Source organism: Charadrius vociferus, unplaced genomic scaffold (genome assembly GCF_000708025.1).
Source record: "Charadrius vociferus isolate BGI_N301 unplaced genomic scaffold, ASM70802v2 scaffold453, whole genome shotgun sequence".
Classification (NCBI taxonomy): Eukaryota; Metazoa; Chordata; class Aves; order Charadriiformes; family Charadriidae; genus Charadrius; species Charadrius vociferus.
The window spans coordinates 2,116-126,864 of record NW_009647575.1 but is presented as its reverse complement, the minus strand read 5'-3'; the positions used below and the strand labels follow the sequence as shown (position 1 = coordinate 126,864).

General features: G+C 40.7%; 1 protein-coding gene across 1 annotated transcript; it reads left to right on the top strand.

Annotated features, from left to right (window-relative positions):
• The first annotated feature begins 17,239 nt into the window (after nt 1-17,239).
• Nucleotides 17,240-117,451, top strand: AMPH (amphiphysin). Its single transcript, XM_009880924.1, has 22 exons — nt 17,240-17,392; nt 51,124-51,204; nt 63,159-63,213; nt 70,822-70,916; nt 73,518-73,613; nt 74,975-75,082; nt 75,487-75,572; nt 77,535-77,610; nt 78,502-78,584; nt 81,265-81,403; nt 82,924-83,052; nt 87,805-87,912; nt 91,248-91,271; nt 92,942-92,965; nt 95,616-95,648; nt 97,032-97,082; nt 99,153-99,269; nt 105,834-105,890; nt 109,920-110,069; nt 111,338-111,604; nt 113,412-113,513; nt 116,268-117,451. Exons 1-22 carry the CDS (start codon nt 17,240-17,242, stop codon nt 116,373-116,375), a joined length of 2,142 nt encoding a protein of 713 aa, XP_009879226.1. The 3' UTR covers nt 116,376-117,451.
• The last annotated feature ends 7,298 nt before the right edge of the window (nt 117,452-124,749 follow it).

Genomic DNA, 124,749 nt, shown 5'->3' with positions numbered 1-124,749 from the left:
TTTCTGCAGCTCTGTGGTGCCTTTGCTAGAATGGAAGAGGTATTTTTTCAAGCTTAACTGAAGAACACATCAGTCTGCTCCTGGCTACACATGCGCATTGGGTTAGTGCTTGTGAGCTTCAGCTCCAAAAACGATTCAGAAAAATAATACAACATCCTGTTTCCACTTGTAACCTTTGTGTTATGTGTCCTTGGAAGTGGTTTTGGAGCTGAAAACCCCCTGGAATTTCAGGCAAATAATGGTCTCGTTGTTATTTGAGTCATCGTGGGCATAGGGATGCAAGAGAATAGTTATGCTATGATATGCCTGGCGTTTTGCATGACTAGCTCTGACCTAGGCCTGAGGGGTCCATCCAGGAGAGCAGCAATCTGCAGTGCAGGTCCCAGGCCCATCCAGATGACAGGGGCAGAGATGGGCACACCTACAATATCCCTCTGGCAGGGACTGAAGGCCCCACGCTGAGCTGAGACACTTTCCCTTGTCCCTTGGCAGGAGATGGTGTGGGTGGGGGTCCCAGGGAGGGGGGTCCCAGCCATTGAGGCCTATGAGCACCCCCAGGGCCCTGACAGAAGTAGACTTGCACTGCTTATATGCTCTCCTGTAGACATTGATGGATGGTCACTTTGGAGACAGAGTATTGGGCCGGATGGACCTTCTCTTTGGTGGAGTATTGTTGTTCTCAGGCTCTTTTCCTTCAGCATGTTTTCCCAAGGGAAACAGATCAGGCATTTCTAAAAATGAGTACAAGGAGTAAAACAAAATCCATGGGGAAATGAACAGGTATTGCTCACGTCAAAGATTTGCAACTGTTTAGTTGAGGAGCATGTGTCCTGCTTCAGACTGACGGCTCGATCTTTGAGCATTGCAGGTGTTGGATGTGTGTCGTTTTGCCATCCTGCGGTAACCCACCTGAACTGGATGAACACAGAAGACTCAAAAAACACACTTCACACATCCTTTTTGCAAATTTGTGCAGATGGTCCCGTTATCTCAAAATGATCAACAGCTCTGACCTCCATCAGAAGGTACATGCCTCCTTTCCACATGGTGACAGAGCCAATGCCTAGGCTGGGACATGGTTATGGGTATTCACTGTCTTCTGCTAGTGCAGGGCTGGGAAGAAATGGCATCAGAGATTTCCTCGGTGTGTACTGGTAGGGAAAGGAGGAGGTAAGAAGAAGGGAAGGAATAGTTCAGCTGGAAGAGACGTGCAATGACAATCTAGTCCAACTGACTGCTTCAGGGCTGACCAAGACTTAAAGCATTGTATTAAGGGCATTGTCCAAATGCCTTTTAAACACTGACAGGCATGGGGCATTAGCCACTTCTCCAGGAGGCCTGTTCCAGGGTTTGACCATGCGCTCATAGCAAACACACATTGGTGGTGTCCTGACACTTCCAAAGCTCAACTTCAGGCTTGTTCCTGGGAGTTTCTTGAGTAGCTCTTGAAAATCTGACTAATGTGTTTTTTGATGTTCAGCTTCTAGTCAGTAGTATATTCAGTTTCATTCAAAGATTAAAACAGTAAATATTCCAGTTTATGAGAACGTTGGAGGCATAACTTGTGTTTGAAGTGTTGTAAAGGAGGAGGTGTCATAAAGGAAAAAAGATAACTTGCTCCCCAGGAAGTGAATTTGACAGTTCTGTACACATCATGTTCTGTGTAACTGATGACATGAGCTCTGAGGCAGGAGATGGGTATCTGTGTGCAAGAATATATTTGTAAAAGGCATGTTACATGTATTGTACCTGTGGTGACCTGTCTACAATGTGATGATACGGTTCTAGCAACTTTGGGTTCATAAAAGCAAATTATTGTCTAAGGATTTAAAACATTGGCCCCACATACGTTATAAAATCTAGTACGCTGTAATCATTACAGTATTATGACAGACTTCAACATTTGGGTCCTTGCTGGCACAAGCACACGCAATGAAGAGGCAACTTTATCTCTGAAGAGCTAATTGTTCATCTCTGACTTTACAAATGAAACCAATTAGAAGTTCATAATTTCTCATGTGAATGGTATGGTCTAAACTACACAGGTCAGATTCTTTGAGCTTCAGGTTCCACTGTAAAACAAACAAAACCTTGAATTTCTTTTTTTTTTTTTTTTTCACCCCCCATAGGAAGTGTAGAAAAGAAGGAGTACAAGTGATTATCTGGCTCATTCTTCTAAACCAAAGCAGAATCAGCTGTACTTAAATTATTCCTTAGGAGTGATTTTCTTACCAGCTTCTGCAAGGATCTAATGGGGGAGATTTTGCAGCTTCCCTAAAATGATCTATGCTATTGCTTAGGCACGTGCCATCAGAAAGTTCTCTTCTCACTTAATATAAATGCCCCTTTTTGCAGTTCAAGCCCTTTGGTGCCTGTTCTAGCTTTTCTTCATGTAGAGGAGTGTGTTCATTCTTCTTGCTTCAAAATTTACAAGTGGTTTTCCTCTCTTGTCATCATTCCCTATGATCTAACTGGAGTTATCACATGAGCCTCCCAACCAGGCCAAATAGTAGGTGGTATTAAAATATTGATTGCTTTCCGTTGTTTTGGTTTCTAATGTGCAGGTTAAAAGGTGGAGGTAGATTCTGGTTGTCTGGGTGCCAAGTGCGGAAGAAAGGGGAGAGAAAATCGCAGGGCTCCTTCCTGTTAGATTCTCATGTGATGTTTTCTCTGCTACGTGAGGGAAGGTAATCAGTTTCTTCTGTTCCAGTTTTCTCCCCATAATGCAATGTTAACCGTGATCCTGTGAATTACTATGTGATACACTTTTCCTCCTTACCACTTAGCTTCCATCAAGTCAAGAAAGTGCTATTTCTTCAGTTTTATGGAGATCCATATCTCCATATTTGCTGACCAAAGCTGTATTAATTATCAAGGTGACCTCCTCCTCTTTCTCGCTTGACAATTTAATCTTTTCACTTTTATTATTTCCCATTTCCATTTTAGTTCTCAAGCATACGTCTATTCGTCCACCGTTTTCTCTACACTTCACTTAGACCTTCTCTTTAAAATAAAATAAAATTAAAAAAAATCTCCTGTTAATTTGTTGGGCTTGGTTCTGGACTGTCTGCTTCACTACATCTTGCTCCTCCAGCAGATCCCTTCTCTCTTGCATTGTCATGTTCTTGAAGACCCAATGTTTCTGACCCAAGGTCTGCTAGCTGTCATGTTGTCAGCGGTCCATAGCTGCTCCCCAGCACAGTGCCACTTTCCTGTTGTGGGACAGTTAAAATTGTGACTTTACGGGTGCGTAGTGGAGAGATGTAGGGGTGGTGATAACCTGTGTATCTGGAAAAGACATGAGTTCCTGGTGTGGATTGATGACCAATGCCTGCCTCCTAGAATAAGATGTGCTACTGGCCCCTGGTCCAACCAGCTGTTGTAGACGGTGAGGGTGAGAGAGCAGTGAATGAGGGCAAGAAGGGGGAACGCACTTTGCCTTTCTTCTCAATAGCCCAAGTTTCCTGCGCTGGCTAGGAGGAACTGTGAAGGAGACTGCTCAGTGTCTGTTACAGTAAGATATTTCATTTTGGACAAATGGTAGAGAAAAGCAGGAGTAAGTATGAGGTGGGAGCGAGCATGGAGGGAAGAGCAGCATGCCTGTGCCCACCCTGCCTGCAGCAACTCAGCACAGCTAGCCAGGCTGTGGGGAGCCCCTCTTACTGGCTAAACAGGTAATAAAAGCAAGTGTGGGACAGCAGACTGCTGAGTTTGAGAGAAAATGAAAATAAAGGGTGAAAGATGCCTTTTAACGCTTTTTTGCAGTTGCCCACATGAAGAGGACCGTAGCTCCCTGAACTCACCTGGAGATGTCAGGGGGATTTTTTCACCTGCCTAAATTATGCACAGTGGGTTTCACGCCTACCAAAACCTCTGATCACGCAGCAGTCGCTGCCTGCTACGCCAGTCCTCCTGCTCACCTCGGGGACTGCGGAGTGGGGGGAGAAGGGGTAGCAGATGGCTCTACTGCTTCAGCATGGAGAACGTTTTCCCGAGGGAACTGTTGTTTAGTTTAGTTCATTGGGTTCTGCTGCAAACTCAGCTGCTTGGAGCCTCCAATCCAAAGTGCTTCAAGTGCCGGGTCGCTCTTCCCTAAACGTTCTGCTGCATCAGTGCTGTGCATCACCGAGCTTTTGCTGTTCTCGAATAATAACAAGATAATTTGTTCCTGCCCTAATGAGTATCTAGTTAGTCGATAGTTGCTGGAATCATAAACCAATGACCAACTTGGAAAAGCAATTGTGTCGTTTTGTCATGTTGAGTCCCTGCTAATTGTAGTTTATTAATCTGTTTAAGAGGGTAAGGTAAAACATAGGCCTGCGGTAAAGATGCATATAATGTGTTACTGAAGTGTCTGTTTGTGCTATGAGAAAGCTAATGCTGGAAATAACCTATTCATCTTCCTGGCTGCTCTGCCTTTCTTTTTGTTCTCTTAATAATTATTCTTCATTATCTGTAGGACAGGAGCACCTGTGAGACTCTGCAGAATTGGGGACTGGTGTGAACAAGCCCTTAATTGGTAAAATTATGTTTAGATATTTCCTAAGAAGGTTGGTGGGGCAATGGGAGAGGAGTTCAGTGGCCTTTCAATGGGTTGGGGCACAGAGAAGTCAGGGGCTGGACCACCCTTCAAATCTCTAATCTCTGACTCCCGGTGCCCTGCTACTACTCAGTTGTTTCTGTTGTTTATTCTTTTTCTTACCACCTCTTTTCTGACAAAAATTTCCTGCTTACTCCCAGATAAGATCCTCTGTTTTGTTCTGCATGTCTCTAAAGCAGATTATTTCCTTTGCTCCCTTTAAGTCTCAGCTTGGAGTCACTATCACCCCACTTCTTTGTACCCACAAGATTGTTAAATCTGTGCTTTGTAGTGATACAGAGCCCAGTGCTAGTCTATGAACTGCAATCAATCCTCTTTGTCCATGATACAAAAGAGGAGGAGAAGACCTGCCAAAGTCTTGGACTGTCACTGAAACAAGCCATTTGAAAAACAATTTCTAGTTTAGATTAGCAAACAAACCCCTATTATTTTTTCAAGAAACATTTCACAAAATGCCATCTTTATATCACACGCACACGTGCCTGCACATGCTTTCAAGAAACTGTCAATCCTACTTTTCCCAGGTTTCAATTTGAAAAACACTAAGTATACACAGATGTCTTATTTTTAACAAAACAGGGGTTTGAGAAAATAAAAATTGCCTGAAGAACATGGAGAATCTGTACTTCCTTTCTAGACTGTGATCAGCATTAAGCAATTGCTTGTGTCCTTATGGACATCCAAGGGGTTAGCGGGATGTAGCTGAGATAAGTGATGGTCTGCAGTGCCACGGGAACACAGTTACTAATGGTGATTCACACTTTGTCTCAGTAAAGCCCAGTTAAGTGACCCACATGCGTGAGGGCTAATACACATTAAGTACAAAGCAGAAGCAGATAAAGCACTGCATGCGGAGAAGTTTGCTTGAATAAAAGTGATCCATTTTCTATGGAGAATAGTCTTTGAGATCTGAGAAATGACATTGATTTTTCACATAAAATGCATATATTAGGTTTAGATTCAGGAAGTTCTTAAAAGACTTATTTGTATGCAGGGCACGTAGAGGAATAAATAGAAATGTGATACTGTTATTAAACCTGTATAGACCTCTGCGTGGATGCTATTGCTTATACTTAAACGAGGCTTCCAGATGCCCAATTTGCCATTATCACCTAAATCCTTGCTGGTTTATGTGGGTGTTATCTTTTCACGCTGGTGTAGCCACTCTATGCAGTTTCAATGACCTTTTTAAATATATAAGGCACACTGCTGAAATGGATCTGCTGTAAGCATGATTTTTTTTTTTTTCAAAATAAAATGGTCAGTAAATTTAAACTTTAGGCCTGTAAAAAACAGGAATGGTTAATGAGGCTAATCAGAGGAAAGGATTTAATTGATTGCCTCATGTTTTTCAGATCTGTACTAACCACACCCTTTATCATAGGGGAAACCAAGTGCTAGGATCAAAGGCAGCGCAAAGAAAAAGAAAAATTCAAGGGTGTACTCAGGCCTGAAGGAAGGCAGGAGCACAGCTGTGTCCAGAGGCAGGATGCAGGCTTAGGGCAGGTGTCCCCACAGCTGACCTCGGTAAGGGAAGAAACGTGGAGGGAGAAAAGTGTTTTGTAGGGAGAAAAGTGCAGGGTAGTAACTGAAGGGACCCCAGGCAGGTGGGCAGGAGATGGCAAGCTGCTGCACAGCACGGTCACTGCGGGACCACGTTCAGGAAGCGGTAGAGGAGCGGATTCATTATATGTGAAACGGCAAGTGGAAAACAACCACAACGGAATGAGGTTCACATCCAGGTGAGAAGACACCTGGCTGAGGTTCAAAAACAAGCTGGGCGTTTGGAGATGAAGTATGAATTTGAAATGCAGAACTTGGATTTCAAGAAATGTGGAAGTATAACAGTGCAGGGAAACGTCTTTGATTTTAAAAAATAGTACAGCCCTCCCTCTATATTCTCAAATAGCTTCTGGATTAATTAGTAAAGAAATTAATATATTCCTTATGATGTGCCAGCCTTGCAAACTGCCAAAGTGTGACCTTCTTGATAGCATATCTCTAAATGTTGTCCTACTTAATTCTCAGCAAAAATGTGCGAGCAGAGTTCGATCAGGACAGTCGTATCTTCCTTCATGTTTGCTCATCTCCCTCTTGCTTCTTTGTCCTTTGCTTCTTCTGTCATCCTTTCCTTGCTGCTTTCTCTTTCCCCTTCTCTCTTCCTGTACCTCTAACCAAACAAGCTGTTGCAAATTTAACCACCAAAGCCATTTAGAAAAGGATTTAACTTCTATTGTGCCATCTGGTTACTTGATAGGTGAGCACAGCTGCACACTCCAGAGATGATTGCGCGTTTAAAAATCAGCACTGAGCCTCCAAACGGTGAAGGCTTTCAGAGAGTACTGAATGTTCATTTTGTTTTATTTGCCTCCTGCCATGCATGAGCAGAGGGACAGATGGTACTGCTGGAACGGGGCTATTCCCTCAGGGTCTGCAGGGCTGACCAAGGTCCTCCCCCTGTGGTGGGAAGCTGGGAATAAAGACAGCACCTCACATAGGCAGTGCTGAGTAACTGGGGAAACGCTGGAAGACAGGGAAGGTGAAAGGAAGAGCAAAGTTGCCTAGTAATTAAGAGAGCAGTGCATAAAGTGTAAACGTGCAAGCTGCAGGGGTCCATAAGCTTTGTTTTCATCAGGAGCTCCAGCTGAGTCCACAGGAACTTCACCCAACTGGTTGCCTTAGGGTTTAGCCCGGCAGTGCTGTCACTCCACATTCAGAGAAGTCAAGGTGCTATGTGTACCTCAGGGCTTTTGAATTTACTTCTGCTCTGTGTTCTTGTACTAAAAAAACCTTCCTATGAAATCCATACTTCCAGGGTGTGAAGAGCGTGTTTCAGAGAAGACAAACCTCGCTGACGTCTTGCAGAGCTGAAGAAGGTTTTATTCTTAACCCTGCCCTGGCATTGTGTTTTCCTGTAGCACTAATCCAAGAACGTATTCATTGCAAGCATAGTGCCAGCATCTTTTGTGCAAAGTTTCATATTAGAGTAAAAATAAATGGTAATTCAGAAGTTGGCTGAGAATCTAGGTTGATTTGACAGCCAAGCTGAGAAGCAAATCGGGAAGAAATTTAGGCAACCATTCACTGACAGTCACGTTTGAATGGCATCTTAACTCCTTAAGAAGTCACATCTCCAAAGTCATGACACAGCAACATGGCAGGACGGGGAGGAACAAGCTCTTTCAAATATGGTTCAAATATGGACTGACATATATTTTGGATCAAGGACATGTGTTTGCAGACTGCAGGATGAATGCAGGTTTGAGTACGGTATGTTTTGCTCAGTGTTTCAACTTGGATTGTGCTGTTCAGTTCTGGTTTCTATAGTGAGGGCTGGTTTCTATGGGCAGTGTTTATCTGGAAAAGAATTTAAAAAATTGGACCCTATAAAAAAGCATATTTTAAAGGAGGCACTGTGCAGTATCGAGGTTCCTAAGTCACTTTTCTGAAGGATCTATTTTTGTGAGCAATAAATAATTTTTTCCCCCTCTAGTATCCAATTCCCAGTTTGACTGAAAGCACTTAGACCAATGTGTGTTTGCTAATGCCCATCAGTGGCCCATCCTACCAAAGGCTTACCGTGAAGTACACTGTTTAATAGTGGTGGTGGATTTCTCAGTAGTATCTGTTATCAGAAGTGTTTGCGGGATTGAAGTAGTGATACAAACCCGGCCCAGACTTTCCCCCCTCTGGCTCAAAGGACATTTTTTTTAACACTTCATTATACAGAAAGATTCCTTACTTGCATGAAAGTAGTTGCCAATCAAGCAAATTTTATTACACCTCAATGCATCTTAGAATATTTGCACATTTAATGGATTTGAAAAAAAACCAAAACAACAAAAGGCAGTGAAAAGTCAGTCTCAAATGCAAAGCACTTGTTATTCCTCCTCTTTCTCTCTGAAACTCGGAGTATTTTCAGTTCTACTTCAGGGAAGGTGTTATCATTAAGTGTTGACAAAACCCCCACCTCTGCTGAATTGTGTTGGATTTCTGTCTTTTTCATTAAGCCTATAAAAAAAGTGGAAGTAGCAGAATGGTGGGGGAAGGCTTTCTAAAAGGAGTCACAAACTCATTTCTGCTCTAAGATACATAAACCAACAGGTTATGTCTACATCTCAACCAGCTTTAGCTATACCAGTAGTGAGCAGGTGGTTTCCTGTCAGGCCAAAATTACCGGCTGTACGACAGAAAAGTTTTAAAAAGAGGTTATGTTTCATCCAAGGTTTTTAGCTCTGGGACTTTCAAAAGAGCTCAGTTTGCACTGACCTTCCCTATTTAATTTAGGGTTGTTGATAACTTGGTTCCTTATTCCTGAATGCACCTTTCTGTGCTGCGAGCACCTGCTGAAGTGTTGTATGGAGGGTTTCCACCTTGCACCTCTCTAGAAATGATGACTGGGGAGATGCAGAGAGTACAGTTTTAGGTTACTCTGTGAAAGCACAGTTGCATTATCTGTGTCCTCATCTCCGTCCAGTGTCTCCCCTAGCAAAACAGGAGTTCTACAAGCCTTCATTTGGTGTGGCGTGAGGCAAGGTCTCACCTGAAGGTGTGAAACCCTTTGCCTAGGCAGGAGGGTATCGCTGTGCAAAGCAGGAGAGAAGGATTGCGTTTGTGTTCATCCAGGAAAAATTTGGGTCTGCATCCTAAACACTGTTAGTCTGGTCCTTGCAATATTAGCAAAATAAGTTGTGAAAGCACATAATTTTATTTTCCCTAACCTAATGCTTTTGTGTACAAATAGAAGACTTTAGGGGCAAAGAGAAGACTTTAAGGCCAGACTCGTTCAACACACAACAACAGAGTTGCTGGACAGTTAACAAAACAGGGACATGTGAAAGGTGTACACTTCACGCTGATACGTGGGTAGACTGGGGATCCATTGAAGGGAATGAGAGTAATCATTAAGAAACTTAATTGAACATTGGGACTGCCATGGGATGTTGGTTGCAACGGGAAGCTGGTGGACAACCGATGTTTGGTCACGATAAAAAGCCACTAGCTAAGCTGCCCTGCTTTGCCACGTTTGCTGTAATGATCTGCCTGTCCTGAATGGGATACATGTAGATTTTCTTTGTAGATCTTATTCCAGAACAAACTGCAACTCCTCTCCAAAGTTTTAGGAAAACATCATACCTTCTCTACGATATCCTTTTCCACGTGACTCAGGAGCTAAGATAAAAAATTGCTTTTCACGTATGCAGTCTTAACAGAATTTTGTCATGACTTTATGTGGCTATGGAGAGCAAGCACACGTATGTCAATATAAATTGAACCCGAACAGATGGCTGGATAACTTTTATATAATGTACGATGCTATGAGAATTAAAGAACTCAGCCTTAAAGCATTTATAATTTTGTAAACAATGAAGAAGCTGGGTCTGATACCCACAAGATAGTGCTGATGTAGGACAATGATTAACAAGGGCCAGCACCTCCAGGTAACACTCTAAGTTTTAGTGGACCTACCTGTTTAAAATTAAAGGGAAAATTGGTAACTTCTTAATATCTTTCCACGTGCTAAAAAATAAGACGACAGAGGACTAGGAGTTCAAATATGGACAAAAATCACCACTGCTATATCTGGCATAAAATGTTTTTATAGCTGTATTAGAAAAAAATGACAAATTATTAAGATCTGCAATTAATATCTCATTTTTTCCAGAAGAGCGTATGTGTTATAGAATATCAAATCCTATTACTCTTTGTGTTATGTAAACCTGAGCAATAGTAAAGAGCATAACAATTTCAAAACAATGGGTCGTTTTCTAATCCTGGATGTGTGGGTGTATATTGTTGCTTGGTCCATAAAATCTGCAGTAGCTAATTTTACCAGAGAGATGAGAAAATAACTGTACTCCCGTCTGGGATCCGAATGATCCTTTGGTTTCTGGTGAGCATAGGAGTGATTGAACTCTTCTTTCCTCACCCCCCTCATTGGAAAAGGCAGTGCTTGATTTGTATGGGATAAATCAGGGGAATGGTCCTTCAACATGAGCATTTCTGTGATTAATACTTATACCAAGAGGTATTTTATTCTATGGGTAATCTTATGGAAATACAGTGGGCTATGGAGATTACGCCACTGTACATATAGCAGCAAGAAATGTGCAAAAATACAGTGTCAGCCAGCTTTCCACCTAGGCTCCATTTATTTCCTTTGTCTTTTTTTAATGTTTTGAGTTGTTTTAATACAAAACCTGATCTCGAATTGAATTGTGTGGGAGTTTATTCAGAATAAAACAATTCAGATCAGAGCCACACATTGAGAAACACAGATTACATCCATCATACTATTTAGGCTTTATGCTTGTTACAAAGTGTGATGAACTTGATATCAAATCCCTGTAGTAGCTATCCTTTAAAGATTTGATTCCGCTCATGCTGATTTTATTCGCAGCAGGATGAGGCTCTGCGGGTTAAATATAATCCAGTTCACTGTGCTAGCACAAGAATTAATGCTATGTGTACTGTTTGTACTGGCTCTGCATGGGACTGGATTTAAGTTGTAGCTGGTTGCACAGCTCTCTGCAAATCACAGCTGTGCTGATAGGTTTAGTAGTGTGTGTACATATATTCTCAGGTAAGAGGAATTTTTACTTTGAGGATCCCTTCGATATTGGAAGCCAAGTTGTGAAATCTTGAGCGGTCATAAGCTGGGGTTTCTCCTTGCTCTGAGGGACTTTGCTTGGCTACACCAGCAGCAAATCTGTCCTGGGATTTTAAAATTCCTGGCTGACCTTCCCTGGTTGACCCACCCATGGCCTGCATAAATCAATACTTCTAGTTCGCTGGTATGGTGAGAGTTGCGGCTAATTATAACTATTTCAGCAAATTTGAGTAAACCTGCCCAGCTACTAGATCCAACTGGGGGGAAATGCCTGGCACTGACTTTGTGCTAATGCTTTGGAAGGGTGCACGCAGGCTTCACTTGCTGAAGCCTTTTGCTTGCTCCCCTTGCAGCGAACGCCTACGCACAAATACAGAGGGCTTAATAGATCAGTCTAAGGCCGTCTGTCACTGTTGTTAATCTTGCTAATTTTTCCTTGCCTGTTTGTACCAATCAGTTGATGATACTTGGAACGTGGGTGCAGTTTGATTGCTCCCTTTTCTTTTTGAGCCCATCAGCACCTTGTTTTATCTTTTTCACTTCGCTTGAGGCCTGGCTGAAGGTGTGAAATGTGTAGGCTACACCCAATTAATTACTGGTCTAAAAGACAGTCCTTCTTCCCCTCCTTTGATTCCCCCCCCCGAATAAATGCAAACTGTTTATGTTGATTTGTTTAATTAAAAACAAACAACAACAAAAAAAACCCAAGCACAAAACCCCCAGCATTGTCACAAGATACAGGAAAGGACAGTGTACCAGGCTGGCTTCTTTATATTTTGGAAAAAAGATCGGGTTGGGGATTTCTATCTTATAAAAGAAAAAGACCTAACATTATTTAAATTTATTAAAAATGGGAGCAAATGTTTTCCCCTCCTTTCCCTTTGATGAGCGTGTCTCAGTGCATTTTTTAATCGCATTCACAGCCTGTACAGTCCCCGTTCCCATCCCTGCCTCTTCCTCTCTCTTTCAGTCAGGCCAGCCACTGATCCTTCATTCAAGTTTAAATTCAAAGTTGTAGAATAATGTAGATGGGAAGACACCTGTGGATGCCGACTCATCTACCTCCAGCTGAGAGCAGGGACAACTTCAACACCAGGTCAAATTGCTCAGGTCTGTGTCCAGTTGTGTCTTGGCTATCTCCAATGTTGGAAGTCGCCAAGCCTCTCTGGCAGCCTGTTGCAGCACTGTACTGGCTCACAGTGACTTTTTTTTTTTAATCCCACATATATGCTTAGAATTTCCCTTGTTGCAGCTTGTGACAGTTGCTCTATCCCTTCCTGAACACCTCTGAGTAAGGCTTGGTTTGGTCTTCTCTGTAATGGCTAGTTAGGTATTTGGAGACACACAATAGGTTTCCTTCCCGTAGGTCTGGCTGAACAAGCCCAGCTCCCTTCTTACGTCCAGTGCTCCAGCTGGCTGAGCATCTCAGTGGTTCTGCACTGGCCTCTGTCTAGTTTTCCCACATCTTTCTTTCACTGGGTAACCCAGAAGTGGATGAAGCAGCATTCCCGGTGCAGCGTTGTAAACTCCAAACAGTGAAGAATTGTTCCCCTTGACCCATGTCTACGCTGCAGTCCTGGCCGTTGTCCTTGTGAGGGAGCACATGGCTCTCAGGGCGCAGATCCTCAGTGGTGGAGATCAGCAGCAGTTTTCTTTGGTTGGAAGAACTGAAAGTTATGGAGTGAGGAACTGGGAGAAGGGAAAAAAACTCCTGGGTACCTCAGTAAGTCATGTCATTCATGGTTTTAGGGCTGACTCCCCGAGACAGGTCCCTGAAATGCTTTAGAGAAATTCAAGGGCTTCTCTGTCCCTTTGCCAGCCTTTGGCTCACATTACGTGAGTTCTCTGGAATCAATAGAAATGGATTCAGTTTAGCTGAGAGTGTTTGTGGGGTTTGGGTTTTTTTTTGGTTGGTTATGGTTTTTGGTTGTGTGGTTTTTTGTTTTGTTTTTTGTTTGTTTGTTTGTTTGTTTTTTATTTAAAATGTGTTGATTTAACTCCACAGCAGCTTTTGCTTAATTAGGGCCCGAGTTGCTCTTTCTTTATTATATGGCCTCATGAACAGTTCTATTGAGCAGCAAGGCCTTTGTGGAGAAGGTCAGGATTCAGACCCAGACCTTTTATTAGTCAGCCAGCAGACCAAATTGCTAGTGGAGGGACCATATGGAGTGGGTCAGTAAATACAAGAACCCTGCCTTGCACACTGGCTAGGAAAACAGGAATTACTTCAACATATTTAGCTTCAGCTAGCTATGTGATGCGCTCAACGTTGCCGTTCTGTCACTGTAAAATGGTTTTGTATACAGCAGCAGCCAAAATATCGTATTTATTGAATCACAGCACCTATCAAATTTCTGGTGTCTGTGCTCTGCTGTGAACTTGCTCTCATAATGTTTCTGGAGAGTCCAGTAACAAGAAATAACATCCTTCACCATATGATTGACCAGGTGGAAATGTTATTGTTTCCCACAGCAGGGCGGAAAGGCTCTCCCCAGACACCCTCCTTTCTCCACACAGATGTAGTGAGCTGGAGACGTTTTACATTTTATTTGACATCTCCTGGATGCATTTACTGTGTGGGAGTAGTTTCAAGTTAGACTTTTTTCCATGTGTGCTGTATGGTTGGTTGATAACTAAGCTGTATTAATGAGCTCAGTGTAGGAACATGAACCTTCCTGCCTCCCAGGAAGGGACTCAGGAGGATTAAGAGTTGTTTCTTCAGATCTTGCCCTTACCTGCTGTGATGCCAGGTTTAGGCTGTGGAAAATTTTCCTCTATATAATGTATATCAAAATTACTAATTTACAGGTAACATGGTGTAACCTGAAGTGGAAATACAGGGATATATTCTCAGGTGCTGTAAGCTCACGTCAGCCTGCTGGCTTCACTGGCTTTACATTGATTATCTTGCACCACGTGAAAACCTGGCCGATCACTGGTGGCACTACCTACATTAAATGTAATGTTCTTGCTGCGACAGCTTCTGTGCCCTGGGAGAGTCCCACGTACACGCGGAGCCTTGTGGAAAATGTATTTGAGCATCACACATGCAAATATAGCAAGTATCATTATACGTACGACAGATCTTACCTGTTTTCTGAAGATTACGTTGCCCTGAGAGGCAAAGATGTTTAGTTATTTGAGGCAGCAACTGCTAACCAAAAATTCATAGTTCTCTGGTTTCTTATATTGGTCCTGAGCACAGCCTAAGTAAGATGTGCTTTGCTTCATCTCCACTTAGGAATAATAAACCCCCAAAAACTAAAGAAAAACCTAAACCAAACCAAAACAAGGAAGGGTTTGCCTGTACCAAGACTTTATGGCTCACAAAATATGTGTGTCTTTCAGAGGATCGTGCTGCCTGAGCGACCATGTGCCAAGGTCCATAGAAGGCTTGTACTTCCCCTTCCACCATTCCCCTTTGCCAGAAAGTATAACTTCATGCTTACTAGCCCTCCATAGATTTTTGACTATGTGTATGTTTGTATTTTTAATACATTCATGCTTTTGCAGCATATTTTGCTCTCAGTTCTGTTATATTCCTTTATTTTATTTTTTTTTCCTGACAAAACAGATACACTGAAGCACAGGATAGACCTCATAATGTTATTTACCTAATAATTTTTTACTAGCTAATTTTGCAGGCAGTGTGTATTTTGCAGTATTTGGTCTGTGTTTAATATGCAGTTAACATACGAATGCCAAAATGCAGGCCAACTGTAAATCCACTGGTAAAGCTCTATTCTGCTTCAGGCTAGAGAACTAGGAGATCTGCACTCAGTAGTCTGTAGCATCCTTTCACCTTTAGGATGTTTACAAATAAAAATGTCTATACATCATCTCTGAAGCTGTTCCAAAGATTTGTGAACTATTTTTGTCCTTTCAGTCAAAGCACAAAACAGAATACAGAATTTCGTTTCTTCTTCCTGGATAGGTCATATTTATCTTCTATTTTTTTTCTCCACCTACAAAGTACTTGGGGATGGGAAAGAATGGGCACAAGACCCTTAAGGCTAGGGCAGCTCAGAACACAATGTTTCAAACCTCTTTTACCTCTTTTGTTGAGTAATGCTATCAATCCTCCTCTGAAGTTTTATATGAAAAGCTCAGGTTGAGTCCAGTGACAGTCAGAAAATACCTCTGTGTGTGCTTGCATGCATTTTTCATTAGGGGTCATTGTTTTTCACTATGGAGAGAACAGAACAGAAGAGGCAAGAGAAAACTTAACCTTACACAGCCCAGCTGATAAAACACTAGAGTTGGCATTCTGCCCTTACAGTGGAAGGATGTCAGGAAATCTGTAGATCTCACCAACTTTGAAAACACTTTCATCTTTATCACTTCTCCAATTTTTCTAGCCCCGAGCATTATTTTTGTAGTGTTCGGTAGGTCATCTTTGAGGCTGTAGGAAACTTTTCCATGTTATTTTTAATTGTATTTGTAAATCACAGCACATTGACAAAGTAATTTGAATATTCTACAAGTGATTCCTCTGGTATAAATTGTGAGGAACATGAATACAATTATTGCGGGTAGTAGATATGTTCCCATTGAAACTCTTTTCTAAGTTGAGAACAAAATGAAGTTTCAACTGAAAAATGCCCCATCGTGTATAAAATATTGAGTATATTTTGTTTGTCAATTACTTTCATCCTGTCCTGAAATTGGTTTTGTTATATTTTTAATTTGCAGCAAAATCAACATAATTAATTTTACTTCTTGCTGTTCTGTAAGCCCCTTATTTAAAAAGTCAGGGCATCTAATTTTTTTAACTTTTATGAAACATTTCTACTGGAAGTTCATTTTGCATTTAACTTGTATGAGTTGAACAAAATACTTTGGCAGCCTAATTGACATAAAACCAGAATAACATCTATTTTCAAAACTAGCAAAAATATTTTTTCCCCTATTAAGTCAGAATGTTTTGGGGGGAGAAGCTTCTGATTTTTTTCAAATAAGATTGATTTTTAGGTAAGTGGTAGAAGCTTAACAAATGACTACTTCAAAATCTAAGTAGCTCTCCCTTCTTTGCTATCTTATGAGATACTGTGAAACAGGGTCTGCCATTCTGCCCCTATTGGGTTTTTGGTTTTGTTTTGTTTTGGCTTTTTTTACATTTTTCAAAACAAAATTTCCATGTTTCTTTTGCGATTTTGTCAGCTCTTCAGTCTTTACTGAAGTGTGACACTTCCAGAGAAACTCTGTAGTGCTTGGCTCAAGAGGTGGTTTTCTGTAGCGCTCAGACAGGAGACTTGCTCATCACATCTGCCCTATAGAGGAGTCCGGCTACAGCCTGAAGGGAAGGTGATAAAAGGTGTAGATATGATGAGGGAGTTTCAAGCAGAAGAAAAGATTAACCAAATGCTGAGCTGTAACACTGTGAGTCAAACAACTGTCTTAACGTATGCTGGGCTGGATGGCATATAGCTTAGCTAAGGTACCTTGGGCAAATACACGTGCTTCTTCTAGAGCACTTTTGCCATGAATGCTCAGAAGATGACTTTACTTCAGTTTAAGAGTTATGGAGGACAGGTGGAGGGGAACAGAGCCTTAGTAGTCACTCCAGTGTCTCTGAAATCCACCTATGTATGGAAGTATTGAAAATACCTCGAACCAACTGACCAGGAAGTTGGGTTTGTGTAAATGCAACAGCTTGGTGAGAGAAACAAGCAACATTTCCATCCCGTACCTATGAAAAGGAGTGCTAAAAGGACAGGTGATAGTGTGGTGGTTACTGAACTGATAGAGAAGACATCAAGTATGTTACAGGAAGGAGGGCAAATCCAGGGATGTCGGAAGATCCTGGGTTTAGAGGGGACAGGGTGAGCAGAACCAAGGAGGACATCTGTATAAAGAGAGGATTGTTTGATGCAAACGCTTCTGATATGAAGCAGGTAGACAAGACAGACTCTGGCTGATGTCTCCAACATCACGCTAACTTGGCCCTGCTGCTGTCACTGCTTAATGAAATAGACAATGCGTTTGACTTCAGACTGGTGCAGGTTTCCCAAGGCAGAACAGAGGACGGGATGATAATCCACAGTAATCCAGCAAACAGAACCAACAAGCTAAAGATCAGTAAAAATGAATCTAAGCGAACAGTAAGAGGCCAGTCCAAGGAAGGAGAACTTCACTTTGGCATGATCAGAGCTAGTGGAGAAATGTTGATGAAAATGCAAAAGGTAAATTACTCAAGCCAGAGATGTTACAATCTCAGCTGGTGTCCGTTGTATAGCTTTGGGCAACAATTCCTTGAAAAATATATAAAAGATGTACACAGAGGTTTAGGGAGAAAAAAGACACATAATAGGGGATTTGAGGAAACTGAGTTTTTTAATCTAGAACAGAAAACATTAAGTGCAGATATGATACTCTTCTCTTGTGTGAAACTACTTGCTTTTGCTTACCTTTAAAGATGATAGTGATCAACTATCTTCTCTGTCAACTGTCTGTAGGACAACTTGCAAACAGCTTAATGTGAAGAAAGAAAGATTTAGGCTGCTTATTAGGAAAAATGTTGTCTTTAATGATAATAAAGCACTAAAATTGGCTATCAAGTAACGGAATCTATTGTGTTGTATTTTATTTACTTGTGTTTTATAGAACAGGTCTGACCAACATGTGTCAGAGTTGGTGTAGATAAGTGTACCCTGTTTCAGAGCAGGAGTGTGGAAAAATGATGTCTTGAGGTCTATTACTCTTTATAATTCTGAGGTATAAATTAATCTCTATCTAACTGATGGGAGAAGTCAAAAGGCAGTAAGGGTAATTTAAACATAAGTCTTTTCACAGCTTTATGCTATTTAATTTAGAGGACCAAACATTTCGTATGGCCTGTCAAGATGGATCAAGCTCCCGTATAGGAAGGTAGGCGAGAACCTCTTTCAAAGTGACTCTCACTAAAGGCTTGAACCTACTAAATGGTATTGAGGATAAAAAAAATACATTAGCTGTAAATCTGATACTTCATACTTGCCAAGGGTAATCAAATCAGTGTGGAGTACTTACAAGAGGGATGGCAGGTGTCCTTGGACACTCTGCCTCAACTCAGAAGATTTGGGAAGTGGGTCTCTTGGACACTCTGCCTCAACTCAGAAGAAGATTTGGGAAGTGGGTCAAAGGCTTTGAATTCTGTATGTGATTGTATCTTTTTACATAGGAGAATAATTTTTAGTTATTTAAGTATTTTTCTTGCTGTCTTATGTAGATCTTGTTCTTTACTTGAAATACCAGTATTCACTGTTGGGAAAGCAGTTGTGGGGCCAAGTCATACTTTAGGACAGATGTGCTCTGGCAGCTTGCTGCTTTATTTTCTTCAAAGCAGCATAGCTGCAAACGCGGAGCCACCTAGATGACATGAAACAAAAGTGAGGTACATATTGCTGGTTATGATGTACGAAAGTTTCATTAAAACACAGATAGTTTTCCCTGAGAAGGCAAAATTGTCTGAAAATCTGCATTTGGCAAAGCAGGGAGACAAGCAAAGTAATATCATTAGAGTAAAAATAACCATTTAGGGGATTTCAGGCACAGATGCGTTCCATCATAATCCCACGGATGATAGCCTTGTACCAGTGGCTCCTCAGCTCTGCACCTACGTCAAATGTTTATATTTAGAGACAGAAGAGAACTTTATGAAAGGAATGATGGTTTTTGTTTCTTGAGATAACTGTTATAAAATAAAATTACATACTAATTATTGCCTAATAGCAATACTATTAATACTACTAGTGTATGATGTGGCAATAATGAAGCCTGAAGAAGTGAGTGCCCCTCATGCTGGTGGGATCAAAGTTCATAGTGAGCTTCTAATGCATGTAGAAACTTAACATTGGTGAAGCTGTTGGACACGTAGGGTCTCATGATCACCAGAAATACTGAAGCCTGATTTCCAATGGGTTTGTGTCTCTTTTTCCAGTTGGTCTGTGTTGTGATTCAAAGATGGATTTTGTGAAAGTTCAGCCTACAGGAAAACCTGCAGTTGCACCACCCAGGACTCCACAGAGTCCTCACAGGGAAAATACCTTGACTGAGAAAGGAATTTGTCTATTGTTTGAAGCATGATTTGATATTAAGGCATTGAAAACAATGCTTTATTATGTGTTGATTTTCTGCTGTCCCTTTCTAAGAAGCACACTTGTACGTGCTCTTTACTCCAGTAGCAGCACTGTAAAGCTTGTGTCTTCTGTCATCTGAAATAATCATAATCTGATAATGAGTTTGGAAATACATTCCTTTTATAAGGATTTCTGGTGATTGTGCTTTCTCAGAAGTTTTCTGGTTTTCTGCTGGAAGCAATTTTTAAACCAGAACAAAAATTACAGACCTGTCCTCCCTGAAGTTTGGCATCTTGACTGTATGCTTTTTAGGGGCTTATTTGGTGTGTCTGAAGAGAGCTCTGTGTCTGTTCAACTCATGGGAACTCTTTTCTAGATTGTCATTTATTTAAGAGCTTACATGTAAAATTTCACCATCGCACAACTTTAAGATTTTGGTCTGTAAGTTGTGGCTGACTTGAAGGGTATCTATATAAGGACTGAATTCCCTAAGATGCTCTTAAATAGGAAGAAATTAAATCTCAATATAAAGCTGAAGTAAGATTGGAATTCATCCCAAAATATGAACAGTTGTGTGTATTTGATGTATTTAAAATGCAAACTAGAGCAACTCCCTTGCTAATAGTCGGGGGATTGCTGTATTTTTTTTGTCATGGTTTGCTAATGAAGGTCTGTGCTAGAACATGACAAGTTGCAAAAGCCAGTCTATAAATATTTATCCTGCATAGTCTTGAATCTGAATGCTGACATGAACTTGTTTATGAACGAGATTAAATTTTTGCTGCTTTTAGGTAAGATATGAGCCATTGGAATCATCAATGCCTGCAGGGAAACCTTATTAAACGTTTTTTAAGTTCTTTGACTTTTGCTGAGCTGACAGTCTTTCCTGCTTTAGCTGGAATGCTCCTTCCTGCTAGAGCAGATTTGTGAGCATCCGCAGGGAGAATGTAGCTTCCCCTGCTACAGTCCTTGGGAGGGGAGAGGGATGAAACAATAACATAAAGTACCTTAAATGACAGGGTATCTCTGCCATTTAGGGACAGACTGTAATAACATTTACTTCTCCCTAAATTTTGCTCTGTTAGCAATATTAATGTCTCTCACTACTTGTCACCGTGCAAAACTTGAGAACATGTCACGCAACTTGATCTGTTGTGACACGGTGTGATAATGATGTCAAGATTTGAGTTTTAGGATGTCTTTAGGGGAGGGGGGGGGGAGAGGGATGGGGATCCAAATGGAAATTTCCGACCTTAGGATGTCATATGCTAGAAGTGCTTTCTTCAGTTACACACCAGCCTGGGTAGTTTGCAGGTGGCACACACTTTGTTTTCCTTTTCACAGAGCAGTGCGGCACTGCTAATGGCGGGCTGTTTGAAGTATCTGGACTGTGAGTGAGATTCTAACTATGGATCCGTTACAAGGAGAAAAGGCCTTATTCAAACCTGGTATCATCTTGCCCTGCTCTGATAGTCCTTTGGAGACTGCGGGAGGCACCAGGTTTGGTGGCGTATCTGTGAGCTGCTCCCAGGATAAGGCTCTACTTCAAAGGCACAATGCAGCCCTTAATTATTTATTTTGAGCATGAATTATTTCTTGACTTGAACGCTATTGTCTTCTGCCAAGGCTGGAACGACTTAATGTGTTGATTGCTCACAGTTTTGCTCTCAAGCCTTGATTGTGATGTCTGAATCCAGGGAACATATTTTAATTTTGATGAGTGTGTAACTTCCAGAGAGCAGTGTGTGGGCATCAGGAACAGGATGCACCTAAATGCATAAGCTATAGACACAGCCAGCTGAGTGAGACATTTATTGAGCAAATACTCCCTTTGTTGTAAAGACCGTGAAACAAGCTGAGGAAAACTGTGTGATGGGTTACAAAATATATGCTTGTATTGAGTCTCACATTGCTCTGACGTACCTATGCCACTTCATTAAACTACAGTGGAGTGACGTGATTACAGGGGACCAGCCTAGCCAGGTGATGGCCCCATGTTGAAAATTGCTAAATGGCTGTGATCTCCACTAGAAAAAGTGGTCAAGGCATTAAACTAACGTGTTTTTCCCAGTACCAGCCTGCTGAAGGACCAGGCATGCTCGCTTGCTGACCCCAGTATGGTCTTCTTAACTCATGCCCCCTACAAATGAGGTGCGTTTCCCAGATCCCTGTTATTCATAAGGAACTGCTACCATTCCTGTAATCCTGTTGACCTCCTCCTGAATGGGAAAAGAGATTGAATAAAAATGCCATGATAGAAATCCGGTGGAAGTAGTAAACATAATTGGAAGAATTATGTGTTGAGCAATGGTTTGTGTAGAAACACTGTGACTCTTATGTTACTGTGAGGTGAAATATAATCAGAAGTGTTAATTTACACTGTAGATTACAGTACATGCTGCTTTCTCCCCCGGCTTCTTTTTAACATCAAAGGGAGTGAGTCAAACTGAAAGAGCTCATCTGACTGAAATTTTGAATCTTGTAATCTTGAGACAACTATCTATATGGATGATTTCTAATGAAGATTCATTTGCTAGTAGTTTGAAGAGTATTGTATGCCTCTCTTCAAATTTCCAGGTCTTTACTGATTTGATTAATCTGACTTTTCTTCCTATTTTTAACCAAAAATATTCAGATTTCAATAGAAAATAAGAAGGTGGGATGCATTGTAAGATACAGATACACACTCTTGTGTCAGCGCTGAGCCTCCAGTGAGTGCTGACTGGGGTCTCTGGCTCTACCTGGGGTACTTTGGCTCTATCCTGTGCCTGAAATCAGGGGTGTAACACACCAAGACTAGAGCTGGTGGAGACAGAAGAGGAGAGTGTCACCTTCTTTGCTATCCTTGTGTCATGCTCTTTCTCCACCTGGTATCATGAAATTCAAGTATCTGGCACCTCGCCATCAGTATTTTTCCAGGAGCTTAAAAACATCCAAGGTTCTGCATGTGTTGAAGCTTCCCTAGTAGGTCTATGGCTGGAAATACAATTTTTGAAACTGTATTCATGTGATTTCATGTCAGCCTCTGTTCAATACCCTCATGCTTACTGCTTTCCAGAAGACCTGGTGGTCCAAGGTGGCCCCTGGTGATATGTATGTGCCAAACACTGGAGTCCAAGTGTGTTGTTTCGGGAAAGCCTTCCTAATACCTGCTTGGGATTGCAATTCAATTTGTTTGTTTGTTTTCCTTAAGGCCTTTGACACATTGTTCGGTGGGTTTTAATTTAAAGCAGTGATTTTAGCTCAAGGCTTCTATTGAGGAAGCACCTGCACTGGGAGAGCAAGTGAACATTTGGGTGCAGGTGCTCTGTGCTGTGCAGCATCCCGCGGTGGTGTGCAGCATCCCGCGGTGGTATCCAGCTCCCTGAGCAAGTGTGTGGGCACCTGCAGCGCTGTGGGGATGAGACCAGCCCCCACAGGAGCCCCCATCTTTCAACCCTCCCTCGACATCTCTTGTCTTGCTTTTCCAAGGGCTCTGAAGCAGTGCAATGATCAGAATGGTCCTTGCACTCATTTTTAAGAGCTAGCTCCCACAAGTCGTCAGTAGTTTTCGGAGTTTCAGGTCTCTTGGTTTGCTGAAATACTTTTGCATGGCTCTGCATCACATTTGGTAGGTGCACACTTCTTACGTGGAGGGAACATGCTATTAGGTGAATAAGAAAACTCAAACTGAATGTCGTCTTTTTGAGCAATTCTTGAAATTCATAGCTGAAAGATCAGAGTGGAGTTACACAGCTGCTGGTATATTCTGGTTAGTGTAATCCTTGACTGCTGAAAAAAGGCTTAAATTTTTACAGTATAGGCTCACATCCTCTATAAATTCCCCGAGAGCAAAACTATTATCTGAAAGTATCTAAATTTGAGTCATGGATCTGATTGTCTTCCCTACCCTCTCTTCCACACTGCCTCAAAGCTTCAGACTCCAATCTTCACTGCTCTGAGAGACACTCCTCTCGCCTTCCTGTGTTCATAGAATCATAGAATGCTTTAGGTTGGAAAGGACCTTGAAGATCATCGAGTTCCAACCCCCCTGCCATGGGCAGGGACCCTGTTGAATAGCTTTTTTCTTAAAGTTTGCCTTACGCGAAGGAAGAAAACATGTCAAGGAACTGTATGTGCATTCCTCAGAAAAGATTGATCACTTATACCCTAAATGTAGTTATATGTAAAATGATTATTAAAGTATAGTCTATGAAAGGCTAATACATAGATGAACTATTCACATTACCAACAAACAGCAGTATTTTTATATTCTGTTTTAAATAAGTTTAGACGTTTTTCTGTGTTTACTTTAGGTTGCGGTTATATTTAAAGAAATAAATGCTTCTTGAGGACCAATTTAGCCTACTTAATGGCGAGATAGTAAAGTGTTGAGATAAACAAGGAGAACCAAGATAAGTTAATTGGAGCATTTTTTATTTATTATGAGTTACTTTTTTCCGAGCTGCTACTGACTGATTTGTACGCTGCTAATAAGCAGTTCATGTGATTTACTAGCAATTAGTGCTTCATAACTTGTTAATGAAGAGTAGGAGCTGCATGTTGCTACCGAGGATTTGAAAGCGGGATGAACAGCCAGCCTTGATCATTCTGAGATACGAGTTCACATAAAGAGCCTCAAGACCTGATTTTATTTATTCATCATTCCATCTTCAAATGATGGAGAAACAAAAAGGAATGGTGCAGGAAATGAAAAATAATGCAAATAAATTCTTTGATTAAAGTTTTCACCAGAGTTTGTAATGCAATTTCCAGATCAGGCAGTTGTTACCGTTATTTGCTGCTGTTAGGAATATTGTGTACTGATTGCTGTTGGGGGGATGGATGCTGAAGCCCTTTTCTTTTATAGTTGTCTTTGTGGTCCTACCTGAAAATCTGTTGGTTGTTCAACCATATGGCAAGAGATGCACAGCAAGAAAAGCACGAAACCAGGATCTTCCTCCTAAAAGTTAACAAGATCAAAGAGTAGCAGGCTGTTCCTGCAAAAATCCAAGCCTCCTGTGATTTATTCCCAGGAGCGGCCTTTCAAATATGAAGCTGTTTACCTCTGTTGCTTAAATATGGGTGTGATTTCCAGTCCTAAGAGACTGCCTAGCACTTGTGTGACTGCCCAGGGAGGTCTTTGGGTAGCTGGAGGTGATGATACCAAAGCGTGAGCAGACGTCTGATTAGAGCTGAAAAAATTACTCTTGCAGAAATAATACATATTTCTGAATTTATTCTGATTTTCTTTTTATTTTATTTTATTTTATGCTTTTGAACACATTGCGATTTCTTAAAGTTAGTTATTGCTCTAGTGCACTTTTGAAATAGCTCTTCAATTGTTTTTCCTTTGGGTTTGCTAACCTCCAGATTGAATTTCTCTTAATTGTTGTATTCTGTGGTTACTCACTACCTTATCTATACATAGGCTGTATTTTTTTAAGAACTGATTAAAAAAATAATAATAGTTGAACTAGCCATGCAGGTATTTTTTATCATTATAATGGAGTTTAACTAAATTATTAGTACAAAATGAAAATATACTTGACTTAAACTGGAAAGAGAAGCTCATTGACCTGCATGTGTAGCTAAGAGCTAAAAAATTATGTGTCTGGTCATGAGCAACGCTTCTGTTTAATTGAAGCACTGGATCTTAGAGGCTGTTCCAAGGTAGGTTGTGCAGTGAGGTTTTCAGTCGGAGGTCAAGAGCACCTATCCTATACGAAAAGGTGATTACAAAAATGGTGAGGAGAAAACGAGTTGAGGAGAAAACATCTTGAGAGAGAAAGGAATGAGTTGCACTAAGGACAGAGGCAAGAAACTGGAAATCTCAGAGATCCTGATACAGAATAAAAGGGAAAACCAAAAGGAAATGTTTGAAAGAAAACCGATGGTGATCGTGGAGCTTGTGGGTGAAGAGAAAGGGGCAGAGAGCAGAGCTGCGCATCACTTGCGCATCACTGATTACTGTCTGCACACGTTTAATTTGGAGGGGTAGCAGTTGTTTTCTCTCAGAAATGCTGATTTAGTTGTGTTGTTTCCTCACATGATATACCTCGGGGGCTTGATGCAGTGTTTCACTCTTGCACAGGAATGTTTATAAGAGAAAATCCTGATGTAACTTCATATGCTAATTGTTTGATGGGATTTTTAACACACGAAGCCATGATTCACAGAATCAATTTGATTGTGGGTTGTACTGTTAATGGTGCCTCGAAAGATCGTTTTCTGAGTTAGCGAAGGTTACTTAGCTAAAACCCCCAGTTATTATTTCCTTAAACCTGTTATAACACAGAAAGCCGCAATACATTTCCCAAGGGTTTTTTTTCTGTCTTGGTAAAGTTGCCTCTATGTTTATGGTTGCTAGTTCTTTCTTTAAGTGCTTTTATTGCTAACATTCAACCAAATTTGTAACTAAGTGTGCCTGTGAGGGAAATAAAATACAGTGCAGTGATACCAAAGCTATGTGTCCGAGAGAGCCATGTTAGGGTGCCCACCAGAGCTGAGGAAGGGTTTCATTAGCCAAGATGGAGCTGCTACTCTAGCAAAGCCAGGCACCCCCCCCAGCCTGGTGTCTCTGCACACCCCTACACTTATGCTTTTTGTAAGCCATCTGGTATTCATTTAGCTGTCGTATCTGCCTCCTTCCTTTGCTGTAACAGCTTCCAAATCCTTTAAGTCAAACAACTTTAGACATTTAACAGCAGGATAATTAAAATATCAAATTATAAGATATTAAAAAAAAAATTGACGTCTTTTCTGGATTGTAATTTTCTGCAGCAATCTGGTCTTTCCAATAGCAGAAATGAGTTTGTTCTTGGTTTTTTTTTTTTCTTTTAATATAAGAAAACCAAGGGCTCAGTTACTGGGTGAGTATAAATTGAATACTGCGTATTGCTAACAGTACAGCCAGTACATTTTTTCAGGCAGAAGATACTCCATGTTCTTGCCAAAAGTCAGTGTAAATATTCCACCCCCATGGGTCACTGGTATGCCCATGTGCATGGAGGCTCTGAATACGTGTCTGTCTTGGTCCTCCCCTGTGCTGTATTAAATAAAACTAAGGAGCAGGTAACCTTCAGCGAGGGCTTCCAGCTAAGCTCAGCTGCTCATAAATTTTCTCTCTGGCTGCATCCTCCTTCCCACAGCTTCCTCAAGCGGTGACAGTGAGTGTGTATTTCCATTCCCATGCTCAGCCTTTTCCTGAGCTGGCAGCGACGGGGCTCACCTTGCCCAGGGACGCGGTGAGTCAGCAGAACAGCTCGGCGCAGAGAAACTCAGCCACAGCAGCAGACCCTAGATGAGCGTGGTTGTGAAAAATGTTTGTTTACAAAAAGCCTCCCCCCCCCCCCCCAAAGAAGAAGGAAAAACAACTGAACAGATGCTTTCCACATAATTTCTTTTCCAAGAGTACATTTTTCTTACAGAAGAGACAGCATCTTCCTGCCAGAGACTGTATTATCATCTGGGAAGCATTTATCTGATCTCTAAGGAAAAGATTAAGAAAATGAAGATACACTGTTCTGATACCAGCTCAACCACTACAGAAATATCAGAGGGGATCCTTCTAATCTGATAACTGCAAACAAGGTCATGTAAATTATCCAATAAAACTTGAGAACACATAATAGAGGTTTTATTGTACACCCAGATGAGCTTTCAGTTTTTCAGTAACATTCTTCCGTATCTATTTTTTCCCCTCTACATGTGGAAAACGTGTAAATTTGGGAGAGTCTGGAGAAGAAATTCTAGAAGTGGCACAGTTGTTCACCATACTTCTCAAGGGTAAAGTGTCTCAATTTACAATTTAAAAGACAAAACAAAACAAAAACCACAAAAGCTTTCCTGGTCTGGTATCTTGGCATACACAACCCAAAATGTAGGAATCAAGTTCTTGCTGTCATACTCATTGGTGATAAAATAGACTTTTCAACCAGAATTTCTTTCTCAAAGTCTGTAGGTGATTTTAATGTCAACTACAATCCAGTTCTCTATTGGTACAGCAATTCTATCAAAATGAAGTATAATAATTGTATTTTAAAGGCCAACATTAGACACGCTTCTTGAAAGGCTTTGGAAATTGTTCTGCTAAGTAAGGAGGTATTTTTATATAATGGGTTTTAATCACGCAGGAGCTGCACCTCTTGAATAAAAGGTCAATGTAAGCAGAAGTGGACTTCAAAAGGGCAAACCTTGTAGATAGACAAAAAATAATAATTTCCATCTTTGAGTAGGGGAATTCTGATTCTCCTTCATTATGGATTCTTGCTCAGTTTCTTGTGTAGATTACTAAACTGTATGGAAGCCGTTGACTTGAGCAGATTAGTTGTTCTGAAAAGAATTTCATCCCTGAATTGCTCATCTCTCACCTCAAATTCCCATTAAAATTTGGAGATGTCAATGTAACGGCCTCTGTGCAGTGTACAAAGATTGGACTCCCTGAATCCCACAGAAGAAGATTAAAACCCACAGCCATGAAGCAGTGTGGGTTGGGACTGCAGGGCAGCACCATGTCCATCATGTCTCTTTCACTTAATGAAAATTGTTCAATCCTTGTGCTTCAGAGACAGGGAGAACTTTTCTTTGCCTGTGATTTGCTTGAGCTGTGACAGCATATTTATATTTGATCTATGGTACGCTATAGTACTTCACAAAAAGAGAAAGGAGGAATTCTGGCTGCAAAAGGAGATCTAGGACCTGACAGCTGGGCAGAAATCTCAGCACCATCAGCGTAAGAGGGGTAAGCAAGAGGTTCTGCTGCCCCGTCCCTTGCAGCACGTAGTATACAACACTTTCTCCCGACATGGACCCTATCTACTATCCTGAGGAATATGTATTTTCTTGAAGTTAGGCCAGGTACAAAGTGGCAACTCTGGAGTTGAATACTCATTACCTTTCAGATCACAGCTATCGCTAAGGCTCTTCAGCTATTTGAAAGCTGTATATAAGTGTCTAAATTTGTGATTTGGAATGATGCAGTGCGGAGGGAAGTTTCTCAAATAGTAGTTTTGTTGAAGGAAGTATTTAGAATGGCCCTGTTGGATTCAGATTAACCCTTGTTAAAAATCTGCGCTCACAAAGTATTATAAACTTTTTTCATGCCTGGTTATCTACAGCAAGTCTTACTGCAATATGTTCTGAATTGAAACTGGTAGAAAAATCCTTTTGAGGGTAAGCTATTTCATGACATAGGAAACTGGCAAAAGATGTTACAGCTTTTGGACACGCTAAAGGGTTCCAGCTTATCCAAAGATGATTTTTTTCTGTTCATAATGAGACATTGAGATACCTTGCCGTTTAATTTCTAAATATTTTTTAATAAAACTCAACTCAAGGGTAATTGAACCGTGGCCATATGAGTGTCTCATTATCTTTCAGTCCTCATGTCTTTCTGTTGGCATCTTTACTCTATTGGCATCTTTTTGGAATGTAAAATCTGCTCATAGGAGAAATAACTGCATTGAAATTAACTGGCAGTGATTGCATGGTGGTTTGGGTAGAAATTACATTTCTTAGGTTTATGGGTAAAATGCTGCAAAGGTAAAGCCATACATTTTATGACATGTTATGGAAAACAAATTGCATTCCTCTTTTACTTGTGTAGTAATCCCTCCAGTACTTCCTGGGCTTTCTATCCTGTACAAGGTAACAGGGTAAATTTCCCTGTGGCTACTTCAAATTCTTCTCGAAGTTATCCTGGCAGCAGAGTTAGATGGTGCATTCTTCATCTCTTTGATTACTTGATTGATTCCCTTCTGATATTCCTTTAATTTAATAGCAATGGCTTTCCAAGTTGTCCTAACTGGGAGGTGAAGAGTCCTCTGTATGCCTAAAAAATAGGTTTGCTGTTTGTTTTCTTTTCTTTTCAATTTAAACAATATCCCTTTGAGATTTTTCCTGCTTTTTTGTTCTTTAATAGAATGGACAAGACTCACTTCTATATCAAGAAGAGAACTCCTAAGCGTAAAATAGTGTTGAACATGCACAGCGTAATGGCAAGGGGAGATGTGGGAGTGATGGGAAAATCTGCTCTGAGCAGAGACTAGCAAATTTCCTAGGGTTTATTCACCATATCCATGAATATGCCCAGGACTTTCCAACTGCTCCTGACCAGCACAGGCTGGGAGGTAGGACAGCACAAGAGCTGTTTCTCTCCAGAAGGAGCCCTTCGGGGAACAGAGCTCAGGCTGAGCCTGAGACATGTAATTTAGTCCAGGTGCTCTGGGTGTTGTGTATTTCATAACCCAAATAAACTAAAAATACCAGGATCTATCTTTATTTATTAAAATTTTTTTATTGCTCACACGCATCGCATTCAAAGTGCAAATTCCTGTGGTATTGCAAAATCTCACTGTGACTCCTCATATATTTGAGGCTGCATAATGCTATCTAGAGTGAAAGGTCCTGCATCCTGCATTAAATTGTTCTCATCTCCATGCTTCTTTTCTCACAGTGTTTCTCGATGAATGTGATTTACTTGCAGTGATTTTTATGCAGTTGCACAGTCATGCGTTCTTCATTTGTCTAAGAATTCTGCATTGAAGGAGGAAGGAAAGGGGAAAAAAAAAGAAAAGAAGGGAAAAAAGAAAGGAATGTTAAAAAAAAGGAGGAAAAAAAGAAAAGGCAGCAGCTCTTGAGATCTCTTTTATATTTCTGGTCTGTTCTGATTCTTTCTATTGTTTCGGGCTATTAATAGTTGAGTGTGTGGGTGCTGTGATGAGGCAGTCCTGCTCAGCAGGGTGAGAGGGAGCGGGTAGGGATGGGAAGGTCGCTGGATGCTGTTATGCAAGGCTCTGAGCCCGCAGCGATCTGCGTGCGGCCAGGCTGACTCTGACTTACGCCATGTGAACGGGGAGCCCAGAGTGGTGCCCAGTGTTGCCTGCAGCAGCAACGTAATCTTTTAGTGAACCGTCGGAGTTTTCCCACTGTGTGGACAGCCTGGTGAATGTAGGGAGGTGGTCGTAAGAAAGCATAGCTTTTTGGGTGACTAAGCTTGACTCCTTTTAAGGTAACTGGTTTTGAGAAGGATACTGCTTTGAGCAGTATATGTCTGCTTGATTTCTGAACACCCAAGCTGCCTTCTCCCCAATCTTTCTCCAGGGGCGGAGAAATTCTTCTTCTGGCCTGTGAATTTTTAATAGATTTCATATGCTTTCCAATACTACTTTCATATGTTGATAATGAAAAACCTTCCTTGTCCATATTCATGGACAGTCTTGTATTGCTGTGGTAAAACTGTCTATTTTTTTCCTCACCCAAACATGACCCTGAAATCTCTGAAATGTTTATATTTAGACCAGTGTTGTAATCCATGCACAGTGATTTCCCCAGGAATCTGCCACTGTGACACTGAGAGAGATGTTCAGGCATTCACAGATGCATATTTATTCTGAAACAAAGTAGTACATAGCTGAAGGTTAGAACGAGAAATGCTGTACCAACATGGTACTCTGAATCTGAAAACCTTGCTTTAAATAGTGTCATCCTAATTTCAGAGCAGATTTAGAACCAATTAAGTTAATTATTGAAAGAGAAAGCAGAGGACTCGTATGTTGTAGCCTTGTTAATCACACTGACTTGCACTTAATCACAGAGTCTTACATTAATCACACAACTTTGCATTTATATTGTTTTATCGTCCGTGAGGACCGCAGTGTTTTATGCAGAAACCATTTCAGGCACTACTGAAATGCAGCTTCCTTGCGAAGGATGCAGCAAACGTCTCGCAGCCTGTAGCAGTGCCGAGGATGGCTGAGGGCAGGAAGAGAACACACCACCTGGGAAGCAAAGGAAAAAGTTAAGAAAGGTAGAACGTAACGACTTGAACAGTTTTATTCTTACTGCTGTGAAAAATATGCTGTGATCAATACCTGCGACTAACAAGGTTTAGCTTCGTTACTCTTATGAAAGTGTAGCATCTCTGATGGCCTCCTAGCAACCTGCTGAGGTGCTGGCATTAATTTACATTTGAGGAAGCAATGGCATCTACTGAATAACTGATATGATTTCTTGCAACATTCAAGATTTCCATTGTGGTTATCAATCTTGGTATATATCTAGAGCATAAAACTCAGCTCCCAAAGAAAAAAAAAAAGTATAAAAAGGCACACAGCTAAGAATAATAAATATGTCCTGTTATTATTTTGTGTATTACAAGCTTTTGATGTAGACCCCTTGTTCTTGATAAACAGAAGCATGTGAGCAACTTGGCAAGAGCTACCCTCAGAGGAGTAGCATAATTATTCAGGCAACCTTTCCTTTAGGTTGCATCTTTTGAACTTTCTTCGCCTTAATACTGCATCACAGTTTGGGAATACCTCACATAATCACCTGCCTTTATTTTCATCAGTTTACCTGCAGACCTACAGGAATCAAAGCAGTCAAGACCATCGCATGGACAAAATTAGCAAGAGTCACATTGAAATTATAGTGGAGGGAGCATAAACAGACCAGGAGTGCTGATATAAAAGTCGTGTCCTGAAGTTTTGTCACCCAGCGCGACATGAAGTCTAAAACAGGCATCAAATTTTAACGTGTGTTTGTAGTTTAGATGGCAACAGGATAGGTCGTAAGTCAATTCAAGGTTTCTATCTTCTAGCTCTGGGATCGTTATTAAGAATTAGGACATTGCATCTCAATAACAGCTGATTCCTTGAGTTTATAATGTGTATTAAATAAAGGTTTTCCTGCTTTATTTTACCACAGCATTCTAATTTATCAATGGAGTCAGAAGAGGTTTGTGTGTGGTACTTGATGATGTTACATTTCCTTAATGTCACGGTTTGGATTTCGGTACAAATGGAGTTCTTCACATTGTAAAAGGAAGTCTGGTAAACATGACAGATATAGACAGATTTAAAAAAAAAATGTTTTGCTTAATTTAGTATATTGACGAGCTCCTTATTAGTGGAATTTTTTTTAGAAATTATATATTTCAAGGATACTTGAAAGAGTAGTTTTAATAATTTAATTATTTATAATTAAATTATGCTATTTTAATATAATATTTTTCTTTAAACTATTTCATATCAGTTATAACATAAAGGATGAGTAAAAGTTAGTCTTCCATAGAATCTCTGAAAACAGGTGAACAGCATAATTATGGTTATATGATCCATGCTCATTTGTTATTTTTTTTTAATGCTTTTAAGAAAAGAAAAAAAAACAACAACAAAACTCCAAAATTAGACATTCCTGGAGTACATGAGATTTAAATGGGGCCATACCACCTATTTGTAGCAGAGGTGCTATGTAAGCTGGTGTTAATTTATGCCAGACCACCCAGATGTGCCCACCTGAAGGAGAGATTGGCCCCAAAACTCTCCCATCTGGGCTAAAATGTCACACAGTGCAATTGTTATTGTCTTTATCAGTTCCCTGGAGTCCAGGATACATGGGCTCGGTCTACATTTGCAAGGAAAGTGAACTGATAAGGATTTATCTCTAGATCGTAACAGTAGGTGTTGAGGACTTGGCATTCTACACGGTTCCAGGAGTTTAACTTGGATTAACTCTTGTACCACGGATTGAATGCCTGTTTGAGGCTGGAGTGTATTGGAGAGTATATATACAGGTAGGGGGGTGTGTGCGTATATAAAAATAAAGTAAAAAAAAAATAAATAAATATATGTGCACCACTGGACACACATATATATGTCTGTGTATATATATGCCATATATAGATATGTTTGTGTATATGTATGTATGTGTATATATCCCTGGGCAGACTTACCCATGGATGCCTCATTCCCTGCAGTCCTTGCAGGTTTATAGCCTTGTGATTACCGCGGGCATCCCACGTGCAAGGTCAGAGCAGTGGTGATACCAGTAACTTACTCTAAAGGACGGGCTTGCAGTAAGGTATAAAAGTTGACTGTTTAATATTATACTGCTCCCGTGACAGGAAATGAGTGTAATGGCCCCATTCTAAAGTTTGCAAACGTTTAGCTACCTAAAGTGCCTGTTGTTTTGCTGAGCAGAAAAGGTACACTCTTTGCGGAAAGGCAGCAGATGATGCTTATTTAGAAGGAAACCAGGTGCCAGAGTACTGCTGCAACTATTGCGTTTCGTGAACAAGGCAGGGGTTTGTTAATTTGGGAAAGTTCAATCTAACTACAACACTAACGACTTGGTACCTTTTCCCTCGTGGGGAAAAAGCTGGCCTGACATCTTTTAAAAATCTCTGGTCCATAGTGTAAGGGTGTAAACCGCCTGTAGAGTAAGCAACTGGATCACTGCAAATACCTGGAGGGCCCTTTTTCCCCATAAACAGAATTGGGCAAAGGATATGCCACGATCCTGCTGATTGATGGACTGGGGAGGCCTTTAAAGACTTCTGTTTCTAAAAATTCATAGATGTAGGTACCATTCTTCTTTTTTTCCCCTCCCATAGTCCCCATGGAGAACTGCAGTTATTTTAGCTCTATCAGCAATCTCATTATCTCTGCAGAGATAAGCATTGGGCAAAATTTAATAGACTGCATTTTATAGTGTGTAATCTAATACTCAGAGATAAATTATAAAAGAAGCAAAGTATTGACCAACTTCCACAACTTCTAGATGTCAGCTAGTATGGCACTTTTTGCTGTGGAATGCATTAAATCTTTCTAATAGAGTATTTTGTTACTGTTATAGTAGATAAGAGGATTCTGAAAGTAATCATCTATTTCCCTGGAAACCATAGCCTTTCTGGGAGCTTCTGCCTTCAAGTACCATCCTAATCGTCTTGTAAGAAAGGAGCGGGGAGGTAGAATTCAGTAACGGGGAGGTGCTGAGACTCAGACGGAAGTACTTCTTCATAGGTATGTTGGATCAAGAGTGTGTCGATAATACTTCTGTATTATAAATATTCAGAGTAATGTGCAGAAGAAGGGTTTGCATACCATGGAGACAGGATACATTTCCTTCCTTTTCAGCCTTTTTGTAGCCATCACTTCTTCTTCATACTGCAGCAGCCAGCCATCAATACCTTCTACCATTGAGCAGAAGGTTGGCTTTCTAGGGACAGATCTGATGGATCAACTATGGTATATACTTTGCTTCCCTAGGTTGGGTGTCATATCGCTATTTCAGATAAAAATGGGACTAAATTGGTAGCAGTCTTCACCTTGACATTGAAAAAACTTTTCATCAAACTTCTCACAAAATTTCTTGATACTAACCTTCACAGCATCTGGTTAACACAGTAAAATACTAGATAAAGACCGCAGTTATATTTGGTTATAAAGTGTGATGCTTCCATGCAAGCTGAAGGGGACATCTAGATATCAGGGAGTCCAAACATGTTTTGGGGTGCAAACTGGAGAGCGTTCTGGACCATACAGGCAGACAACACAGAGACAGTCACAAGTGTGGGTCACTTCCATGTTACTGTAGAGTTATGCCACACATCCCTGATCTGGTTTCAGTCTATGTTTTCCAGGTTTCCGAAGGAAAGTGCATTCCTTTCGTATAGAGTTGTTGTTTGGATCAATTTTCATTGCAGTACTCAAAGTCCTAGGTCTTGTTTTCGTATTCTCTTGCAACAGCATGAGGCATCTGGTAATCAGAATGCTCACCCTGAGTGTAAATGCTACAAAGTCTTTGGTATCAGGCTGGATTTTCCAGAAGCCCTCCAATGAGACTGGTGGGCTTTGATTCTGCTACACGTGAGCCCAGGCCTAAACACCACAGTATAGTTTCCCCCTACGCGATTAATCCGGTTGGTTCTGAATGGGTTTACATCATTAAAGCCATGATCTTGCTCAGTCAATGGAATCCTGAAGATATTTGAGATAAATATCCCTGGACAGACAATTTACCCCTGCAACTTTAGTTGTTCCATTAAACAAGATTATGTGCTATTACAATGCATGGAGTGATCTCTGTTAGAAACCATGTCTCTGTATGTGTAAATAAAAACAACCAGTATTTTTTTAAAGACAACTGAGAACATCATGTGTTTCTCCAAGTACTCCTGTCTAACATCCTTCAGTACCTGTGGGTGACGAATATTTCTGTATTCCTAGAAAAGCTCCTTTATATTCCTATAAATGAACAAAATGTTATGACTGTGGTGCATTTGTAATGTGTTAGTAGCTGCCAGAGGTTAAATTTATATTTATGAATGCCTACAGTTCTACTTGCCTTTTAAAGCCATTACGTTCATTATATGAAAAGCATCCTTTATGAAAGTATATAATCAAAGTCACTTAGAAATGTCTTTGTTAAGAAATTCCTTGATGCAGAAGCTATTTTACGCAGCTGAAAATTTCAGGGACTGCATTTGATACAAAGGAAAAAATCAAATCAGGCTTTACACTTACAGAAACATTCCCGGTAACCTTTGATTTGCTTATTTTTGCACCAGTATCTTTGACTCTCAACTTTTTTGCTACAAAAATACGACAGCTTGAGTAGGTATGATAGACAATATTAAGTAATTGTTGCCATATGTATCATCTTATTTTGGGGAGTGACAGAGATATTAGTCCTTCTCGTCTTTCTTACACATTCAGATCCATAAATCTACCTGAGTGAAATAATCGAGATTTGGACCTTTTTATATACTTGTACTCGCTTATACGTGCTTTTTCAGTTCTTTGTGTTGCTCAATAGTTGTTGAGGTAGGATTGCATAGGCACGGTGTTTTTTAAAGCTCTCCTTTTGGCATACTGTATGATTAATTACAGGCTGGCACAGCTGCTTAATCAATTCCTGTGCCTCAGTTTCCTCCCCCTAGAAATGGAGGTGTTGTTATAATCTAATCCCGGAGTGATTGTCAGAGGTGCTGGCGAGATTTCACTTGCTGTGGTGATCTTGGTGGATGGGAGTATTTAGACTGACTGTACATTTGGGCTCCAAATGTAGTGAGACACTGAGAAATGGATATCTTTTTTGATGAGATGTGCAAAGTGTTTTTTTTCCTTAGGATTTAGCCCTGTATATCAAACTGTGGTAGTTTAATCTCCTTTGCTGCTTTTTCATTTCAACGCCATTTTCAGATACATTTTCACATGTAAGCTGATTTTCCGTGCCTAACATGTTTCTTTCTACCACTGATTTTAAAATACATCAAGTGTTTTTCTAATTATTTTCTTACATATGACTGACTTTCACAGCCACTGAAAAGATGGGAAAATCAAAGGGAATTCAAGGACATGGAGTAATTTAAGGAAACTCTAGTTTAGATATTTTATAACTAGAGAAGGAAGTTACGTACAAGTTGGAGGGAGTCTAGAGAAAAGCCAAGAGAATAGCAGAACATGACAAGATTTACCACAAGGGAAGGTTGAAGTCATGCTATTTGCTCAACATAGAGAAGAATAGACTGAAGGCAGGAATGATAAGTTTTCCAATTTATTTAATTGAAGAAAAAAGTTATTTTAAGGAGAATGGTGATCAATTTTTCCACGCTTGCCACTGGATCTAAGACACCAGCACGGCTGATCTGCAAAAGAAGGACTGGATTTGTTTGCCACTGTCCTGTGCTGTTCCAGGGCACTTGAAGTGTGAAAGACTTTTAACTTGGTGTCTTCTTCCATCCCATTGTACCAGCTGAACTCAGTGATGTACCATATTCCCAGTGATCCTCAGTAGTAGCTGGCCTGGGCTGGTTTCCTGTGGAAGAAGTTCCTTCTATCTTACATTGGATGATGAAGATTTCTGTTGCGCTGTTGACTGAAGCATGGTTCAGCCTCACTGCAAATGGTTTGCTTCTGAAGTTTGAGATGCCTCACAGAATAGGACTTGCTTATGAAGGTCACTCCAGCTTGTCTTAGCGGCTGCTGTTTCTGCAGCGTGCCTTGGTGACTGTGCTAACAGGCATAAGGCCACAGCATTGCACTGTTATTTTATTTTGTCTCAATCCTGGAAGTGCTATTTTCTAAATTTCCTTACGCTTACAGAGTTTGTGATATTTTTTTCTTACCTGTCTTAGACCTCTCTCTATTGAAAATGTCCTTTGTCCAGATCCTATCCTTGTTGATTGTGCTTTCACTGTGGTACATTCACCTGATTTGGTGCTTGGCTAAGTAAGGACCATGGAAAGGCAGCAGAACGTGACTCCAGCTGAGCAGCGATCCCAGAAGAACATGGCATCTCTTCCAGTAAAGCAGTGTTTGTATGCCATTTTTTTTTTTTTTCCAGCGTCAGCAGATAGACTTCGTTTCTCGACACCTTTTTGCCCGGGAACTGTGACCATTGGAGAGCTTTTTAAGTGTGGGTTTTTTTACAGAAGTACATTGAGTAGAACGGGACTGCTGTTTGCTCAGCAAAGGAGGGAATTCCCTGAAAAGCAGACCCTACCTGTGCTCTGCTGATCTGTGGAACACCACGTCTGTTTCCACGTGCAGTAGCTCTGAGCTGTGTCCAGAAAGGGTTAATTCTATGGCAGAGGACGAAGCCCTATTTGCCTGCAGTTTCTCCTGCAAAATCTAGGTGTCAAAGCTGGAGCACTGACACTACCGCTGCTGGTAGTCCTTGCTGACCTCAGCTTCGCTTCAGAGTTTTTTTTTTCCTTTTGTCTGCCATCCTAAAGTCCTGTTTCATGTGTTGTTCCCCCTGCCTCGGGTGTCTGCATGAATGTGGTTGGTTTTTCCTTGCTTTTGAAATAACTTCTAAATAATTTCTCCAGTAACTAAAAGGCCATGACCTGGGGTGAGCGTGAAGAAACGATGCACATAAACACCTGAGAACAGGCGCCCTTATCCTTAGCAGCGATTAATGAGAAAAGTAGAAATATGCTATGTTAGCTGAGCAGCTTTAGAATACTTTAATGTTGTGAGGTACTGTTTGACCTTCAGTAATGCAAAAATGCTGAATAATTCTAAAAAGCAATGAGGAGGAAAACTGGTAACTTTCTTCAGAAATACCTGACTAGCACATAATGCTAGCCGTATTACGCTGGTTTAATAATTCCTTTGTAGAGCTGGTCTTGGAGAATTTATGACTGTAGCGAGATTATGCCTTCACAAATTCTTTCAATAAGTCAGAAATAAATCTCTTGTGGATCAGTAAATTTTTAAAAAAGAAAGACAGACCTGGGTGGCTTCAAAGATTTCCCGAGTTGTTAAATTGGTTGAACCAAATGTATATATTTGCTATGTAATTTTTCATTCTGTTGGGAGATAATTTCCTCAATATTTTGAAACAAACTTATTTATCATTCCATCTAGAGAGGAGTGAATTCACCTGGAAGTGTTATGTCAGTGGCACTGTCTTCCTCTGGATGAGGAGAGAGGAGAAAGGTCTTGAGCACCCCAAAGGTGAAGAATAGCTCATCAGCAAGTGTTGTCATGTCAGGCACATCGCTGATATTTAGTGTATAATATATTCATAATCTATGAAGAAACGGTAAATTCCTCCCCAGATGAACATCAATCTGGAAAATGTTTTGCAAAGTTATCTTCATGTTCTGCGTTGCTATGTGTGGCATGACACGAGACTGTCTTAACAGGTGGTGAAATATTCCGTTGGCAAGCCATCAAAACCACGCTGGAAACTTCTGATTTTGTTTCCCTGAGGGTCCACTATACCAGCCCTGGAAGGAAGATTGCCCTGAGCCTGCAGAGAAGGACATGAAGGAACCTCAGGGTGGGCAGCACCCGCACCTCACTGTGTGCTGGACCAAACGTAGGCATCTCTTTCCAGCCTCAGCCAATACCTTTCTCAAGAAGTAGGAGTATCTGTGGAAATGTCACAGCTCAGACTGGAGGAGGCAGTCAAGATTAGGCAGCTGTATTGCTGCTTTGAGCATATGGATTAATTTAGAAGCCAAGCTAATAAGACACAAAAACACTAGTAGCCCAGTAGATGTAGTGGTGAAGTGGAAGGAAAGTAAATTCACCTCTTAACTCTGAGCCTGTGCGATGAGAAATGTGTGAGCTCTGTTAATTAACCCATGACAGGAATGGCTGAACTCTTGTATCTGCTTATCATCATCTCTGCACGGTTACTGATAGAACTGTAATTTTGGGGTCTAAGGATGTGGGTTATAATCTCACAGGCAACCATTAGAAAAACATATCAAATCAAAATACCTCTTTTAAATCAGATATTTTTTTTTCTCCCAGCAATTCTGACTTTTTTTTTTTTTGGAAAGCTTTTATCTGGTTCTTCCTCCACGTTGAAGAAATTACTTTCATTTATAAATTACCTGCCTTTTCTGATAAGTAGCCTAGAGATACCTATAATGCTATCAAATCAGACTTACCAACTTCATATCATTCTGCTGAGGGGACATATATTTTACCACTAACACTCTTTAACTACTTAGGGCCAAAATCCATGTCTTCTATTATAAATTGGTTCAGTTTGAGTTTAACAAGACCAATAGGAAATATTGTCACTGGATCTTGGATCCAAGTACAGAAAATCTGGTGTCACAATGTGAGTAAGGGGAAATAGCCTGAAAAGCATCACTACTTAAAGTGAAAGCCTGGTTTCCTTAAGTTCTTTGATCCACTGAAAGCATATGATCAGAACTAAATAAAGTAAACGAGAGTCTGCTATATATATCCTGTGGACCTAGACAGTGGGAGAATGCATCTGCATTTTAAATTCAAGGTCTTTTCTATTGAATGTGATATTTATTTTGCCCTTGTGACTGAAAAGCTTTTTGCTTGATTATTTTTTATTTGACTCCCAGCAGACAGAAAGAACATCACATGCTTGCTGTGATAAACCCAGAGAGACAGTCTGTAAAGGACAAAGTTGTGTTTTTTTCCAGGTAGAATTTAAAAGTTTAATTCAGAAAGCAAAACCATGATAGCCACAGATAAATTATAATTTTGTATTTGATGTCTCTCTTCTTTACCCAGGAAAAACTTGATTAATTTAGAGATAACAGATTGTCTGTCATGTATCCCTGCTGAAGACTTTGTATATTAGGTTCCTTGTGCAAGGATAAGCTTTAGTGGCCCTTCTGTATAAGAGACAGATTTTTTTATTGCGTTGTGGCTGCATCCAGCTTAAAAGATTTTTGTGCTAAATGTCATTGTAGTTCATTTTAGTGTTCTATGTACAAGATCTCAGAAGTTAGTTCTGAAAAAAAGTTGTATATGGGCAATCTCCTGCATATTTTTTATAATTATCCAAATCTGATTTGAATAAAAAGTCTTGTGACTGGTAATTATGTTACAGTTAGTTCTATGCCATTTCTTATGCATTGAAAGTATGGTGAAAAAAGTTTCTCAAATGGCTGCTTTAGCCTTTTTTTCCTAGTTTGTAAAGACTAGGAGTATCAAGTAAATAGACAGCTAAAGAACTAGCTGGTCACCAGGTGAATGTAAACATCAGAAGATAAATTATTATTAATTCTGGCTTTTTGGTAGGATCTTCAGACAAATTAGGATGACCCCTTGTCTTCAGTGTTGTACATGGGTAAAGAACCAGATGTTCTCTACTTTGAAAAGCTTGTATCCCAAATGGGGCTGAAAGCGAACAGAAAATCGGGTAAATGAAGTTGTCACATGAACAGAGTGAACCGTTATCAGGGCAGTAAATACCATATTTCTTCCATTGTTATTTTTTGGAGAGAGCAGTATTAAGGAAAATTTCTGCTCAACAGCAAGTGTAGAGAAGCGTAGGAAAGTGGAGGAACTGGTAAGAAAGAAGGAAATAAAGTGATGAGGAGAGTGTAAGCGAGCTGGTTTCTTCAAGTCTGAGATGCTCTGGTCACTATTAGAAAGATATCCAGGTACTTTTCAGCTAGATGAGTAGGTTAAGTATTAGCAGAAGCAACAGCAACTGATGGGATTTTTGATTAGTTCAGCAGAGTAGGTATTTGATTTATTTGTGGTACAGTAAAGGACACGGAAATTCAGCCAAGGATATTATTTCTAATTGTGCAGGCAGTTAAATTTAGCTCTTGTTCAACCAAAAGAAGTGATCAATCTTTTCAAGAAGTGTGGGAGCAACAATAGCCAGAGAAGGGCAAATAGATTGTCTTTCCAGTTCTGTAAGATGCTTTCTTGTTCACTCTTCCTCTTCTGTATAGCTCTGATGCAGATAATCTGAACACAGCAGATTTCTGTAATATGGATCTCCTTTTCACAGGAGGATAGCCCAGAGGTTAAGGTGCCGGTCTGGAATAATCAGATTTAGTACCCTGCTTGTGATTAACTTCCTCTGAACTTGGTGTAGAAGTTACTTGCCTTTCTTGTACCTTGTTTCTCCAATGGTAAAGTGAGCAAGGAAGGAACTATTCCTGCATCAAGAGATTTTGTGAGGAAAAAAGAATACTCAAAAGTTTGAGGATTGTATGTGTTGCTATGATATTAATAGCTGAATTCAGTTGCCCACCCATAGGCTGCCTGAGTTATATCCTGCCTCGCCTCAAGCTGCTATTGCAGAAGACACTTCCATAGGTCCTGTGTCATGTTTGCCACCTGCACAAAGAAGTTTAAGACGTCCTGTGCCATCTGAGATGCCTACAGGAGGGCAAATGAGCCAAACCCACGGCTTCTCAAAGTTGATTCTTTGCTTTTAGCTTGGTCTTAATGTTTTTTTCTCCCTCTTTATTCTTTCTTTGATTTCTCATTCTTTTTTCTTCCTCTACATCTAAGCTTGGTCTATGTTGTTTCTTGTTTCTTTCTATTTTGTTTTCCTCTGTAAGCCACATCCCATGAAAATCACGTGCGACACACCATTCCAGCATCTCTACCTGGATGCTGTCCTCTATTATACAGGCTAGTCATACCGAGCAGACTGGGGAAAGCTGGTCTAACAGCTTGCCTCTTCATAGTTTATTTTTTGAATTACAAAGTACATGGCAGTCCTTTGTAGCTGTACGAAGCTTTCACATCCACTGGCGATAAGCACCTTTCAGAATACATGCAGAGAGCATCTGATGAACCACCTTACCATGTGGGAGAGGCCCATAGCATTAAACCCTGTGAAGGACCCCTGAGACAAGCAGGAGATGTCCCTAGCAGAAGATGTTCCATTATCATAGCTGTTAGTATCTCTTCCCTTCTCACCAGCAAAGCAAGGCCTTGCAAACTCCAAAGCTCATCCTTCAGTCTCCTTAAATTCCTACTGCCCTGCTAAGCTTTACTGCTGGACCTCTTAGGATCTCACTTACACAGAATGATAGCCAGCAACTATTATCTTAAATTTTGTGAGGCCATCTACTTCCAGTAGACCAAATCTGCTGGATGCTACAAGGAACGGGTGAGGAATGGTCTACGCATTGTGGTGCCCTGCGATGCATGAGTTGGTGCGCTCTGTAAAGTACTTTCTGGTTTTAACCAAATGACCGAGGGCTAATGTAGAAGTCTGTGGCTTCATTCTGACAGGAGCCATAATCTTGTCTATTTTGTGGATCTCTCTAGAGCATTTTTACATCATGTGGGCAATGATGTACAATTAGATTCTGTAATTTGCAGAAAGGTTATTGTAATCATCTTGCATAGCATAATGTTCATATTTGTCATTTAGGCTGTGTAGAAAGACCACATTTCCCTCTTTCAATTTTGATTAAGAGAGCATGTCTTATCATAGTATTTTATGCTTGTCTGGATATTATTCAGTACTATTCTCATTTGTTAGCAAACTGTTCCCATGCATCATGGTATTTTATGATACTCAAAGCACCAGCAAGCAAAAGCTGACAGAAAAATTCGCAAAAAGAAAAGCAGCCATGAGAAGAGTGAACCTCCATGCGTCTTGAAACAGCGAATGCTTCATCAGAGCTTCACAAGTAGCAGGACAATCCCTCAATAAGAAAAATCCATCGGGGCTATAGAATGTAAAGAGGCCGTGTCAGGAATTCATTGAAATGCGGTTTGTTAGGGGTTGGCAGAGGGTTTTGCAGGAGTGTCACTGCACACTTGTCATGCATCTTCCCTAGGCATCTTCTTTGGGAAGGAGATGGAGATTATATGGAAAATCAGTCTGACCCGTAGAGTCTTTTTTTTATGCTCTTCCATGCCAGAGGGTGCCTGATACCTAGCAGCTGACCTCTTCATTGCTCAGGCCATAATTCATGCATTAATGCAGTTCAGATATGACTTCTCTTTTGCTTTGTGACCCTCTACAGCAGAAATTGCATCTGTGATGCGTTAGGGGATACTGCAACTGGGGAGTTGCAGTCCTCCAGCAAACGGTACATTCCCGAATGGCAGTGTACCATGATGGCCTTTCTCCTAGTGTATTATCTGCTGTGTCAAACTTCAGCAATGAAATTCAACTGTAAATGGTGGGTAAATGAGGATTATTTTGCCCAGCTTAAGAGAAGACCTAAATGGGAGGCTGGGGAACAAATACCAGTACAATAATAGAGATATAAGATGCCTTACATGACAATGAAGATTGGCTGTAATTTACTGAATGCTCAGGAGTCCTCTATATTATTAATACTACAAGTGCACACAGGAAAAAAAAAAAAAAGAGATGGTAACTACAGAACACCTAATGATGAACTGGAAACCTGAGCTAAGTTTAGTCATTTCTTAAGATCAGTATCAGAAACAATCTGGACTGCAGATTCTGCTGAATATCAGGAAGAAAGAGTGGTCAGAGGAGGGTGAGAGCACAGGTGTTTCTTGCAAGTCTTCTGTTTCCTTCTGTGCCTGATTGAGCTCTTGTAAAATTATTGGCCATCTCCACAGCAATTCTTTTGTTAAAAAAAGTGTTTTGTGTTCTGGGTTGGAGAGTCATTATTTGTTCCTTAATGAATTAAAGTGTATTTTCTTAAATTATTATCTGTGTTTTTTACACCAGTGGATCTTCTTAAGACTTCAAAAACAGGCCAGAGCATCACCCCTCTTGACTCAGCTCCCGTATCTGCCTGGTGGCCGGCTGCAGTCCCCGCGATGCCTGGAGTGGTTTTGCGATAAACCAGCACCACACGAAGCAATTAGTTATCAGCAAAGAGCTTTATTATAGTGTCGTACTGCATTTCTTGTAGCCTTCTTAGTAAAATATTCAGTATTCTGTTTTAAACAGCTTTTCAGACTTTTTTGAGTCTGTCAATGACAAAGGGATTTATTTTTTTTTTTTTCCCCCACAACCCTCCAGCAGATATTAATGAGAACGGAGGTTCGGGCAAACATTTGTCACTGTCAGCTGTTGTTTCTGCAGGAATGTAATGGTGCAATAGCAGCAGCAGCAGCACAAAGGCAAGCCTGAGTTCTTGGAAAGTGTATGGCTGTTTAGCGGGGAAAGTATGAAATTGTCAACCTCTTAAAAAAAGAGAAGCGTTTGATTTTGAGCCTGTTGCATTGGAGCTGTGTTGGGATGAAAATATTCACAGCAGAATTGAAACTGAGCAATACACTGTGCTATTTCAGACATCTGTATCTTATCTCCATGATAAAAGGGTAATTTATACTTATTGGGTATGCTCTGGTTGCTGTCCTACTTACTTTACAAAATCCTAATAATGTTAAATATGGTAGTCTCTGGCTGGGCCAAAAACCAGCTTGTTTGGAAAGCCAAGGCTTTAACCCTAAAAAGAAAGTGTTAAATACTGGGTTTTTTTCTCCCTAAAGTGCTCAGCTGCCTAACTTATTAGCATGCAAGCCAAAGAATGCTGATCTTTTGCTCTGTTTAGTCAGAAACTTACTCCAGCACTCTCAAATGGAAATTCTTGGAACACAAAACCTTACACAAAACCCACCTTGTTTACCCCATGACTCACTTTCCCCACCTATAATAGTAACAATTGGTTTGCACACGTACCCTGAGACTTTAAGTCATATTTTATGTAAATTAATTTCTGCAGAAATTAATGCAATACCAAAAAGCTCTTGGACTTTATATTTTTAAAATGCTTATTGCTTATATACAATTATAACCTTGCTCAAAAAAACCCCCGAAAACCAAAGAGAAAACAAAAAAAAGCACTAGATAAAAATTTAACAATTTTTAATGACTATTTAATTTTTTTTTCTAATTTGGAAATTTCATCTAATTTTTATGAAATACATTGTGCCTATTTTAATCCTACCATGTAACAATATTGAAAAATACCTCTCTGCCCATCTTCTTTTTTTGACAATATTTTGAGATTTTAGTGCTGGAGTGAAATGGAGGCAGGATGAGACTGTAGACATCATGGTAAAACCAGTTTTGTTTTGTTTTTAAATGCCACCCAAGTAGATCTTGAGTAGTTAGGTATGAGTGTTACCTCTTTGGAGAGGAGACTTTTTATTAGTTGGACTAAACATGTAGTTTGATCAGCTTTACACTTAGTAATCCAGTTCACTGTCTCTTCCTGCCCCTCTGCATGGGGAACAACCAAGTAACATCCTTGTAATGATTCTCCCTCTTATTTCACTTCAGCTACCCACGTGCTAACGGTGAGGAGATGCGAATCTCATGTGGCTTCAGTGAGTCTTGAGTATTTGTTCTATTTCTCGTGTCTAGCACCCTGCTCTCACACTTGAGTGAGAGTCAGTAGGTATGTTTTGGAATTGGTTCCGTTCCAGGCTTCATAATTAGGTATGTTGTCTTCCAGGCTGGCTTTTATTTCTGGGACAAACAGGGTTTCTGAAACTTCGTTGCTACACTTCTCAAATACCAGCTGGTTGTTACGGATCATGCATAATTTTTCTAATTTGACTTTTTTTTTTTATGGTTTTGTGGTGTTGATCTACCATCCCATCACATGAAAAATTTTGTCTTTTTAAACTTGGCAGTGCCTGTGTGGGTTTCTTGGGGGGGAGAGGGCTGGTTTGGGGTGGGGTGGTGGTGGGGTGGAGTTTTTTGTCTGTCTGGAATTACTGTCAGGCTGTGGTAAGCTTGGCGTCATTTTACATTTGCAACATGAGTTGCCATATACTATTTTGTAGTTGGGTAAGTTGAAATACAGTCATGTTTACTTCGGACTTATCCCGTTGTGTTTCTTTTTTTCACCTCAGGTAAGCATTCTTGTTGTCCATCATAAGAAGGTTCTTTCAAAGCTTCTATTTTGTACTGACCAAATACTTCTTTGAGTTTTGTGAGCGTTTGCTGAAATCCATATGATATTTTGCACATAGGTAATTCTAAAATTATTTCTCCTGAACGGTCTGTTTTCATTTTAACCAGTGCCTGTCCAGAATTACCCTCCTGAAACTCCCTTGGAAAGCTGTACGTGTTACTCATGCAGCCTTAGTATTTGTTTTACAGGTTGCAGAAGAGCATGGTATTAGAAAAAAAGTGTTGTGGAACAGTGTTGTAGGTGCATGAGTTTGCATCTGTTAAGATCCAGAGCACCTCGCTATTCTGAAAAGATTTTGGGCACTTAGACCGTGACAATGGTTTTGGACTCTCACAAGCGTTTGTCTTCCTTTTCATATTGGGATTATTTGGTAATATACTTAAATAGTGCTACTTGTGGCGAATTAGATTAGTTTAGCTTTTTCATTGTTTTAACAGTCCTGGGAATTTCTGATAAAGTCATGTCCTGGGTAGTCCTGTCTGAGGAGTCACGTCTTCCTGCCCTGAGTAGTTTTGAACGTGTTGGTTGTTCTTTAAGAATACTGATGCATGGCTGGGGATGAGGCATATTGGGATGTCTGATGAGGTTACTGTCAACTCCTGTCCACCCTGCTGCTGCTGCTGTGCAGGGAGCCGAGCTGCTCTTAAAACACCTCCTGGGTGGCCACAGTTTGCATCAGAGAATCGGTTTCTTTTGTTTGCTTGTTCCTTTCTTTTTCTTTCCTTGAATTGTGGTACTCTTGGAAACTTTTTTAGGGGAGGATGGATAGGCCTGTCAGGTTGGTGGTCTCAGAAGCTATTATAACACTGTCATCCTTGCCGCAAGACATGAGTTTTCAATGTAATCAAGCTGACTCAAGCTCATCTGTAATTTTTTTCTATTATATTCATTTCCTTTCTTTGACATGTTGCAGACACTGAACAAAACTTACATCACAGTAATTGTAAAATTGTTCATTTTAATTCAAGATCAGCAAATTACTGACTTTTTCTTCCTAACACTTCAGATCCTCATAGAACTGAAATGTATTATTTGGTAAATGAAGGTACTTAGAAGACTTTAAAGGGGAACTGTTTAGTCTTATGTCTTCCAAAAGGTTTACTGAAGATGCAACATCCCAAATGGAAATATTCTTGTGTTTTGTATCTCAACATGTGCTCTTGATGACATTTATGAATTATATCAGAAAGCTTGATGTCCTTACTCAAATTTTATGTGTTTGTGTAGAATATCTCATTTATTTGTCTCAGTACCATATTGTCAGACAATTCCTCTCTATGTATATTCACTCAACAGCATCTAGGTTTACCATCAGATCAAATTTAGCTTTTACTTCATTCTCAATGCTAATTTGACTTAATTATTTAGTTCATGCATTCTTGGTAACATGCTGGGTCAACACTGATGGTCATTTTACATCCTTAACGTAATTCAGTGCATTAAGCATATTGTACAATATCACACTTGGAGACCACTGTTAAATTAAGAAAAAAATAAAGTACCTGTTTCAAATTCTGGCTCTTTTTTTTTTTCTTGTGTCTTTTTATGGCATTTTAAGAAAAAAACTTACTGGTAGCTGATTCAGTCTAATCATATGAAATGGAGTAGCTTTTTACCTACTTCTTTTTTGGATAGGGTGGTCATGTTCAGCAGCTATTTTGTACAGTCTTCAGAAGACTACAGAATACTTGACTGTAGAATGTTTATTGAGATTTAGTTCATGTCTATTTCTTTAATTTTTAAAAATTATTTTATTTTAAATGGTACAGGCCATTCATACACATTTATAGATGTTCTTAATGCTAACCCCAAACATTATTTCTATGTATGGGTGTGCTAAGAAAAAAAAAAAAAAAGCTAGCCACCTGCCTTCTCCAAGTCATTTGAGCCCTACAGGCCATTGAATGAATGTTCAGTAACAGCTTTGGTTCCTCTGCTCTTCCTTTTTCTAATGCATGAATCCAAATCCACATTATGGGTTACTTGCCACATGGACCTAAAATAAAATGCTAGCCACTTATCTGTCCGGATCTCCTTTCTTTGGCACATTGTAGAGCACTCCAAGGCTTTTGTAAAACACTGCCCATCTATCCTTGTCCTGTCCTCAGGGGCCACCAATAAACTGAGCTATTCCTGTTACTAAATCTAATCCCTGTCTAGAAGGGTGGTTGAACTGAAGCTTAAGGGGGAGGTTAGGCACTTGCTGCTCCTGAGCACAGCCTTCATTTTACCTTTAAATACCATCAGATGCTTTCCAGTAACCTCGGCGTTTTCAATTTATTTTCTTTGGACCAATATCTAAACCTAATACTCATAGGCTGTCTACTTGCCTTTTCCTAACCCTAGCCCTGATCCTGACTCTAATCTTGACCCAAGTACTCTATATAAGATGAACATTGTGTATAAAATTTATTTCAGCCTGTGTACAAGAGGGGGTGGAGTTAGAGGAACACGTGTGTACCATAGGCAAGCCTTCATCTGGCCTTAACCCTACCCCAAAGACACCCTGTAGGTGGTGACCAAACTGAGCAAAAATAAACTGCAAACTGTAGACTTCTGTTGACAAGAAACTTCCACTTTGAGACAGAAGTGCTCAAATAAGTGCTGAAAGGCAGATCAGTTTCTGAGACTTACCTTCAATCTTATCACTTCTCTGTTTAGCCTACCAGTGGTAAAGTTGTGGTTACAATTAGATTGGTTGTAAAATGCTGAGCTACACGTTCAGTGGTCCATGGGGCTATATGGATGTGATCTAAAGGGACCTGTGAGGAATAGTTTATTCCAGCCCCGGTCTGCTCCACTGTTTCTATATAGAATTGCGGGGATGTGATTAGGATTGAATTTAGGAAAAGAGTAAGTGTACAGCATGGGCTGCCGGACTTCCATGAGGGCAAGTGTCTTTAGCTGATGCCAAGCCTCTGGTTTGGAACTTCAGATTCCAACCACATGACATACCTGTAGTTCTGGTTTGGGTTAGGATTAGGAAAATTGGGAAGCTATGTTATTAATGGTTATTTAGTGTAACCCTGGATTAAGAGTAGGGTTGATCTTTGCAGAGGCCAAGTTCTAACACTGCATCTTGGTCTCAGTTCAGCTAAATACCTGTAGAGAAACTGAAAGTTGGAGATAGGATAAGAAAACCCCAAACCATAGGAGGTAGGTGATGGGAGAGGTAGGTTGTTCCCTTCTGGGCCTTGTGCTATTGGGTCTGAGGGCACATCTGGAGACATGGATGTGTGCCGTTGACATTTTGGGAAAGAGAAGAGGGTTTATCATTACAACCTTTCTTGCTGTGGTTTGTTACCTGTGTTATGAATTGCTCAGACTACAAGTTAACGTGCCTGCTACTTGTTCCTGTGACCATGATTTGAATGTACTGCTGTGGTCAGGAGGCTTTACGTGGCAGCCACCTCTTTGAAAAGGAAATGTTGGATTTTCAGAGAGCTGCCTGGTGTGGATGAAAGTCGTGCCACAGTCAGGGGCAGACTGTTTGGCTCGTTGGTGACAAGGAGCAACGTGAAGATCTGTGATGATTTGAGATGTTAAATTAAATGATTCCTCTGTAAAACCATCTGTGATACTTTTTAATATTTTATGAAGAGGTTGGTGATGAGAGTGTATGAAGTCTTTGGGACTAGTCAGCAGGCTTAAAAGCAACCCAAAATGCTCAAATGAGCCGGGAATGGAGAAGCTGAAACATAGCTAGTGGCAGCAAAAGGCTGGTCTCTGTCTTTTTTTCCTCTCTGATATCATTCTTTCTGTCTTTCTGCTGTAAATACATCAAAACTTCCTTGAAGTTCCACATGCCAGGTCCACAGGTAGCATCACATCACCTTTATGATCATCTTGACCCCCAGTTTCTGCGGTGGCAGTGCTCGCCCCACTTTTGTGCAGCCTGGTCTTATGGCGTGGGGCTGGCTGGGGTTGGGAGAGGCAGGCGGTCAGAGAGAGAACATGCCAGGACTGGAGCTGTACAGTCTCTGTTTTGAGAAGAATAGGTGGGGATGTCTATTCATAGTATCAGCTAATTGCTACTGTTCTTATTTTGTGGGTTTTTTTTCATTTGTTTGTTTTGGGTTTTTCCTGTGAAAATGGAAAGTCTGGTCAATTTGTCACGGGAGAGCAATCTGAACATCACTGTGTGAGATGGTTCATCCTGCATACAAGTACTCTATAGAGATTTGGTGGTTGCTTCACAAGAAGGGTGAAGCCTATTTGCAGCTATATTTAAGTCTTCAATATTAAAAAGAATAGATAGTGCCAGGATTTAATAATAGAATGTGTTTATTGTAGTTAATTACAGTGTAAAGTGTAGCTGTGTCAAATTATGTTTGAGATTGCTATCACATGAATAGCCCTTACTTCTGACATATGTCAGTATTTTTATTATCTAGTGGATGACAATCCATTTCTGAATTAATGAGGGGAGCAAATATGAACACCAATAAAAGTTTTAAATAAGCATCAGCTGTAACAATTCCTCATGCAGCCTCACGGTTCTTCTCTATGACTTTATGTTGAAAATCATGCAGATAAGGACAATGTTAATACCATTCAATGTAATGAGCCATAAACAGAAGAAAAAACTAATAAAATTTGATTATTTTTTTTTTCCTCTGTCTGAATGGGAGGACAACTTGCAGTGCCAGCAAATTTCTCTCATTCTTCCTTGCTTTGAAACCCTGGGATTCTTTGCTAAAAGAAAAGTTGCTTCATTAAAAAAAAAACCCACACATACCCCCCAAGGACTCCATACTTTGAAGTGTATTTCCATACATACACAGTACTCCTGCTTTTATCCTCTTTTATTTTGACAAAATGGTTTCCCATGTAAACTTTGGAAACAGTAGTGCACACAACACTAGCGCACACAGTGTTGTATGCACTACAGAAGTGTTGAAAATAGCAGTGTCTTTGTTTTGTGACATAAATATTAAGTTATTCCTTTTTTTTTTTCTTTTCAATACAGGTACTTCAAAAACTAGGAAAAGCAGACGAAACAAAAGATGAACAGTTTGAAGAATACGTTCAAAATTTCAAACGGCAAGAGGTCAGTTCCTTTTTTATTTTCTTTAATTGTGTCTTAAGAATGTGGTGTATTTGAACTTGCTGATTTTGAAGAAGGTGTTACAGGGTAACAGGTAAAAAGATTTTTTTTTTGGTGGGGGGTATAACATTTTGTTCTACTACGTTCAAATACAAAGAATAGTTGGGTTTGTGAATTCAGAGGGCTAAGAAATGTGCTCATCATAAAAGGACATGTTGTAATCATATGTAACACCATCACGCTAGAACCGCTTGGGGTCAGTGGAGAGATGGCACACTTTCAACAGTGTAATTGAGAACAGAACCCTGACTAAATACAGTTTTGTAATTGCCTTCTTAAGCAGAAGAGATGTATTTCCCTGGATTCATTTTGTGGATGGCTTTCAGCAGTGGTATATAATAATACTGGTTTTATACGAAGTGACTAGATGGGTTGTTTCAGACTGCTGTGTGTTGTTACAGTCCCTGTGGGCGCAGGGGGCTGCGGTGGCGGTGCTGATGAAGCACTACCGGGGAGCAGCGCTCAGTTGTTCTTCATGTTGTAAACAACACAACGCATGAAAACAGAGGTGCCTCGAAGAGTTTTTAATCTACTCCTGATGCAATTCTAAATTCTAACCTCAACTACTCCTTGCTTTGCTGGACAGAATTTTTGGCTCCGAGGTGATAAATTGCAATTAACTATATAGTAGTGTTCTAGCACAAATTAATGCTGGCCACACGCTGTTTTAACGCCACCAAGAAAATAGTCTTGTTACGTAAGTACGAACTGAGGTATTTGTCGTCTTTGTGAGCTGTCGTTTAGAGCTCATATAGAAAAAGGCACTGGACGGTGAGAGAACCACCCCTAGGCATTTTACGTGATGTAAGAATTGGCTTATGTCAGTGTTAGCAATTTCTGCCCTGAATCAGTCTTCTCTACCACATGCACTTCTGTCCTTTCCATGTAAACACAAACCCTGCATCCTGACTGTTGGGATGCTTATTAACTCTTTTGCATCTTATGATCACTTGGCCTTTATTTTCCTCTCGTGGTGTAGAAGGGAGGGAGGTTTCAGGAGCTGCTAGGCTCTGTGGATCTTCCCTCTTCCCTGAAGATTACAATGATGGGAAGTAAAAGAGTCTGTTTCTCTGAGGAGGGTGATTCCTCCCTCAAATTTCTTGAGATCAGGAAGATGGTGGGCTTTAACAGGCCTGAATAAGCACTCAGAAGCTTTGAAATCCTGCAGAGATGTTATACATCCCTTTTTCTTCCCCTTCCTCTTTTCCAAGTATGCTGGGATAACAGTGGAGCATTTCTTTCTTCTTGGTTGTCCTCATGTTGCTGCTGCTTATCCCTGCTGCCAATATCCCAGCTCTTTGTACAACTGTTAACTGTGTTACTAGAAATAAGGTGCATCTGTAAGGTTTTTATTGGGTGCAGAAGGAGCAGCTGAAGCATCCCCATGAGAAACAGAGCTTTGCGAGGTATTTTTTTTAGCTAAAAATTCTGAGTGAAATTAGAGAGATGAAACAGAAAAAAAAAAAATCTTTTTAAGCAAAATTGTCTCAAGCATTTGTTTTTTCTGTCCTTTACCAAAAATTTTCGGTAATGGTGATTTTCAGCTGAAAGTCTTGCTAAGGGTTAAGGAGGATCTTAGCATTTCTTTCTGTTTATTTCCTCCTCCTTTGATGTACAGAGAGGCAGTAATAAGCAGTCAAAGACTCTGCAGGAACTGCATGATCCTAAATCTGGATGCAAATGTGACTTGTGGCCAGGGGAGGAATTGAGTAGAGAGCAGTGGGTGCAGAGGGACCTACTACAACTGTCATGAGTTGCACATGCTGATTAGCCCAAGTCCACTGGCACACCAAATGAGAGAGATCATTTGTACTTTTATTAAACTAATCACACGTACATACTGTGCTCCTGCTGGGCTTGCTCTCAAGGAGTTATGTTGTGCTGCAAAGAAATGCTGCAAAACCACAGTTTCTGCCATGTTCACCAATAAGAAGCATATAAATTGCTAAACTTTCTTAGTTTTGTCCATGCTTTGATCTACAACTTACTAGCAATGCAAGGATACAAAGCATTACAATGTGCATCTGAATTATCACTCTTGCTGATTAATACCTTGCAGAACTGAACTGAGGCAGCCATCTCTTCTTGGTTTATGTTCAATCCTGCTTTCAAGATAATCTTTGCAACTCTAGAGCCTTTAGAAAAAGAAAAAATAAATTCTAGGTATTAAAAAGGCAGTCTGGGTCATTGATCCTTGTGCTGAGGTCCACTGAACTGCTGATGTGGGCCGTTCAGGTGGCTTGCAAGCAGAACCGCCCCTGTTAGAGGCTCTCCCATCTTTTGCAGTTCCTTCCAGGATTGTTTGTCTCCGTGGTGGTTGCTGACCTAATAAGGCCTTTCTATTAAAGGGGCAGTTTGAGGGAAGGTCCAAACTTTACTTTGTTTCTTGCAGTTTCACTTAGTGATTTGGCTGTTCTCTGGCCACCTTGTTTACTTACAATTGGTTTTGAAGAAAACTGTCCCTTCAGTTCTGTGTGGCGCCACGTGGGCTCTGGGGATCCTGGTAAGCTGAAAGCTGTGCAAATGATCTGTTTTTTTTGTTTCCCTACATGTTGAGCCTGCAACACTTGGGAGGTCAACTGGTCTTAGGGGTAGAATGAGCTTGTTATGAATACTCTCCAAAGATAATAAATGAGGACTCCCAGTTCAGCTCAGGGAAAGGATAGTGAAAGGAAAGAGAAAGAGCATAGTGCTCATTACCCAGGAAACAGATAATTGAAAACTGAAATCTTAACGTGCTATTCCTTGCCTGAATAGCAGATTGGATGGTGGGTATGTACCAAACTCAGCAGAAGGCTGGGTATAAGGATACATCCAGCAGACCTATCTGTAGGAAAAGCTCATTTAGACTCCCCAGTGATCCGTTCGCATCTCTTTCTGAATACAGCTGGATAAGACCCCCTTCTGGACTTGACAACGCAGAGTTGAATTACCCAGATGAATCACCATGGAGAAACTGAGTCATCCCATGTCTGGAGAGAATAGAGCACAGTGGCTTTGCAGAGCCTCAGGACTTTCCCTATCAGAAGCAGTAAGCTGCTGCAGCTGAAACCAACAGTAAAGATGATTAGATTTTTAACAGTGAATACAGCTGTTATTCACATTCCACTTAGGTTGTACACTGAAAATTGCCACTCTAAATCAAAATGTGTGGAACAAAAAAAACATACATAAACTCATACATGACACAGATTTTCAGTGTAATGCAAGAAATTTCTTGAGGCTTAAACGTTTCTCTCTGCACAGCTAATTGTGGATGTGCTCAGCCTCTTAATTGACCCTGAAGTTCAGAGAGAGGGGAAAAAAAAAGACAGTTCCTGCATATTTCTCTCAACTGTGAAAATATCATCAAGTCCATTGGGGATTTACCTGAAATTTCATCTCTATTCTCTTGTTCAAGCAACTGCATCTTACACTTTCTTTTCTTGACAGGTAGTAAAGTAGCAATTCCCTTGTCCCTAAGTATATTTTAATGACTCACAGTGCTTGCTTCATTTTTGTAAGAGATGAATATTCTATTTCATGTCTATTATTTCCCTCTCATTTTTTTCCATATGTGGTTATGAGACTTCTTTTATTTTACAGACTATAGTGAAAATATATTTTGGTGTTTAAAACTATTAACATTATGTATTGTATATGTACACATAGAGAGATAGCAGTTGCTACTACAAAAGCATCTGCCCATGACATACTGTCAGAATAAAGCAAAATGTCAAGTACTGCTCTTGCTAGTTTATAGAATTAGGTGAAAATGAAGAGCCTTTTTTTTTGTTGTTGAGTGAGCAGAAGCTGCTCCTCTGGATTGCTTTACTTAATGTATGCTTCACTATAAGAGCTGCTCCGTGGGTGTAATTTTAAGGGTCCTGAAAAGGTTTATCCTAACCAGATCTTCATTTCACGGAAACATGCTTAGCTGCCTTACAGCTGTGGCATGACACTGTCTTAAGGTTGTGCTGTGAGACAATTAACATTTATTGAAATGCTCTTTTTGCATCAGATGTGCCACTGGCTTCTTAAAATTTATTCATGAGTTAAGATACCCAAAATGAGATGCACCACCTACATGTAGGCACCAGATGTGTCTCATGGTGTCCTACGTGTCCCCCAGCTCTTGCTCCAGACAGAGGCACGTAGCTTTGGCCACAGTCCTGTATCATACCTGCTGGCTTTGTGGTCCTCTTGAGCACACCATGGCACATCCAGTGGCAACAGACACGTGTTTTGGCAGCTGAACCCTGCCCCTAGAGAGTGATCGTCTTCTAGATTGCAACACGTGAATGTGTGTGTCTCTGAGTTGGGTCTTCCCAGATGCTTGTGCTGAACTGGGCAGTGTGGTCTGGAGGGCCGAGATGGAAACCCATCAGTTCCCTGGGGGCATCTGTGGGCCTTAATGGCTCTGATCAGCCCCATCTGGCACCCCTAGCCCTGCGTATGGGCCTAGGAGTCCCATTTGAGCTCAACCCTGGGCGCACAGTCCCTCCCTAAGCTATGTCATAAGCCGGTCCCCATGCCTAGGGGACCCATGCTTCAGCTGCATCTCCTGCTGCTCCCATCTGGATCTCCCAGACAGACCCTGGACCTGGTTCAAACCCTCACTAGGTTGGAGATGCCAGGGAAACCTCTTACTAGCCCCTGGCTTTGGCCCAGACCCTGCAGGATGGCACCCATCAATGAGGGCATGGCCTGTGCTGGGGTCACTCATGGCTCCTGGCACAGCCCCACCAACTGAGTTGAGCAACTGCTTTGAGGGTTGCCAAGTCAGTTGTGTAAATGTTGGCATCTGTGCTACTTGCAAGGTCCCAGTGTGTCCTCCTTGGATTCCAAATGATGTTCAACAAAGCTGGTAGGTCCCTTAGGACCAGTTGTGTCTGCCATTTTGTGAATGTATCACAAACGGCACTAGACAGTTATGCTGAGTGAATGGTTTTGACTATAGGATTTTCTTAATTGCCCTCCTGACTCCATAGGTTGCACTGAAGAGGTCTCCGTTGGCTCTAAGACAAGGAGAGGCACCCAACTCATGTAGACAGTGATAGGTGTCTTAATCTGGAGCAGAACGAAGGACATGATGAATGAAGGGGAGCTTCAATATGAGTTATAATCGTGTGAAATTCAATCTGTGTTCTGCAACACCTTTTTTTCTCTGGGAGTTACTAGGTATTCTGTATATCTATTTGACCATCTCTAAACCTACCTTATGCCCTCCCCTTAGACCCCCTCATTTTGCTGGTCTTGTGCATAGGCTTGAGATGGAGATCTAGGCAATAAACAAAAAGCGCGAGCTTTAAAATTACTGTGAATGGAAGACAGTATTTCTCCTTAGCTGATACTTGGATTTCCTTGGTTGTCTGTGGAATCTCGTACTAAACTGCAGGGGATTCTTGGTCCTTGTTAAGCTGCAACAATATTGTTGGTTCAATACAGTTCTGTCCGTAGGAGACTCCTTTGCTAAACTAAGGTGATGTCAAATGCTGTCCATGATAGATACTCTGAAGTATAGCGGACACAGGGAAACACAATCTAGATTAGTGGGAGGGAGCTTTCTTTCTACAAGCCAAAAAGTGTTTGCATTCAGGGGCGCTGCATTTGACAGGCATCTTGTCAGGGGCAGTCCCAAAGTGTACTTCAGATACTGGATGACCACTAAGCTAAATACAAGCAATACAATGTGCAAAATATTTTGGGGGCTATGGGAGGGGTTCCTCTGCTGATTACTGTTTCATCCTAAAATATATGTTTAAAAATTATCTTATGTCTGAGGGGCCAATTTTCCCAAGACAAGAAGGAACATAGTGTATCATTAAATCTCATCTCAACCTCATTAATTCCCAATCAGGCAGGATACGCAGGAAGGTGAGGCCGTCTGTTTTATGCGACAAAATTGTCTCTGCAGGAACGGCCCAGATCCATTCCAGCTAATTCCTCACTTCAAAGGAGAGAGTGGCTCTGATGTTTTGCTTTTTTGATTCTGCCTATTGATCGCTCCAAAACTAAAGTCTAAACCATTGTCACACTGGGCTGCTTTTGATTGCCTCCTGGATATAAACTATTATGCCTCTGCAGCTTTAGTAACTGGGCTAATTGTTTTCTCCCAGGCAGTGCAGTTTAATGATCAAGTTATTTCTGACTATTTTTCAAGCAGACTAGTGTATGCTTCTTCAGGAGCCCTTTGGGATAACGGACCCTGGGGATAGTTGACATAGCCCAGCTCTGGGAGTTAACACATGGATTGAATGTGGTGTAGTTCACAACCAACAGTTCTGGACAGTTTTCCACTGGACCTCTTAATACATAGCTTATATATGTTATTTAAGAATATAGTGATGGTTATGCAACTATAGGCATAAACAGAGGCCAAGTACACATTCAGAAAGTCTAGCTTGACATTTAGTATGTGTAGATTACTTTTAGCCATGGACTTGCAGATTCTGCACTTGCTGTCTTTGCCCACACCAAATTTTCATTAAAACCATTAGTCTGGGCCCTACTTTGAGGACCTGAGTATGTTTGTAGGAAGATGCAATAGATATGATGGTAGGATCCTGGCTTGAGGAGGGAGAGGTTTAGCTGTGAGGCAAGAAGGTTGGAATTTCACGTAAGGAGGGTGCTATGTATTCTCTGTTCAGTCCTTATCAGAAAGAGAGACCGTTGGTTCAGTAAAAGGATTAGTTAAGCATCACTGCAGGCACAGAGCTTTCTCACTTGGCTACTGGGAGTCACTGCTAACATGGGGCAGAGCTTGCTGGTTCTTACCTTTAGAGTTCATACTTTTTGAATTAGTCCAAATTGTCTGAGGAGCCTGTTTGATTTGATGCAGTTTACTTCAACTCATCATGTTACTTAATAACTAGAACGATGAAATTCTTACTCTTAAGCTTTCTGAGTGGCTGGACCACAAGTTTGGTGCTGTCCTGTTAGGTACTGGGATGCCAAAACCCTCTGTGTTTGCAGAGAAAGTTGCAAACCTAGCCTTTTTCAAGTGATGCACTAGGCAAATAATTCAAAACCCAAGTCTCTTACAGTTTGTAGAAAGAGGAAAGACGAAATGTATGTCTTTAAGAAAAAGATTCCAAAATTTGGGAGACAGTTCTAGGAACTATAAGGAGGTTGAGAAACGGTAAAATAGGGTACTCTGGTACACAGATATATTTCATACTGAATTATGGATTTGTCCCAGTAGCCTCCTATTTTGTTAAGCTTCACTTAATGCAATAGTCCTTTGCATTTGTACTTTTGAGTTCCCTGAAAAACCTACTAGTAAATACTACCTAAAGTGTTTGCGAACAGAGGGACAGTGCTGCTTTACATTGTGGCTAATAACTGCACATTACAATAAAGGATATCTTCCAGGTGACACAGAAAGGGCTTTCTTCTGAGCTATATCCCTGATGTCTTAGCGACGGAATGACAAAATTCCAGTGTTAGACTTAGAGCTGCATTACTAATTATGTGGTTTGCATTTCTGTGGGTCAGATTATTAATTAACCTGGGCTCCAGGTTCAGCATTGGCAGTGCTCTTGACTCTCGCTAGAGTGGAGTGATTTATTTGTTTTTAGTATCAAGCACATGCCGTGCTGACCTTTCCTGTAAAGATGTATTGTGTTTACATCCTGTATGTGACATGATAGGAAAATCAAACTCTTCTGTTCTGCCTGGAAAGCTGTGAATAAATGATGCCTGGCAAATAGGTCATCCAATTCCAGCTTTCATGGAGGAGAGGTGGCCTTTAATTTCTGAGTCGAAGCAATGATTTTTCTAATGCATCCAGAAGCAAAAGCTGGTAAGACACAAACCATGTATTTTTATGGTTTTAGTCATTAGCTTTTTGTAGGTCTCATCAGTCTTACAGCCAACAGTGCTGTGGCTCTCTGTGTCTTAATTCCAGTGCTAAGATATGCTTAAATACTGGTCTTTGAAAAGAAACCCAAAACAAAACATACATAAGAATCAGTAGTACTGAAAAGGCTTAATGCCGCTGTATTGCAGGTGTGCAAGACCTGTGGCTGTAGATGACAAGATCCTGAAACACTGAGCCTCCTTATCTCACTGGGTCCACATGTCTTTACCAGCTACATAATACTGACCATGTAATAAGACCAGGGAGTAGAAAAGGGGATCTGACAGCAACGCTGACTGTGCGATACAGTGTTCAGAGTAACAAGTTGTTGTTTTGGACACCCCTGTGGAGAACTGTGTTGATTTTCCTAATGAGGGATCTTGTTTTGGTTCGTTAGCATGCCTCTCTTGCTCTTTTGTGCAGTTTAACAAGATTGCCTGACAGATTTTTGGTAATTTGTATGTTGAGTTTGACCAGGTGAGCTAAGAGCACTGATTTCTAGTGCCGGAGTCCGTTGAGAACATGCCTGCTGTTATCAAACAACCTAATTGTGAGAAGTTTGCTATTAAGTATGCTACTGAGATTTCTTGCTGGAGTTTTATTGCATATTTTGAAACTCTGACTCATTTTGCTGCCTCACGTAGAACAAATAAAAGAAATTACGAAACAATAAAGGAAGCATCAGTGCCCTCTTGGGAAATCTCATTTCAGAGGAGCACAACATCTGCAAAATGACACCTACTTTTCATTTTCCTTCAAGAAGCTGCATCTCAATTAACAAAATTGATGGTCTTAATGAAGATACTTGAAGCAGTGGTTTCAGAGCCACCACATGCTTTCATCTGATAGACCAGAAAGGAGAAAGAGTGTATCAGTAAACATCGAGAAGGTGCAATATTAAATGTGGCAATCTTTAAAACAGTGCTTTTCAAAACCTGTGTGTCACAGTTTGCAAGATGTGTGGAGTCAGCAATGCAGTATTTTCATCCTGTGAATATTAATTGGTCTGTTAGGTGGTAAAAGTAGACCTATCTTCACTAACAGTAAGTTTACTATAGCAAAATGTGTGGACCAGAAGCAAGTTTTGCAGAATTCACAGGGGTGAGGACTTTTGATGCAAATTTTTGTTTCTGATATTTTATACAAAGGTCTAAATCTATTGCCATTATAACTGAGAGATAATCTCTCAAATTCAGTAGGAGCTGGCCCTTGCCTATGGATGCCTTAATGTCACGTGTCATATAACACTTGCTAATGAGAGAAAATTCATATGGCTCTATGCTGGTTAGATATTTCGGTGGTTTGTGACCTGTTAATAACCTGAACTGAGGGAGATGCGTGTTAAAATTATTCTTTTGAATGAATTGTCAGAATTCATAACAGCACATATGGCAAAATATTGCATCGTTTTTTACTGCTTTGACTTTTTCTCATACGTTTTCCTGAGCAGCGGTTGCTGATGACGCACGACACTAATCAACCGTAATAGATCTCATAGTGGTTTAGGGTACCAGTCGTAAAACTAAACAGCAGTACAGTTATAAACACAGTGTTTGAGCAATGTGTGTCCCTGACATGCTGTTTGTGTTGTGCTAGTTAGTCCTTGTGACAACACGGCATGTGTATGATTAAATATAGACCTTTTACTGGACATGAGGACAGTTAACAGGGTTCTGAGCCTTCCAGCTATGGTTTGCTGCTCATGAAACACCAGAAATTCTTTAATAACTAAACATTGTTATTGTATGGGTACCTGTTCAGCTGGACCACGATGAAGAATCAAGTTGCTGTATCTACTTCCCATCTCCACCATAAGAGCTCAGGCCAAAGAAGGTATGAATTGGGAAGATGATTTTTATACCTTCACGTGACTTCTCAGAGCACCAGAGATCCTCCCAGGAGGAGACTGGCATGCATACAAGGGGAACTTCCCTCCTCTTTCTGCTGCATGTTCACAGATAATCCGCTTCAGATCCAAGAGCGAGACATTCTGTCCCTGGGTTCAGTCTCCTTTCGTCTGTGGCAGTGTTGTTCACTTAATGCCTTGCTCCACGGAAAGCAGACAATTTCTGTGATCTCTCTGCCTCCCATTCTAGCATGGAAAAAAGTAGAAAAGACAGCTTCTGAAGTGTGTTAGGATGCTATCGTGTTACGTAGGATGGTAAAATTTGTTGTTATGATGCGTTAGGGTAGTACTTCTTACGAAACAGTATTAAGATGTACACATACATATTTTCTTAAGGGAAATGATGTCAAGCCACAACTACTTCCAGAACTTTCTATTGTGCTATAAGTAATAAAGCCTGAGGTTTAATCCACTGATTACTCTACCTGTGCCTGTGTGCCCTCTGCTTGTATAAGCAGCTTTGATCCCAAAGCAAGGGAACAGTTTGCCTTTTCTAGGAGCATCGAATATGGTCCCAAACCAGACACAGACTGGTGGGCTGGGTGCACTTGCACTCTTGCTGTTACTCAGCAGCTTCTCAGGTATCACCCTGGTGGGTCTATTGCTGTGCTCAGAATTTAGTTGATTTGGGTTCAAAGGGGAGTTTTGCCTCAGATCAAATTAAGTGTAAAAGCAACCTTCTGTTTGTTGAATCCGTAAAGTGAATTCAGTCTGCTTTCTAAGCCCGCTTTGGCATTTTTACCTTCTAAATTCTTTAATATTTCCAGGATCTTAAAACAGTTGCTCTCTTCTTACAGTGCATTGCAATTTGGTTTTTTTTTATCTAGTTCTAAAGGCCTTCAGTTCCTTGCAGGGAGCTGGGAGAGGCAAGTGAGTTTGGTGTATGTAATCTGCATTGCAATGTGTGTACTGGTGAGGCAAGTGAGTATATTTTTGAGAACTACCATTTGGATTTGACATGGCTGCAGGTAGATGGATTCTAAGCCCCAGATGGTCCCTTTCAACCTGAATTTTTTATGATCCTCAGTGTCAGAATCTTCTGAGCATTGCTGTCGCTGATGGCAAATTCTTTACTGACAACAGAAGTCCTTTGACTTAAGTGGAGTTATAACAGCTTATACTAGTTGAGACTCTGCCTTCTAAAGTATTCACACATGTATCCTTTTGGGTTCTGACATTCACATGAAAAATATGAGAGAAACTCCAAAGCAGTCAGTCATATTTTGCAGCTGATTTTTCCATATGGTGTAGCTGTATGTGAGAAATTGTGACTGCAAGCTGATATTCCTATAGTTTCCAACTGCTTAAATAAATAATTTGAAGGATATTGGGAACTGATAAACGTGGAGCGTTTCCAAAATCTTCAGGCTATTGAAGGTCTCCTGGACGACAGCTTTTTAGCAATAAAATATGTGCAGGTTTTATTGCAATCCTAGGTGCTGTGAAGTCTAACTTGTGATACAGTCAGAGATAAAGTATAGCAACCCATTTTGTTTTGTCTATTCTGAGTTTTTCAAAGGCTGTTGATATGAGATAAAGAAAGATCATTTTGATGTATTTGCCAAAGAAATAGTTGAGATTTCACAGCAGACTGCCAAGCTAAACAAAATAGCTAATGCTATTGGTTTTTAGTAGTTATTTGCTTGCAAAATATGAAAATGTTAAAATACTTGGAAAACTGTTTGCAAAAGTTGTAAGCCATCTATGGAAGGGCATGGATTTTCTGCAAGTCTAGACTGGCCTCATTTGAGTGGTTTCCAGTGGAGGTGCACCGTTCTTGGTTATACATCTTTGTGCTTCAGGTTAGGATGTTGGCCAAGCTGACTTCAACCGCACCTTGGCTGTAAAACATACCTGTCTTTCTTTGGCTGGAATGTGCAGATGACTGATAAAATAAACCCAGAAATTTAAGCATAGAGAGTACACTATGCATAGCATCTTGGCCAGGCTACCTTTTCTGTATGAACCTTTGCATGCTTGCAACATATGACACTGTTCATCAGATAGGTCCTGAAATTGCTTTTTGTTGTTAAGTTTGACATACTGTATGAATATTTTAAGGCGTAAAATATGACTGAAAAGTGTTTTCAATAACATAACAGAAACGTGGTTTCACTTCCTTGCTTTTTTTTTTTTTTTTTTCTTTTCCAGGCAGAGGGTTCCAGGCTCCAGAGAGAACTGAGAGCATATTTAGCAGCCATCAAAGGTGATTTTTAAGTTTTACATTTTTTAAAATTTGAGACAAGTAGGCTTGTGTAAGGTATACAAAGACAAATATTGCTTTTGTCATTAGTAGTCCACATTTCTGCTTTGGATCCGGCACAGGCTCTTTAGCCTGTTGCTAGGAATTCTCCAACATCTTCGATGTCAACTCAGGTGTGTACAGTCTTGCATGCACAGTGCATCCTTGGCTGTCCTCTGTGTGCGGGACTGCTGCCCAGATTCTGACATTGCATGCATTTTGAGCACCCACAAAATCTACACATCTTGTCACTCATCTTTGCAAATGCTTGTATATGAAATACCCCATGCAAGGTAAGAAATTTCTGGATCTCCACAACTGTAACATTGCCAGGTATTAATAGTTGGATGATGATCTCCTTCTAAAACCACGCTCCCTGCGATTATGTGATTTCTCATGTATTTCTGACTGCTTAATCAATTTTTTTTTAAAGTTTAAAAATCAAATGTGATCTCTTTTGATGCTACATTGAAAATCAAAGTAGCAGAAGCTCACTGGTCAGCGCTTAAGTATCAGCGATTAAGTAAACAGCTATTTAAATCCTACTGAACATTTGTAAATCCAGCACACTCAGCATCATATGTAGAGTGTTCTCTTTCTTGTGACACCTTTCTTTGGAGGAGTTGGAGGCCTGGTGCTAAAGGGAAGGGAATAAGAGTTGGTGACTGACAGAGAGACAGTAATGGCGTCTTGAGATAAAAATATATATATATATATGTGACAAATATATATATGTATGTATGTATTTTTAACCTGGCTCCAGTCCAGTAGGAAAGACATTACAAATAAATATTAATATCGTTGGCAATCACTGTGTCATAATAAAGCTCCAGCTGCTTTTGACAGGCAAGAAAAAAAATTATTTTTGATGGGAATTGTAAAATGGGGAGCAAAGCAGTAGGTTAATGTCTTTGACTGTCTGCTATTTGCTGGATGGGCTGGGCAAGGAAAATCCTATACCAGACAAAAGATATTTTCATAGAAACACAGAATGGTTAGAGTTGGAAGGGACCTTAAAGATCATCTAGTTCTCCCCCCCCTGCCATGGGCAGGGACAACTTCCTCGTTGCTCAAAGCCCTGTCCAACCTGGCCTTGAACAATTCCAGGGATGGGGCATCCACAAAGTCTCTGGGCAACCTGTTCCAGCATCTCCCCACTCTCAGAGTAAAGAACTTCTTCATAATATCTAATCTGAATCTACCCTCTTTCAGTTTAAAACCAATCCCTGATAAAGAGTCCCTCCTCATCTTTCCTGTAGGCCCCTTTTAAGTACTGGAAGGCTGCTGTAAGGTCTTGGAGCCTTCTCTTCTCCAGGCTGAACAACCCCAACGCTCTCAGCTTGTCCTCATAGGAGAGGTTCTCCAGCCCTCTGATCATCTTTGTGGCCCTCCTCTGGACTCACTCCAACAGGTCCATGTCCTTCTTTTGTTGAGGGCTCCAAAGCTGGTTGTAGTACTCCAGGTGGGGTCTCAGGAGAGCAGATTAGAGGGGCAGAATCACCGCCCTTGACCTGCTGGCCACACTTCTTTTGATGCAGCCCAGGATATGGTTGGCTCTCTGGGCTGCCAGTGCACCTTGCCAGCTCATGTTGAGCATCTCATCAGCCAACACCCCTATGTCCTTCCCCTCAGGGCTGCTCTCAAACCATTCTCCGCCCAGCCTGTATTTGTGCTTAGGATTGCCCTGGCCCACACGCAGGACCTTGCGCTTGGCCTAGGTGAAATTCATGAGGTTGCACGGGCCCACCTCTCAAGCCTGTTCAGGCCCCTCTGGGATTTTGCCTTGTAGGGATTTGCATGGTCTTTTGTTCTTAGAGGAAATTTCAGCATTAGTAATTTCTGGGGACCCACTGGTTGCTGATTTTACTTTCTGATTTTTCAGTTATCCCTTCCCCACACCCATAGTTGGAGAGATACTCAGAAGCAGCATGATGAGGCTGTTTGTTGGCCAGATGGCTTTTCTCTCACGTAGGCTGACTGTTTACATGCTGATTTGATTTCCGTGTTGGTGACAACAATCCTCCTCTCCATGTTTCATTTTCTCTCTCTCTTTCTCTTCTTTTCCTCTCTGTGCATTCACAGTCCTTTAGCTGGTTTACTATCTAGTGGGTGACTATTTGCACCAACTTTTGTTTTTAACTTGGTGTGAATTTTTTCATTGTGCAAGTTTTGCCTTTTTAGCTGTGCTTTTCTGTTCAGAATCGTTCTGTTGTTGCCACCTCTAAGTCCATATATGAGAATAATTTGGACTGACTTTCTTACTGAGAATGAAAAGTGTTTGCTAACGCCTCAGTATTTTCGTGTCTTAAAAACGATGCAGTCATAAGCAGCTCACAGGAGCCTTAAAAATGTTATTCTCCAAAGCCAACAAGCCACCAGTGGGTATCGTTGGCACCTGTGGTGTTGGCACACCTTCATGCTGAGGAGTGGGAGGACAGCCCAAAACAGCCCAGTCCACAAACACAGCTCTGGCTGGGGCTTCCCCAAAGCTGACTAGCTCAGCAGTGACAAAGACCTTTCCAGATTTATGGTGGCAGAAGCAGATCCAGCAACTGCTACAGTCTCTTTGCTGTTCTTTGAAGGACTACCATTGTTAAAGGATTTTTGGGGTGGCTATATACAAAAGCACGGGAACCCCTGTATTTAGGCACTAAAGTGGAATTTCTGCACCTGTGACATCTGAGCCTTGGAGGAATGCTGTTGTCAGAGGCTTGTTCTGCAGGGGAAAAAGGTCAATCATATCATTGGAAAATAATGCACTCGATATCCTTCTACTCTTAAAGGTGTGGGAAAAGCCATTCATTTTAAAGGATTTCAGGAATTGGCAAGATAGCTAACTTTAACTAAAAGCATTTTATGAAGCTGGTACGTTGTGAACTCCAGTAATAAGTTTCATTTTGCTGCGTGACTTTTGAGTGACTGGATATTGGAAGTTGGAAATACAAGATTCCAGCACAGTTTAAGCAAGGAATGGTAAATTGAGCCTTCTTATGACCCTCTATCCCTTCATTTTAATATACTTGAAAGTTTGAGGTTTAACATCACACATTCTTAAAAGAATTTTTGCTGTATGCAGAGTCCTTCTCTCGCTCAGAGGTGCTTCTTGGTCTTAGCCGCATCTCTTTACAGCTGGTTACTCAAGGACTTGGAGAAACCATGTCATAAAGCTGTTGAACTTGTGAATGGCTTTTATGTGCTGTTTTATTTCACCTGCATGATAGTTTAACGTCTGCTATGCATCCGTAGTGTTTGTACTGCCGAGACTGTATAGTATTCCCTGTAGCTATACTCGTCTTGTGCCTCAGTCTGCTGTCTCTTCCAGTCTCCTTGGCAACATGTATCTGGGTTCTCTACTTCATGATTTATTTTTTTAAGCTTTTGAGAGCTGTAGGTGACTTGAATGGTTTTATGGGCCAATTGTTAAAGAAAACCCTAAATCAGCCTCCCATTCTCTACCCTGAGCCCTTTGCTAGTACCAGTGCAGATGGGGAGATATAAACCTGGATCTGCATGCAGGTGGCAAGGTGGCAGAGGTAAAAAGGAATCCCGCATCATGAAAAAGAAGCACCATACTTTTCAGGTGGCTTAATGCAGTGAGAAGTAATAACCAGTCTACAGGCAGGCAAGGGGAGATTTTGGAGGTCTGTAAGCTGCCTAGTTGTCAGTCTGTGGCTGATAGAACTGCACATATCCTCTAGGCACACAAATCTTAAAATCAATCATGTAATTTCTTAGAAGCAATAAAACTGTTCATCATCTTTCTGTAAAATTTAGTAATGAATTATGAAATGATTGAATTGTTCTGGTTGAAATTCTAATGGGTAACTAGCAGTAACAGATACAACCCTTCTGGCAGGATAGGTCATTTCTCTGGAGAACCACACATGAAGCTCTCTTCCCCACTGAAATAATTAAATATTAAAAGCCAGACCGAGGTGCCTCAATCCATCAGGAAAATTGAATTTTCTCCATGATTCAGCCTAGATTCTGCTGCTGTGGAGTGAGGAAACCCCACAGTATGTGGGTCCTACGGCCCACATGGAGTCCCAGGCCAGTTTCCACCTCCATGGGAGCTTGAGTACCTTGAAATTGCGATGGCAAAGAGTCTCCTACCTTCTGCCATCTCTAGGGTGCTTAATGGGAATGGCTCTGCACCGCCACGCCCAGGATCCCTACCATGTGGGGGCCTCGAGGAGTCCCTTGGCGTTCCAGGGGCAGGGGCTCTTTCCCATAGAAAGAGGGATGATTCTGTCTGAGAGCTTCAGACTTCAGTAGCTGGATTATTTAGCATCATTTTTCCTGAGCGATTCAATTATTTTGGTATTTGTAGTTATTTAATAAGTGACCCAATTACCAAGAAGTAGCGATACTAAATTAAACAATTGGTATTAAATATAAATTTCTAACTGTACATCAGCAGTAAAAATTCATTTTGCATTTCTGAGTACTTTAATGACTTACTTTAAACAATTTATCTTTCTCAGTGATAGCAGTTAAAAACAGCAGAGAGAGACAGCCTGCAGTGTATGGCTGAGACACTAATCCTCTTAACTTTAGTGCTGAATAATGCATAAAAGGTATCAGTGCATAAGAAATAATTCTATCAGAAAACCAGCCAAATAAAAAAAAAAAAAAAGACAAACAAACATTGGACATTGAAAGTTTATGCCCACAGGCATGAAAAAGAATGGGAAACCAAAAATTACAAAAAGATTGGTATTTACCTATGCACTCATTTGGAGTATTGCAGTAAACCTAATATAGATAGATGCAGTAGGAGGGATGATCTTGGCTTGTGGAAATTTCAGACTGGAGCCCCTGACTGAAGAAGCCAAGTACTGCAATGCTCGCTTCCCTCGTACTGCAGCTGGATTTGATTGATGTTTTTTACAGGAATGTGGCAGAATGGAGGATTACCAGATTCTCAGAGCAGAAGAAAGTGTAAAAGTTGGTGCAACTTTGATATGACTCAAGTGTGGGACATGAAGTGTCTTTTACTTACTCTCTTAAGCAGATCCATGCCTGAGTCCTGTAGTGCTGAAAAAAGAAAGTCTGCGTAGGAAGAGGTGCTCTACCCAAGCCTGGTCTGTGATCGAGCTGAGTGCAAGCTGCAGGAGGGATTAGGGAGCAGCTGTGCTAGCCTGCCTGCCACAGGAACGTACGTGGCAGGTTTAGCGCACAGCGTGCTTAAGGGCAGAAGTTCAGGTGTCAGAAAGGATCAAGCATGAGCAGGGATGCACAAACCTTCCTGGTATGTGCATTCTCCCCGAGTGGACAGAAGCAGTCGTCTTAAGCACAGCGATACTGCGCTGGTTTTGCCTTGCCTCCCGAGTTGGTTAATTTGCAGTGGCATTAAAGATTTTTAGATGAACCTGCTTTGGCAGGAGGGTTGGACCCGATGATATCCGAAGGTCCCTTCCAACCCCTACCATTCTGTGATTCTGTGATCTTAAATGCGTCCCGCCTGGAAAAATATGTGAAGATCATCTGTATTTTACTGTAATCTGGCATATTCTAGGGAAAAAATGCCCCTTTATTCAGGAACCTTTCCTTAGCTGGTGGTACATCATCCGAAGCATTAACCACGGAGGAGAAAAAGAAGAAATGCATCTTAAGTTAATTTCTGTGAAATGCATCTTAAGTTCTTGTGCTATACCAATTCTCTGACCTGAACTCTGTCATTAAAATGTACCCCCAAGACAATCCCTGAAGCGATCAAATATTCTGTTTTGACCCAGCACCTTTTGATTTAAGGGTGAAAGCTTGTAGCATCCAAACACCAAGGTTTCCTTTGTATTTGTTCTCCCCCTTTCCCACACCGTTCTCTCCCTTGAACCCAAGGTTTGAGAACAGCCATCTACTTTCAGCTGTATCAGTATCTTTTTTTCCTATCCTACCCATTGCAGCGACTACCATTTTTATATTAGAAAGTGTGCATTACTGCTTTTATTTTCCTGTCGTGTCCCAAGTGTGTCTTTTAGAGTGCATGGTGGAGTAACTACTGACTAGGTCAAGTCTGCTTTTCTAGACATTCCAGCTTCAAATGAATTCTCCTCTTCCACTCCTGAAACTTCCTCTTCTGTGCAGAAAACAGAAATACTGATGTTATTCCTAAATTCAGCCACTGAGCAGTTAAATCTGAAGATCATACTAGAGATACTTTCAAGACAGCACAGATGTGCTGCAGCAAACAGACTTTGGCTGGAGAAAAAAAATGTGTTTTTCTAGAAAAAAAAAAAAATTAACGATAGGTAAAATATTAGGAGTGTTCAGATTTTCCAAAGAAGTTGAAATACAGTTGTCATTTTAAAATTACTGATTCTGAACTGACTCTTGGCATGTTAGGTGAGGTCAGTTTGGTTTCACTGGATTCAGAACGACACTTAACATCTAATGTATGGGTGCTCCATCAAAATGGAAAGACAAACCCCAGTGCCTTCACTGAGGTCAGTAATTTTATTCACTGGGATCAAACTGATCTCACTGAAGATAGATTTTAGGCTCTTTCTCATGTTATCATTGAAGCTACTTTATGTTTAAGCTAGCTCCTCTGTGTGTTATGGAGTGATAATCATTGATAGTCCCCATTCTTGTTTCACTTGTGGTAGCAAGAGCTCCAAAGGTGGTTGATGCAGTTTGGCTCAGCCCCCTTCTCTATAGACAGCATTCCGCTGCAAGTGTAAATAAGTGCTGGGCTCCACATACTTCTAAACCTACTGGGTGAGCACACAAGATAATCATTCTTCATAAAACCAGGTCCATTATGGTACTCTTCCCAAGTTCAGGCATCTCTTTTCCCTAGACACTTTCTCAGCTCTTGCCAGTCGTTTTCTTCATTATGAACATACCTTTAGGTCACAGTCATTATTATTGCGGGCACAAGAGTAACAAGCTCAACCACTCTCGCTTTACATGTGAAAGCTCCAGACTTAAATATCTTTGAAAACAAGGAAACAGAGAAATCCTGAGATAAGTTCTGCCTGCGTGTGACCTCCCCCATTCTGGGGACCGCTTTTGTTAAGTGCAGACCTCTTCTAGATTTTCTCCCAAGTCCATTTTTATAGCCAGCAATTCCATAAATCTCTGCCGTTTTCACCTTGCCACCCTGGAAATGCCTCCTCTCCCACACAGGTTGTCATGGTACACATTACAGGCAAGAGAGGCAACTGTTCCGTAGGGTGGAAGAGCTGAGAATAACCAAAGGCAGGTTGCTATTTGATTGTTTTTTCAGGGACAGTCTTTCAATTGGGTATTACATGTCTTTAGTGGGCAGGACTACCTTCCGAGTTGTTATTTGTGTTCAGATAAGTTTAGTTCAGAATAGAAAATGGAATCCATAGTTTGATAGAAACTTTTTTTCTGCATATAAGTATGGCTTAATCCTTCTGTGAGGGACATTTCTTGTTAACCTGGGGACCTGGGTGAAAAGAAAGGTTTTATTTCAGTTCTTGAACATGATATTCTAAACATGCCAGAGGGAATAGTATAGTGGGTACGTGTGGGTCAAAGTAAAGGTATTTAGGAACTGTATCTTGTTTGCAGTTATATGTTCCTCCTTCTGTCTAATTACAGGGATGCAAGATGCCTCAAAGAAGCTTACAGAGTCTCTTCATGAAGTGTATGAGCCAGACTGGTACGGACGAGAAGATGTGAAAATGATTGGAGAGGTAAGATGTGTGGAAAGAGGAAGAAGTATTTTGGTTGCAAATGGATTAATCTGAGCTGTTGAGGAGAAACGTACATCTGAAATTTCCCTTAATTCTTTGTTGCATGTTAAGTCCCGTTTTCTGAGCATAGAAATTATTGGTCTTGTGAAATGCACCTCCTGCTGACCAGATGCTGCATTTGCAATGTCTGTGTTACAAACGAGCTGACGTAAGCTCCCACTGAGATCAACACCAATGTGAGTATCAGAACTGGTCCTGATAGCAACTGGTTGACAAGTTTGTACAAGGTATCTTACATACGGTTTTACAGTCGATTCAATTGAATGTTAAAAAATATCAAATCTGCTTATCCTTGTGTGCTGTGTAACAGCTGTTGAGTCAGTGGCACTAAATAGGATATTTGGTGGGACACTCACCTCTCTTTGACAAAGATCTGGAATTTGAGGGCAAATGAGGCTGCAGGGCACTATTCATTTCAGCCTTTTTAGCTTCTGCCAGTGATTAGAGAACAGGCTTGTCTAGAGGACACTGCAGGAATTTGACTTGAGGTGCTCTGAATTTCCTGCTTAAACAGCCTTAATTCTAGGGGAAGTCTGTCAGCAAATGTGCTGGTGGTGACAAGAAAGTGCAAACTGTTATCATTGCAGCTTTTAAGCACCTGGCATTCAGTTTGTAAGACCTCCTGGATAAGGTAATGAACAAGAAAGTAGAAGACACAGCAGTCTTTCCAAATCTGTGTAATGACGACTTTTCTTCTTTATGGCTGCCTTCCCCTACCATTCGCTGCTGCTGCAGGCATGACGTGTTTTCGATTTTAAAAGCACCCAACTTCCAAACTCTATAAGTTAAGATACCGTACCATTTATATTGTTTTAGGTTAAACAGCTGGAAGATCTCCTGCTGCGTCTTGCTGTAGCGCTTCATCTTCTATCTGCGGACTATTAGATTTTACACTCGGAAATTTGCAATTGTCTGCGGAAGGACCAAAATTTGGCTCTTAATCTCTATTAGATAAAGGGATAAGTGTTAGATGTGTGTTCTTAATAGAAGACTCGTGGGCAATATTACAAAAACTGTGCCGCTGATTTTTTTCCCTATATAATCACAAATGTAGATTTATGCATCCCTCAGCCTAGAGTGAAAAAGAATGATATATTTGTGCAGTCCAGGATATAAGTGATCATTCCAAAAGGGATCCACCTAAATGACCTCATTCTGTAATATAATAAATATAATGGCTTAAAGGACTCTTCAGCAATGTTTTTTGAGCCCATAAACTTTCAGAAAACCTCCATGATTTTAATTTGTCTAAAATATGTATCAGCAAGATACAAAGGCAAATGCAAAAGACTGGCAGTTGCTTGCTATGATCAAATGCTGTGCTGCTCCGTAGACCACTGTGATTAAATATTGTGTTAATGAATGAGGTATTTCTTTTAAGCATGATTAGTAGATTGTAATAATTCATTAGGGACTCTGTTAGGGTAGGAAATGAATGAACTGAATGCTGGCATCACACGGCGTTTATAATATGCCCTATAGTAGCTCATGACAAAACAAACACTAGGGAATATCTTTCCGGACTTGCTGGTGAGGATAACATCCCTGCAGAGCAGTTTTCGCCCCCTTTAGCCTCCCTCCCATCAAAGGAGGGAGTTCAGTGATTTTTGAAATGTGCGAAGAAAAAGGAGATCAGGATGTTTAACACGTGCTAATGACTTGTTCAATTCAGAACCCGGGATCTTGAGCGCTGTGTCTCTATGTAACTGGATTTGCTTCTGGCAAGGAGTCTCACCCTGTTCCCCACGGGGTCCTTGTCACATCAGCTGCATTAACATTTTCATAAAACTGGAAAATTCCAAGCGGTGTCTCTTGGTGAATACCTCAGAGCTGCAAAAGGGACTGGGGAAAAGCTTCTGAGGGGGGGAATTTGTTTATTTTACCTTCTGATGTGGGTATGTTTCACATCTGGCATCCCAGTTCTCTAGCAGTGTGAGGCAGAGTTCTTGTCTGTGCGTCGTCTGTTTCATCAAATTTACCTGAATGGTTCAGACAGTATGGAATGGAAAGACCTTTCTTAGGGTGGATCTTCACAGCTTTTATTTTAAAAATGACCAAGCAAATCTAAGCTTACAAATCCTTGTAATTGATGGGAAACCTACTTTATTTTTTCCTTTATTTTATTTACTCTTCTATTTTTAGTTGTACTTCTTTTGTCTGTCGGAAGGTTCATCATCAGTGAACATACTTAGGTGTAAGAACTAGGGCAGCTTCAGATTCTGCATTGCTGACCCTCAGGGACCTGAAACCCTGAGGAGGACATTGAGTCCGTGATATCCTTATTTTCACAGAGCAGTTACTATTTGAAAGAATGAAACTAGAAACTAGTTATTAAGCTAAATCTTCTTTTGTTGTGAATTAAAACTTGGAATATCAAGTTAATCCTTTTCATTTACCTTATAAGTGCACTCTGATTTATTGCTATAAAGAACATTTTAAAACTTCAGAAAGATTAATCTTTACCAATTACATTTGTATTTCTTTTAGGTTTGGAGTGGAATTAAACTACTAAGCACATTTTTCTCTTTTCTACCTTTACAGAAATGTGATGAACTTTGGGAAGACTTCCATCAAAAACTGGTGGATGGGTCATTATTGACCTTGGATACATATCTAGGACAATTTCCTGACATCAAAGTACAGTAATGATTTCCTATAAAGGACAATTTTTAAAATTACTGTTGAGTCATAAAATGAATAGAAAATGAGATTACAAGCAAAGAAAAATAAAAAAGGGATGGGGAGGTGGAAGTTACTCTCTTCTGCAATGTTAAAGATGTTGTTCTCTAAGTAAATCCCTGACGTTAGGCTGCACTGATTTTCTGAGCGTACAAAAATAGTTTGCATGCAGTAGTACTTGGAGGTAAATTAGCCTTTGTAGATAAAACTTCTATGTTTTTTCTTGCTCCTTTTTATTTGCTATGAGATAATTCTGACTGACTTCAACGGAGACGCATTAAGCTCTTCAGCTGTTAAAATGCCAGACAAATTTCAGCATGAAAAGCAGGCCTTTTGTGGTTGACCAGATGCACCTCTGGGTATCTAAATATCTTTCTCTTAACTAAGCCATGGTTCCTGTCTTTTAATTAGTTTTAAAAAGATTTTGTAATAAACATCAGGAGAGACTGTTATGCAGATTCTAGCCTCTCCCAGGTGCCTGTCCAGTGTACAGTCCAGGGAGATGGTTGCTAAATGAAATGTGTGGGGATAAAGAATCATTACAGGTGAGAGGGAGATACTTTTATATTTGAATGTCACTCGATGGATGTAGCTGGAAATTCTTTGTGATGGTTTATAATTGGGTAGGTATCATGCAGTCATCCCCTTTGTCATTTACATCAGGGACTAAAGAAAAAAATAAAAATCCCAACATTACTGATGTTCAGTCTCAAACTCCCTTGTAAATCAAACTGTGCTTATGCCCTCTCAGCATGTGGAATTTACCTATAACATACAGCTTTGCAAAGTCAGTGTATATCAAAGGACTTTTAATTAGTTTTAGAGAAATTGTAGTAGGTAAATTAGAATTCCTATTGTACATTGAACTCCAGTTATCTTAGTTATGTGTCAGGGCACCTATACTGAGAAGTATATTTTAAGCATTTTTCCAACTGTAGGAAAAAAATACATTAATTATGTATTAAATTTGCACACTCTATATAAGGGAAAAAGGTGGTGTTACCATGAGTTTAACAGGTCCAATTATTCTGGAGAATGAGGCAAGTCTTGCATAACATTGATAGCTCAATTCTAAGGCCTGTAAGCCCTACACCCACAAAACAACATTCCAAACCATCTGTAAGTGGATTCCTTATTTAAAATAAGGTGATTAGTGTGTCTCTTTTACCATGTTCGTGTTCCTGCATGATGCAGTAATTCACATATGAACAGCAGATAAGGGAGAATAAAAACATGTCAGAAAATTAAATGACAATGTCAGTAAAATAGCTTTTTAAAAAATACTGTTTGTGTTGACTTTCATTTCTACCCCTCCACAGACTCGCATTGCAAAACGAAGCAGAAAGCTAGTGGACTACGACAGTGCAAGGCATCATCTAGAAGCCCTGCAGAGCTCAAAAAGAAAAGACGAAGGCAGAATTACTAAGGTAGCATGATGGGAAGGATGCTTGCAGAAGATTTAGGGAGCTCGGGTGGCATTTGTTTCTGTTCAGGGACACAGCACAAAGTTTCTCTTTTTTTTCCTGTCTTATAAATGGAAATAATGATATCCTTAAGCATAAATGTGTGCTGAGTATTTTGATGCATGTGGAGGGCACACTCAGCCTCTTTCAGGAATGAGTCCCGTTTGAGCCCTAACCTTCTCTTTTGATGAGACTGAGGGGACAGCCAGTCCTGTGTTGCCTTGCATGGTGTGGGACTGAGTCTCACATCCTTTGTTAATAAAAATGTTAGAAACCCACCAAAAAAAAAAAAATGCACAAAAACAATTTTGGCAGGTTTTGCGCTGTCTTAGTGAGCGTAGAAGTCACTCTGTTTCATTTTGGTGTAGGCAGAAGAAGAATTTCAAAAAGCACAGAAAGTGTTTGAAGAGTTTAACACTGATTTACAAGAAGAGTTGCCATCTCTGTGGTCACGGTAAGCCTGGGCAGATGTTGTCTGGAGAGCCTAAAGGGGGGAATAAGGGAAGGAAACCAGGGGATTTCAATGAGCTGATAGAAAATGGTTTGGTGGCTCCTTGAAGATCCTATCCATTATCTTTATGAAATAACAAAAGGGAAAATGCCTGCAAATGATCCAAAATTATGCTTTCTATAAGTGTATTTATGCTTATTTCTTTCAGTTTATCTTGGCCCTTAAGATTCGTTACTATATCTTCATTCTGAGGTGCAAAAAGTCTCTGTTTTATGGGTAAAAAAATTGTGTCAGAGCACAGAACAGCAGATCGTGGACTACACCCCACTGCTTCCATAACCTTTCTCAGACACCTTAGTGGTGGATACCTGATTCTTTCAAGAAAAAAAAAAAAAAGAAGCCACTTGTTAATAAAAAGGATCAAATGTTTCCACTGTCAAAAGTTAACTGTACAGAGCAGCCGCATGCAGTTCTAGATTTGCGGTGGGTCTACTTAGAGGTCATTTTTCTGTAAAAGGTATCGAAACAATCAACCTTATAAAGGTATAAAGATTTTATGGCAGTTGTTGTTTCCAAGTTCCTATAAGGTACTACCAAAGCAGTAGAAGGGAGAAACAATATTATAACAACATCAGAATACACATTTCATAGTTCTGCACTGACAATGTCTGCGATGTAAAAGCATTTGACAGCATAGATCATTCATTTGAGATGTTTAATCATGAATTGTGTTTATACAGAAAATGCAGACAAAACGATCGGGAGAACAAAAGCCGTAGAGAAATAAGCATCTCATTAGCGTTCTATGTTTTTTAACAAATGACAGTCTGGAGTGGAAATGTGTTGTGAGTCACTGAAGTATCGTTTGTCTCCTCTGCCTTCTAAATTAATTCCTGTTAAATTTCAGATCAATAGAGGGTTTTCCTGCTGTGTTTTTGCCTATTTCAGTTGAAAGCTTCTTAGCACTTCAAGATATTTATTTTATGGGCTTACTCAAAGTTAAACTGCATATGAATGATTTGGAGTAGGGGCCCTTTTATTTCCATATGTGTGTTGCCCACTGGCTAGTCTCAGGGAAAGGTAGAATTTAATTTGAGCAATAGGCATAATTTAGAAAGCAATTGCTTTCAGAGTCCTTTTTTTTTTAAAAAAAAGTTATTACAATTCTTCAGGAAGAAAATAATCCATTGAGTTGACATTTTGCAGGCTTATTCTTATGCCAAAGATGATTTTTGTTAATAAAACTTTGGAGAAATTACATATGAAAGTTTTAAGTAGGAAAAAGAATAATTCAAAACCTACGAAAACACCCTCTACTTTCGAAGTGTACAAGAGGTATATAATCACTCACCCAACAGAGCAAGCAGATTTTTGACAGCATGCGCAAAGATGGCTAGTCTATATCAGAAATTATTTTCTATCACATACATATGCACGTATTTCAGGGCCGATTTCTTCAAGGAGGGCTGAGCATGGGACACCCACCCCCAGGCCCTACTGGGCTGTATACCTTAAAGCTGCCTCCAGATGAGGCTGCGTCACCCAGATGCTGCGATAACATCTAGGTGCTCGAGGAGTGGTACCTCTCTCCTTTCGGTCAATGGTTGCCTGCTGTCTGGTGGGACATGGGGTGCCCAGAGCACCTCGCCTTCCGTGTGCTGGTGCCGCACTCGTGCCAATCCTTTTCCAGTCTTCCCTTTCTCTAAAACAAGCTGAAGCCCCCCCCCCCCGGCTGTGGAGTAGTCTCAACTTGGTTCACTCTGTGTGGTGTGAAATATGGCGGTTCTTAACACAAACAGAAATAATCATGAATTAAATTTTGACATTTAATCTAATTAGTTGCTTTACTGGGAATAATAGTCAAGAATGTTGCTTGTAGTCTGGAAAAAAATAATTAACGTACCTTTGTGGCACTCCCACCCCTATCTTTTATTCTCTTTCCTTTCTTTGTGCCATCCTCCGTAGACGAGTTGGCTTCTATGTGAACACCTTCAAAAATGTATCCAGCCTCGAAGCCAAGTTTCACAAGGAAATAGCTTTAGTGAGTAAAAATGAATATCTCATGTATAATGAATTATGTGATATGCGTAACAGCAAGCAAATGCCTTGGAATGCAGTTGTGAAAGCCTAGCAGAGGCACATATGAGAATTTGCCCTAAATCCAGATTTGTAGTATTATGCTGGAATTCATTTCTAGTTGCCATTTTTGTACTCCCCTTAAGGAGAGGGCAGCCCGTACAATTTTGGATTACAGTGCGTTATCAGTTGTAGCGCTAAATTCACTTTCTATTTTGATAACATCTCCATTCTTTGTAGTATACTCTTGCCTTTGGTATTTTTTTCGTGTCCAATTGCTAAGCATCTCATTGCTTTAATCATACAAGAAAAACATGTCAAGCATTCCATTGTCAGCAATGCAACGTTATATCTGTGACTGTTAGGCAAATCAAGCAGTTTCAGTGAGAATCTTTTGAACGTACCTTGGTAAATGGTAGTGTATTATCTGTAGTAACCTACTAATAGGAACCAAAATTATTTGGAAAACTCACTTGACTGTAGTCCCACATAAATTCAGGTAAGGTTTTTGAGGGGGAAACAGGAATCTTGTTGGCTACCCATGTTGCTTTAAACGTTAGGCGACCTCCTTCTCCAGAGATCAGGCAGCAGTCAGTCACACTTATAAGCTTGTTCTTTGAAAACCAGCTTATGTTTTTGAAGAACTGCTGCTTGGTTCTATGGATTTTGGTAGATTTCCACTTAGGCTTTTGATATATGTAGCACAGAGTATTTTTGGAAGGATCTATATGCCATTTTAAAGTTATCAGATTATATATTATCACGTTATCAGATATCAGACCAGAATTATCACCTGTGTTTTTAATCACGACTATGGTGCTTCATATAAACTCAGGCGAGTGTTTTGTTTTCTCAGCTATGTCACAAACTATATGAAGTGATGACGAAGCTGGGAGATCAGCACGCCGACAAGGCCTTCACCATTCAAGGGGCACCAAGGTGAATTTACTGCCTTTTTTAATGAATTGCATTGCAGTAGGCTTTGTGGGTTGGCAGCATATGTAGTAATCACCTACACCATGTGTAGCGATTGCTGCACATCCCGGTCGCTGGGTCTGTTTATTTAGGATGGTAGATGAAGGTACCTTGGTTGAAATTCTTCTCAACGTGAGTAAAGGTGCAAAACTTCCTTCATCACCCACTTATTTTTCCTTACAAAAAAAAAGAGAATAAAGGCCAGATTCTCAGCTGTCGCAATTTAGCCTAGTTCATTGTAGACTGTTACACTGATTTGCACCAGCTAAGTATATAGCTTATTTATTCTTAGATGCTTAGTTGACAGCAATGTTGCTAACTCTCATAATTTTTTTGAAGCCTTGAAATGTTCAGATGTGTTTTTAGCTCCTAAAGGCACATAATTAGGTGAGAATCCCAACCTTTGTAAGTCCGCTTTTATCTCTTCTGCTTGTGGGGAAAAGTCAAGAAATATGATCTGAGAGCACATCATAAAAGCTGAAAAGCTGAAGTAAAAAGAATGTCACAAAATACCGTATTTTTAATGACTTTCAAGAGAAATCTTGTATTAAAATAAAAACAAAAGCAAAAACAGTTTAAAATCAAATGGCGCTTTCTTAAGGTCAGTGGATGCCAGTGCAGTAGTTCTGATTTCTTGCTTGCAACAAAGGTAGCCTTTCTGCCATGATTTGATCTCTCAGGACTGTAATAGTCATAGGCAGAACAGGCTGAAAATATAAACCAGTGAGACTTATCAAAACACAATGGTATTTAGAGTGAATACATAAAACCTGCATTTCCAGCCAATCCAAGCTCATCTGAAGCAAGCAGAACAACATTATAGCTACTGCTCATTTTCCCTCAAGCTGGACTCAGATTAGCAACAATTAAGACTGACCAAACGACGTAACATCTGCCTCAAACATATGCCTGATATTTCTACATTTGTTTTGATCTCACTTTGGAAGAACAAAGAATGGAATATTGAATCTTCTGACCTAATGCAAAATTCAGAACTACTTTATTAAGAACCTGTCCAAAATTTTTGGTTTGGTTTAGTTCAGTGTCAATCCATGCTGGTATATACTTACACACTGCCTCTGGAGTTGTTAGTTCATGCATCGCCACTTCCAGCCCCTTTAGGGTGGAATCAAAAGCAGGACTATGTTTCCATAAAGGATGTGCAAAATACTTTTATGGGATGAAAAATAATGTAGCGTTGGAAAACTTCGAGTAGTTTTTGTAATGAACAGATATTTTGTCCACAGGTGTCTCCTAGACCGTGTCCAGCATGCACATGCTCGTTCACACTGAATTACTCTTTCCATCAGAGAAAAAATTAATTATTGCTGCAAATGAGTAGACATAGGTTAATGTGGTGTGATCTTCATAACTTATTTTAAAAATGCTTTTTACTATTACATTATTTTTTTAGTTACCATGCTACTCTCTTTTGCTGTACTGTTCACAGAGCCTTGTGTGAATATATATAGATAGAGTTTAGCTTCCATTATGAGTTATGATGGTCTAAAAGACTACTCAGGAGTGGATCTTTGTAAGATAGAACAGCTTTCCTTTTTAGAAGCGTGAGAAGTAGATTCTAGGCAAGTACAGTATCTAATCTTTCCTTTAAAGAACTGTATATAAAGAAACATCTTAAAGACTTGTATACTACTGAATATCCTGAAGGCAAATATTGTACCTGGGAAAGAAATTTCTTAATAACTGCCTATTTTTTCTTTTTTAATATTTCCACAGAAAGAGGTGGTGAGTGTGAGCTAAGTCTGTCCTTTCCAAAGAACAATTTTTTCTTGTGTTGGCATTAGGAACCTGTTTATGGTGTAGTCTCCTCAATCAGTTAGCGCTTCTGTTCTTCCTGAACATGTGTAGGAGTCGCTCTTCTCTTACCGAGTACTGTGGTCGTTGAGTGCTGTAGTTCATAGTATCCCCGAGTTGTAAGCTTGCAGCATTTCTAGGTAGCTGAATATGTCTCAATGTTTGCACCAGGTCCTTTCATGGGAAGGGCAGAGCCTTTCTCAGGACTTCATCAGATCTTTTCTTAGTATCAGCAGAGCTCTGTTGAAGTCACTTGGCTACTGCTTGTTTATAGTTGTGGTGAGTTGTCCCTCTAAGTAGTGATTTCTTTCTAATAATCTTGGTTGTGCTTTATTTCATTGAAACCTTTCTGAAGTTGCTGAGCTTTTAAAATTATTTGCATTATTTGTGGTTATGCCTTCCCCTGGGGTTTTTATCTTTAAAACCTTTTATTCTGAGAACTGTGTGAAATGAAGACAATAATTCCATCTCACATTTTATGATAGTTACAAACTTATACATAAAACATTATTTCAAATACAGAATCTGAAAAAATTGCAGGTACTCTGTTTCCCTCAAGTTATAAAGCTTGGGTAAACAGATGTTCCAAAAATCAAGATCACTCAAACTTAAAACTTCCTTTGAGTCTGTAGATCGCTGAATTTTACCTGTATTTAATTGCAATTTTAGTTTTAGGCGTTAGATAATGGTTCTGTCCGTCTCCAGTGTGTACTGCCTTTTGCAGTCACTGGCATTACATCAGGGATGCAGTTGAACTACTGCATCAAATTGTCAAGGTAATAAGTCAGCATGATATGTATGTCCTTGCCATTGCTTTGCTTCTGTCTAGTGATTCAGGTCCACTTCGCATTGCAAAAACACCGTCACCACCAGAGGAGGTCTCTCCCCTGCCTAGCCCTACTGCTAGTCCCAATCATATGCTGGCACCAGCATCTCCAGCACCAGCGCGACCGAAGTCACCCACACAGGTAAGCAGAAACCTGGCAAGAGAAACTGGCTTGTTAAGCAGTAAGGTGTATATGGTGGATTTTTCATCTATGCTGTGACTGAAAAATTGCAGGGAGGCCACTGGCTCTGTTGCACTCTGTTGTGTTCATTGGTTGTTCATCCTTGTGTCACAAGTGTGGGTGGATAGTGTTTTTTATATAAGGGGGAATGAAGAAAATCTAAGGTGCCCAATGAACTGGGGGGACTTGTGGTGACAAAGCAAAACACTTCTCAAAAAGTTGTGTAGTCTCTTAAGGACCCCTATGCCAGCAGTGATAGTTAGAAACTGTCACTGCTAGTGATAGTTCTAAACTAGATTAGAAACAGAAAAATCTGTTTCTAAAACCTCCTCGTGAATTTCAGTACATTTTATATTTCTGCTTTTCAGTCATCTTCAAATTTATGCTTACCCTGGAAAAAAAACTAGCCAGTGAGTATCACTGGCCTGGCCAATCTCTAAAACAGTAAATAATAGAGCTAGCTTAAACACTGCAGTGATAATTACTGATGATTAAACACTTGTTGGTTGTTATTAACACTGGATTGAGGAGTTTGACACTGCTGGAGTCACTGGAGTAATTTGTATTCTCACCAGTATTGGTGAAATAAGAATCAGTTTCATGCATCAGCTTCATCTGTAGCATGAGAGTTGTACGTGATACTCGGTGAACATATCAAAGACTTGTGTTGATATTACTGACGCTTTCAAAATAGGGATAGTTTCTGTGCTGACTGCTATTTCTGTGGTAGGAGCACATCAGAAGAAATTTATTTTTGCATTAGTGATACGTGAGCATGCTTGCTTTATCTGGTCACCCAAAATGTGACACCTCACTGCCTGAAAATTCATCTGGTAGGACTCAGTCTTACTGATGCCAATGGTGTTATGTCACTGTACCACCTGAAGATTTTTTATGGATTTTTTTGCTTGGTATTTTGACAAATTTTAAAATTACCCAATAGTATTTGGTATTATTCCAAGCAATTAGTATGTCATAGTTACGTGAATCTCTGGAAAGCAAGGGCAGTAACCTAAGCATCTTTGAGGTGCTGTGGTTCCCAGAGGTGATATGGTCTTAGCATTAAGTAGGCTTTAAAGGTAGCAACAGGTGGGCAGGGACAAAATCCCAAAGCTAAACAGGAGTGAACTTAAGAAGCCAAAAAGCTGCAGAGGCGTAGTTCTGTGCAGTATCACCCTTCCAACTATGGGCTGCATAGAGGAGGAAGTGTCTCGCACTGTGTGCTTGTCACAGTAGAAAAAAAAATAAATAATCAGCCAATAAATGCTTTTGGGTGAAATCTTAAACCTTTGCTTTCCCCAGAATGTTTATTTCAAGGTGTTTGGTGGTGAACAACCAAACAGTTCTTTCAACCCATGGCTTATTCCCGCATTTAAAGTGAAGCAGCAGAGATAAAAACCTAACACAAATTGTTTAGGCCTAGGTTAAAGCTCTTTCTTTCATCCTTGAACTAGTCTGTGACATTTTTGCTGTCTGCCTAGCTGAGGAAAGGTCCGCCAGTCCCACCACTGCCTAAGCTCACACCCACGAAGGAGTTGCAGCAGGAGAACATTATTAACTTCTTTGACGACAACTTTGTCCCAGAAATCAATGTGACGACCCCATCACAGGTAAGCTTCAGGGCATGGTGTATGGGTCCAACCTTGCAATCACCCTGAGTTCTCCAAGATAGTGGCCTTGGGGCTGATCTCTGTGGGGAGGGTGGAGGAGAGTGCAGGTAGAAGGTAGAGGCACAATTACCATTTTCTGTTATCTCTTCTGAAAGGGGCACGCATACAGTGTTTTGTCTTTGAATAGACTACACATAATCACTCAAAAGGGCTAACTTTGCTAACACAGTGAAAAAAATGAGAGATTTCCTGAGAGGCCTGACTAAAAATAGTGCAAAGCAGCCATGTTTGAGATTTAACTGCACCCTGGTTGTGTTACAAGCTGAGAGTTCCTCTAAAATGCTTTTTTTCTAATCCTAAGCATTTCAGGTGGCACTTTACAGTGATTCTTCATTACTTTTGTTTCTTCCATCAAAATCATAAGATGTATTCCTTTTTTCTTTTGAGTGATTTAAAAAATAGAAGGAACTTGGCTGTTTTAGTCAACTTTTTGCAGGTATAAAAGGCTGCTCCAGCTAGATTATTCATTCACTTGGTTTTGACTTACAGAAATATTAGTTACATAGAAGAGAAGTGATCAAAATTATTTTTACTTCATCATTACAAAATTTTGAAATTTCTAAAAATTGCACATAACAAACAGGAAAGCCAGAGTTGTGTAAAATAAGTCTGTATAATTTGTATTCAGTTATTCAGCTTATATGCAGTTATGGTAACTACTGGTTGTTCAGTAATGGACCCTTTCTATTATGGTAATCACAACTCTGAAATCTGAGCCTGTGTCAGATCTGAAGCTTATGCAGAATGTTTATGAATTTTTGTTTTCATATGAATTATTGGTTTTGTACTAATTCATTTGACAACATGGGAGAATGTAGGCACAGCAGTGGAAAACAAAATTATTTTAGAGATTTTGAACATGTGGTGTTTTGTTTTCTTGTGGAGGAGAGAAGAAGGCATTGCCGTCCATAGGCATCTATTTGGAAGAGAAAAGAGTTATTTATAGTTAAGTCCCCATGCAATTAAAGAATTAGTGGCACCTCCCAGTATGCAGCCACTACTGGGCCCTCCTGCTGAGGGGAGATTTCAGGTCTGTTGCATCATTGTACCCTGACTTCGTGGGAGTTGCCATTGTGGCAGCATGAGCCTTCACGTCAGCAGTAAGAGTCGGCATAACCTGTGCTAGATGTGTCCCCTGGCATTAAATGCTGGATTCACCTAACTTTCACCTGTCAGGCCAGCTGGGGAAGCAGAAATGGAACCAGTTTGCTTTTCCATTAAGAGCTGACACTGGAATGGGGCTTTAAATGAGTGTAAGTTACATTTCCAGAATCTTTATGTCCTTTCTATGAGAGATTGGTATAAAACTGGAATGGCATAATGAAGGTGGGGCGTAGTGCTGAGAACTGAAATCTTTTCCTTTTCTCTCAAGGAAAAATTGATCTCCCTTCAGTGAGTGATTTACGTCCCTCCCTCCTCTGCAGTCATTGACCTGGGAATGACCTAAGCTATTCCCTGGCCACATTCTCATTTATCATCTGCGCTTCTGCCTCCGCAAAACCCGCCCCCATCACTAAAGCATCCTTACTGTATCCGAGATCTCTGAGCATACCCAAATAGTGTGATGTATGGGTTTTATATCCTTCTGTGAGAGAACCAGTTATTGAAAATATATTGCATGAAATCCAAAGGAAACAAGGACTTATTCCTCTTGGTGCTCATGGCACCTCCTGTACTCCCAGAGCCCTTGTTGGGCAGTTTGGAGGAAAGCTATCAAGGCTGCAGAGCCCTCTAATGGTGCGGGACTTCCCAAAGGACGACTGCTGGTACCCCTGGCACTGTCCTCATGCAGAGGCACAAAACCAACAGGCTGATGAATAGAGCTTTGATGGCTTTAATCCCATGCTTCAGAGAGGATTATGAACAGGCCAAACACTTTTTTTCTCTCGAACACAAAAACCCTGTAATTGTTGTTCATCTTTATCAAGCAGTGGTAATGCATTCGGTGCTGTGCAAGATGCTGAAAAACAGTTCTGCTTGATACTGTTGAATATTTTTGCCCTGATTCAACAAAGCAGCTCACACTTCCCGCTTATTTGTTGTCAAGAATGGATTTAATTCCTGCTAAGTAAAAGAAAGAGGTGAGAAGATGTGATATCTGGGTGACTGGATGAAAGGATCGTTTAGAAATGAGTGTTCCTTGCTTTATTTCTTGTTTTCTTCACATCACATTGCTCCCTAGTGTCCAGTTACTAGCTTGGACATTGTAAGCCTTTATAATATGCCTCCTCCAGGAACTTAATGTGTCTACTTAGTGTGTCTGAGTGTGTCCAACAGTTCTGAAGTGAACAGCCCGTGTCTGCTGGGGCTATTATAAGGCTTGTACAGACTGTGTGCAAAGAGAGGGTGGCAGTTCTGATGGCCCTTGCAGGTTTCTTGTGCCTTTTACATCCCTTGTGCATGTGTGTCCTCGGAGAGGTACATCCTTGCTTCTGCCTCTTCCAAATGTGGCTTTTATTCATGCTTTGTCATGTCATGGTGGAGTTAACACAGGATGATTGGCAGGCCTTGCTGTCACAGTTTTGCCCCTTACCAATCCCATTCCCCCTAAATCTCCATCTAATGTGATATCTCAGTCACTCCATATGTTTATTTGGGCTTTTGTTCCTAAAGTTGCGACGTGTTCTCTTCACTTTGGTCAGAGGGTAACAGGTAACGGTAATTTTTGCAGTCAGTGATCAGTATGCTGTCACTACAGATACCTTAGCTGTCATCACACAGACTACTATTAATTTCATTCAGTCCTCTTAAATAATAACTTCATTCTCGAACCTCAGTGAAAGATAATTACCTCTTCCATCTCCATCCATTTCTGATTATGTGCTAGCTAATGCTGTGTTCTTCCATCAAGCCGTATGACCACATGAGTACTAGTGCCTCAAGGGCATATGTGATGAAATCCACATTGGATAAAAGGCATGACAGAATGAATGTAATGCTCGTTACTGGTGGGAAGGGCTGTTGTGGTTTTGACTTTTTAAAGTGTGAGACCATAACACTGGCTTCAGTGCATCAGACCAATGCCAAGGGAAGAATATAAAAAAAGACAGGCAAAGTTGGTACTCCTTACACCTTCTTCTCCTATAGTCTCCCAGCCTCCAGCCATTTGCAGCGCAGGGGCTTCCTCAACATGATTTCAACTTATTTATAAATTCACAACAGACTACTTTGCCACATATTTCTTCAGTCTTACAGCACATGTAAATTTTTTGTATTCACACTACCTGATGGCAAGGAGGTCCCCAGCTAAACTCTGTGCCACGTGGAGCATCACCACCTCTTCTTTATTCCACGTCTGCCCCCATCAGCTTTGCTGCCACCTGCCTTCCTGCTTTGGAGGAGTCATGGAGAGAGCCAAACCTCTCCTGCTGGTGTAGACCTTGCTCACATCACCCCTCGCACTCCTCATCCAGACTGAAGAGTTCCGGGTCACTCTGTCATTTCTAGCATGGGCACTGAGGAGCTATTTTGACCACGTTTTCAGGTGACACAGGGAGCTCAGATGTCTTGTGGCAAATGGAAGCCATTAATTACCTCCATTTGAACATCTCTTTACCAATAGTAACACCAGTTTGGAAAGTTTACACTCTTAAATGTTTTAATAATAGAAAGGCTTTGCATGTTTATTTTACTGTTATCATCACAATCATCATCATTATTATCTCCTATTTTTGCTGTTCTAACGACTGCCCCGTTTGTTGTAGACTTCCCCTAGTGTACACTTTGGTCACAGTCAGGAACAGGACATTCGACTATGTGGTCAGACCCCGTGTTACCATTTTTACATAAGATTACATGTGAATGTATGCGTACAAATAATTTCCCATGGTACCGTTTCTAATCTGAACACTTTTCAAAACAGCTTTCTAATGAATACTTGACTACCTACATATTCTATACATCAAAAGACAAGCTTCTAGCTTGAACAACTAGCAGTAGGCAGTACTAGCCTTGCTACCAAAACCAAGATGCTTGCCTAAAATATTTATCATTAGTGATAATTACATCTCAGCTGCAGTTTCAGGCTAATAACACTGTTACATTGAAGCATGCTACTTATTTGTTCGTGTTATTTAACAGCAGGGAAGACCTGTAGCCCATTGAACCAGTATATATATTTATAGTGACCTCAGAGGCCTTGGCTAATTCATTAATTGCAAACAAAAAAAGGCTCTACCGTGTAATCCAGTTTTGTAAGAGCAGATCAGTGTAGCAAGATTTAGTTAGTATTATGTAAGATGTTTTCTAAAGTTTAGAGCTAAAGGCAGCATTAAATGTAAATTGGTATTCATGTTCAGAATTGAAATTTAATTTGAATGCATTTATGTCCTTCTGTGTTGGCCTTTTACTAATCTTTGTGTTTGTGGAGAGATTCACTTATTAGAACGTATGGACATTGGGTGCCATTTTTGTAGTTTTTAATTTTGGTGTCTGTCTCAAAGCACTTTCAAAGGGCCTTCCCTGAAAAGGCAAAGCTGCACTAAAGATAAAACAAAGGCATCGTAAGAGTGAAGCTCGTAAAAATAAAATTAAAAGTTACACTAAAGCTCAGGAAAGTCTTCGGAGGTTTCTCCTCTCCACAGCTAGAAAGTCTGTGATATATTTTTTTTTTCTTGGGCCTCTTAGTATTTTGCTGCCCAGGGCAGCTTTTGAAAGATGAATTTTTCAAGAGTTATTTTTCTCTTCTAACAGAATGAAGTTCCTGAAGCTAAGAAAGAGGAATCTTTGCTAGATTTGGACTTCGATCCTTTCAAGCCAGAAGTTGTATCAACAGGAGTTACTCATTCACCCATGTCTCAGGTATCTCTTTGCCGCGGGGTAGGCAAAGCATATGAATGCAACGTGCTGTGTTTGGTAGCAAAAATTTACCTTATGTACTAATGAGCAGTGTACCTGCAGTGTCTGAAAAACTTGATCTTCCTGAGCAACTCTGTCTAGTCAGCCATCTATCTTTCCCCTTCAGTAACCCTGTACTTGAAGAGGTACTGGAAGGAGAGGAAATTGTCAGGTGGTTAAATGAGATGTGTCTGCCAATGAGAACGGCTGCTGGTACCTTGGCCTTGACTTCAGCATGACATTATTTTCCATCTTTAGAATAACTCTTAGTGCCAACATTATAATTCTCCAGTGCCTGTTTTCCTGACAATATTTCTGACCTGGCTTTGACTCTTCATATCTGGAAAGATGCCTCAGGGGACCTAGGTCTCATGGAGTCAGCATGTGTTTGCTTTGCTGCAATGGAGTTTCTGTACCAAGCAGTGGATATGATCTGAGTGGGTTTGCTTTTATAAATCTATTTGAGACTTAACCTCAAGGAAAGTGAGAGGATGCAATAGGATGCTTCCTTGCAGGATATTGCATTAAAAAAATTCTGCATTCTATGGTAATATTTGTCATGGTAGTTTCTTGCAGCAATATGAAGAAAAAAAAAAAAGAAGAAAAGTAAAAGAAAAAAAAAAAAGGCTGATATATCAAGTTGTTGATTTTCATTGGCTTACCCCAGGGGACCTGCTATTTTAAGATCCAGAACTTGCCCTCACTACTCACAGGGCTGAAAGTACAGTAGGGAAGTTCTCCTGGCCAGCAGAGCTGTAGCTCTGTGTTGTACACAGGGAAGGAAACAATATTGACACACTTTTAGCAAAACCTATTATCCCTGTGGCTATCACTAACCTGGTTTGTGCTCTGAGACATGAGAGGACTCATCAGCTGTACAGGAATGCAACACTGGGAAAGGAGTGAGAAGACAAGAAGCTTTAAGGCTGAGATAGTCCTGGTTTTCTGCTCATCTCTTCCTCAGTTAATTAATTTCTTATTTATTGTGCAGTCCTAGTTATGTAATGAGATCTGTAGTGATCTCTGATGGGTTATGCACTGTCAGAAAAACATTTGTGTATTGTCAGCACTCTGAACGTTAACTGAAATTTCGCATCGTGGTTTGCTAGGAGTGTTTTAATTATAGCAGAGGCATCGGGTGTCTTGTTATTTTTCTTGCTCCCTCTGAACAGGGAAGGGAATTCCTTGGCATTCAGCAGTGACAGAAAAGTCTAGCTGTGGCGTTGCTAACTCTGCCCTTGCAGCTGGTCTTGTAATAATGCCGATTAGAGCAGTGGGATCATTAAACCAAAGACATTTAACTTTTGTGACAGAGCACGTTTATCCTGACATCATATTGTACAGATTGTAGAAGAGTTTATTAGTTTTGTGAAAAAGAGTTGGTTTAGATGCAACTATGCCATGAAATTCAGAATATAATTCTGTGTAGAAAAGTACATTGTAAGTTTTCATCTAGGTGCACAGAGAGCATTCACTGAGCACCGTCAGTCTCTCCTTTCACCTTTCCTCCCAACATATGTGTATGAGAAAGGATGGTCTACATCCACAAGAGCATGTGGATGAGTCAGATCACCGTGTTTTTAGAAGAAGGGAAGACAGCCCTGCCGTCTGGGTCTTGGTCTCACTGGATGTGGCAGGGTCATTGCTATGGCAGCACAGACAGAGTGAAACCTGTGGCTGCAGTCTTTGGAAAGCTTTCTACTACCTTCCAGGGAGATTAAGTGAGCCTTAAGTGGTATTCTTATACGCGCATAGTTTTTGCCTCCGTCACAGATATTTTCGCTTCAGGAAACTGCTGAAGTAGTGATGTGAAGACAAGAGTAGTCACCTGTGCTGTGATGCCTCGGGAGGCCCGGCATGACTTCCCTATTGATCATTTGATTAATTACCTCCGTCCACTGCTCTGCCAGGGTGATCAGACCACAGTACGTGAGCCCTGGTCTGCCCTTCCTCGCCTGCTTTTCTGTTTCTATGGCTTCTTCAGAAGTGGCCTTCCTAAACATGCCTGGCCCTCACCTCCGTTTGCTAGCTGTAGTCCGTCTCACTTTTCTCTCAGTTTGTTCCTTCCCCATCATGCTCAAAGTCTCACGAGCAATGAAAGGAAAATGAAAAAAAATGAAAAACAAGCGAACTCTCCTTCCATGGAAGTCAGTAGGACATCCAGGCTTTGTACCAGTTAACACTGTAAGAGCAGACCTATCATTTTTCCTTAAAGCTTGAATGGTCAGCTAATAATGTTACAGCAGAGTAAGCAGGTACAATTGTGGATTACATCCACAGAAGAAGCACGTACCTGGACTTAAACCAAATTAAACTGATTGAGAAACAGCTGTTAATGCTAATTTGCTGTAAATCTGAGCAGTGAGCTATTACTGTGTCTTTTGTTCACAAGAGCAGAAGTTGTTCCAAGAGCCACTCTGTCCTTATAAAATAAGAAGCAGGCAAAAAAAGAAACTAAATGCAGCAATCCTTTCTCTCAGGCAAATGTTGGATGTCACATTTAACATTTGCAAATATTTCAGGAACTGTTTTACATTTCACTTTATGAATGTCCTTAGGTTTTGTTTTTTGTGGACTTGAAGCTAGGTGTGAATACAATGGATATGTTTTGAAGCATCTCAGACAGCTCTTGGGACCAACCAGGAGAGTTCCTTCTCATGTGGTGGGCTATTAATATTTGGCAGGAAGTCTGCTGCTTTTCCTTTATCTGTCCATTCAGCTCTTCTGCTGTGAGGTCACTAACGTTTATTACTTCATAGTCTGGACAAGAAAATGAAAGCATTGGTCAACTTTCTTGTTTTGTTTCCCAAAAAGCATGCCATTCTGCTTCCTGATGTCAAAGTTACGAGAAGACCCACTTGTTCTCAGTGGATAGCTGGATCATTTTTTTAACTGGCTAAAAAACTCTGACCTATGTAAACTCTTTAAAGCTTACACCCTGCAGAGACTCCTGCACATGTTGAAAGTCATTCAGTCACCAGCTCAGAATCTGGCTGTTACTCAAGCATGTGGCGGTGTGATTTTGCTGGAAAGCAACAACTGCTTTTAAGTGGGAAATAACCACAATCCGTTGCATGCTGCCCACACTGTTTAACCATATCTGCATACATATTATGCAGATATGTACCCATACATGCGCACACGCACACGTGTGCTAATATATAAATTATGTATTATAAATATGCATATAAATAAGTTTTCTCTTGTTAGTTAAAGGACACAGTTATGTAGCATGTTGAACATACAGTGTATGAACAGGATTTTTCTAAAAGCCTCATTTTTTCCACTTCTTTTTTCAGACATTGCCGTGGGATCTATGGACGGTAAGCCTGACCTTTATCGTTGTGAACTGGGGTATTTCTGTGCCTCTGATTTTGTAACACCCTAAATTCAGATTTACAATGCTATTACCAAAAGCCAAGGTAAATAATTTACAGACTGTGACAAACACTTTCAAGTATATGATGCCACTGGGGATCTTTTAAAACCACCACCAACAAAAAATAATCTAGGTTGCTTGGCCTACAGAACCTAAATGATGTCAGAAATCTAGGCTAATAAGATTCACAATCATTACAGCTAACTGTGTGTTGCTTTTATTCTCATGCCTGAATTACAGCTATTAGAGAGTAGGAATGGATGCCAGTCATCTGTTTTAATTATCTGAAGATGTAGTTCCTCAGGACTTTAACCCAATGGACAACCATTTTCTCAAAATTCAGGAGCGAAGAGAGAATTTAACTTGTCTTTGTGGGCATACAGTAAACTGGAGTTATTCACAAAAGCAGCTGCTACTTTAGGAAACTGCATGAATCCTCCTGGTGCCGAATCAGATACAATGATCTGCAGGAAGAAAACAACTCATTTTTGTGAGCTTTCTTATGACTTTACATCACGGAGGTAGCTGGGTTGACTTGACGTGGAGCCTGGTGTGCACATTTTTGACCTTTTGCAGCTTCAGCCAGCACAGAAATCTGTGGATGCTTCTCATATATTCAGCACTGCAGCACTGTTTTGTGAACACATGGCGTATGTGATGTATATTAAATGCTCATCTCTTTCTATTGGGAAAGGTTAAATAAAGCCTGAAAAAATAGTCACGTATGTAGGCTAGCCAAAATTTCAAGGCTGCCAATATCTAGACCAGCTAAAATAACCCTGAAATGTTTTGAATTTATTGCTCTAAACTTATATTAGATAGCTTTATCAATGTCTCCCTCTCACACAGTTTTATTTATAGCTTGTTAATATTATACATGTATTCCGTATTATCATTATTTTCCTCTTTGCTCTAGTTTCAAAAAAGAAAAAAAGTGTTGAGCTTCACAGCCGAACGTTTGAAATTAGGGATACTCAACCTTTTACTGAGTTTCTCTTAGTAAGTTGAGTGCGGAGTAGTCGTTGATCTTCCATGCGGCATTTGTATCTGTTCCAAGTGGCAGTGTAGACAGCAGGCTTTGTGACTCGATGCCGTACTCTGTGTGGATGTAGATGCCTCCGCATGGCACAGGGTGATGGAGATTCAGAGCTGCATGCGGAGGGCCCTCTGCACTGCCTGAGTGATGCAGTGATGCCTTAGTGTACATACAAGTTAGTCCCACTGCCACTTGCGTTGTTTTCTTCCTTGGTCACTGTGTCCCAGAGCCACCCTCTCTTTTCAGTTGAGATATAACAGGGTTCCTGTGATAAAAATGTCTGTGGCACGCAGAGGAAGGCAAGGTCTGATGAATATTCAACATACATACAGAATTTCTTTTATAATGTAATGCAGAGGCTGGAACGTGGCTTAAATTCAGGGGCCTAGGATTAGTCTTCTGTGGGGTGGCAGGAGGGGCCCCGCCGTTCCTTCCCCACACTAATTTGGTAACTGCTGCTGGTTGGAGAACTGGTGGTTAATGAACTGCTGCTGTAACAAAGTACATCATGTTCTTATTTTCTGTATTTTTAATGTGTGATTTTCTGTATTTTTAATGTGTGATTTTCTTCTATACAGACAAGCAGCGAATTGGTGCAGCCGGTAAGCAAACCTTCCTCCAACATTGCAACCACTCTAGAGACATGCTTTAATCAGTGTGCTGTAATAAAAGTTTTTCTGGTTTTGTCTATCAGTGCCACTCTTTTACATTGCTATCTATTGCCTCCAAATGTTGCAAACCACATAGCTTTTCCTTAAATGGTTTAATTTAGTCACTTTCATTCTTTAAATTAAAATTGCTCTAGTAAAATATAAATTTTGTGTTTTCTCATCAAGTCCGCCTTTATCTTTTTCATCTTGTGTTTTTTCTTTGCTTTTCTGTCTGCTTAAAGCCTGATTCTTCAAAAAGTCTTTCCCTGTGTAACCTGGTCATGGAGGAAACCCCAAACAGTGGGTCATCAGAAGATATTAACAGATCTCAAACTGATCTAGGTTCACTCAACTGGGGCCTAGATGTTAGCACACCCAGTGTCAGCCAGGATATTACTGCAGGCGGTTCTTTGCTTTTCCCCGGGGCAGAGCAAACCTCAAGTGAATCCACGGGTGCTCTGCCTGCTAGTGTTTGGCCTGCTGTAGGTGAGCAGGAGGATGCTGCACCAGGGTCAGCTTCTGTAAACGAAAACCAGAGGACTTCACTGGAGGACCAGTTGGATGCCAAAAATGTCCCATGGGAAGATGTGGAGACCAATCAGCCTTTAGAGAACATAACCAGTTTCGAAACACCCATCCTGGGAACTGATAGCTTGTTGGATGAACCCTTCCCATGTGATATTCAAAAGGCAGAGGAAGAACGGGAGGAAGAAGAGTGGGCAGGTGTCAAGCCAAGTAAAAAGGTAGAGACCAGAGCTGTTAACTACAAGGAGGTAGAAGGTACAGAGGAACTGGAAGAACAAGGTTGTGAAACCAAAGGAAACAGTGAGGCAGAAGTTCAAAAGGATTTAGCAAAATCAGATCTTGACATTTTAGTCAGCACAGAGGTAGAAAATCTATCTGAGGTGGAAGATAATGGTGGGGATGCTGGGAGAGCTAGTGGTGCGAAGCAAGAAAACCCTAAGGAAGAAGAATTCAAAGGGGTCAATGTCATTGAGGAGGCAGATGGAGAAATACCATTGTTGAGCACAGGACTGGAAGGTGGGGACAAAATAGTAGTGGACAACTGTAAAACTATAGAAAATGCTGGCGCTGAACCTGAGAGTGTCTTTGGTATCTGGGATCAGGACCATGAAAGGACGTTTGAGGATGGCTTAGACCAAACTGACAGTGGTACTGGAGAGAGTACGTCCGTGGAGTGTATAAATGTGACAGCACGTGTTGACCTAGAGGTAACTGACCACACAGAAAAGGACTCTACAAGTGCTGGAAATGTTGTGTGTGATGCTGAATTATTCCGAGCAGAAGAGTCTGGGAAAGGAACCGAAAACAATAGCATCAGCCCCATCCCAAATGGTAGCACTGCTGCTGAAGGTCAAGCTGCTGCTGAAAAAGAGTGCGTATTGCCGCCTGAGACAGCCGATGCTGCTAGCTCAAGCTGTGGTAATCCTTGCCTAGATAATGCAGAAGACCAAGTGACAGGTAGGGCGGCAGCAGCAGTTGCTGAAGAGCCTCCTATTAGCAGTGACATTCCTGAGGCCTTGGAAACAGACCCCTGGCTGGCAAACTGGGATCCAACAGTTACTAATGATTCCTGGGGTTTTTCTAATCTGTCAGATGGCCAAGCCAATGGACTGGATAATTGGCCCTTTTTCCCCAAGCAGGAAGACTCAGAGGGAGGTAACATGGAAAACGTTTGGTTAGGCATTAGTGATAAATGGTCTACGCAAGACCTAGGAGGGCCTGATAGCAGCTGGGGAGAAGTAGGTGCGAGCACAAGCAATAGAAGTCAGGAGGCACCAGTAAAACAAGGCTTGCCTGGGGAGCAGGCAGGCATTAGCAGTCCTGGACCGAGCCAGGAGATAGCTAGACCCTTGGCCCTGTTTCAAATGGGAAATTCCAGAAATGCTAGCACCGAGAGTTCCACTAGTCCCAAAGACAATGAGACCAACAACTCAGATTTATCTGAAGATGAAATTGCTAACCGGAGATATGGATTGTTGTACCAGGAAATTGAGGCTGATAAAGAAGAGGTACCTACCCCAGTGTGTAGCCTAGTCTAGACAAAGAGTTCCTTAGGCAATGCATAACCTTGTCGTTTAAAACCAATCCATTTGTGTGTTTCCCGCTGCCCCTCCTAAGCCCGTGCTGTTCTTTTTTTTGAAAAACTGCCATGCGACTGCTCATAGTGTGGTGCCCTTCAGCCGTGTAATGAAGCAGGCTGACAAAAATGCATTTCAAAATGGGGAATGAAGCTTTGAACTGTGAAGGCACATTGTGTCTCACAGGTTTTGTGTTTTATATGTATAACTTTAAATGCACCCAGTCCTTTTTTTTTTTTTAATTTAATTTTATTTTATAAAAATACTTAAGTTACTCTGCTTTTTTCTTTTTTGTTTTCGGTGTTTTCTTTAAGCCTGCGACACCTGTTATCAAATAGCACTGTCGTCATATTTCTTGCTGCCTCACCCTTCATTTTATTATTTTTTCTCTTTTTTTTTAATGTCTGGCCTATTTTTATTTTGCAAATAAAAATGTTTTGACTCATGTTCTGATTTAGTAAACAAATGATAATTTTTTTCTGATCTTCACTTCTACTTAGGCATCCAGCACAGCATTTAATGGATTTGCACAGGTAAGAAATAAACATGTTGTAAGATTATTTTTTTTTTCTGTGCAGTTAGGAAGGGATTAGGACTGGCTGTACAATTTCAGGAGATCTGTTCTAGAAACGAGCTGCACAACAATGTCATCCTGACTCAAATCCAAACCTTGACTGTTCTCAGAAATTATTCCTAAATGTTACTAGCATGATGCTAATATTCTTGGTACCCTTGGCCTGACTGAATTTAATAGCAAAAATCTGACTGTTTTAGCAAAACCGTTTTGTTTCCTCATAAAAGGACTGTTTTGGCTTTTTTATTGTGCTCTTTTGTGGATTTTTCTCACAATCCCCAAATCCTGTAAAGCATGGTTTCTTCAGTTTCACATACTTTTAGTGACTCTTTGTGTGTGTATATATAAAAGGAGTTTTATTTGTTTCTGCATCTTTATTTTCATTTAAGATACATTTTAATCTGAAAGTCAAACCTAAGTTATTTGTTTACTGCTATGCTGATAATGCGAGTTTGTGTTAGGCATCACAGAGATGGAGCACACGAAGATAACACATTTATGCTTTCAAATTCCAAAGCTGTGCCATCATCCCAAGTTTAAGGTGGATAATCTGGGGCTGGCTCATCCAGAGCACACCCTGTACACCATTTTTTAAACACACACACAAAAGCTGATATTATACAAGGCTGAAAATTAGTCTTTCAGTGCTTATTCATTTTACTCTGGCTCTTTTAAATTAGTAAAGGATCTGGAAGGAGGGGGCAAAGCACAAGGCTACTGCCCCCAATCATCAAGGCAAAATGTTTACCCCAGAGAAATAAAATTTGGTGCCCCCACTGCAGTAGGAGAAGGATTTAGTCCATCAATATTTTGAAAACTAATTGTTTCTGAATGACTATGATATCGGAAAACTTCTTCTCCACTTCTGTACCTTCTTAATGCAGGTAAAATTTTGTATCCTTAATTACTATAGGTACTATACCAATAAAAGCTCAGAATCAAGTGGATGTGAAAGTAGCTTATAGCTGGTGTACTCCCCAGACACAGGCACGTGTAGTCTGCAAAAAGGATTCTCAGTTTCACAACGTAGAAGGGCATTGTGCCTGAAATAGTCTTTGCAATTTGCATGTATTTAATGAAGGGTTTTTCACCGCCTTTAATAACATAGCACAGTCTAGAAGCATAGACTATATATTTGAAAAAGTCTTTAATATCTTTAATAGTGCTTAACTAATAATTATTATCAATACCTATTTAGATGATCTATTTGCCACGTTATTCTATGTGAAGTTACTCATGATTTTACCTGAACAAGCCATAAAAAAATCAGGTCTTTAATAGACACCTGCAAACACCCCATCTCAAATATTTTTGCCTCATTGTTTTTCATTTCTATATCTAGGATACCTCTGCATTTACAGTGCCATCCAATGAGAATGTGACAGAGCCTTTGGTAAGTGATGGCTTTTGCTTCCTTTTTAAATGCCCTGTGAAAAATGGCACTATTTTTTTTTTCTTTGTGCAAAGATATTTGCTCCTTTTTTCTGTTTGCTACCCTCTAACTCACAAAACCTTAACCTGGAAGAGTTGGTGGGTGTTACCATTGAAGGTGGAGATCTTTACTCACTGAAACAGTCTTTCACAAGGATAGTGCAGAGGAAAAGAAAACCAGGACATTCTAAGATAGGTTTACTTTTCAAAGGTATAGTCAAACAGTTTATTTATTGCAGTGAAGTGACAGGAATGAGTACTATGGTCCAATGTACAGCAAGCAGGTGGTAGTACATGATGGCTGTTTAAATATCTCCAGCATTGCTGTAGTTTTATCCACTCTCCACATATTAATAGTAGGCACAGTCTACTTCTAAAGGGTGGAGAATTTTTTTGGAAGTGGTCATACCTGGGCAGTGTCTTAGTTTCTCTAACAGTCTTTGGTTAGCCTGGAGTAAGCGTGTGGAATAGCAGCATCGCTGGGTGAGTGCTATAGCTACTTAATAGCAGCAAAGTGATGCTGAATATTATTTAATGTGGCTTTTGTATAATGCCTCTGGCGGTGCTTGTGTTCAGAATGGTTACTGAATATGGTTACAAGTATTTTTACTTGTAGTTGAAATGTGGTAACCAGTCTGAAGACTGCTTGTCCACAAGTGACTTGAAGCACATCCATACAATCTGCATTATTACATGTTACCTTTGATTTTAAGCCTGAAAGTTTCTCCCAGTATTAAACCTCAGGAACCTCATTAGTCATCTTACCTGGGATAAATCTGCTTTGTGTTTCTCATTTCAGTCCTATTTCTTCTTTGTGAAATTCCCTAGAGCTGGCATTAATACACTACACAGAGAGATTTCTGCACAGCGTGGTGTAATATAATGAATGTTTCTGTATGCTATGCCAAGTTCTAAAGGTCTTGCTTAGGCAGACTTCTCTGTATCTCATTAAAAATCAGTCTGCTTAAGGAATATGTGAGAAAATGAGTGAGAGGCTCTGTGTTTTTTTTCCTGAAAAATGTCAGGGAGGAGAGGATTTTGGTATCTTTAAGAATTTCATGGAAGCCATCTCTTCATCATAGGAGACCTTCTAGCCAGCTGCCTGTTATCAACAGCAAAGCAGCTAAATAGCTTTTAAGCTTCATATTATGCTGAGCAATTTGTTCATGGCAAATTAATCTACTGGGGTTATTTTATCTGGTTGAGTCAGCCATCTTTATAAATGGAATATGCTGAGCACAGCTTCCAGCTCTCCCCTTGTATGCATGTGTATTTGCAAAGTGATGTCTCCATTGGAGATCGCACTTTTGCTGTGAGTTATTTTGCCACAGGACTGAACGTGTTGCAAGGCTGGGGATATTTGCTAGATCCTCTTGCTAAAAAAACAAGCTTAGGCCAGAATTTAAAAGGGTAGAAATCCCAATAGTGGGTTGACAAATGGATGCCTTGTAGGTGATCGAGAGCTCAAGAGGGAATGCATTTTAATAAGAAATCAGGGATGATTTTCACACTGCCAGAATTCAAGCAGTCAGTGGTTGCCCTTGTGTATATAAAAACTGTTTGAGTCTCTGCTAATTGCTTCTTACCTTCACTGGAGAAGGGACTATATTAGTCTGAGAACAGACAGAACTAGGCAATAGGGGATAATTTTAAAAACTCATATTTGAAGCCTGGGGTGCCAGTTTCAACTCTTGGCCTCGCCATCAGTTTCTGGAGCATTTCTGAGCAAACTGAGTGCCTTCCCCCCGACTTCCATCGCCCCTTTCGGTAACTCAGAAATCTGATGCTTTCTTTCCTTATGAGGGAGGGATGTAGGACTGGCTCAGTTTACATATATAGAACATTGAGGAGGAAGATGCCCTTTAGATGCTGTAAGGCCAAGCGCTGCTGTCCTCTCCCTGGCAAAGCCTGGCAAGATTGAGCCTGAAGCAGCACTGTGCCAGGCACAGTTCCCATTCCCCTCTTCCCTCCCCGCTACCATGTGCTCCTCAACAATTTTTCCACTGTCTACTTAAAATCGATAAAACAAAAGACTGAGGCTGAAGAAGCTCCACCTGGGGAACCCAAGGTCGAGGAAACCCCCACTGCTGCTGTTGTGGAAAAGGAGGCCGTCCCTGCTGAGCCTGCCGAGCCAGCAGAGCAGGCTGCGGTGAGTGACCTGTCCCCCATGCCACCTCTCGGGCCTCATCCGAGCCACCTTTCATCACGGTGAATGTGCCTGCTGCATTTCAGCCATCCTTCCCATCGCCACCATCCGTCCATGGCTGGTTTCCCCAGCGCCCAGCTGTGTCACAGCATGCCTCTCTAGCACGCGTCCTCCTTTCAGCCCTAAAATGTCATTCCTCTTATGTTCGGCATTTTAGACTGAAGTTCAGCTGAGTGATTGCGGTTTCACAGATTGTTTGATTCCGGATGAACTTCAGAAGGGGAAAGAATTGATGCCGTTTTTAAATGACCTTATTAGCAGTTTTCTCATTTCATTTCAAGCTGATCTTAAGCACTAAACCAATGTACATCTTGTATGGTCCTTGCTATAACATGAAAATACCAGAAAAAAAGTGATTGTAATATAAATGTCTACAAGGCGCATGGTTTTAGAAGCCAACCATGAGCTGAAGAGGGAACTTCAAGCACCAGTTTGGATGTTTTTACATGTCAGCGTTCAGGAAACAGTGGGAGGGGAAGAAATGACAGCTCTGCAAGAACAAAGCAAGGCAGCCAGTATCACTACAAATTAAGAGGTGGTCTGAGACAGTAGGCGTGGGTTTTTTCTGCTGACTGGCATCCCTTTTTATAACAGGTGTCTCGATGAATATCTTTTTTATCCAGCTGAGGTTCCTATTCTGCATACTACTCTCGAGGTCTTGGTGGAGGGTGATACCCACAGGCTAAGAAACCCTGGAGGAAAAATGCATTTGTTTTTGTAGGCTGACAGTTTTCATGCTTTCCTCGAGACAGTAACATGTTTAAAGTCTCTAATGAGTGTTTGTCAGTGTTAGAATATGCAGATTACTACTGAAAAAATGGACAGAAAAAAAGCATTGTTCTGTGGGTTGGTTCCTCTGCCACAGAAGGCAGTGGAAGCTGTATAGATGTGCTTTTGACCATCAAGTGCCATAAGTGTTCCCAGAAGAACAAGGTTCAGCTTGCTGAACTGCTCTTGGCCTTGGGTGAGTCCCTGTGCGTCTTCATCTGCTAAGTAGGGATGATGATACCCAAATAATCAGAAAATTAGGTGGTTTTCAGTACGCATTTGATACACTGCCACATGGGAAGCAATATTAAGGTGATGTAGATGCAAATTAGCTGAAGAAAGTGGAAGTAGCCTATAGGTGTGGCAGTGCAGAGCATGGACAAAAGACTTACCAGATATGCAGCTACTGTAGCATCTCATGGATCTGTCTCTGCAGCTGATCTTGTTTAACATTTTAGTAATGGCAGTGGCTCAGACACTGCAAGCCTAATGGTGATGTTTATTGATGACTCCAGTTTGGGTAGTGTCATTAACTTAGAGGGACAGCATTAGGTCCACTAGCTCTACCTGCCAAGGACAGGCTGGTTATCTGGTGGCGGTGTTAGACCATGCAAAAGCCACGGGTGATACTAAGCAAACTGCCTTCAGCAGAAAGAAGAAATTGCTGGTGTTGCTGTGCACAGCTCTGAAGTACAAATGTAGTTTATTAAAGACCTTCTTAAAGATGAATTGATGAGTTTGCCTGAGTGGTTCCTGTTGTCTGTCTAGTTAAAAAGTGGTATCCGGCACAAATGATACAAAGAGGCAGATGGAACTTCAGCTGTAGCACCTGCCTAATTCATTTTTCCTTTGCTCCCATCTTCCTAAGAGAGGAAAAATAATTTATTGTAGAAGGAAAGCGGGGCAGTACTGGGTGGGCTGTTCTGGAGGACTTTGGGGGAGAGGCAAAATAATGCCTTTCTCTGTCCAACCCCTCCTGTTCTCCATGGACTCCTAGCAGCATTGCAAGTATGGAAGGACACAGTCCTGATGTGTTCCCCAGAACTATGTTTAGGGTTTAATTCTGATTACACTTGCATGAATTTTCAGTATTTATTTCATCTTTTTTAATTCACTTTTGATCAGTTCCATGGTATGCACTGGAGCAAGTGACTTCAGGATCACCCCTTTCCAATAACATAACTGAACGAAGAAAGCCCCATGGTCTGTGGAGACCGGGCTCTCCCCCTCCTGTGTGTTTTCTTTTCATTTGATATAAATCACAGTAATAACTTGTCAACTCTATAGTAAGGCAAAGAATGAAATTGCCTGTCTGAGGCACACTGTTTTGTCAAACTCTTTTCCAGAATGCCTCACATCTAGTCGGAGTAAATTTGATAGTTTCGCATAAAGAGGGAGGGATGGAAAGTGGAGAGAGGAGTGATGGAAAATCAGTCATTGGTCTGGAGCTCTCCTCTTCCTGTGAGTGAATGGCAGGGAATAACGTGGAAGAACAGATATTAATGAAGCTGAAAAGGTTGTTTCTAGATGGTTCTATTTTGTTAATCTGTAAGGATTTAATGAAGAAAATAATTGTAAAATAAGTTCACCATTTTACTAGAAGGAAGCCTCTTTGCCTCGCACTAAGACAAAGAAATGCTCTAAAGCCTGTTGCGCGTCTTAAGCACTAATTAAACGACAGGCTGTGGCTACAGCACCACGCATCCACTTGTCAGCCAGCATGACCTTTTCAGATGATCCATTTTGCTGCCTGACTGTCCACAAGGAGTTCTGGGTCCGCGGTCTGTCGGCAGCTGCTCTAGCCGAGGCACAGGACTGCAGAGCTGTTGGGACAGAGGCAGAGAGAAACACAGCGCAAGAGCCAGGCAATTTAAGAGCAATCCAGGAGGAAGACTGTAGCATTAAAAAGAAGCTGAACAGTCTTGATTAGGTTTGTGCTTGGGTTTTTGTTGCTTTTTGAATAAGAAGTTGTCTTTACCAATTTGGGAAAATAAGCTAAGAGTGTTGATTTTAAAAATGTCCAAATTGGAGTCATTCTATGTTTCGCTCTGAGGGGTTGTTATTTCAGGAAGAGCTTTCCAGGACTTGCAAAGAAGGGTTTTGAAGATTAGGATTAATGACAAATATGATCAAAGCTAAGGAAAGGGACACTGAGTTGCAAAAGATGAAAACATGTTATTTCTCAACAGGAGTTCTGCATTCATTTGCTTTATGAGTGGCAGTTTACTTTAAAAGTGGAGTTGTAAAATATTGATAGATACTTTCTTATTGGGAATCTTTTATCGAGTTTAGTAACTTCCAGTTTGGAGTGACAGCTACTAATCAATTTAATTTTTCTGTGGTAAGTTTCCTGTCACTTCCCATTAATCCAGAAAATTTATGGCATCCATTGTTCATTGTAGGAGATTTGCAGTGGATTTTCTGGTAGGGTTTTCATTTAAATTAAGGAGAGAATGGTCCAAGAGACAGAGCCATTCAGGAAGTTTTGGATTGAGTTACTTGTTGTTTCATAGCCTTCCTGAACAAGATTGCTAAGACTTCATTAGAACAGCTCGTCACTGTTGCTGCCTGGCATGTTATTACATATTTTCATCTTGAGCTTTCAGATCTCAAATGCCATAGAACAAATAAAGTTTTTATTAGTAGCTGTCAACAGGTGATCCTTTTTGGGCAGGGGATAAAATGTTTGGTTATTAAAGGGACAAATGACTATGTGCACCAACAGAAGTTAAGTTAACCATGGTAAAAAGTCCTTGTGTGGACTTCTGCACACCAAAACAGTTGTTTCCATGTAGCATCCCCAAAGGTACCTGTAAAATCCGAAAAATACAATCTAAAGGATATAATGCATTAACTGTTGATTTATTTCTTTTTCAAGTAATACTACCCCTCTCACCACATCAATTTTTCACATTCAAACAAAGATGACATGAGGGCATTATAATAAAGTGAAAGCTTATGAAATTTTCTTCTTCCTTTTCTTCTTCTCCTACATGTGAGACATAGCGTTTGGAGTTGAAAGCATTGCTTAGAGATGGGCTTTTTGACTTCTGTTACGCTCATTAGTTTGGAAAGAGCCGTTCAGTGCTTTGGGGTTGACACCTGCCTGGACTCTGATGTTCTCCCATTAAAGCAGTCAGACACTCAGCTAAATACTGTGGTTTTCAAAGCTGTGTATAAGCATATATGAAACTACCTCCTGATAAGCTCTTTGCAGACACTAAGCAAGTACAGCAGAGGCCAGGAAACAGCCTTCAGCTTTGAGGGTATCTAATTATGGTTGAATCCCACTGTAGGTACAAGTCACGGTGCCTAAATGGCAGAGCACGTCATTTGCAAGAGCAATGCAATGGTCAGATACAGAAGAGTGGTCAAATGTGTCCAAATTCTGAGTGTGCAGCTAAGCGCAGGTGCAAGTTGGAGCATGGGGCCATTAAAAAGATATGGCTCTCGTATACAGGCGACAACTGATGCAGAATAGTGTCATTCTCTTGAAGTCTGCAGAAGCAGATTTTTCTCTTTTTGTGGAACCGTGGCATTACTTTACTTGGAAATTATTTCAGTCATCCTTTTTACTAGGCTTTCATGCCCTAAAAATGGTACAGTACTGTGCCTATCTTCTCAAACCCCACCATCCACAAAATCCCGATTTCCAGTTAATCAAAAAAGCAAAAGCAAAATGCTACTAATTGCACAGTAGTCAAATTAGCTTTGGGAAGTCCCAAGCTTTGGCAAGCAAGGGGAGCTCTCCTTACTTTCCCCTTTCTCACCAAACCCATGCTTTTGGTTAGCCTGGAAAACAGTCCTCATTTAAAAATATATACAGGTATACATTAGATTCTTCTGCACAGTCTTCATTTAAAAATGTGGACATGTATATATTAGATTCTTCTGCAAAGAGGCCCAAAGCTGGGCTGGTGGGATTCTTACCAGAGAATATTGCCTGGGCATTATTAAGAGAAGGGCAGAGGCTGGCGCATTCCTCACTGTAAAGTGCAGGATGATGCTCATTTCTGAAGGCAAATTGACTTCTTAAATACAGCTGATGGCAGAAATTTAGCATCTTTTAATTGTAAAAGTAGGGAAGGCATCTATCTACATAAAGCTTTTACAGGCAACAGAAACATTTTGTACATCTCTTCTGTAAAAAAAGCAAGCAAGATTTCCGTGGGTGGCTGTCTGCATGTGTGCATCGTTAGAGTAAGAAATAATTATACATTGCTGTTGATATTTGTTTTTTCTATTTAAGATCCTCTGCATTCTCAAACTTCCTATAAAATTAAGGACTCTGTGGCAGAGGCTTGACCGCTTCAAAAAAAAAAAAAAAAAAAAAAAAAAAAAAGAATTAATCATAAAAAAAAAAAAAAAAGGTTATATAACACTGTAATTTTAACAGGATAAAGCTGTGAGAGGTTTCTATGGTAACGTTGCTGTCAGCAGCTGCCTTGCCCTGGCATCTGGACATGTTTGGGGCTTATGAGGTGACTGCAGGCAATACTAGAAGATTAGATGAGAAACAACATAAGTAATATGAAGTTTGGATATAACTCAGCATCTTTTTATTAAAAAAGAAACATGCAACCATTTCAGCTGAAACTTGTAGAAATTTTGGACTGACAGTTGTGGGTGTGTGAAGGCAGTTAGTTGGAGTCTGAGTACGTGAGGTCTCCTAATTTCTGATAGCTAAAGTGGACGGTCCAATCTACCATGCCCTCACATAGGTTTGCAGAACTTGTCTTCAAACGTACAGCTCTTTTGAAAAATCTGACCTAGCTGTGTTTGCAAAGCAGCCTCAAAATTTATTAGCAGAGTGGATTTCTACAACAGGGCTTTGATTTGCTTTCCTCAGCAGAGTGTCTTTAGAAATAGCCCCTCAGGGATTCAGACCTGAACAAAAAAAACAGTATTTCCAACCGTTCCCAGTACTTCCAACTGTTCCAAACCAGACCTGAATTTTAGCCATTTTGACTGTTGACCTTCTATAGAAAAGGACCTAGTGGTAGATGGCATCTGTGCTGTAAAAAGTACTATTGGGAGGAGCCCATTACCATTTGGTGCATTTGATCCCCTGAACATCTAAATGGCTGTCAGATTTAGAAAACCACTGGCACGTGTCTAATTTTTTAAATGTCAGGCACCTGCTGCATGTACCACTGAATATGGACCTAGAGAAAGGTGGTTCTGCGAAAAAAATGATGAACTTTGTGACCCACCTCTTTTGAACAGCCCCTTTAAATGAGTTGCAGTCCAACATGAGTGGAAGAAGTAAGTGTTTTAGAAAGTTTACCTTGAAGCTCTGGTGAGTTGCAAGGGCAGCAGAAGGTTATAGTGGGAACAGTTTGAGTCTTGAGTGGGAGAAATTTGAGCTTGCTGGAAGCTGCAAGGTCAGTAGGGTTGTGGTTTGTTGCTTACTGAAAAATTCTTCAAAGCTGGTGCTATTATGAGAATACTGATAATAAAAGTAAAAAAAAAAGAATCCTTAACACTTACAGTGTGATGGTGATGACATATGTAAAAGGTTTTCATTGTTGGTTTTCAGCCTACAACTATTTTTATTTCAGATTATATGTGGCAGCAAGAATCTTTCTGCTTGCTATATACAACCCCATTTAGTTCCAGCCATTCATTTCATTGCATCCCATACACGCTGTGCTTCCATTAAGCTTGATTAATACCAATTTCTCTGCAGCCATTGCCTCAGCATGAGTAAGGTGATGACCATATTTCCTTTTTATACAGGACAGTGTCGAGGCAGGGGATAAGGAGACAACTGGAGTTGCTGAGAAAGAAAGCGAGGTACATGCGAACAGCCTCAAGAGTGTGGTTGTGCTTTAATATCTTCAAGAGAATCATGGCAAAATATATATTTGTTATTTGCATGTCATCAATATGTAGGCCAATACGATGCACCTGTGACCTAGTTGCTGTATCTATTCTAACACTGCAGAGATGTATCTACATCTGTGGTATGTATTCTAACAGCAGAGCACCTCTCATTCAGTGCAGAACCTGCCTTAGAAACTACCTGTCGCAGCAGTATAGAGTGATAAATATCTCAGGGCAGCAAACAAAGCAGCTCCATGGTAGAAGGAGGTATAATGCTGTTTCTATTGACACTTGAAAATATGTTGCATAGATTCCCAGTAGCTTTTACACTTTCCCTAAATTTGTTTGCCTAGCCTTCCTGCAAACCTCTTTATAAAAGGAAAAAAAACCACTTTGATTAATCACATATTTTTCCTAGCACAATATACCCTGAACTAAAACAGGTATTTGAAAATAATCATGTTAGGAGTTTGTTTGCTAAAGCACAAACCCAGCATCAAGTTAGATACAGTTAAAATCAAATTACAAAGCAACTGAAAAGCTCAATGGCATACTTTAAGCTGTGCATGTGTGGATGCAAATGATTGTATTTTGCTTATATTTCTTCAGAGATGATAAAACTACTTACTCTGAATCCTTCTCAGTAAAATGCGTTCAAACATGCACAGAGAGCAGCACAAGAGGAATGGCTACATATTAAATGCAGGGGTAGAAGTAGGGACTGAGAAAGAGATTGTAATCCTAGTTATTAATCACTTAGCATTTTTATCTCGAGGTGCTGATAGTCTCCTTTTTTGTTGTTGTTCATTTTGGTGCCACAATATATACAAAAAGATCATGAACTGGTCCCCATCAACTCTGGTTTCACAACATGGTAAGTCCAGCTGTCCAAGTGTGGGTTTGTTACCCTGCTGTAAAACAGCATTAGCTCTGCTAAAGTTGTGGGTATATCTGTGGCTCCAGGGTATCCCTGTATCACTGGGAAGCAAGTATGGGACTCACTGGTGCCGTATTCCTCACCAGTGCTGCCACATCTGCGTAGAATCACTGGAATTACACTAGCAGGGAAGTACGGGATGGGATCAGGCCCAGCTTGGTGCTGACACAGTGCAAGAGAGTGCTGCGTTGCTTCTCTAACGTTGGCTTGTCACTCCCAACAAGTCTGGTCCAAGAAGAAACAGGCAAGAAATTCCTCACTGGCCCGTGAGCACCAAGGCTAAGTCTTTGAAATCTTTCCCCTTTTTTTTCCTAATACCACTTGTCCTTAATAAAGTTGAGGTCTCTTATCTGGTGAGTGTAACACTGTGTTCTATTTAAAATAGCAGTATTACTGCACGCGGAAGAGCTGCCATAAGAGATCAAGCTATTTGCTAAGCTGCTATCTGGCCTCCAGTGGAGGGTGGTCCCTTTGATACTGCAACTTGCGTAACAAATTCTTCAATACTACCCCAAAAGTCTTCCAAGGCTTTGTAAGCAATTCATGTATTCCCTGAAGCATAACAACTAGTTCCTCTTGACATTACAATATCTAGCTTAGCTGCAGTTATAACCAACTGTCATAAAAATTGCTCAGTCCCTTTCTAAATCCAGCCACGGGGTCGGATCTTCAGCTCTGGAAAACTGGCATAGCTCGGGGAGCGCCTCTGGCAGACAGACCCCCAGCAGCAGGCTTGGTAGCCCTCCTTCTCCTCGCCCTGGGCTCCTTCGTGCTGCCCCCGAATCTGTGGCATTGTGACAGCAGTGTTAATGAGAGGAGAGCGCAACCGCGTGAATCGGCTGCATCCTGGGTAAAGAAGCGTTCGCTTCTGCTGCAATTAAAACAGTCAAGTGGTTCTTCTGTCGCAGCCCTCGTTACACTGGATGACCTTTTCTTTGTCCCCTGTGTGGTTGGTATAATGGGGCAACTGTCCAAATTTCAATAATATCGCTAGAGATAACTAATTTGCAATACCATTAGACTGTTTAATATTACTGATGACCTATAGAAAAGAGCTTTGTGGGACTGGTTTTCAGTATGAAATAAGATTATACAGGTAACTATATCTGCAAGTGTGTGGTTCACCATAGCTGGGTATGAATTCAGTGGGATGAGCCTCCCTCTTTTTTTTTTCCTTTTCTGTATTAATCAAATATATTTGAGGCTGATAGTGAGGTTCATTCGGTACTACCTACATGTGCTTTTGTAAAAGCTTTTTTTAATCATCTAGCTTGCATTGTTTTTGTACTCTTAAGACACAGGAACAAATGATTACGCAATTGTGAGCTGTGGTATACATTCAGTCACTCATGGCTACGGGCTGTGAGAGCGTCGCCCTTTCACTGCAGGGCATTTGAGAGCTGATTCATGTAAATTAGTACTCTCCTCTATAGTGAAATAAAATGGGCTATACAAACCCACTAAAGAGAAGAGAAGTGTTGATCCTGATCACAACAGGCAGAAAGATCAATTTCTGCAGCATGCTGTTAGAAGCACATGGTATAAAATCAATCTGATTATGTACTTTGTTCCCCCTCTTTTCTACTAGCCTCTTCCAGGACTTTTACACTCATCATTTATTGGAATGTCTTCTTGGGTCAAGGCTGCTAAAATTGGCAATACTATGAGTGACAGGCTTGCATGCCTTACAAGTCATAGGAGAAGATGTCAGCATCTGTCCATGTCTTTTGATGGTACGATAGGGCATCCTCCATCAGCAGCATTTTCAATTTAAACAGAAGTTTCTCCAGTGATTTCTACCAAACCTTATAGTATTTTCTGCCTTCAAGAACTCCAAAAGAATTTCTTTATCACATCAGTTAATAGCAGCAAAAAGGAGTAGTGCTGAATAATAGATATTGCTAAAATCAGTGCCTGAAAAGTGCCCATGAACAATTGCAGGTAGTTCAGGTTGAGTTCAGGTAGGTGAGTTAGCCTCATCCGCGGAGGAAAGATCCAACTAGAGGAAACAAAGAGCATCAGGCTGTTAACTGGAGATATTTCTGCTAACTGCAGCTTGACATTGGTACCTAGAAAACAGTTTTTCGTCAGTGATTTTACTTTATCCTGATGCTTGACTTTATCCACGTTGAAGTTAATTGGGTTAACAGAATGAGTTTTGTCATTTACCTTCCACCCTCCAACCCTTAAGATTTAATCCACTGTGAGTATATATCCAATATGCTACTGTAAGCATATACCAGTATATACTAATACAAATCTTATGGTGATCCATAAATTACAACAACAGTCTCTGCTGGATAAAGGATTCATCGTTGTTCTATAGGCAGGTACTTTTCTGTCCACCTTTCAAGAACTGGAATAAAACGTGTCTTAACTTTTTAGCATGGATTGATCACAAATGGTTCAGCCATATCCAGACTGAATGGGCTTTTATGTATGTTTTTGGGTTTTTTTTTACTGACCTAGCTATAGATCTTTACGGTTATATTTTTTTTCTGATAACTGATGGAACCTGAAGATTTCTGGTCTTTATCCAGCTGTAGAATGTATTTGCTTCTGCTGAGATAGCCTGATTTGCAAGTCTCTCTATTAGAAAGGAGTGTGTAATTAAGGCAATGTTTTTGATGCCAGCTCAGGTCTAGAGGAGTAGCTGGAGAAGGCTTGGTGCCTCTTCCTGAGAGCAGACTCCACCCACAGGGTCCTATGGACCCCTGAACAGCTTGCAAGCTCCTCCTTCTTGGCAGAAACCTGGGGTGAATTTCTTCCACAATGCAGCATGAAGGCAAGAGAAGGAAAAAATACTGGAGCCTTGGCAAACTGTTACTCCACTAGTAACACCTGAGGACTCTACTAAGTGTCTCTCTCACCTGTTAATCAGCTTTGCTGCCCAAGCTTGCGCCTGGTGCTGCTCTCCCCACAAATCAGGAGGAACCCCAATGAAACCAAGGCCATGGGTCGGCACCACCAGGGAAGTCGCAGAGCAGAGACTGGTCCATGGTCTTTCCAGCAGATATCCAGAACTCGTATCCTGAAAGGTCCCTCTCTCCTGTTGTTTGTAGGTGGTACCTATCACCGAGGCAGCTGCGGCAGCAGAAGACGGTGCGGCTGTGGCAGCAGGAGCTGGTGATGGCGCTGCTACCACTGAGCAGGAGGGTGTTGCTGAAGGTGACAAAGCTCAGGGAGAAGAAAAGGAGGCTGATGTGTCTCAGGTAACTCATAGCGGTGCATAGGAGAGCATCTTAGGAGAATAGGGACAGATTAAGCAGCCCAAGAGAGGCAAGGCTGCTGCAGCTCTGTGCTCCCAGGTCCAACCAGTAGCAAGGCCAACGCTGTCCTGGGATAGCCCTGGGAGGGACCCACACAGGCTATCCTTTCTTCCGAGTCCTTAATTTGGGTTGTGCCTGCCTTTGTGCCCCTGTGCTCCCTTGGGCTTGTGGAGATGGTGGCTCCTGTGATGGGCCTGGGAGCAGGATGGGCAGGGTATTTCTTGGGCTCCCCCTCCTACTGTTGTTTCTCTGTGCTCCTCTGCAGAGACAAGCTTTATCACATAACATAACAGAGCTCTCTGGAGAAATAGGCAGGGAAAGTAATGGATTTTTCTTTTCTCCTGGCACCGTATCCTATCCAATAGCATTACTTTGTCTTACATAAATCACAGTGGTCAAGCTATGTATCTGCCTCTGGTCTGCTGCCTTTTCTTCTGCAACCTCTGAGGAGCTGGGGAACAGCTACTACAGCAGACCCTGCAACTGGCCAGCCAGTTGCCACCTTCTGTCATTACACATTGTATTTCTTCTGTGCTCCAGAATAGGATGGTCTGGCAGAGGATCGGTGAACACGTTGGAGTATCCAACTTGAAAAGAACAAGTTGTATTAAATGCTATATAAATAATATAAATGCTAGGCTTCATTATTGGTCAGATGCTACCTACTTAGCCTTTTTGCTTTCTCTGCTTCCAGTTACATTGCTGTAAATCAGAAGAAATCCCCTCCATCAGTCAAAGAAATAGGTCATGTTTCCTTTTTTCATCACCTTTGTATCACTATTATCCTGCTGACTTGAATTCCCAAAGAAATATAGGACAGTGACTCCTGGAACTTGTGGCTTTACCCAAATCCATCCAAAGTTAAAAGCAGGGTGGAGGAGAAAGGTCTGTTAATTTTCATGCACATTGAAAAAAAACCCAAACTACCTGCAGAGCATTTTTATTATTTACTGCAATGATTTGTGGTAATACAGAAAGTAGACTTAGGACTAAGGGAAACAGTGAAAAGAGGGAAAGGATTACTCCTTTATATTCTTGCACAAGTACTGTTTTCTGTCTTAATGTAAGAATCCACTGTGAAGAAGAAAGAAATCCCAATTCCCATATGTGCCCTGTACAATAAACAAACAATTGTGTTTTCCTGCTTGAAATGAAGTACTAAACACTCTTACAGTGCTTTTGTGGGGTTTGTTTGTTTGTTTGTTTCCCAGGAAAAGGTCAGCAGCATCCCTTCAGTAGTAATAGAGCCAGCATCGAACAATGAGGGGGAGGGAGAAGAACATGAAGTCGTCATGAACGAATCCAAAGATGCTGCAGCAGACACGGGCACTCAGGGCACTGACACTTCTGCCAGTGAAACTTCCCAAGTCGGAAGCGAGCAGAAACCCGCTGAAGAAATCCAGGCTGCACCTTCTCAAGATCAGCCTGTTCCAGCAGAAGACGCAGCTTCTGCGATGCCGCCCGGCTTTCTCTTTAAGGTCTGCTTCTTCATTCCTCTTTTAGCCATCCCTTCAGATGTCTGTGGATGTATCTGTCTGCGCAGGTAGTGTGATGATTTCTTGAGGCCAAAGGATGCTTAGTTTAACAGCCAGATACATGCCTCCACAAATACACACAAACTCAACTTTAACATTGTGTGGTTGCTTCGTACACGAAGCCTGAGAAGATACGTTTTCTGCACACCATTGTTGCTGTGCATATCCTTACGTAGCTGTAAGACCCACTGAAGTACAAGAACCCCTTCATCTCACCAAATTACTGCTGAAAATTAATATATCAAGCAAAACTGCACTGCTACAGAGTTAGTCAACAATATAGTATGATATATGCTAACAATATATCTGCTATACTAAAAATATATTTGATCTTTAAGGTCCTTTCCAACCCAAACCATTCTATGATTCTATGAATATTAAAAAATGGCATTTTTATGGCCTGAAAATCTATAGTGGAATTTTTGGTTCTATTGAAACCCATGGGACTTCTACAATTCACAGTAATGAAGCTAAAATGTCATTCTGTGACTTTAGTAATATTATAGTTATAAACTGTTAGGGTAATCAAACAGAAAAGTTTAATGAGGCATAAAGAGAAATTCTCTACTTGGCTGGCAAGACCCATAGGGTTTCCTGGTTCACAAGGTTCTTTGATAATGCTTCTGACTTCAGAATCACTGAGCAGCAGAAAAGCTCCTTGAGGATGGATGAACTTTACATGCTGCCTATTATAATTTGCATAGTTCAGACTAATTAGTCCCATAGCACCCCATAAGTATGCCGTTCTTCTTGGTTTATTCTCATTGCTCAATATTTTCAGCAAACCTTGAGAATAACATTATGGTGAGGTGAGGGTGAACAGTATTGCGCATCTATGACTCAGACATGCTGACATAGTTCATCTTTTGTTTTTCATCACATTCTCTTGGGTCGGACATAAATAAGGAGAAGCAGAATATATGCCTGCCATCTGGTTCTTGATGCCATTTTCTTTCATTATTGCAGAGTTACCAGGGAACTGGCTGTGCTTTGAGAAAATCAGAATAGCGTATCTCTTAAGGAGGTAGAACCATTTAGTTAAAGTGGTCTGTTCACAATGACATGCTGATCCTGCCAATGTTTTTGTAATCACCCCTTTGGAAGACAGATATTTTTGGCATACCTGTCTGCCAGTAAATGGGAGCTCCTTCCAGGGCGACCATTAAGTAGGGTTCCTATTACTCGCCTCTTTGATCACCTGTCAAAATGGGTGCTGTGCGTCCCGCTCAAATTTCCATGGATGTTTACAGCAAGAATAATATCCAGTGGCCACAACAAGAGAATGAGAGAGAGTCTGAAATACCAGTTCCTGGGTGTCCTTCCCAATTTTATTTGCAAAATCCTACCACCTCTCTCTCAGATCCAGTAGTGATAGTGGGAAATGAATGCAAGTTCCATACGCAGAAGGAATAAGGGTGGCAGACTTCTCCGAGAGGCAGAATTTTGTGGGGTGTTGCAGTATCATCTGTTCTTGAGAACCTGTGACCTTGGGAAAAGACCTTAAGTTTCCTTTGGTAGTGTCAGGTAGGCTTACTTAAGCTGTTCCTGCTTCTGAGGATATGAGCAGAAAACTTTGACATGAATCAATGTCAACATTAATTATTTGAATGTACCTACCTATAGCCATATAGGCATGAAGAAGGTACACTATTCTCTTTTTTTTTTTTGCAATAAGGATTTAACAGAGAATTTTGTTGAGAAAATGTCACCATTTAGATAATGTCTACATGTTTGGTGTTACTTTCTTCAGGTTGAAGTTCTACACGATTTCGAGGCAGCTAACAGCGATGAGCTTAATTTAAAACGTGGAGATATTGTACTAGTAATTCCTTCTGAGACCACAGCTGATCAGGTAAAAACATGTGGTTCTTTCTTTTGTTGACACTTTTCTTTGTCTCAACTTTTTTCTCACATATTATAGTTAGTGGGAGTATGTATTCAAAATGTCATTACTGTTAGAAAATGCAAAGATTTTAATTTTGTCTTCGTACTTGGTTTCATTTGAGACTAAATGGCATGGTTGGCTACAGCTAAAGTCCCAGGTATATGCTACTAGCAGGATCCAACCTCAACATATTTTCTAGGGCTTTTTTTATACTACTTTGTAGTGGATTTAATACAGGCACACATGTACACAAAGAAGATGACTCACAAATACAGAAGATGACTTACAAATTTTGCATTATGTTGCACTGTATCATCTTGTCTTAATATTGGTTACATGGTCCGGAGCTTTTACACGTGGATTGGGAGAAATAATACAAATTCACCCACAGAGGGGACTGAAACTGCACATAAGTTGTGCTGTCCTACAGCCAAAATGTATGGAGGTGCTGCTATGTGTGCTGCATGCCTCTAAAGCTAACTCTGCCCTCTGGAAGCCTAAACCTGAATTAAACAACAGTTTAATTTCATTTAAGACATTTAATTTTGTTTTAACATTGCGTTTCAGGTGAGTTTTTATATTATTTTATTCCACGTGTTAAATTGAATTGCAGTGAAGTGAATTGATCTTTGCCACTGCTTTAAAAGAGAAGACCGTACCGTACGCGGTTAGCACCAGCCGCTTCACGGGCATCTGCTAGTGCCAGTAGTGTTGGTGGAAAGTCTCCCGCTGATTTAGGGGTGGAGAGATGGGGGACTGGATCCTGCCTAGTGAGGCAGCTAAGAGCACTGCTCTGAATGAAGAGTATTTCTTAAAATGAGTCTAAATACAAACACCCTGAGCACATATGAGTGCTGGGGACTGTATTTGAAAGTGTTTTGATGGTTAATGCTCTCCAAAGATAGGTAACAACCACTGTTCATCATCTCAGCTGAGATTTCTTTTAATACAAGTAATTGGGTTTTGTGTTTGGTTTTTTTTGTGTTTTCTTTTGTATCTAGAATTAAAGACTTTTCTTTCAGCTGGGCACTTTGCTCTTTTTATAGGGATAGTTTCTGTTATCCTTACTCAAATTATGCTGCATCTTACCTCACGGACAGTTCAATTGATTTCTTTTCAGTTTTTATAGAATAGGGCACTGCTGTAAGGGGAGCAAAATCTGCTCTCTGTCTTCAGTCGGTTTTTCTTAGGATGTTATGTATTAAATATGCTTAATCTTCACTTGGTGAATCCATGAAGTAAATTCTTCTCTTGTGGTGTGCATCGAAATTCCATTAGCATTAATTGGAGTAAATTGTGTGCAATGATGGAGAAAATAAACCTTTATGTATTCATGTTTCTAAAACCGTTCTGGTCATATCTTTATTACTCAGTACATATTTGCCCTTCGTGTTTAACATCACCGTAAAGCTTAATCTTTTTGTCTTTTGCCAGGTACTTTGTTGATTTATATAGAGTCTTTTTATCTTTGTTATTCTTCAGTCTCTTTCAAAATTGACCTGTCTAAAACTATAATTCTAATGTAGCTGGTGACATCAGCCAGTGTTCCCCATTTGAAGCAAACTAGTCCCACCCAAGGGCTTCATTTTTTTTATTAGTCTTGAGTGGAAGTTATTATCCAGTAAAACTGTTAATTCCTTTGTACAATCTACTCTGCTTGTGCTAGAAAGCTGTAGGTCCTCTTTCCTTTCTCTCAGATATTCCATGTGTTTCAAAAACATGTCCCCGGTTACATGTACCCAGCCAATACCACACATAAGCATCATAAAGCAGATACAGCTTATTTTGGGGCAAATCAGTGCACCACCGCATGCAGCCACTGAGCAGTCATGACTTTTTGTACGTGAAGACCCATTCACATTACTCTGTCTCCCTGTGTATTCTCTGTGCAATAATAATATGGCAGCATTAGAAATTCCCTGTTCGTCATGGCTTTGCTTTGGGTACTCTTCTGAAAAAGAACAAAGCACGGAGTTACTGAGTTAGTGAGATGAGAATAGGTTGATCATTTTTATAAATACTAAATTGATTTTATTCCAGCTAGAGTTGATCACACTTAAGAGAACCCAGCAATTTTCAATAAAAAACGGCTCTTTTGATTGCTTGGACTGCTGGTGACCTGTATGCAATTTTGCATCTCAAGTTCTGGTTTAGGTTTCCAGGATTTTTCTGAAAAATAATCGCATGGTAGACCTAAGTTTGAGTTTCTAGAGATAGTAACGCCAGAGATTGCAAGAACTGTTATTTTTTCTGATTGCCAATACGTGAATGAGAGACAAGAACTCTCAGGGGAAAAAAGTCAGATTGAAAACTATTTTTTTCCCCATCTATGGCATTGTGTAATATTTCTGGCCCACTGCTATGCTCGTACTACGCGAGTGTGCCGATATTATTGTGGCAACTTTGAAAAAGTCTCAACAGAGATTTGCACAAATGTAGATCTAGTGTAATATTGGATGACCTGGAAGACTGATTATCCAGTTTTGAGTTCAGCTAGGGGTTGGATGGGCTAAAGGCCACACAATATGCTCACAGTCACTCAGTCCCACAAAATTATGGTCTGACAGAACAGAGAAAATGGTCTGTGCAAAATCAGAGGCTGCTTTTTAACCAAAGGACCGAATCTTTTAGCCATGTAACTGAAACGTCTTCAGGTCTGAAGCTCGTAGCAAGGAAGGGGGGAGACCCAAAGTTTAAGCGACTCTGTCTTTTTCCTTGCAGGAGGCTGGCTGGTTGACAGGCATTAAGGAATCCGAGTGGCTTCAGTACAGAGATGCAAATAGTTATAAAGGACTTTTCCCAGAGAACTTCACACGCCATCTGGAGTAGTCCTCCTCTCAGGCAGACGAACGTGGTACAAAGCTCAGTCAATAGGTTTTTAACCTCGTTGAAACACAGGAGCCCACCTTTTTGTAGTTTAAGCTGTTAATGGTTTACAGACTGGTGCCAGACAAAGCTTGTTGAAACATATCAAAATGAGCATGAATGCAAACAGTTAAGCTAGCAATTTCTGAAGCCGTACATGGAAAAAAAAAATCAAATAAAAAAAAGAAATGTCCTTATTTGTTCACACGTATGTGGCAACAGGTTTGTTTGTGCTTTGTCAGAGCTATGGTGATCCTGTATTTGGTCCTTTCCCATGAAATCTGAAATTAGCCTCCTCAATACCAAAACCTTAACTTCTCTGCACTAAGTGTATTGTATTGAGTTGCACTGCAGAAGATTTAATTAGTTATCCTGTAGTAATGAGGTCAAACTATTATAAGTTTCATGTGTTTAAAAAAATAATTAACTGCTGCAACGTTTTTCAATGTTATTTTTTGGACATGCATAAAATATATATACACACAAGAACTTATATGTGTATATATAAGTGCATATGGATATATATGCATTTTCACGACTTCATCGTAGTTCTTTGACTGTGTAGTATCACCAGTACATGCATTGCTCTTTCACTGTCTGGCATTACAGGAAACAGTTTTGTTCCAAAGCAAAACTAGCTGCTCCATTGCCAAAACATGATACAGTATCTGTGTTTGTAATGTGAAATTCTGATTCTGAGATGATGAATAACATCATGTTCAAAGCTGCTAAACCTTTGAGAAGGCATGGCTCACTCTCCTCTTCCAGCTGCAGTAGTTGCAATGAGATAACCTGGAGGGGGAGCTGTTATGATGCTAATCTATACTTTTTTATTTAATTGGCTGAATAAATTTAAAAAAAGAAACAGAACTAATCTCTGAGAAGAAATAAACACAATATATTTTCACTATATGTATTTATGCAGCATATCTTCACAGATCCTTTTAAAAATAAGATATATAATGTATCCTGTATCAAAAAGTCATCTGTAACTTATGTTTTCCAGTGCTGTGTCATTAAAAATAAACCTTTGATCCAAAGAAGCTGTTTCATCTGTGGTGCTTTTGAAGTTTTGTAATGCTGAAGTTCGTATAGTTTGTATGTTGTATTGGAGAATCTAATCTTAATTTAAAACCTCTTTTTCCAAAGAAACACAGCAGAACAGGTGCACCATCTAAATTCTTGCCCTCAACCCTAGTCGTGGCTGGAGCTCCAAAAGGTTTGAACCCCAGCTCAGCACATCTCCTAGCTGCTCCTCCTGTTCCACACTCTGACCGCTGGCTAATATCAGTCCACAAGCACCAAGGGAGTTTATCTGTGCTTGACCTTCACTCAACTGAATATTATTACCTCTTAGTCCTTTTTCACTTGTGTGGAAAGGAAGTTCTCCGTGAGTCTGCTGTATTGTGTTTGCTGGTGCTTGGAAGCTGCAAATAATTAGGAACATCTATATTTTTCTAGCAATTCAACTATTTTTCATGATATTTTGGTTGGGGGCTCATCTTGTGCGCAAACAGTATCTGTTTCCACTCTATTTCTAATTTGTCAGATTTCACTTGAAGGAACAGATTTTTTTTTTTGTTGCTCTGGAAGAGGAGGAAAGTTGGTTTCTTTCCGTTTTTCAGAATACAGTAACTTTCAAAAGCAAGTCTAATGATAGCTGTGTTTTGTGAAGAAGCTGAATGTCTCAACTGTGATAGCTGGGATTCTGGCTTTGAAATGCCACAATGAGCAATCAGAGTCTAAGGAGGTTGCAGGAAAGCTCTTTAGGTTTCCGTTCATTCCTTGAACGGGTTTGGTGGTTGGTAGTGATCCAGAGCCAAGAATCTCACCAGGGGAAAAACTTTCCTTTGGTTTTGGTGTGTTACAATAAATTCCACTTTGCACCACTTCGAGGTAGTCGCAATAACCTATTACGCCTGATTTATGGTGAGACTTTGATGACCTCCAGGCCACAGTTTCCTGTTTAACTACATCTTAACACTTGCATTTCAGTAATACCTGCTTTACAGATCACTGCAACAGACCAGCACTGGATGATGGAGCCTCAGTTTCCCTGTCACCGCTTCTTTGACTAGGATCAAATCAAGTGAGACCATCATGCATGACAGCCATAGCCCTAAGGAAGCCGAGCACGCTATGATCAGCCCAAAGCATTTCTTTATCCAGTGCTGATTGTGTGCAGTTACCATTGTGTCCTCTTGGTCCTAGAAGTACCCAAGTCAAAGTCACCACCCTTGGCCTTGATTCTTCTGTTGTCCTCAGTACAGGTCAATGTGCCAAGTCCACTGGTAAGGGGTTTGCAGCACACTTGAGGTTGTATATAGATAGGAAAGGGCTCTTGTCTAAAGAAAAGAGCTTTCATGGTTTCTTCTGACATGTTCTTCAGAAAAACGTCTTGATTCTGCTCTTCATTTCTTAATTCCACCTCAGTATAAGGAAAAATATAATTAAAAAAAAAATCAAATGTCCACATCTTGCTGCAAGGACTGTTGTTATTTGCTGGCAATAAGAAGATGTACTGATAATGTCCCAAAAGCGCACGATGCCTGTGTCATTTAAGTGCTTCAGGTTACTGTGGATGTGGCATACTGTTCTGACATAAAGTATGTCTTCCTATCTCACACACGCACGCCACAGCCACAAAGCAAATAGATGTCTTGCAGAAAGAATTAGGAGAATTATTAATGTTATATCCTTAAAATTGTTTTCAAAATTCCATATGCCAAGATGATAGATGTTAAAGGAAGGACATTGATGAGTTAGCCAGAACGACGATTTTCTTCATTTTCTCTTCCCCAGGCGTTAATGAAAATGAATAGAAATGTATTTATCATTTTGGGTTAACAACTGTTTCTTGTATTCCATTTCTTACTCTAGTTTCGTTAGACAATCAGACTTACCTCTCAGGCACTTTTATGTCTGCAGCTCCTGAGATGAATAGTATAAAATAAGTGTATTTCTCTGTGATCTATAGAAGCTTATTCCAGGGCAAGCAAGGGAATTTCTTTCCAGTATATATTGTTGTTACATACCAGTGATACCCCCCCGCCCCGGAGCTATATTAGCCCAGAATTATTTCTCCCTTTTCTCAATTTTTTCTGATTATTGCACCACATTGGGCTTGGCAAATTACCTAATTTCATGCTTTTGGAGTGATTGCAAAACAATAGCCCATTGTATCTTGGTTTCTCTAAAGACTTATTTATGCCTTAGACAGCACACACTACTAGCCTTGTACAGCAGCTATAATTTCTAATTCTGCATAAAATGAACCCTGGAAAGATTTAGGGACCCAATCTCCTGATCCTGCAGGCTGATTATGCCTGGTGTGGCCTTGGAAGCAAGATGAAACAACTGAAGATGGAGGAACATCTCATGTGAGTGGACAAAGAAATCGTGTATTTACAGCTCATCTATCTGGTTTACAACCTTTCATGAATAATGAGAAAAGCATAAGCTGAATGACACTTCTGCACTTTTCTCCTCCTCCTCCTCTTCTTCCTCTCCCCGCCCTGCTCCACCTCTTCCAGACCTCACATCTGGGTGCATCTGTCCCTGCCACAAGAAGAGGGAGGGGAGGCTGGGGGTACGGTCCTGCTCAGATTGCGTGGCATTTGATTCCAGGATGCTCTGATTACTGATGCCCTAATGCCAGAAAGACGTGAAATAAATCATAGTCTCATTAAGCTCACACTTAATGAAATTTTCTTAAGTGTCTTGCTGACACAGGGAAAAAGGCATCAAAAGAAAGTCGCTGTGATGGGTGGGTTAGATGGATGGCGCTGGGGAAAGAGCAGCCACTGGCTGTAGGAACAGTTTAGAAGGCTGTCCCCTCTTGCCCACCTATGTGCTGGCAGAGCATGAGCAAGTATTACAGCTGTAGCAGCCAGAAGTACCACAGTAGCCTCCAAAACACCACAGTTTGTTGCGTGAAGGACAAAATCAGATTTTATTGTTAGTTTGTAAAACAGATATAAACGATCTATCTTTTTGTATTTAAAACACTAAGGTGACAGCTGATGAAACACCACCTGATAAGCCAATCCCCAGCTAGAGAAAGTAGTTAGTTCTATTAATTAGGCAAGGTCACACTTCTGAAAGCGGCTCAAAAGAGCGTGAAGGTGTTTTTCCAGCCAGCTGTAATCAGCAGCATCACTGCTAGCTCTGATGTGCTCTCTGGTGGCTGGATGTTTGCTGCAGACGAGAGGACTGCAAAGGACTTGGAAGAGAGTTGGTGGTGCTACACGACAGCCACTTCGCTTCTCTCTTAAGCTCCAGCTCCTTCTGGAGTAAAGAAATCCTGTTTAATTGGGAAGATGAGTTTTATGAAGTGGCACGTTCTCAGTCCAGGTTCAGAATTAGAGAATATGAAGTGGGCTGTGGTTTTGGACTCAGCTTCTCTCTAAATGTATAGCTGTATGATGAGGTAGTCACTTTTCAAAGATTCCTCTCTTAGGTCTTCACCCATGTGACTTCAGCTCGGATGCTAGCTTTGTGTGTACCATGTCTCCGGCAGCATTTCAAACACATCTGTGTTTCTCCGTATGGATATCTTCACTCTGACATGTTTAATCAGCACGGAAGCATCACATGAGGAAAACTGCAGTGCTTTCCAAATGGTGTCTCCTGTGACCAACAGGAAGACCTCATGAATAATGTTAATTTGGCAATGCTGAAATCATCCCAGAGGGAATCGTGCTGCGTATTCAGATGCTTAATAGCAGTTAAAGGAAACTTTAGTGAAAGAAAATACCCAGACAGTAGTAGAAGTGCGACCCTGTGTGTATACAGGATTTCTGTCCAGCCACGGGCACTAAATGCAATGCAGAGAACAACAAAGCAGCGCGTACCCACCAGAAACAGAGCCTTCAGGAGTCAGTGAGACCCACATCTGCTGAAGAGGATCAAGAAATGCAGAAGTCCTATACATCCTCAACCTGGTTTCAGAGGAGAAAACAGGCTGGGGCCTCTTTTTGGTGCTATCAGAGCATAGGTGCAAGCCAGGCTAACCCCAACTGACCAATAGTGCCTCTATATTTGCCTAGACAGGCTGCTTGTGATACAAGGTGTAATTGGACCAAGAACATCAAAACACTGGAAAGGTAAGTAGTCATATACTTAAATTATTACGTTTCCAAGGTACATGCTACAAAGGAGAAGGTGAAAGTACTCCAGGCTTCTTATACTTCACTTGTTTCAGGTAATTGTTCATAAGAAAGCCAAATTCTCTGTGTAAGTTTTTAAATTTAAACACATTGAGCTGCACTGGAAGGGAGAATCTGGCTGTGTGTCAGTTAATGAAAGAAACATGTAATCTTGAGGAATAAACGGTGCGGGTTAAGACAAAATTGCCAAATGAGAAGGTCATACAAAATTCTCTCTCTCAGTGGCTAAAATCTGAGCGACCCCATACCTGGCACAGTGCTCTGACTGCAAAGGTCTCATAGAGAAATAAATGAAAGTGGAACTTGTCCATAGTCATTGGCAGTGATTGAAAACACCGTATTTTAAGCGTATAAGATGTTTTACAGGAGAGGCTGTATAAACGCTGAGGATTTTCAGGTATCTCCTAGCCTAAGAAAGAATATCACACTGTTGTCCACCTAAAAAGTGTTCATGAAAATAAAAGTGACCAATGCACAACTGTTTTGCTTAAAAATTTCAGAGTATTGTAGGGATTCTCAGCGTCCATCCAGGCCTATGGATGCTGTATAGCATCCACGCAGCTGCTCAAAAAGGGCTTCTGAGGGTCTTACTCTTTTATACCCAGCAGAGGGTGGTAGATGCTAGAATTTGCATTTGCCGAATTAGAGCTGTCATTTGGATCAATCTTCAGCTATGAGTTTGTTGCATTAATATCTCTCATTATCTGGCATTGGCTCATACCTGCAGACTCGCGAGGCAAATTCAGTGCAATAACAGAAGCAAAACCAGTTTTATGTGTGCACTAACTGGCTACTTCCACCTGCAGACAAATGGAGATAGAAAAGTACATTATCAAGCTGCACCAGAAGTCATTACAGCGACGTATCCTCGCATCTCATACATATTAAAACTTGTGCTGTACAGCAAAATCAGAGTGGCTACTCATGGAAAATCTGCACCACGTAACAAGTTGCTCAGTTGATTCAATTCAAAGAGACATTGCTGGATTAAGAGGGTAAAATAATTTTATATGCTATTTCTCCTTAAAATAATTTTATAGTGTACATGTGTTCAAGTAAATAGCTAAATTATTAACTAGGGGGAAACATTTTGAAGAAAAAAAAAACAAAAAAGCTTCATTTTCTATCTCCTTCACACTACTTTGACCTTGTAAAGCTGGTTTCTCTTGTACTTTTCTTATGTGTCTCCTTCTTTCTCCCTCTCTCTGTTCACCTACCCATGGTTTGCCCTGGTTGCAGTGAGATGACTGATCGACTTGTGGTTCATTGTAATGTCAAGACGAAGTAGTTGTTATGCTTCAGGGAATACATGAATTGCTTACAAAGCCTTGGAAGACTTTTGGGGTAGTATTGAATTTGTTATGCAAGTTGCAATATCAAAGGGACCACCCTCCACTGGAGGCCAGATAGCAGCTTAGCAAATAGCTTGATCTCTTATGGCAGCTCTTCCGCGTGCAGTAATACTGCTATTTTAAATAGAACACAGTGTTACACTCACCAGATAAGAGACCTCAACTTTATTAAGGACAAGTGGTATTAGGAAAAAAAAGGAGAAAGATTTCAAAGCCAGACCCGTGCAGAGAAGTCAGTCCTCTTTTGCCTGACACTGGCTCTTCACGATACAAAAATACTGTCCCTTGGGCAACCTGCTGCTCTCCATGGGCAAGCTGGGGCCACCCCTGGGAGGGAAAACACCCTCAGCTGGCATCCTAGTTCCTGCCCTGGACAACCTACTGCTCCCATTGGGCAACTTTGTGCAGCCCCTGGGCAACCAGGCGCAGCCCCTGGGCGACCGTTAAGAGCATGGACAACGCTCTTAGCCATAGGATTAGGTTTTAGGTAGTCCTGCAAGGAACAGGGAGTTGGACATGGTGATCCTTACAATTCTCTTTCAACTTGAGACATTGTATATATCAGCAGCATGTCCCTTCTCCCGGGGAAGGTGTTACACAGCTGGAGATTGTGTGTAGATATTCACTGCCCGTGTTTGTCTTCATTAAGGTGTTACTGCTCCTTAGAAGAGCGCTGTGGAGCAGGTTTTCGAAAGCGTGCCACCTTTGCCTATTTAAAACCAATGGGCATTTCCTCCAAGAGCAGCAGTTGGGCTTTTGGCAGCCTGACCTCATTGGGCTTTTCCGTTTGCCAACCAGTTGCCACCCGGAAAAAGGTGAACCCACTATGAAACCAGCCGTGTCTTCAAGGAGTGCCATATTTCAAAGGTGTCCATTTGCAAGAAACCTTGTGTGTAGGCAAAATTGGGAAGGCAAGGTGGGGTGTTTTGGGCCGGCCTGGCCACTGAAACAAACGCTACATGTTCTCTTTTTTCTTTTCTCGCCTTCAGAGAAGGGAGAGCATCTGCATTCAGGGAGACGGGAATGAAAGTGAAAAAACACACGCAAGTTTGAAAAAGAAACTGAACCACTTTAATGAAAATATCAATTAAAAAAAAAAAAAGTAAATATATACACGGTATACAACACTGTTTCAAGAAAACAAAGATCCTTTTATTGTAACCTTCGCGTGCGGGAGCCAAGGAGTCACGGGGGGTCAGCCACTAACAGGGAATCGGCACCTACAAGGACAAGTCAGAAAGCACTGGTAAAGCCCCAAAGGCGGGAAGAGGCAGGACTTGGTTCCCCTTCCTTTGGGAAACACAGCTGACGAGGAATGGTTTCTGGCCCAGCAGAGAGAGCTACTGCTGGCACTGAGCAGGGGATGGCTCTGGCGCCTTGTCCCCATGGGGAATGCCCTTAGAGACTGTGCGTGTGCAGAGACGCACGGTGCCCCTGTGCCACGCAGCAGGGCTCCATCGCAGCTGCTGTGGACTTCTTCCCAAACCCTGTGCACCACCATCCCTCGCCGTCCCTTGCCAGCCACTGGGACTGACTTAGAGCAGTTCAAGGAGTCTGGAAAGATGGGCAGCAGAGCCTGGTACTCACGTGGGCTTCTTCAGCGTCTGGACCTTTTTCCTTTCTTCGGTCCCCGTCTTCTTCCTGTCTTCCTTCTTTTCTCTTCCTGTTGGGACGCTGTCTCCTCTTCCAAGTCCTCCGGTCTCTTCCTTTTTCTTCTGTTTTCTGCTTCCTCCTGCCAGCCTGCAAACCTTTCCAGCCGACAGTGGGATTAGATAGGTAAAGCTGAGATCAACTGAATTAATCAGGTCTTGATTTAAC

Excerpts from the sequence above, each read along its gene's own strand:
- AMPH (XM_009880924.1), top strand. The coding sequence starts at position 17,240 with ATGATAATCCACAGTAATCCAGCAAACAGAACCAACAAGCTAAAGATC. Across the intron at positions 91,272-92,941 it reads TGCCGTGGGATCTATGGACG|ACAAGCAGCGAATTGGTGCA; the intron begins GTAAGCCTGACC and ends TCTTCTATACAG. Across the intron at positions 97,083-99,152 it reads AGAATGTGACAGAGCCTTTG|ACTGAGGCTGAAGAAGCTCC; the intron begins GTAAGTGATGGC and ends ATAAAACAAAAG.